Here is a 144,179-nt window from a genome sequence, read left to right on the forward strand (position 1 = left end):
ACTAAGCAGGCTGGGAATTATTGGCCTAAAGGCTGTGATTTGGATGCTCTAGTCCCCCGACTCCTTGGGAAAAGTGCTTTCAACTTTTCCCCCCAAACACTCATTAAACCTACGGAGATTGGCAACAGCATCAACGCCAAGGAGAAAGCCCTGCCCTAGAGTTGGAAGATACAGGTTCTAGTCCCATCTCTGGAACTAACAAAGTCAGTGGCCTTGGCCATGTCACATAACCTCCCATGTCACCTCAACTGTGACATGAGGAGGTTGGACTGGTAAAGAAGTAAGCTTAGGTTCTATGGCTCTCCTGCTCTTCCGTGTCGCCTACATAAACATTCCTCCAGTGACCAATCTGGTACTTGCCGCAGCCTCTACTTTTACATGGAACAAGGCTGTCACCTCGGAGTTCCACAAAGTGTGGGTAAATGCAGGTACATATGGCACATATTCGATTGGGCAAATGGGATTTTTATTACCTAATGAGTTTAAAATCCATTTGCAGGCTAGACGGGGAAGGCCCTCTTCCTCCATCCCATTCTTTTTTTTTTTTTCTTTAAGATTGATTTATTTGAGAGAGAGAGCAGGATGGGGAGGGGCAGAGGGAGAGGGAGGGTTAATTTCAAGCAGACTCCCCACTGAAAGAGGAGTGTGACACAGGGCTCCATCCCACGACCCTGAGGCCATGACCTGAGCTGAAATCAAGAGTTGGACGCTTAACCGACTGAGCCACCCAGGTGCCCCCATCCCATCCCATTCTTGCCTCCATTCTTGCCCACTGGCCCCTCACCATCTCCCCCTGCCCAGTGGTGGTCTTTTCCTCATTCTGCCTGACCAGTGGAAGCTGCCTGAGGAAGCTGAGTTCTGCCATCCTAACTGGAGCTGCCCTGGTTCACCTTGCTGCACCTGCCAGATGCCTTCTGCAGCCTCCCAGGTAGTTAATGATCTCCCCTTGGGCAGAAGAGCCCTTTAATAATTTACCAGAGTAGATAAAGAAAAAAGCATAGTTCTCTACTTGGAGACCAATTAGGCTGGCAATTCAGACAGTATGGATGGGGTTAAGATTGACTTCAAGTTCAAACCCACGTTTTTTGTATAGGAATCCTGCCTTATAACTATGTATATAAAGTCTTATCAGAACCCTCATTCAGATACTTAAACTCTCCAGCCGTGCTGGATGAGCAGCACTTTAGGGCTCCTTCACTTCGCAGGAGAATTAGCTATATTAAAAAAAACAAAAAAACAAAAAAACCAATACCACCAACAAAATACCCTGGGACAAAACAAGATAAACATTTAAGGAACTCTAGAGAAAGAAAAGTTATTTTGCATTTTCTGACTTCTTGGGTTCTTTATTAGAATTTGAGAAAAATTTTTTTGCCAGGAATTATATATTTCATTGAGTCAAAAGTACAGACTTTGAGAGACAGCATGGTACAGTGGTAAAAAAACACATGCTTTGGAATGAGAAACCTAGGTTGAAATCTTACCTTCAACTACATGTGAAACCTTGAGGAACTTACTGAGATTCTCTGAACCTCACTTATCTCTAAAATGAAAGTAATAATTCTGTCCTTGGGATATTTTTCATGAATCGTAAATATGAAAAGAATCACCTGGCACACAGTAGACAATAAATGATGTATCCTCCTCCTCATCATCAGGCTTGCCTATATCCAGAAAAAGTTGGGATTCTGTAAAGAGAAAAAAATACTCCCTCTTAAAAGTGTAACAGTGAAATTTAATAAGGATAAATAGAGTAGACTGTAAGACTGGTGGCCCCCAAGGAATCACACATCATGGTACCCAAGACCTTGTGCAGTTCCCTCCCACACTGACTCTGGGTTTGACCATGTGACTTGTTTTGGCCAATGAGGCCTTAGTAAGTGTGAAGTACTCACGGGCTTGCTAAGTGCTTGCACACTGGGACTGTCCTCATGGAACATCTCCTCTTAGTAGCCAGCTATTTGGCTATAAAGAAGCTCAGGCTAAATTACTGAATGATGAGACACCGCAAGAAGAGAGACCGAGGGGATGAGAGGCCATCTTGGACATTTCAGCCCCAGCCCAAGCTCCTGGCTCAGTGAGTCACTGCATGAATAACCACCAAGCTGCACCCAGTCAACAAACAAAATCGTGACAAATAATAAATCCTTGTTGTTGTAAGCCACCAAATTTTGGAAGGGTTTGTTACACAAATGCCAGATCCTAAATTTACATTAAGGAAAGTCAATAATACAAGTAGAAGTGGCAGATCATCCTTATAGAGGTCATATGAAATAGACCATGAGATTTCAGTTAATAATTGTTATATTAGTAAGTATTGACATACTGCTAAGAAATTAAATGCAAGCTGAACGTGCTTTCGTTAAACAAATGAATTGGTTAATTGACTGCACAGTTATTAAGTGTGTGCTGGTTACCAGGCTTTGTGCTGGTGTCTGGGGATACTAAGAAAGTTAAGACCCAATTCTCCTGTACCATATTGTCTCTTGGATTCTGAAATTTAAGTCTGTACTTGTGTTGGAGGCTGGGAAGACAAGAGAGTAAGTGCTCATGGTTTAGTAGGGAAGGTGGATTTGTAAATAAAAGTGCACTTAGATTCCTTAAGGGAGCTGATAGACTTCCTGGCATTGGCACTCAGGGAAGATCTAGAGGGCCCTGTGAACCCACCAATATCCTGTTTTTAGAGGGGCCTTGACAAACTCCAATGTATCTGGAAGCAAGCAACCAGGGAACGAAGGCCTGAAGACTAGACCATGTGAGGAATAATTGTACCCACTATAAATGTTTATCTAAGGGGAAAAAACAGAAAAAGAAGAAAAGAAAAGAAAGGCTGGGAGTGCAGCCTGGGGATGAAACACATAATTCAGAGGACTTAAAAATATGTGGAAGAGGATTAAATTCATTCTGAGCACTGCCAGGAGGAGAACCATTAACAGTTACTAAAAGTTATAGGGATATGGATTTCAAGTTAATATTCAGAAGAACAGCTAACACTTCTGGAGCATGAACTACAGAAAGAGGCAGAGCAGATACCATCTCTGTCCGTGAGAAAGGCTCAGGTCACTTCTTGCCAAGGACGTGAGGAAAGAGTTCTGGGGGGTGGGTAGAGCCAGGAACCTCCAAGTCTCTCCCAAGTGTAGGGTCCCCCAGTTCACCTCTGGAGTTCTATTATTTTTATTCTGACTGAATAGTATTAAATAGAACAGATGACACCTGCCCACCAGTAGTGAGTGGGAGAACTGTCTGTCCACCAATGATGACAGGAGACTGAGCCCAGAGATTAGGAACATGAGAATTCAAGCCTCAGGAACCCATAGCCGCTGCCTCTGATGTCTCTCACCACTTTGAAAGGATCATGAGAACTTGTGTTTTCCGGGGATTATTTATCACACCCTGGGGGCAGACTCAGAGGTGCAGGTCAAGCAAATATGAGCCTGTGGATCTCGCAAGCATGTGGCAGTTTAGGATGAACAAGGGAAGAGAACTAAGCAAGTGTAAGGAAGCCATCTGGCATTTCTGATCGGGTATTACAGTGTCGTGCCAGAACCATCACCAAAGAACCTCACTGGCTCGCTCCTGCTTCTCTCACCCTTTAGACAGCAAACTATAGGGGAGGAGATCTTTTCACAGATGTGGGTCCCATTTCCTGTTGGTGGGTCCTGTAACACCAATAGCACCAGGACTAGAACTACAGGTTCCTAAGTCTGTGGGAAACAGAGGATCTGGGAGGTCAAGTTTAGGATTCCCTAGAGGCTTGAGATGATGGGCCCAGTCTAGGGATGTCTTTCACTTACTGTCACCGACTGTGAGTGGGAAGAAAGGGAGAGATTTGCAGAGTGTCCTCTGACCAACAATTTCCAGGGTCTCCATGCTCTTGCATACCTGTGCCTTTGTATGCACTGTTGTCACTATCCGCCTTGCCCTTTCTCCCTTCCCCTTTTCTACCAAGTCCTGACTTCCAGATTGTACCTCATGTAAAACCTTCTCCAACTCTCTCAGGCTGAGGCAGCCTCACACCTGCATTGTATTATTTGGCACAGCTTACTGTAACTAGACTGTGAGGCCAGAGGCTGAGTCTTGTTCATCTTTTTATTCTCCCAAACAAGTGGCACAGAACCTAGAATGTCTCAGATGCTCAGTACACATGGGTCAAAGGTATGAAGCTCCTTGTTTTCCCTCCCCACACGGGTGGCATGCTCACGTGGGCTCTGTCCTGTGCGGGGCACGTGACTGCGTCATATGTACGCTCACGCATGCTCTCTTCTGTGCCGGCTATGTGCCTGCATCATGCGTGCGCTCACGCGGGCTCTGTTCTCTGCCGGCTCTGTGCCTGCGTCATTCGGGCGCTTACGTTCTCTGTTCTGTGCGGGGCACGTGCCTGCGTCATCCGTGCGCTCACGCGTGCTCTGTTCTGTGCCGGGTATGTGCCTGCGTCATGCCTGCCCTCACGCGTGCTCTGTTCTGTGCGGGGCACGCGCCTGCGTCATCCGTGCGCTCACGCGTGCTCTCTTCTGTGCGGGGCACGCGCCTGCGTCATGCGTGCGCTCACGCGTGATCTGTTTTGTGCGGGGCACGCACTTGCGTTATCGCTGTGGCCCATCTCTCTGAAGTTGGAATGCAACTTTCTGGTCAGAAATAACTTCATTCTAAAGTAAACGAAACAAAGGAAAATGTGGTTTCCATTTGCTCTCTCCACGACAGGGAAGCCCTGGCACCTGGGGGAGGGGGTTGGTCTGACTGGGACCGCCTGAGCGGACCAGGAACCCTCAAGGGAGAGAGGCTGGTCATAGCAAAAACGCTTCAAGCCACTGACCCAGCACAAAGACTCTACTGTGGGGAAACTCAACATAAGGGTGTGTGCCTTGCTCTACGGGAATGCGATACACAAAATACAAAGTCATAAAATAGATAAACCTGGGATGGTTATTGACTTTACAAGAGAACTTGCCAGCAGGTTCCTCTAAATAGGCGGCTCCCACAGTCCACTTAAACTGTGATTTTATTTTCAGAAGTTTGATATTACACACCGGTTTTCAGGAGAAACATAAATAGGTCCCCGAGGAGCCTGGCGTCGCAGTGTGTCTGGCCAGCAGCTCCTTGACCAGGCCTTGAGGTGAGCAGGCCTTGAGCTGCGGTGAGTGCTAGAGGAGCTCCCTCCATGTCTGCTCACTGAGTCCAGGTGTTTGCGTTAGGTGCGATAGGAAGAAGCAGACCCAATCTGGACCTTCTTACCTCTCCTTGAGTGCACTGATAGAATGCTCAGCACCCTTTCCTGTAAGGGGGACATAGAATTTGTAGCAGCTACTCATTCATTCATTCATTCACTCAAGAATGTTTACGATGGGGTGCCTGGGTGGCTCAGTTGGTTAAGCGACTGCCTTCGGCTCAGGTCATGATCCTGGAGTCCTGGGATCGAGTCCCACATCGGGCTCCCTGCTCAGCGGGGAGTCTGCTTCTCCCTCTGACCCTCCTCCCTCTCATGCTCTCTCTCTCTCATTCTCTCTCTCTCAAATAAATAAATAAAATCTTTAAAAAAAAAAAAAAAAAAGAATGTTTACGATGTACTTTCTATGTGCATGACACCGTGCTAGACACAGCAGAGAAGACTGTAAGATGCGTTCCTGTCCTCTCCGAACTCAGTCCAGTTGAGAGATGAGCCCTTGGATGTCATTGGTTCTAGAAAGGACATATTTTTACCCTTTAACATCTCTGAAATCAAGATGCATTTTACTGCAGGTGGTATGACATAGTTGGCCATATTTGGATGGATTTTTCTTGGTGGTGTGGAAAATGGTAGTGTATCTTAACAATCATCAAAGTCTTAGATGATATAGGGTATATGAAAGTGCTAAGTAATGGTTTAATGCCATAGGACTCCAAGTGGGATTTGATATTTGAAGGATAAAATTGGGCCCCTATGTGAATACACCACGTGGATTTCCCTTTGCAGAGAATGTGTATCATAAGTTTAAAATAATGTCCCTTTTCCATAGTTACCCAGGGAAGCTGGGCTAGAGTGGCCTTGTCCTTCCTCCATTCTGGGAGTGAGGAGTGTGTAGCCACCTAGCCCTGATTCCCTTCCATGCCGGTCATGGGAAAACCAGAGGAGCAAAGTAGCAGGAACAGTTGTGGGTAGCAGCCCTTGAGGAATGAGGACCTAGGTTTTGATTCTGTGACTCCTAGACGGCAAGTCCTTACTGAGCTGTACCCAGCACTGTGCCTGGCCTATAATGAACAGGAATTATAAACAACAACTCTGTGTGTGTGTGTGTGAGTATACAATAGACACATTTAAATGTATGTGCAGATATATATCAATGAATGAATTTCTGTTACTGAGGCCAAAAATGCATTACAAAAAAAGTTCGATGTGACTGCTAATCTTGACTTTTTGGCCCCAGTTCAGAACAACTTCTTAGAGCCTGTCTAATGTTACAGGGGATTTCTTCCCTTTCTTTTTTTGGCCTCACCATTCCTCACCCAAAAAAGCAGTGGATCCTGTTGCCGGTGCTGAACGATTGCCATGTTCCATTTATTTCAATGGCTAGGTTCCCACAGCATGCCAAGAGATCTGGTCTCCAGCATCTGGGGGCATAAAGTGAACGTACAGCTGCTAGGCAGGTGACCGTGACGGTGACTGGGGGGGCTAAACACGTCCTTAGGAGCATATGCAGATACCCGGAATGGTGTAGACCAAATGCGTGGACATAATGAAATCATCCAAATCCTCTAATTCAGCTATCATTGATGTAGCACATGAAGACTGTGAATTACTTATTAATACTCGCCCATACAGAATGTGAAGACCCTTGGCTGTCTAGTTAATGCCTTTTCTTGACATTCACGTTGTGAGCGCCATTATGATAGTTCGCTCGAGTCTGCAGGAATAGATGAGGTTATGGAGCCAGCATGGAGCTGTCCCCGTGGCCTTTTGTTTACATGTCACACTATTGCCGACTTTAAACTCCTGCACAACAAAGCTGTGCACAGCTAGCGGTAAGTATGAGCATTACCCTGGGAGGAACCGGAAGCCATTAAGGGGCTGGCCTCCTACAAGAATCTGACCTGTGGCACAAACACAGGAGCGTCAGGTGGCAGTAACCAAGTTTTCCAGGCCGCTTCTCTCTGGGCTTTTTGCCTTTGCCACTGGGTCCAAGTCGTCACTGGGGCAGCCTTGGGTGACCCACCAGTGATCCTGTCATATTGAGGCTGCCATGTGGAGAAGCAGACGGCTGTTCTCTCCTGCTGGTATGGTGCAGTGGCTGCACGCCACCGTTTCCAGCTCCTATCTGGGGGTGTCAGTGCTAATTCACGCTCTGCAGGCCAGCAGCTCTGATTACTGGAGCAGCGGGGGATTTCCAGTGCTAACTCTCATGGAAGGAACAGGCCTGTCCCCATCACCAGGGCATGTCTCCGACAGGTCCCTGCTGAGGGCTGCTTTTCCTCCTATCAGCCATCAAGTGCAAAAGTGAAAATGCAAAAAGGCTTTTACTACTCAGGTCTTGTCTGAGGCTATAAATTTGCTGACTTTGATAGTATTCCTAGGCTTCACATAATTTGGTGTTTTTCAATTTGGGACATAATTCCAAAGAGCAAACTCCTATTCATCCTTCAGAACTCTGCTCAGCTATTTTGTCCTCTGTGAAGCTTCCTCTGACTACCCTCTATATTCCCATATTCCTGAGTTTTTTGGCATGGTTACAATGCACCAGAATTATTTGTATATATTGCTATCTCTGCTAGATGTGACATCCTTAAGGCTAGAGGCCATGTCTCTTTACTTCCTTGTTTGTCACCCCATGTCTGGCTGGCCCATGGCCTATCAAGTGCTATATACTTAGTAATGTTACATAAATAACTGAAAGTTTTACTCCTGCCAAATATTTGTTTGTTGGTTTATTCACTCACATCTAAAAGTACTTTCTTCTCCTTTGGAAGTGGTTATTGCAATGCTATTTATAAAGCCCATAGACATCAAAAAGGATGATTTTAGCTATAAGTGACATTTGGCTTAACAAAAATGGCTTAAACAATAGGAGATTTATCATCACACCAAACAAGAGATCTGGCTGTCAGGTGAGGCCAGGGTTGGGTGATTCAGCAGCTTAGTGATCTCTTCAGAGACTCAGGGGCTTTTCACCTTTCTGCTTTGGCATCGTCAGTGTGTCAATGACGCCTCCTTCCTGGGCTCAAGAGGAGTGATGTCCAGCAAAGAGGAAAGGCATTTCCTCTTCCAGTCTCCTTTTATTATCAAGGACCCCTTTCTCAGAACCTTTCCCTACCCCCACAAGATTGGTGAATCACCTCTTAGGACCTCTCACTGATAAGGGAAGAAGGCTCAAGCTGGCTGAAGCCAGGCCTGATGCCAACCCTGGCATTAGAGTGGAGACAGGATTTCCTTTGTCAATGGGAGAGAGAACACCTGAACAAAATTGGGGCTCTGGTAGCAAGGAGTCAAGGAAACGGGGGAATGGCTGTTGGATGGGCATCCAGTAGTGTCTGTCACACCAAGTATTTAAATAGATTATGGCACATCAGTAATATAATGAAAGTCTATAAAACCATTATAGCAACTAAGGGAGAACTGCATATATCAACATTAATTGACTTCCAAGGTATGGTAAATGTAAAGCTCTATGTATGGTCTAATCTTTTTTTAATACATGCAAGTTAGGTACTCCCCCATATCTGTGAATAATGCACACAACGCACTTAAAAGTAGCTTTGTGTATGCGTGTGTGAGCACAGGCACATGCGTTTACTAAAGGGGAATGCTTACTAGGAACCTTCATTTTTGACCTTCTGTATTTCTTATAATGTTCTTGTATAAGTACGCCTTCCTCTTGTTAAGAAAAACCCCAAGACATTAAAGAGAACACTGTAAATAGCTAAGTATCATTCTGAATGAAGTCAATTAAAAGACGTGGGCTCCTTTCCAAGAACAAACTAATTTGGAATATAGGAAGGACCTCTATGAAAGTTTTGCTCATGAGCCCAGAATTTAAACTCCCTCCATGAATGAGCAACTTTTTTTTTTTTAGCTAGCAAATCTCCTTAATGGAAGATCCAAATTTTTACCACGTTGAATCATTCTCTGTTTGCTGGAGAAGGGCGTCATCCTTGCTATGGGATGCCGACGGTGCTGACTCGCCTATAGAAAAATCCATTGGCAGGAGTCTTCCCAGGAGCCACGTTGACACCAAGAACCAGCCAAACCTCCCTGTAGCCCAAGTGCTTCCCTGTGTCCAAATGCATCTGTCAGAGATCAGCTGGGAGAATAAATCCTCTGAGGTCTACCTTCCACTCTGCTCCTGGCTAACTAGCTATAACGACCTAGACAAGTTCTCAGTCTCTCTGGAGTTTATTGAATGTCTCTGGAAAACGAGTATTATTTATGTGACAGCCCTTGAAGGAAGGACTTAGCGTCGTTTAAAAAAAAAAAAATTCTAAAGCAAACTCACAGCTATCTGTTGTGATTCCCCTCTGAAGGCTCTTTGGTTACTACAAAAATAGATGGTTAGATTCAGTGGCGGTTCAGGATGCAGTGTTTATCTTTGATCAACTTATCCAGTGTCTGTTGGAAAATGTGACATGATATTATAAATGGAATAGGTGTATACTTCTACTCAAAAATACACAAACTGTTATTGTACAAGGAAGCTGGGAAGTGAGGCCATGTTTACAGCCCCACAGCCATTTGAAATATGAATGCAGTGGTCTCTATTCTTTCCTGGGCTTATGACACAGTGTTTCCATGCCAAAAATTATTTTTCTAAGCACTCTCATAGTAAAAGTAGTGCTCTAGGTTGTGCCATTTTAAGAAAGAACGTGAGTTTTTAGAGATCATCTCTTCCTGCCCTTCTACTCCCCCAGCCACCCACATACACACACGTGTCTCTTCTCCTTCAGTCTGTGCCAGTGAATGGCAGAGCACACGCTCTGAGGAAGCTGTAACTCAGCTCCCACCACGTAGCAACCGTCAGTCCACTGCTGCCAGATCTATGAAATTTTCAAAAGAAGCCAGAAATTTGGACTTCTCAGAAAACTTCTCAGCTTTCAAATCTTGGCCAGATCTCAGTTTTTATAAACCCTGTGCCGGTTGAACAAAACATGTCTATTAGCCCAATCCTGCCCAAGCCCCCAGCCTGGGAACTCTGCCCTGGGGCGTTGTAGAACACATTTGCTTTCTCTTCTCCATAAAGATCTAGAGATGTTGGAAGATAGTTCTGATACCCCTTTCAATTTATTCTTAGTTGGTACTCATTCATTGACAAAACTCTTCAAGGTTAAACAGTCAGTCACAATACAGTGGTGTCTGTGCTACGGTGAGGAGCTGCGTAAGGGGCCAGAGGAAGGAGTACTATTTGTCTTGGGGTGTGTGCAGGTGATGGGTTCTGTCCTGCTGTGTCCATGCAGAGTTAGACAAAGCCTTTCTCTAGAGCTCTTATAAGGATCTCTCTCCTCTCCCCCCAACCCTGTAGCCATCTCGACTAAAGTAGATCCTGCCAGCTCTGTAAGGAGCTTGGGGTCAGTGTGCCAGGAGCGTTTCTGAGATGCCCACGAATCTGGTTGATGCAAAATAAATGCTGACACCCTTCCCCACACATGCACAAGCACAATGACAGGCCTGGGGGCATCTTGGGTATAACTAGCAAAGCTTTTGTTTTTTCTGATTCTGCTCAAATTCATTCCATTTTAGAGAGTGGACATGAGTTTCTTGCCCCCAAAAGGTTCTACTACATAGGTATTATGATGGCTAATTTTATGTGTCATCTTTACTAGGCTATGATGGTCATTTGTTTGGTCAAACACGAGTCTACATGTGCCGTAATGGTATCTTATTTTTAATTTTTTTTAAAAGATTTTATTTCTTTGTCAGAGAGATAGAGAGGGAGAGAGCAAGCACAAGCAGGGGGAGCAGCAGGCAGAGGGAGAAGCAGGCTTCCTGCTGAGCAAGGGGCCCGATGCAGGACTCAATCCCAGGACCCTGGGATCATGTCCTGAGCCAAAGGCAGACGCTTAACCGACTGAGCCACCCAGGTGTCCCGCCGTGATGGTATTTTAAAGATGTGATTGACTTTGAGTAAAGCAGGTTACCCTCCATTATGTGGGTGGGCCTCATCTAATGAGTTGAAGGCCTTAAGAGAAAAGACTGAGGTTTCCCAAAGAAGAAGGAATCTGGCCTCAAGACTGGACAATAGAAACCCTGCCTTGTTTCCAGCCTTCCTGGCCTGACCTATAGATTTAACTTTTACCTGAATTTCCAATCCTGCTGGCTTCCCCTAAGGATTCTGGGCTTGCCAGCCCCCATAATCCCATGAACCAATTCCTTAAAATAAATCCCTCTTTCTCTTTCTCTTTGTGTTTGTGTGTGTGTGTGTATACACACATACATATATCCTATTGGTTCTCTTTCTCTAGAGAACCCTAATGTGGGTACCCTCTTCATGATACTTCTGAACCCAAAGCAAAAAATACAAGCAGCTTCAAATACTAACGGTCTATAAGACTCCAAACCCAGGTAGTGCAGATGTCTTTGACTTCTCTTAATGGCTGAGATGAGGAGGATATCATGAATTATTTCAGAAATTTCCAACTCAAGCACCAAGGCCTTTGAATAGTTTCCAACCTGTTTATCTTTGAAAACACTACTGAGGTGACAAGTCCTCCAAGAAGCCCTCTTTCATCCCAGCTTCAAAGAGTTGGTAGCTTTCTCCTCAACCATCCTCTGTACCCTATTATACTTGTTACAACATATTTTGGGCTATGTGGTGTAGACTACTAGTTCTCTCCTCTATAGTAAAAGGCTCTCTGATTTTTAGCTGGTGACGTGGCAGCCCAGCATATGAACTACATTTCCCAGCCTTCCTTGCACCTAGGTGGGGTGATTTAAGGAATGGAGGTCGCACATGGTGAACAAGATAGCGGGAGCTTCGGTCCCTGAAATCTTGGGGCAACACATCAGCCCTGTACTGCCTACCTGGATTTTCACATGAGAGGGAAATAAACCTCTGTGTTCCTCAAGCCATTTTTATTTAGTTTTCTGTTACTTGCAGCTGAACCTAACCTTAACTCATTTTTGCTTATGTGCATGTCTCCTATACCATAAAGTGAAGGAACCCTGCTTCTCTGTCAACTACTGCATAGCACTGTGCCCGGAATATAGTGGTGCCAGACAAGTGTCTACTGACTGGGTATATGAATGCAAGGACAGAGGAATGACTAACAGCTAGGGGAAAGCCCAAGGTGAAGTAGGAAGAACACATTGTGCCAGGGAAGGGGTGCCTTCTAATTCAGCCTCAGTTTAAGACAACATTAATCTAAATTAATGTGCCAGGCACAGTATCAAGTGGTGCTTTGACAGTGGCTAAAAGACAGACAAAAATCTCTCCTCTCATAGAGTCTATTCTAGAAGAGGGAGGCATAATAAATACACAAGAAAATATCAGGGAGTGATGAAAACAAAATTGCTTGATATAATGAACTACTTTAGACTGGGTGGCAAGGGAAGGTCTGAGAAGGTAACATTTATGCCGAGACCTGCATAACAAGAAGAAGCATAAAGGGCACTGAGGCAAGAGGGGCATTTGAGGCAGAGGAACAGCTAGTGCAAAGGCCCTGAGGAAGAACTTAACATGGCTTACTTCAGGGAGAAAAAGGCAAGCGGGATTATGGTGAGGGTGATTGCGAAGAAGTAGGCAGGGCCCAGGACTTGTATGCTAAGTAAGGAGTTGAATGTTATTCCAAGAGTAAAGGGCAGCCATGGAGCCTTAAGCCAAGGATTCACATGCTCTGCTTCACATTTGTAAAGAATCACTCTGGTTCCCATAAGGAAAATGGATTTTTGCAGGAAACCAATGATGTTTGGGTTATGTATTGCTGTGTAACAAACAACACCCAAAACTTAGGGCCTGAAAATAACCACATTAGTTTGCTCAGTATTTTATGGGTCAGGAAATCTGGGAAGGACTCAAGTGGTGTTCCATCTCTGATTCACAAGACAAGCTTCAGCTTGGACAATCTGCTTCCAAGATGGTTCCCTCCTGCACATGTGGTTCCCATGAAGGTACTTCCTGGCCTTTCTCTTTCTCCACATGGCATTGTACTCTCTGGGGCCTATCACTGTGGCATGGGCTTCTCACAGCCTGCTGGTCTTGGGTAGTTATACTTCTTATATGGAAGCTTATTTCTAAGAGAAATGAAGTAGGAGCTTCTAGCCATTGCCACAGTTGGAACTGGCACCAAAGTGCATTGCCTCCTGGGTATTTATTGGTTAAAGCAGTCAAAGAGCCCACGCAGATCCAAGAGGGTGGAAAAATAAACCCCATCTATGCAACAGGGTCACATTGCAGAGGGCAAAGATATTATGTGGGGTGGAAGATATTATTGCAGCCACCTTTGGAGAAGACAATATGTCACAAGTGAGGCCATTTCAGTAATTCAGGCAAAAGACGATGATGGCTTAGATTTGGATGTTTGCACTGGACATGTGAAAGGGGCAGATTCAGAATATGTGAGCAGAAGATATGAGAATTGTAAAGCACTAACAAATGCATCCGAGTACTTGTTTAATTGAATTGCACTTTATAAGATTACACGGATGAGTGTTGCCCACCACCAATAAAGTAAGTCACAAATAAGTCTGTTCTATCAATAGGACACATACATCATTGTCATGCTTCACAGTGTGCTTTGTTTTGAAGAATGAGTTATTTAGGGCAGGGATTTAATGAGGCCCAGATATTGGGGCTATACAGGGAGATGAAAGCATGGACCTATAGACTGAGATCCAGGGATGGCCACATCCTGTAACCAAGAGTACTTTAGAGAGGAAAGAGGGCCTAAACATTACATTTTCAGAGGATTCGTAGGGGTGAGTGCATTTGCTCACAGAAAGACCTGAGTGGTGTTCACCTCATGTATTCAGTTGCTCAAGAGACAAAGTTTTTCAGGTATGGAAGTCAATGCACCAAAGAGAGCATATGAAAAAGAATATTTATGGTGACAGATATAGCTGGAAGCTATTGTGCCATTTTAGAACAGGAGAGAACCATATAGAGTCACCCAGTTAATTAATGGCAGAGCTGGTGCTAAAAGACATGTCTCCCAATTCCAGTCTGGGATTCTTTCCCTTGCATCACCTGCCACCTGCCCAGGACACGGCTTAGTTCTGTACTGTGGTTCCTACTGGACCCTTGCTGTTGCTCATCTGACTTACAAATAGTATCCAGAGGGCAGGAGAAGACTGTGAACAAAGCAAATCTAGTCTCTGCTGGAAAGATAACTCTAAAATATACTTTGCTAATTTTGACTCAGTTGCTTCTCTTTGTGAAGTGGACAACACATGTGTTTAAGTGAAAATCATCACAGTGAGACCACTTACTGTGCTGCTAAATGTCCCATAGAATACTTCTTAAAATTCACTGAATTCCTAAGATTCTCAGGTCACCCAAAACAAAAACAAAAAACAGCTCAAGACCACCACGATCTTTTGGATTGGAAAGCCGGAACAACACAAATCTTTGCTGTGCGTGGAGAGGTACATCTATATTATGAGTGCTTGTATTAAATGTAACTTCTGTTTCATATATGCAGGTGCATGGTGTTTGATTTTGTTTTCTCAGTACTTGAAGTAGGCAGAGCTCCATGCCAGGCCTAGATAAAAGTTATATGTTCTATTTTGTATAATTTTATTCTCAACTACTTTGAATTTATTCACTTTTTATAGTTAAATAAAATGGACATAACTTGCATCTATTCATCTTTATTAATTGAGCACTCTTATTTAAATGGAATCAGCATTTATGCATCACTCTTACTATATTTACTACAATACGATTAATGACCCGAAGATCCAGTATTTTCCCATGTCTGGTTTTATTTCGCATTTGAGCTTCTTTGTATACATATTACCTCCCTACACACTTAAAGGATCTATAACATACTACCCTTTGATCTCTATGTAAGAAGCAGTTTGCTAGGCTTCATTGTCGGAGGAAAAGACCTCAGGATTGCTGCCTGGGAATGTGAAAATCTTTCCTGTGAATTTAGATGTCTGTTCAACGAGACTGCACAACAAAAACCTCACACTTTTATTGTTTCACGTGTTAATATTGCACTAAGTTTAACTGCATCCAAGACTGCACTAGGTGGTGTTTCAGTTCCCAAATACCTTAAAATTTGAATGCCTCAGGCAAGAAAAACTGACAACTCAGTAGGTACAAGTTGTCATATTTCAGGCAAGACATTGCCAAAATCAGAAGAGCCTTTGCCCATAGATTTTTACCATCACATTTCTATTAACCTTTATGCATTTCAGTAAGGTTTTAACATAGATGCTTGGGCAGTGCATTTCCGTAGGTCTTCATTAAAGCATCGATATTAAACTGTTTTGAAAAATCACCACGAGCTGTCCCCCTCCTCCTCTTTCAAAGCACTTTCTCGATGCCTAAAAATTCAAGTACTCTCTTAACCAAGTGCAGACTGAAATATTTCACTATGGATTTGAACAAGAGCCAAGAGGGTCGATGAAAGGAAAACTCCTCTATAAAAGGTTTATTGTCAGTGCTTTCTAAAGAGGTGGATTCTTCTAAAACAGGCTACCGACATTTTCACAAACATTGACGCAGCCTTCTCAATCTCTCCTAGACCTAAGATTGAGGTCCTTTTCTTTTAGGAATGCTCTGCATCTAGCCTTTGACCTTCTGGATAGCCAACTCTATCAACTGCTCCCTCCTCCATCAGTATAACGTATATTATAAAAAGGAAAGGGGGGATGGGGTAGCTCGGTCCTCACGCTATTGGAAAAGTACTTGAAATTCCTTGCATTCCTTTGCATTTAACAGCATGTTTACCTAATCACTGGCTTATTAGGATTAACACAAGTCATTGCTTCAAGCTCATTCAGTGAAAACAAACTGACTCCTATAGACTCCCAAGATTTTTTTTTCTCTGATCCCAACTAAGGGTGGATTTTTAAGTAGTTCGCCTACACTTTAGGAGCAATATTGGGAAAATATAAAGTTATAAACAAGTGACCTTTTATAACACATTATCCAACCATACTTAATCTTGCCCATGGATTTAGATATGGGCAGCCTGGGTTATGGACTGTTTTCATTGAAGTTTCTCTCCTCTACCGAGGTGACAAGCCTAATAACCTAGTGATTAAAATGATAAATGACTCTACTATACCCACCATGCAGTGATGGGGTGATGGAGATCCTTTGGCTTTGAATTCTTATGAAAATAAAGCATTATTATTTAAATCACAAATTTAGCTTCAGATTCCTTGTGCTTCCTACAATGCCTCATATTCAATACATGTTTTAAAAAGATCACTTTAAATGCAAAGATTTTTCTCAGCTGAAGATAAAAGCAATCATTGTCTTATTTTTGTAGGTTAGTTCCCTGCTCTTATCCTAAGCTCCTAGAACAGTTCCTGGCACAAAGTCGGCACTCAAGTAGTTCTGTCTGAATGACTGAAAGGATGCACAATAAGCTAGGCTCTTCCCAATGACTCCGGGTAGTCTCTAAAAATACTGAATGCCACACACGCAGGTATTAGGTAAATATTTCTTTATTAAATGATTAATTCCATAAATAAATTCTTTTCACTGAATATAAAATTAAAATCATTTACAAATTATTCCAGTATTACATTTCCCTTCCCTCCCCAAAAGCTACACTTTTGATAAATAAAAACATTCAGTCTTAAAACACCTGATTTCTGTTTGCAGTTTAGAGTGCAGATAGCTGCCTCTCACGGACACTCACAGAGTGTCACCTCCAGGAAGGGATGGAACCCCCTTCCCATTTACTTCTGTCAAAAGATGAAGGCTTTAACTGATCAACTAACCTTTTTTTTTTTTTAAACAACTGTAGAACCGAAAGGAAAAAAAGCCTAGAGAAAAATATGCTTACCAAATAATTTACAAACAGAAAACAGAACGTCATCAACAGCACAAGCTCCAAAATGAAGCAGTAATGTGTGCTCCAATATTATGAAGCGAAGTATTCTCCAATTGTGGCTGCATTAAGTGTCCATCTGCACCAGCACCCTTGGCAGTTTCAAAATACCTTAGTACTACTCACGAATGAGCAGTGCATCCCTTCTACAATGAGTCCCTCACCCCCACCGCCCCCACCCATAGCTCCGTGATTCTGGCCCTCTTCTCCCCAGTTCCGGTCACCCTGGTAGCAATTCCGGAAACCTGGGTAGCAATTAGTCCCTAAATTTGTGAATGTCATTGAACAGCCTGTAGAAGGGAAAGGCCGCCTCATTGGCATGCGGGCAGTTGTAGTTGCACTTGCAGGACTGGATCATCATGACGTTCTTGGAAAACGCCTCCCCGTCTTCGCAGCGGAAGCGCATCTTCACGGTGCGGGTCTGCTGGGGCGTGCAGCACCGGCCGTCCACGCACGAGCCGCAGTACTTGGGCCGGTACTTCTTCACGCTCGAACATCCAGCGTAAGTAAACTTGACAGGTTCGGGGGATTTCTTGGTCTTGCTGCATTTCTTGCCCTTCTGTAAGAGAGGAGCAAGAAGGAAAGTTAGGAACGGGGGTTTCTCGTTCTTGGAAGAGAGGCCCGCATCTCGGCCCAGCTGCCTGCCGGGGAGGGGGCTACCAGCACCCCCACGAACTTACTTTCAGGCTGCCGTACATCGGCAGGCCACAAGGCCGCACTTCACAAATCCGGGTCTCCTTCACCAGGCGACATTCAAGGTTGTCATTGGTGACTCGTGTGGAGATCCCAGTGCCGCAGGTCTTTGAGCACTGGGACCACGAAGTTGTTTGAACGATACATTTCTGGCCGTGTAAAGAAGGGTTGTACAGGATTCGAGGTTCCGTTCCAAAAACTAGAGACAGACAAGAGGACAAATTTCTCAGAGGCACACTGACCCCAGCACGTTCAAGTACTCATTTCTACAAAGCTCCAAACTAGGAATGTGTTTCAGTACAACATCTTTCGGGCTCAGTCTCAGCTTACCTGGGAGCCGCTTCAGGGAGCCACCTTTTCCAACGGCGATTAATTCATTGTTTCTGGTTAACTCCACCTCCGAGGCATCGAAGGCCAGCCCCTTGCCCAGGAGGCCATCCCTGTCGTCCATGGGGTCCTTGGCACCATCCTCGTCACAGACCCACTCCTCACAGCACTGCCCGGTAACTTTGACCAGCCGGGGGTTGGAACAGCCCAAGTTGGGGAGAGAGAGTTCTTGGGGACACAGAGGAATGCAGCCTACAGCGCCGTCGATACATGTGCACTGATGTTTACAGTTGGGCTGGAAACTTTCCCCATTCTGGTAGATTCTGGAGTTATATTCACAGGGTCTGCCCTCTGACTGAGCTGCAAAGAGCACCAAAAGAGAAAGGGAAAAGAGGATAAAGTTAAGATTCCCAACCATGGCCTGAAACGCATACATATTTTCTGCTGTTAAATTCAATTTATGGTAAAGTTCCCTACAATTCCTCGGGGACTCCAGACCAGAACAATAAGTTAGTCAGGAATCACTTTTCCGTATGCGCTTTTCGTTGGGCCCAGACACACTGAATTGCATTCCAGACTGCTGAAATCATGTGCCTTTCTGCCAAGCTACCAACAACAAAGCATCACCATACATGGTCTCAAAATTACTAAACTTCTGGACTACGAGGACTATTATTTTTTTAAAGGGGCCAAACCACAAGCATCTTACCTCTGCAGATCCCCTTCAGAGCGGTGGAACTGGCGCCGAAATTGCATTCCAGCCCCTTGGTGTGGTCGCAGGGCTGCATTTTGCTGCAGTCCTCGTTGAGCTGCTTGGCGCAGACCTTACAGCAGCCGCAGTCGTCCCGGACCAGCCCGACTCCTGGGGCGCACTTGGGCGCCTCCTGGGGGCAGTGGCAGGCGGCGGGGCAGGTGGAGAGCGCCTAGAGGGGGAGAGAAGAGAAGGCACGCGTGAGACTCGGCGCGGTTCGCAGAGGAGCCCAGGGAAGGGAGGGAGGTGGAGGAGTTCCTCCGACCCTGTCCGCACGGGGTCTCTGATCCTGTCCACCCGGCCAGTCCGGGCGGCTGCGTCTGCCAGCAAGGCCCCCGACGCGTCTCCGGGGGGGGGGGGCGCCTAAAGAACGCCCCCGAACTTTAGAGTTTAGTTTTCTCTGCTGGGGGCAATCTGGGGAAAGGGGAAGGGCCTGGGAGAGCGGATGGGGAAGCGGAGGCAAAAGAACTCACCAGCCTGGCCAAGTGGAGAAGGGTGACGGCGAAGGCGAGCGTCCTGGCCGTGCGGGAGCTCATTGTGGCGCGCAGAGTCCGGACGAGCGCGGAAGCAAAGACGCCGACACACTGGTGCGCAGCGGACGGGGTCGGGTCCCGGGCTCCGGGTGGCGGGAGGCGGGACGGGCTCCGGTCCGGGCGGCGGGGCGGCGGGCCTGGTGGCAGGAGGGCGAGGGCCGGGGTGGCGAGTGGGCTGCAGGCGTCCTTCTGTTGAGGTCCTTCCCGAGGAGGCGCGAAGGGCGCGGGTGCTGCTCGGGGGCGCTCTCGCTCGCGGTCTGCCCCAGCGCCCAGAGCCCGCCTTTTATACGGGCCGGCCGCGGCGCCGCGTGTTGCAGTGACGTCGGCTCTGTCTGCGAGTTCCAGAATTCTCAAACATCTCAGGAATGCTGGTTGGCGCGGGCTGCTGCCAAGCGCCTCCCCTGGCTCCGTTGCACCTTTTTTTTTTTTTTTCTTTTTTTTTTTTTGGTCCTGGACCCGTCAAGAAAACAATCTCCCATTTTTTCCACTTTAAATAACTACTTCTATTGGGGAGGGCTCTTTCTGGCGTGTTGGTGGTGAAAGTGGTGGAAGGGGCGAGGGGGGCGAGTTCAGAACTTTGCCTGCACTGGGAGGGTGGGAGGACCTGGGAGGGAGGAACAAAAGTGGTTTTGTTTGGTGATGCCGAGTTGACCGGGCAGCCCTGGAAGCCCTCACCCGGGAAGGCAGCGAGCTGTTTGCTTGTTTACAGAGAAGGTGAGAGTCAAGTTATCTATTGAGAGGTGAACGGGGAGGGGGAGTGCGTCTGTGAGCCAGGACTATTTGTGGATTTCATAGAGGCATGCTCGAATCAAGTCCCAAAGCTTTGGCATGGTGTTTATTAGCCAAGTTAAGTGTATTGCAAATTAATACCCGCACTGGCATTTATGAATGAGAAGAGGAAAAAAAAAATCAACTTCCCCCACTGTCTGGCAGATTCCCAGGCAGAGGTTTTCCCCCTTCCGCCCCCCTCCCTTTTTTGGTATGTCGTACTTGTTTGTTTTTGGAGGTTCCCACTTTAGTTCCAGCCCACTGCCTGGGTTGGAAGTCCGAGAGGAAACGAACGCAGGGAATTCTCCGGGAGGCTGACTTCTACTTCCTCACGGATGCGGGAGACTGGGTAAGCCCTTCCAGCCTCCCTCCGCGGGCGGGAGGCGATGCTAACTAAGCAGCCAGCCAAAAGCCGGGGGGACCACCTTGCAGTGATTTGTCCTGAGATCGTCACCTGTGTGTACTGCAATGCCAAACCAGATTCCAGCACTATTGTGCCCAGTGGATCTAAAGCTAAAAGTTATGTGGGGTTTTTAACACATTTCCTTGGGACCACTTAGAAGCCTCCCATTTCAAATGGATTGCAATGCTTTTCTAGTCAAGTACAAAGAAATAGATTAGAATATAATGTTCTGCAGTAAAACTGTTAGCAGAATATAAGATCCTATTCTGTCTTCCACACACTCAGTAGAAGACTCCCCTACAAAGCAATTTGCTTTAACATCATCAATATCATTAGTGTGATTGATAAATTTTCCCTCAAAATTTCAAAAACTATCTTCTTGTGCAATTTTAATAAAAACATACACAAGTAATTATGCTAATCTTTCTTTTATATGTGCTCTAGAACTCTTCGTCCTTTTTAAAGTGTAGGGCTGCTCAGTCTTCACAATGTAGCAGTCTTGCTTAAGAAGTCCTTCAGTGCCAACTTTTCTGTGAATGACTCTGCTAATCACAATGAGAAGCTATTGCAGTGAAAACATCCTCCAATAAAGAGAACTGTGGCAGGAAAGATTTAAGTTTCATTCATTCAAAAGTGCCCTTTCATAAGTCTAAGAGGCTTTTGCTAGTTGGGAGGAGGATCTCTAAGGCTTTGTCGGAGGGGGTTTGGGGTGCGGGGCTTACTTTTCAAGACTATGGCTTGTCAGGTGCTATGCAAATAAAGAGGAAAATCTGGGCCCTACTTCGTACTCAAGACAGTCCATCCATTATTATTTGGAACACTTTTTTTTTCCTGCATTAAAGCTTCATTATTGTTTCCCTCTTAATGAAGTGACTAGGGATGGGGGTGAGTAGGCGCAGTAGAGGGTGGGAGGAGGTCGTGGGGAGAGAATGGAGAGGAGTGTTCCTGGCTTCTGTTGTGGAGTCTTTTCTATTTGACTTCATGGTTGTAAGTATTTCCAGATGGTGAATCAGACACCAGACGTAACAATATTTCCATATTTGGGTATAGCAGTAGCCTGCGTTTTTAACATTTTTCTGCCTCTGTTATCCAACCACAAAGCATTCTTGACAGCTTCAAATGTTGTTAAATATAGACTTAACTTCTGTTCCCAGAGCAGGAAATTCTTCGGAATTCCTTGTTTTTCACGCAATCTGTCTATCATGATTTAAAATAAAATTATAGTGGATGATCCAACTGGCCGGTGGATATACCTTGCTCTTTTATTGAGGGGGGACGGAGGTCCGCAAAGAGATTCAGTCTGCCGCACAGCTTTGAAACACAGGCCATTCCGGAGATTCCTTTAAAAATCAAATTAAAGTTTTCTAACAAGGGTGTGTGGGTTTGTTTCTGGGCTTCATTTGGGGACTCTTGGAGGATGAGTTTGTCCTAGAGGAGAAACTTAGAGAACCTTACCATCAGCTACCCATTTAAGGCAGGGAGTATGTTGTTGGGGGTGGGGGGCGGCTGGAGCAAACAGGGCCAGGAGGTGGGGGAGAGGGAGAGACTGGAGGAACCTATGTGCACAGCCTTTCCATATACTATGTCCTGGTGCGCCTGCTAGTAAACGACAGCATCAGACGAGAGGACTGCAGCTCCTCACGTCCAGCTTAAGGATGGTCCAGAAACCCCAGATGTCCGGTCGCCTTCTCACCTCCTCCGCTGAGAGCTGCAGCTCAGTTCACGTTGACAGATTAGAGGGGAAATGTGCAAATGTTTATGGGTAAGTGTCTTCGGATGCTAATTCTGCATGGCTCTTTTGCTCTTTTTCCTCACTCCCTCCCTGCAGGGGCGCCCTGTGAGGGAATGATGGGCCCGTGTTGTTTCCTTGGGCTGCAAGACACAGAGAAGGAGCTGCTTGTCTTCGGCAGCTCCAAGCTTTGAGCTGAGTGATGGGGACATTTCTCACCCGCTGCTGCCAGGGAATTTTAGGTCACCAAAAGAAGGGTTCACTGTCTGGCGGCAACTGAGAATAATAATCACCCTAAAACTGCCAACTCCTGTTTCCCAGCCCTAGACTAGTGGTTCTCAAACTTTGGCGTGTCTCAGAATCACCTGGAGGGCTGATTAAGAGACTGATTGCTGGGCCCTACCCGAGAGTTTCTTAGTAGCTACATTTCTAACACGTCCCGAGGTGATGCTGCAGCTGCTGGCCCGGGGAATCACACCCTGAGAACCACCGCCTTGGACTGTAGGAGTGCCTCTACAGCGGTGTGTCTGCGCGGGCATGTGCCCTCTTGGTCAGGTCCTCGCCTGCACACCCAGTCTCACAACTACACTTTTTATAGCCACTTTAATGAACAGAACAATTTATGGTGACGGCGAAAGGTCAGCTTTAAGGTGGCGCCCCCGCGCCATCCTTTCTCTCCACCCCGCTCCGGGCCCCCACCCCCACCCTGTGGAGTGATGGTAGGGAGAGCCAGAGGTCATCGGGCTGGCGGCGGGACCTGGGTGGCCGGCGCGCGGGGAGGGCCTCGGCTGCCCTGGGGATCCCTGCGGAGACAGCGCGCAGGGTCCCCGCGGCGGGGAGACCGGGGGCTGGAGCGGTCGGCGCTCCAGGGCCGCTTGCCGCCCGCCGCCCCCTGCCGGCCGCCGGGCCCGCGCGCCCGAAGTCGCGGCGGTGGGCAGGACTCGAGGTTTCCGGCAGCGCGCGCCTCAGGACGCTTCCAGCCCCGGCCCATATTTGGTGAAAGTCTTTCAGGACTCCGTCATCCAGGTCCGGGGGGCGGCGGCGGCCCCCGGAGCGGGCCCCGAGACCGCGCGACCGCCGCGCTGCCGCGGAGTGCCGGCGCCTGGGCCTCGGGCCGCGGGGCCTCAGGAGCTGCGGGCGGGCGGGACCGAGCGCGCGCGGGAGACCGCCGCAGCCCGGCCGCAGCCGCAGCCCCGGCCCCGGCCCCGGCCCCAGCCCCCACCCCTGCGAGGGCCCAGGCCCACCCCGCGCTGCGTGGGAGGCTGGCGCGGAGGGCGCCGCGGCCGGATTATGTCACTTTTCCCGTCCACCCCACTGTTGACTCGTCCTCCCAGCGGGGCAGCGAGTTGCCGCGTTGTGCCAGACTTAGAGGGTACGCCCAGGCGCGGGGGTGTGGGTGTGTGTGTGTCAGAGGGTGGCGTTTGCTCCGACTTCGAGCCCACCCGAGAGCAGGGACATGGAATTGACTCCGGGGAGAAGTCCCCAAGGGCTGGGTCCTTTTATCCCGAGAAGGGAGAGAGGCTAGATTCGCTCTCGGCTTCTCTGGGTCTCTCACAACCCTTTCCTCTCTTACTCATCAGCAAGTCCCAAGGCGGGGGGGCGGGGGGGGCGGGCGCGGGGGGCGCGGACCCCTGGATGGGAAGCCCTAGCTCTGCTGTCCACTAGCCTGCAGCCTCCGGTAAGCTGTTCATCGTCTCTGGACCTTGTATCCTTCACCCGTCTTTTAGGAAAGGGGACCAGTAGGTAACAGAGCAGGAGTAGCCCTTTGCAGGGCTGTTTCTTGCCATTCCCTCCTAATAGTAAGAGAAGCAAACGCTTACACCACTTTCTGTCAGGCACCGTTTTGAATGCCTGCTGTATGTTGACTCATTGAATTCTCCAATGCCCCATTGAGGCAGAGCCTCTTGTTAACACCATTTTCTATCTAAGTGAAGAAATGGAGGCACAGAAGGTAAGTGGCTAAGCAAAAGACCCTCAGCTAGGAGGTAGCGGATTGGACACAGGCGTCTTGGTTCTAACAAGCCTCCTACTTAAACATTGTGCATACTGCCTATTCCCCATCTCTTCGGACATTCAGGCCCGTCCCCTCTCCGAGAACTTTACTTTATCTAACTCTATCACAGCTTACCCAGATATTCCAGGATAAATGCATCAGATAGAAAAATAGTTGATAAGTTAACTGCCCCTGTGCTAACCTCCAAGAATTGCCTAATGTACTGGCTCTTGGGGAGGAGGGGAGAAAGGATGTTGCATTTTAAAAGGAAAAGCCTTAATGCAAGTAAGTTTATATAGTGGGCTTTTAAACAATTTGGCAGGCTGGTGGGGAAGATATCTGGGGTCCCCAGATGGGGACCCTCTGATACCTCACCAGCCACACTGATCAAGGAGTCTCAATGTCTGGAGTAAGGCTTGAGCTGGTAGAAATTGCATTTGTCACAGAGAGAGAATTTTCAAGGTCACTTACTTGATAGCTTATCAGTCTGAGTGTGCCTTACGGGTTGAATATGTTTTTAACCTGTTTTTTTCTGCTAGACATTATGAATATAATTATCTATGTATCTGAGGACAAATTGATTATCCCCTTTGAACCCCGGATTTATTCAGAGCTCCTGGTGTGTCATGGCACTAGTGACATCAGAGAGAGGGCCTTAACATTGACCTTCCCGTGGAGGACTCTGCCGTCTGTCGTGGAAGTGGGTACAAGGTGCTGTGTGGACACTTCTCTGCCTGGGGAGTGAGGGTGGAAATACTCTGAGTCTGAAAGGATGAGCAAGAATCTGATACAGGGAAAGACATTTGGGACAGAGGGAAACAGAGCCTTGACCATGCATGACGAGGGTGCAACTAGTGTGTCTGGACCATAGGATTCCTTTGGGGAACTGGCAAGAGATGTTAACTAGGATGGTCTGCAAATGGCCTGACCTGTCATAACACTGGGACTCTGGTATTTGTGAGCCATGTGAGGTTTTGCCTTGGTTTCCTCATCTATAAGATAATGGGGTTGCCCCAGCTCAGGGTACATGCACTGAAGGGCTCACAGGGGTCAGGCAAGTAACAAAATGCCATTTCAAGGATTCATGGTGGCTCACACTAGGCCGCGGCACTGGGGAACCATGGTGATAGTGGGGACCAACCATGGGGGTCTGAGGGGTTGATAGGTGAAAATGTAGGTCCTGCGTTTGCCTGTTTTCTCGTTTTTTAGAGGATATCAGCGATCTGGATTTTTCTGTGAGGTCCTTTAATTTTTTAAATGTTGACAATTAATTAAAACAATGTTAAAAAGCCATCTAAGTTAATTCTAGGAAAATCAAAGAGGGCAACATCTGGGGGCTGCCAGTCGTGATCGCTGGCCTGCATGACTCTAGAACCTGTCCTGCTCCAGCATTCTGTTACTCCCAACCACTCACAAACTAATAGCACCCTGGGCTCCAGGTTTTAATTTGTCAGGTTGACGAGACTTTCATTTACTTAAGAATCAGGGCTGCCACTTAACTTAGTTGTAGGAGTTTATACTTTATAAACAAAATTAGAATGAGTCTTTTTCTTATTTTCTACTTCACTCACTCCCAGACACTACTGAGTCTCCTTCTTTCTTCTCCCCCTGAATTTATGTTATAACCAGCTGGCATTGTCTTAGCAGCATGATAGGAAACACTTTTTTTTTAGGGCGTCTGTAACCAGTGGGAACTATATCTGTTTATTTCCTCCACCTGGCATTTGTCCACAGGAAGCTAGGCATTTCTAACCCCCTCACCTTACAGAACTTATTATTTGGTGATAACACAGAAACATTTCATTGGAACAGACTAGAAGGCACCTCTCCCACTCCACCCGCAATCCATCTTCTAAACGTGATTGAGCAATATGATATATATTAATTATCAGTCACTATCAAATGGCTCCAGATGCAAACGATTAAGAATTAACCTCCTCTTGTGTTTTATTTCCAGAGATACCTGTCTCTTAATTGCCTACTTAAAACCCCCCATACCACATTCAGAGTTTAGAAAAGATTTGATTTGGGCACAGTACTTGAGCCCCCAGATCCTACAGAAAAATTGAAGCAATTTATTCTTGCAGATTTTTGCTGGTCTGAGGACGAAGAACAAAGGAGGATTCCGGCTGTTGGGCTGATTATGTGAAATAAGACATAAGACACGTTTAATGCTCAGCAGGATGCTTGGGACATAGTAAGTGCCTAATAAATTCCAATTACTGCTACAGCTAAGCCCCATCATTATCTTCACTTTTATTACAATTAGCATAGAATGAGCTAGCCTTATCCTCTAGAGAATATTCTGCATTCTTTGGACTAGATGAACTCAAGTTATAAAAACATTTGATAAATGGTATATAGATGAAGTAATTGAAAAAGTCCATGCAGCCCAGTTCTCTGGCTTGCACTGGAGTCCCAGTGACCATTTAAGAAAACACTAGAGCATTGCCTGTCATGGAATTGCAAATTTGCCTACAGGCAAAGGTGAGCCCTGTGACATTTTGCCTTGGTTTCCTCATCTATAAAAGATAATGTGGTGGCCCCAGCTCAGGGGCATGCACTCAAGTGCCCCAGGGACCAGCCAGGTACAAAACACCATGCCTGAGGACTATTGGCAGCCGGCTCCTGGCCTCAGCATATGGGAGCCATGGGGATAGTTCTATCTATGGGACCCGGCTTTTGCCTGCCAAAGACTAGGGAGTCAGTATATATAGATGAGTTAGTGATTTTATCTAATGTTTATACCCCTGTTGGTTATAGTATTCCATTTTATGTCCATTTAAATGATTAGAAAACTGAGGCTTAGCTAGCTCGCGTCAGTAACTGGTGCAAAGGCACAGAGCTGTTGAGGGAGAGCAGAGGGTCTGTCTCCAAAGGTTATTCTTTTAAGGAAGAACATGGGAGGGACTCCTGGGTTGCTCAGTCGGTTGAGTGTCTGCCTTCGGCTTGGGTCATGATCCCAGGGTCCTGGGCTCAATGGAGTCTCATATTGGGCTCCTTGCTCAGTAGGGATCCTGCTTCTTCCTCTGCCTGCCGCTCCCCCAGCTTGTGCTCTCTCTCTCTCTCTCTTTCTCTCTCTCTCGCTCTCTGACAAATAAATAAAATCTTTAAGAAAAAAACAAAGAACATGGGATTAGCCCTCCATGAAATCTGCATTAAAGTTTAGAAACTACCCCTCAACTTCTTGACTTCCCCTAACAACTGACTGTGGATGTTACTTAAATATATTTCTAAATGTTTCTTGGACTCATTTGGTTTTCAGTAATTGTGGGCCCCAGTTTCTTCACGAGAGTCTGGTAATGAATGAGTTAAGCCATAAAAGAGGGTTCCCTCCGCACAGGGACCCTTGCCTAAGCTTGCTCCAATTTCCTCTGGAGAAAAAGAGATGTGTCAGAACAAAGGAGGAACTCAGAGATTGAGAGATACTTCTGCTGGAACTTAGTCATCAGCATCAACTTTGTTACTTGAGGGAGACAGAGCCGCCACCTCCCACAACCATTGGTCACCCTTGCAACAGTTACTAAGCACGGAGCCCTCCAGGCACCCACCTTGAACACCCTGTGTCTCTGAGACTTACGCAAGTGTCTCTCAGCCTTGGATGTAAGGGTGGGGTGGGGTGCCCAAGGTTAGGACAATAAGTAAAAAGCAAAGAGCACTTTGAGGCTAGTCCCAGGCATTTCTTTTAAATCTTATACCCCCTTTCCTTTGAGTAGGTTTTAGCTCTCCAAAGAAAAGTGTTTTTAAACAGCCAATCTTTGTGTGTGTGTGTGTGTAGTTGTTTCTAACTTTTTTTTTCTTTCTTTTAAAACTGAGATACCATTGACGTATAACATTATATTAGTTTCAGGTGTACAACATATGGTCCAATATTTGTATATATTGGGAAATGTTCACCACAATATGTTTAGTTAACATCCATCACCACTCAGAGTTACAATGTTTTTTCTTGTGAGGTGAACTTTTTAAGATCTACTCTCTTAGCAACTCTGAAATATACAACACGGTGTTATTAACTATAGTCACCATGCTGTACATGACATCTCCAGGACTGATTTATTTTATAACTGGAAGTTTGTACCTTTGATCACCTAAACAGTCAATTCTTAATGGACAGAGATAATATGTGTTCAATGCTTGAATTTCTGAGACTCTGGGAAAGGCTGCTGGGGAATGATAACGTGTAGAATATATACTGAAGCATTGCAGATCCAGAAGATTGGTGATTCAGGTCAATCCTATCAATATGGTATGTGTGCCAGGCTTTGTGCTAGGTGGCAACCCAAAGAGAAATAGTATCTAGACTTTGCCACCATGGCTCTCGCAGCCGGGGAGGTGGGGGGGGGGGGAGATGTAGATGTTGATGCAGATAATACAATACAGTGATCTATGTTCTAGGTGCAATGCAACCAAGGGATGTCTAATTTAGAGCCCCACCCCTTAAAGATGAGAGGACTTGTTGAGTTAGTAAATTCTGATGGACGGGCGGGGTCAGGCGCAGCTCTGCACAGGCACTTGCATACACATTCCGCCTGAAGGTGGCAGTTGTAGAGGACGTGCACATCTTCGCGAGACATTAGGGAACACCCGAACGCAAGAACCTTAAGAGATGCATTGATTACAAACAAAAGCAGCCCTTTGGGTGCTGGTGGAAATTCTTATTGCGATGGATCCTTCTTTCTGAGAGAGGAGGGGAGGGAACTGACATTTATAGGACACCTGACATGAGCCAAATGCCTTAAAGGTGATCTCACGGGGTGTTCAGGAAAATCCTCTAAGATGAACATTTTAACATCTTTCTAAGCTTAGAAAGTGGGGATTCAGAGAAGTTAAGCAACTTGCCCAACACCAGGCAGTTAGAATGTGACCAAACAGGGATTCTAACCCAGTCCTGTCAGACTGCAAAGCCCATACCCATTTGCATTTCTGCGGCACTGTCCTGACTCTCTTGAGTTTCCCTTATGAGTGTTTCCTCTTTTTCCCCTTTCTTGTATTGTTACCACCTCACCTTTATAGAGCTAGCCTTTCCCTTTTTCTTAGCACTTTCAGATTCATTGATGTTGATGTCTTTGAGCCACTGGTGAGTCTAGCTTCTAAAAGGAGGTGCAGACTGAAGCAAATGGGATCATTACCATCTTGTCCACATCATCACCACATCGTTATAATCAGAGAGCCGGCATGGTGACATGCATCTCCACTTACACCTGCTTCCTTGCTGGGCACTGTGGAGAATGATTTAGATGGATGTGATTTCTGTTATCTGGGGGACAGATGACAAGTTCCAGAGGATGTGGAGTTTAATGAGAAATAACGAAGGAAGCGTTATTTGGGGATTCTGTGTTTGAAGGACAGAAGGGAAGTGCCAGGGCAGTCAGAGCCCGCAATCGAGGGCTGTGCAGGCTCCCTAAAGGCAAGGCAGTAACAACAAAAGATAACAGAAAAAGAGCAAGTACAAAGAGAGTGGAAACTCAGAAGGAAGCTAGGGGACTATACGAAGAGGGTAGTGGGCCAGTGCACTGAGGCGCGCGCGCACATGCGCACATTCATATGCTCCTGTGTCGCGGTTGGTGAGGATGGGAGGGCTGGAATGAGAAGATCATAGTGAATTATGACGTCCCCATGGATTCATTTTCTTGTTACCACAGTTGATCTAGATTTCATTCATCTTTCTTTTCTCTGGGCTTTCACCACGTTCTAGGTCATCGTTCTACTATTTTGAGTAGAGAACTTTACTCTCAGTCCAGGAAAGGGAACCAAAAAGGGCCTACTTTCATAGCTGGGCCATCAATTTTCAGGGGTTTGCAACCCTAAAAGCTGGGGCCACAGAAGGAGGTAGGGGTGAGGATGGGAAGGGGAGCAAACTCGGGGAAGCCTTCTGAAGTGGCATAAACTGAGAATTGAGACAATTTCCACTTGAAGTCACCTCTCCACTTATGAATCATTAACCATCTGGAACCAAATGCAGTTAATTTAGCACCACGTTGGAAAGCTTATAATGTGAACCACATTCCAGGGCCCGGGCATCCAGGTTTTAATCCTTTGTAAATGCCTCTCTTTTGGAACACAATTTGGTGTCAGTACATAGGAACTAAGAATTGTGCCAACTGGTGAGTCATCGCTCTCTGCTTTCTTCCAAAGCACTGTGGGAAAAGGATGGGCAGACTGGTTCAGATAAAACCCAGTCCCACCCAAACTCTCACTGAAGACTTGAAACAAATCCATTTTTTAAATGTTTTTAAAATCTAATTGAACTCAGAGAAATGATAATAAACCTCTGTTCTTTGCTTTCAACTTGGATCTGAAGGCTTGTTTTGTTTTTCTAAGTCTCTGGGCTATCACACGGGGTTATAATCCTTTAGTTTGTGCTTGCCTTTTAAAGGACATTTAATAAATGATGGCACTATGCTAGGTTGTTTTTTTTTTTTTAAGATTTCATTTATTTGAGAGAGAGAGAGAGTGAGAAACAGCATGAGAGGGTAGAGGGTCAGAGGGAGAAGCAGGCTCCCCACTGAGCAGGGAGCCCAATGAGGGCCTCGATCCCAGGACTCCAGGATCATGACGTGAGCCGAAGGCAGTCGCTTAACCAACTGAGCCACCCAGGCGCCCACATTGTGCTAGGTTTTGAGGATACAAAGATGTGGTCCCTGACTTTGAGGACCACATAGGCTAGAAGTGGTGAGAGCATGCGTAAATAATGTGTGTGAAAATACTGTGTAATAGATCCCTTCATAAAGGTACAGTGTGCACAATCTTTTCTGGACCCCTGTCTGAACATGGACCCATATAAGGGTGAGGGTCACTGCACTGGACAGTGTTGCTCTTGGAACTTCCATTGCTTCCTCTGCAAACTTGGAAGAACAAGCAATGTTTTTCTCTGCTTGAATTTAATTGACTCTGCTTATGATATAGTATCAACATGAGCCTTGGGAGTCCTCTGACAACCTCTCATTAATAAGGGTTGGATATTTTTGTATCAAATGCCTTTCCACTTCCCTTTGATAAGCCATCCAGGTATTTAGAGCCTTTTGGGTAAACTTACATCTTCTGGTGTTCTAATGATAACTAGGGGATATGTGAATTATATTTTTGGCCTTAGCTGAAATGGTGCATGATGAATCTCAAGATTGCTGTTTTATAGTTTTAAAGGTGATCCCAGTTATTTGAAGCTTTTTTCCTAGGCAGTTGACTACAGTGGGAGTGGACAAGAAGGGAGAGCATATTGAGTAAGAGGACTGTACTCCAGGATTCTATTACATTGGTGGCATTTTAGAGAATTGTTTAATTTGATTCCACCATTGTTTGTGGTGTGCCATCTGGTGGTGTTTCCTTTCTTCTATTTACTTTGGCTTTAGTTTTCTCTTATTTGTCAAGTTTCTTAATGTGGAGGCTGAGGTCACTGATTAAGACTTTTTTCCTTTCTGTTATAAGCTTTTAGTGCTATAAATTTCTCTCTAACCCTGGCTTCAGCTGCATCCCACAAATTTTGATATGTTGCTTTTATTTTCATTTGGTTCAAAGGACTTGCTACTTTCCTTTTTGATTTCTTTTTCACTTCCGAGTTACTTAAAAAAGTGTGTTATTTGGGATCGAACGATTTCGATAGTTTTCAAGTATTCTGTTATTTATTTCTAGTTTAGTTTAATTGTGGTCAGAAAATAAACTGTGTATGACTTGAATTCTTTTACATTTATTGAGACTTATTTTATGCCTCAGAATATGTTCTATCTTGAAAAGAATACCTATGCTGTGTGGGTAGAGTGTTCTATAAACGTCCGTTAGGCTAAGCTGTGTGAAAGTGATGTTCAAGTGTTCTGTATTCCCACTGATTTTTGTCTACCTAGTCTTTGGGTAAATGAAAGGGTAGTATTGAAACCTCCAACTGCAGTTATGGATTTATCTATTTTTCCTTTTAGTTCTGTCAGGTTTTGCTTGATATATTTTAAACATCTGTTATTAGGTGCATAAACATGTAAGTTTGCTAAATTCTCTTGAAAAATTAACCCCTCTATAATTATGAAATGACCTTCTGTGATACTTAATTTTATGTGTCAACTTGACTAAGCCATGGAGTACCCAGATATTTGGTCAAACCTTATTCTGGGTGTGTCTGTGAGGATGTTTTTGGATAAGATTAACATTTGAATTGGTAGACTGAGAGAAGTAGATTGCTCTCTCCATTGTTGGGGGGGGGGGGGGGGTGTTGATCCAATCAGCTGAAGGCCTAAATAGAACCAAAGACTGAGTAAGAAGAAATTCCTCCTACCTGAATGCCTTTGAGCTGGGAACATCTGTTTTTCCTGTCTTTGGACTTGAACTGAAACATCTCTTCTTCCTGGGTCTTGAGCCTGCTGGCCTTGGGACTGGAACTACACCATCAGTTCTCCTGGATCTCCAGCTTGCCAGCTGGAGATCTTGGGTTTTGTCAGCCTCCATACTCATAGGAGCCAATTTCTTATACTAAACTTCTTTTTTTTTTAAGGGGGGAGGGGCAAAGGGAGAGGGAGAGAGAAAATCTTAAGCAGGCTCCACACCCAGCTCGGATCGGTGGGATCTCACAACCCTGAGATGCTGACCTGAGCCGAAATCAAGAGTTGGACACTTAACCAACTGAGTCACCCAGGTGCCCCTAAACTTCTATATGTATATGTTAGTTTATATTATATATATTCATATAATGTATATTATATATATATATGTATGTATTTATATGTATATATATTTCCTATTGGTTCTTTTTCCCTGGGGAACTCTAATACATTCTCTTTATCCCTACTGATATTCTTCACTCTGAAATCTACTCCCAACTCCAGTTTTCTTTTGATTAGTGTTAGCATGTTATATTTTTTCATCTCTTACTTTTAATCTATGTGTGTCTTCACACTTAAAGTGGGTTTCTTGGGTGCCTGGGTGGCTCAGTGGTGAAGCATCTGCCTTTGGCTCAGGTCATGATTCCAGGATCCTGGGATCGAGTCCACATCTGGCTCCCTGCTCAGCAGAGAGCCTGCTTCTCCCTCTCCCTTCTACAGCTCCCCCTGCTTGTGCTCTCTCTATCTCTCTATCTCTCTCTCTCTCTCTGTGTAAAATAAATAAATAAAATCTTTTTTAAAATAAATAAATAAATAAAGTGGGTTTCTTGTTTTGCTTGTTTATCCAATGTAACAGTCTCTATCTTTTAATTGAGGTGTTTAGACCATTCACACTTAATGTGATTATTGATGCAGTTAGGATTAATCTGTCATCTTGCTGTTTTCTACTTGTCCCATCTATTCTTTATTCCTCTTTAACATTTTTCTTTCTTTTTCAGACTGTATTTTTTTTAATAATTCTATTTTACTCCTTTTATTGGCTTATGGGCTATAACTCTTTGTTAATTTCAGCGGTTGCTGTAGGGTTTACAGTATACATTTTAAATCTATCACAGACTACCTTCAAGTGATTTTATACTGTTTCACATAATATGAGTACCTTACGACAGTACAACAGTACTTCTCCCTGAAGCACTTCTTTTAATGTTTCTTGTGCAGGTGTGCTGGTGATGAATTCTCTCAGCTTTTCTGTATTTAAAACAGAATTTGTCGCATTTTCCTTTTTTAAACTTTTTTATTTTGAAATAATGTAGACTCCAGGAAGTTGCAAAAAAAAGTATTAGAGTCAGTCCCATGAACCTTTCACTGACCTTTCTCTAATGGTGGCATCTTATAACTGTAGTACAATAAAACCAGGAAATTGACGTGAGTACAGTACTGTTAACTAGCCTACTTACCTTATTCAGTTTTCACCAGTTGTTTCATGTACTCATTTGTGTATTTTACCTTCATATTTGAAAGTTATTTTTACTGGATATTGGACTTCTATGTTTCCAGTCTTTTCTTCCATTAAAAGATGTCTCACTGCTCTGGCTTGTGTTGTTTCTGATGAGAAGTCTTCTGACATTCTTAGCTTTATTCTTCCCTATGTAATGTATCATTTCTGTGGCTTCTTTTAAGAATTTTCTCTTTATCACCAGTTTGAAGCAATTTGATTGTGATGTGCCTTGTGTAGTTTTCTTATATTTCTTGTGCTTGGGATTCTAGGATCAATGGGTTTACAATTTTCATCAAATTTGTAAAAATTTTTCAGCCATTATCCTCAAATATTTTTTGGTCTCACATCACACTCCCTTTCTGCATTTAGGACACTCCATATTAGGTCACTTGAAGTTTTTCCCAACTCACTGGACTCTCTTTATTTTACTTTTAGTCTTTTTATTCCTCTATGTGTTTTATCCTGGATAATTTTTAAAGCTATGTCTCAAGTTCATTTATCTTTTCTTTTATGATAGACATATAATCTGCTGTTAATCACATTTATTGTATTTTTTTTTACATTTATTATATTTTTCATCTCAGACATTCTATTTTCAACTCTAGAAGCTTGATTTGGGTCTTGAAAATATCTCCATGTAGCTACACAGCAGTTAATCTTTTTATGACCTGACCTTGTTGAATATATGGAATATAGTTATAATAACTCTTTTAATGTCCTTTTCTGAGAATTCTATCATATGTGTCATTCCTGGGTCTGTTTCTACTGAATGCTTTTTCTCCTCAATATAGATCATATTTTCTTATTCATTTGAAAGCTTGGCAATTTTAGATTGGATGTCAGATATTGTGAATTTTATTTTCTTGGGTGCTAAATATATTTATATCCCTAAAATTATTCTTAGATTTTATTCTGGAACATAGTTAGGTTACTTGGAAACAATTGAATCCTTTCAAGTCTTGTTTTTAAGCTTTATTAGGGACCAGAGAGCATTTAGTCTAGGCTGAATTTGTCCCCACTACTGAGGCTAAACCTTTCTGAGTACTTCAACTGCTGTCCCCTGTCTTAAGAAGTTTTTCACTCTGGCTGGTAGAAGCACAAACTATGTCCAGTTCTGTGTGTGTTCCAATAATTGTTCCCTCCACTCCTTTTAGACAGTTCTTTCCCCAGCCTTGGATAGTTCCTTACCTGAATACACCATTCATTCAGTACTTAGTCGATGACATGAAGGCTGTGCTTTTCAGATCTTTTCTGTGCAGCTCTTCCCTGTTCAGTACTTTGCCCTATTTTCTCTAGACACTTTGGCTTCTCTAGACACCTGTCTCTGTCAGATCAACTCAGGGAGACTGCTGGACTCTGACAGGGTCCCCCTGCCTGAGCTGCAGCCTGGATATTCTTTTCAGGCAGTGAGCCGGGGTAATTGTAGGTCTCATCTCTTTTATTTTCCCACTCTAAGCAATCACTAGACTGTACTGTTTGATGTCCTATGTCTATAAAATGTTTCCTATATTTTGTCTGGCTTTTTTATTTGTTGCAGGTGGGAAAGTAAATACGGTCATTGTTTCTCCATTTTAGCAGATAATAGAAGTCCTGCAACTGGAATTTTGCTGAAGAAACTTTATTGGCTCCCTAGGGCTGCTGTAACAAAGTATCACAAACTGGATGGCTTAAAACAGCAGAAATATATTCTCTCACAGTTCTAGAGGCTCAAAGTCCAAACTCAAGGTGTCAGCAGTGCCATGCTCCTTCCAAAGACTCTTCCTTGCCTCTCTTAGCTTTTGGTGGTTGGCTGCAACCCTCGGCGTTCCTTGGCTGTAGATGCATCACTCCAATCTCTGCTTTCATCTTCACATGGCCTTCTCCCTGGTGTGCCTATGTCTCTGTGTCCAAATTTCCTCTTCTTATAAAGGCACCAGTCATTGGATCAGTGGTGCCTTTGGTCCATTGGTGGATCCTAATCCACCCCAATCCAGTATAATCTCTTCTTAACTTGATTACATCTGTGTCTTAGTTTGGGGTGCTGTAACAGAATATCATAGACTGGGTAGCTTAAAAAAACAAACATTTATTTCTCACAGTTCTGGAGGCTGGCAAGTCTAAGATTAAGGTCCCCAAGAGACCCAGTGTCTGGTGAGACCACTATTCCTGGTTTGCAGATAACTGTCTTCACTGTGTCCTCACTGCAAAGAGAGCAGAAAGGTATTCCTCTCTCTCATGTCTCTTCTTATAAGAACACTGATCCCATTCATAAGGACTCCACACTCATGACTTAATTACGTCTCAGAAGCTCCATTTTCATACATCGCCCACATTGGCAATTTAGGCTTCAACATGAATTTGTGGGGATGGGGCCATAAACATTCAAACATTCAGTCCATAGCAATCTACAAACACCCTACATCAAATAAGGTCACATTCACAGGTACCAGGAGTTAGAATTTTAACATATCCTTTAGGGGGGGATACAGTTTAACTCGTAATAGAAATATGTATTCTTCTTTTTTTTTTTTAATAAAGTAAGCTGTACGCCCAATGTGGAGCTTGAACTCATGACCCCAAGATCAAGAGTTGCATGTTCTACCAACTGAGCCAGCCAGGCATCCCTTTCTTCATTTTTTTATGTTTTATTAAGTTTTTTTTATTTTTATTTCAGTATAGTTAACATACAGTGTTATATTAGTTTCAGGTGTATAAATATAGTGATTCAACAATTTTATACATTGTTCAGTGCTCATCACCTTTAGTCCCTATCACTTATTTCTCCCATCCCCCACCCTATGCTTCTTGATTAAAGTATATTTTAAATAAAACAAAGGTGACTGACTGATCTTTTGGGGAAACTGTTAAAATACTCTGCATTATTAGTTTATCTTTAGATATCCTCAAATATTTATGATAGTTTCTTTTTTTTTTCCTTTAAGAAGGAGATCAGTTTTATTTTATTTTTTTAATAAGATCTTTATTATGAAAGTGATACAAACCACATTACAGCTGATACAGAAAATAGAGGGAATAATCAGCTATAATTTTATGATAGTTTCTAAATCAATTCCATATTTATCTTAATTATGATTTGTTAATACAATGAAATTATTGCTTTAAAACCATATTGGTTTTTTTTAAAAAAATAAAGCCATTATATATTTTTTGGTCTTCTGTTTCACCCTGAACCAAAGGGATTATTAGGGATTAACAGGGTTCAAACTGGAAATTGTAGGAATCAGCTGCTGTGATGTTATTTTAAGAGTAGCTTCTTGCCTGAGGATTAAAATATGTAGTCAATTAAATCTTCATTATTTGGAGGGATTAGAAGAAATGCTGCCAAATAGGCTGACCCTTGGTTTCATTTACAAATTCTTTTTAAAGGAAAGCCAGGAAGGAATCACTCACATACTCATCCAATCTCTAATAAAGTTTAATTCCATAAGCTAATATCATCAATGACAGAACCATGGTCAAAATTAGAACACAACTCATAGAGGTCTACATTCTAAAAGGACTTCCCTTAGGGTGATAATAAATGTTTAATCATCCATGTGCCCACAGATCCACAGGCTTTCTTTTTTTTTCTTTTTAAATATTTTATTTATTTATTTGAGAGAGAGAATAAGAGAGAGAGAGAGAGAACACAAGAGGGGGGAGGGTCAGAGGGAGAAGCAGACTCCCTGCTGAGCAGGGAGCCCAATGTGGGACTCGATCCCGGGACTCCAGAATCATGACCTGAGCTGAAGGCAGTCGCTTAACCAACTGAGCCACCCAGGTGTCCCCACAGGCTTTCTGAAGTGGAAGGGAATTCTGACATCGCCATCATCATACTTAATATAATGTACTATTTTAATTGTCTGTTTATGTGACTTTCTCCCCGAGAAAACCGTGAGACAACAAATACCTTGGTACTTACTTAACACAGTATAATGTACTAGGTTTTCAGTAAATATTTGTACAAGAGATGACAACAGGAAATGAGGAAGAAAGGACCAAACAAGTGAATGAATAAGGCCCAAATAAATTTAGCATCATGTCAATGGCTACACAGATAATGATAGGGTAGAACTAAAACTTGCTTTCCCAGTTCTCAAGTAGTTTTCTTTACCAAATCTCCTAAATTTATTATCTCTTTAAAACTCAGTTCTTTATCTACATTTTACTAATTTTTGTGAGTAATAATAGATAGCACCCTTACAGTACTTACTGTCTTCCTGGTATTTTTCTAAGTGCTTTCAATATATTAAGTCACTTGATCTTTATAACAACCCTATGAGATAGGCACTATTTTCCCTACATTACAGGAAACTAAAATACAGAGATGTTAAGTAATATGCTCAAGGTCACATGTCTAGTAATTGGTAAAGCCGAGATTGGAACCCAGGCAGTCAAACACTAGAGTATGTATAAACCACTGTGATACATTCCCTGAAATAGAGTCACATTATCTTTTTGTTAAAGTTGTGTGAGGAAAAGTAATACTTAGCAATACAAAATAGCATAATACAAGTTTTATTGCACAAAGAACATATATGTTTTAAAATGTCAGTTGATTTAATGTTTAAGATGCTCATTATGTTTTATTTTCCATTGAAAGATACAGAAGCAATAGAAAAAATAATGCTTGTAAACTAAAATTATTGAGAAGTAAATTAAAGATATTCCTTGGGTAGTAGTTTGACAGGGTTTTTATCCACAATATCCAAAAAGTCAGAATTGATTCTTTGTTTCTCCAAGGAAGTTAAGACTTACTCTTTTTAACCTTTTCTGTATAGTTCTAAAGTGAAAGTCGTTCTAGTGCTATTCATTTTTTTTAGTTGATTGCTCTAGGGTTTGCAATATACATTGTTAAACTTATCACAGTCTTCTTTCAAATATTATTATGTGGCTTCATGCATAATGTAAGAACCTTACAACAGTATAATTCCATTTCCCTCTCTGATCCTTGTGCTATTGTATTATATATTTTACTTCTATGTATGTTTTAAGCTCCACATGCCTGGTAATTCTTTTTGCTTCAGTCAACTATCTTTTAAAGAAATTTTAAAATGAGAAGAAAAGCACTTCAAATTTATTCACATATTTATCATTTCTGATACTCATTTTTCCTTTGTATAGGTCCAAATTTCCATCTGATATGATTTTCCTTTTGCTGGAGAAACTTCCTTGAACGTAATTTTGTAGCTCAGGTATGCTGATGTTAAGTTCTCTCTGCTTTTGTTTATCTAAGACAGTTTTTATTTTGCCTTAATTTTTGAAAATTTTTTTGCTTCCCCATCCCCCTTTGGCACTTAGAAGATTTTATTCCATTGGCCTTTGGCTTCCATGTTTCTGAAAAGAAGTCAGCTGTCATTCATATTTTTTTGTCGCCTCTAGGTAATCAGTCTTTTCCTCTGGCTGGTTTTAATTTTTCTCTTTATCATTAGTTTTCAACAGTTTGGTAATCATGTGCCTTGGTGCTGGGTTTTATTGTTGTTTGTTTTTGTTTTTATCCTGCTTGAGATTCATAAAATTTCTTGGATCTGTGGGTATATAGTTTTTGTCAAATTGGAGAAATTTCTCACTATATAATGCCTTCACATATTTTTCTGTTTTCCTACTCCTCTCCTGGGACTTCAATTTCACAGCTATTAGACTGTTTGCTGTTATTCCAAAAGTCATGAAAGTTCTGTTTGTTTTTTTCTTCTTTTTTGTAGCCTTTTTTTTTCCCCTCGGTGCTTAATTTTGGATATATTCTAAATTGTTATACCCTCAAATTCACTATTAATTTTTCTCCTGATTCTGAATCACACTTTCCTGCTTCTTGCCATGTCTAGTAATTTGCTTTTGGAAGCTGAGTACTATAAATATTATGTTGTTGAGTTTCTGTATTTGTTCTTTCTTTGGATAGTGCGGCTTTGTTTTGGCAAGTGGTTAAGTTACATGCAGATTAATTTGACCCATGGAAGGCCTTATACTTTTCTAAGGCACGTGTAGAGTAGCCTTCTACTAAGATGTGACTCTACTGTGTCTGTACTGAATGATCTAGAATGTCACTGAGGTCTCTACTAGTCAAAATTAAAAATCAAGGATGCAATTTAAAAGAAGCCGGTCAGGATGGCTTCACTGCGAAGGTGATGGTTTACACATAAATGCTATTCTTTTGCTTTTCATTGCTGGAGCAGTGGATGTGAATTATTCTGATAATATTGATATATAATATGAAACTGCTTTGCAGGTCATAACATTTTATACTTTTACCAACAGTTTAGGAGAATGCCTGCTTCACAATATCCTTGCCAAGTGTTTCCGTAGTGTAGTGGTTATCACAATATCCTTGCCAGCATTGAGTATTATGTTTAATAAATTATAGTCTGATCTCTTGGAAGGAATATTATGCAATCATTAGGATCATGTTTTTTGGAAACTAATGACTTGGGGGAAGAACTCTCAAACCAATGTCAATTGAACAAAAATAGGATAAAAAATTTTATATACATCAAGCTCTCACTATTAAATAAAGATTATATATATTTTTGTTAATAGCATTTTTCTGTGGATAATGGGGTTATGGGAGATTTTTATATTCTCATTTTTTTAGTATAATCTTGATACTAAAAACTTTAAAATGTGAGGTATTTGATAAACGGGTTACTCTGAACATGGAAATACTTGAGAGCAAGAAAGTCTACACACGTAGAAACCATATGCCCCCAACAAACTATAACTGGAGTCACATCTTTCAGTCTCTGTATTCATCAGGAATCCTCTGATAATGGAGCTGTCTGTCTGAGCTATCAAAAGGAATGTCCTGACAGCACCTCCCACCTAATTGTGAATTTACAAAAGTTATGTAATTCGTCAACTCTCTGTTTTGGATTGGTTTTATTTGTTTTGACTAATCTGGTCTAAATGCATTTTCCTTGTCTCCCATTTTATACCTTAACACTGAATGTATTAGTTTGCTTGAACTGCCATAACAAAAGATCACAGATTAGTTGGTTTAAACAACAGAAATTTATTCTCTTACAATTCTGGAGGCTGAAGTCCAAGATCAATATATACCGCCAGGGTTTGTTTCTTCTGAGACATCTTCCCTTGGCTTGCAGAGACCATCTCCCTGTGCCTTCATATGGTCTTTACTTTGTACGTGCCTGTGTCCAAATTTCTTCTTGTAAGGACACCAGACATATTGGATTAGGGCCTACCCTAATGACCTCATTTTACATTAATTACTTCTTTAATTACCTCTTTATATTTCTAAATATAGTCACCCTAGGAGTACTGGGGTTTGGGGCATCAGCATATGAATTTTGAGGGGACACAATTCAGCTCATAATACTAAGTAAGTTTAGCTCTTCAAACTCCTCATGGATGTAGCAAAAGCAGAAGACCCATTTCTTTGCTCTCCAAGCATAAGCTCTAGATCCCAAAGTGTGTGGTGTTGAATTCTGGCTCTCTCACTTTAGAGCTATTTGATGTGAGACAAGATATCTAGCCTCTTTGCACTTAAGTATCCTCACCTCTCAAATGGGGACAATACCAGCGTGCCCTCATAGGTTTATTGTAGCATTCAGTTTGTCCCAAAGCTGTACACTAATTGCTCAATAAAGGTTAGCTGTTGTTATATCAAATTATCTAATTAATATAGCTGTCTAACACTGTATTTGACACAGAAATATAGTGATGAACACAAAAAATACTCTCTCTCTTCACTGAGGGGAGATTTTCCTCTGGATCTATGTGTCATTCTTATTTTCGGTGACGCAACTTTTGTTCTCCTTTTAAAAATTCTATGTAGAAAGACTTTTCTAAGGGATAATGAACAGTCAAAGCATACTTGATCTCTGTCCTTCCCTCATTGTGGGCACTGACTCTTATATATGGTTTATAGATTTAGGGAGAGGTAAAGTCTGAAAAAGAAACCTGTGTTGATAAACCCTATATTTTCTTTATGATTATGTCCTCTTTCTCTACTCCTTAAACAACGCACATACACACACACTTATAACCTGTTAGCTGTGCCGGACACATTTTCTAAACTCACGTGCCCAGATTCTGTACCTAGATAATGCTATCTTGTGAGGTTGTGGCATCTACTCCATTAAGCAGTCCTTCTAGAATGCTTTGATGACTAAAAATATGGATGATGTATCTGTCCTTTGTACACCAGCTCTTCACCCTTCTGTGGGAACATGTGCTTTGGGTGCTTTTTCAAGCAAGGACTTGTGCTGATCTACCTCATACATTAATTCTAGCTGTAGTAATACTTTGAGAAAGGAATATGATCCCCAAAATAACCACAAGGAGAAGTGTGTCATGAAAGGTCATGGCAGTGGGGCAGAGGATATTGGACAGAAGAGTTCTAAAAATAGGGAGCAAGAGATCAAAGAACCAGCAGCAGTGAGGAACCTTTTTTGGCTTTGAGTCACAGAAGGAGGAGGCAATACTCCCTGGACTGCTCGTGCCTTCTGCTCCACCTGCCACTCACGCCCGACTTGTGGAACTGCAGGGGGTGAGGGGATGCTGAGCATATTTTTCTCCCCTGGGAGCTGACTGCCTTTAAATCATCTTGGTGAAAAGTGTATTTAAATAATACTTTAAACATGTCAAAATAAGTCACATTTTGGAGAATTTTATGTTACTGCCATATTCCTAATATTGCAAGGAAAGTCTAAGCATTCTGATCAAGAAGACTGAATTTCAGCTTTCTTCTGGACCGGATCTTTGGATTTTACAACTTAACGTAGATTTTTTTATTGTCTCCCTACTTTGTACCTGATGATTAATTATTTGCAAAGCCAAGCACCAAATTTTATGTGCATGCACCATGCGTTGGGTAGGTAGGATCAGCCACATCAGATTCCATCAGCCACTGTTTGTGTTCTATGAGAATGGGGTATGGGAGTATCGGGCTGCAACTGAAGAAACTGTTTTTAGATATGCTGTCCAATGCCCTCCCCTTGTATATATAATACAATATTTATATATACAATTATTTGACAATAATGAGTTGGGTAGGTTAAGACAGGTTAAAAAGAGCTCTTTGAATGAATTTTGACAGATGATTGTATTTGTGGGGGGGGTGCGGAGTTGTTTTCTAAGTTCATAAACTAGAGAATCAGAAAATTTGTGATGAGTCCCATAATCTCTCGAACGGTCAATTTCCTCAAAAGTAAAATGAGCTTATTGGCACTTGGTTTAGAGACAATATATGTGTGGAGGTGCTTGCAAACTATACAGTGCTATACAAATACTCCTTTTAAACCACGTAGTTGTCAGAGAATCAGTCTGTGCATTCAGATGGAATCCACACTTTCCTATTCAAAAAGGCTTCTTTTTATTCATTTCAAAATTATTTGCCTCACTCTAGTGTGCAAAGGCACCGTGCCAGGCACCAGGACGCATTCAGAGATGAGTCATCCCCAGAGCCTGCCCTCAAGGGAACTTAGGGTACAAGGAGGCAGATAAAACATTGAAAAATGCACTGCTTGATTTTAAAAATTTAGCTTCAAATGACTGCATAATTGAACATTATATCACATTTTAAAAGTGATTTAGCAATCCCTCTTAAATATTTACATAGTAATGTACATGTTAATCAACATACATTAGTCTGCTAATAGACTAATTAACATGTATGCCATTAGTCAAGAATATTGAGAAATGCAGGTGAAAACAAAGTGTCTTGACTCAAGACAGCCAATTTGGGCTACTGCAGTGGTTAATGATGACTGACAGCCCACTAATGCTGGCTCCTGTTGAGAGATCAGTTTTCAGTGGGCTCCCCAAACCCAAATTGACCCCAAAACAATTGATTCTGTCTGGTCCTAAAGCCAGTTTCTCCATTCGTTTTGATTCGAGGCTTTCTTAGCCTGAATCCATGAGTGAAAGGCCCTTTTGTTTAAAATTTTAGTTGCAGTTAACAAATCTCTGACTTTATTCTAAAAAAGAAAAAAAAAAAAGAAAGTTGAGATTTCTCCAGGAGACTAGGATTCCTAATGTTTGTACAAGGGAAATACGCAGTTATGATCTTGAAAATTAAGTAATTTGTTGTTGATTTAATGAAAATAAGATATTTGGCTAATAAAATTTCCAGCTATCTGAACACCATCACAAAATCTGACTTTTGTAAAAATCTAGCTTACACATTCACATTCAGAATTACGACTTCAGAAATATTCCTTGAATAAGAAGATTATAGGACTTCTGAAAATATAGGACTTCATTCTCATCTCTTCTAGTAGAAGAAAGCTGCTTCAGAGATGAGAAATCTCACCATTTCCTTTTCAGGGTAACTATGAGGGCCTGTACGCTGGTCTGGAGGGGCCTCTCCTTCAGGCATTAATAGGCTTAAATCAGTGTGAGAGATCTTAAATATGGTCTTTAGGAAAAAGAAGCTATTGTAAGCTCAGAAAAGAGGAATGTTTCATTTAGTGCTTAGAATAATGGTTGAAAAGTATTATGAACAAGGGGATCTGTGGGTGTTAACACTTAGCTAATGAGCTCCACAGAATGGTGGGAAGAGAAATAGAAGTACTGTGTAAGCAACAAGTGTAACCTTCAAGTGAAGATGCTCCTGGCAAGCACAGAAGCCTGGGTTTCATGATGAGGACAAGACATACAACTCACAGCCAGGATCCTTGGAAAGTTCCTTCACACAGAGTCCAGCAGGCTGGCCCCAACTTTTCAACCTGTGAGGCTCTGACTCAAATGCCTCAAAAAGAGAGCCCAGCTCAGTATCATATTTCTAATTAAGATCATTAGGGAGACCTGTGATGCCTCAGTTGCACACTGCCTCTCAGTAAACAGTCCCACCAGTATCACTGCCAGTACCTAGATTCAGTCAATTCATACAAGGGGTATTTATCAAGCATCTAGTCTCTACCATCTGCCAGGCACAAAGAATCGTCTCATACCACCACCCTCCAATTTGTGTTTCGATAAAGTGCAGTGAGCTTCTGCAGACCTATGATGGGATGCCTTCTACTGGTCAGATCAGCAACACAGCCCTTTGCTGGTAGCCTCTGGGCCCCCAGTGGCTTCTGGCCTCATGTGGACAGTTAGGACCCAAGTCACTCACTGATTCTCACCAAGCACCCTAAATGTTTCCAGGAGACTCTAGAATCTTTCATCTTGAATTGGCCAGTGATTATCACTCTTTCAGAAGACTAATCAGCTTTCAGAATAAAAGTAAGGGTCAGGATTTATTCCCTGGCTTTTCTAGTATTTACTACTGTGTACCAAATGACTCTAAAACTTAGTATCTTCAGACAGTTCCCATTACACCTAAAACTAATATTACACTGCATGTTAACTAACTACAATTTAAATAAAAACTTAAAAACAAACAAAAAAACAGTATCCATTAAATTATGTCTCATAGATTCTGGGAGTCAGGAATTTGGACAGGACTTAGCTGGGAGATTTTTCTGCTCCTTCTGAGATGGCTGAAGCTATTCATTGGTACTTAGCTGGCAGATGAGCTGCTTGAGAGGGTCACCAAGAGATTATATTTTATGTCTGACACCTTGGTGGGGATGGCTGGAAGTATGGGCTCAGCTGGGACTGTCTACTGGAGCATGTACACGTGGTGTTTCCAGCACCGCAGTCTCAGGGTGGTTGGACATCTTCTACAGAGGTTGAGCAAGCATCTCAATAGAACCAGGAGGAAGCTGAATGGCCTTTCCTGACCTAGCCTCAGAAGCATTACCTCTGCAGCAATCTATTAGTTGCAAGTGGTCATAAGGTCATCTCAGATTCAAGGGGAGAAAAATGGGCTCCCTTTTTTGATGAGAGGTTACATTTTAGGAGAGCTTGGGAAATATTTTTGCCGCCATCTTTGGAAAATGCAGTCTTCCACCTTAGCCTCTGTGTCTCACTGATTGCTCAACTGCCTCTGAATACCTGATACTGGTCTAGGAGTCAGTTACTATATCTACTCAGAAACCAACCTTCCTCCCTCCCTTGTTTTCCCTCTCCCTAGACGAGATGCCCACTGCAAAGAAACTTCCCAAAGACTACCTAAAAGACAAGGCGGAGTAAATAGGTGCTTAGTTGGAACCAGCAACATAACATGGGTCAAAGAGGAAGGAATAATCATGATGAGAAGAATTAAAGGAGGCTTCATTGAGGAGGTGGCCATTATGTTGCACTTTGATAGAAAAATAGAATTTTGACAGATTGAGGACAGTGGAGAAAGGCATGTCATTCCCTCCTGAGCAAAAGCACAGAAGTGTAGAAAGGTATGTTGTATGAGGAAAAGCTAAGACTGCTAAAGAATTTGAGCTTCAGATTCTATCACTGCTGAGAAGCCAGGTTTTTGTTTTTGTTTTTAAAGATTTTATTTATTTATTTGACAGAGAGAGAGTTAGCGAGAGCAGGAACACAAGCAGGGGAAGTGGGAGGAGAAGCAGGCTTCCCGCTGAGCAGGGAGCCCGATGCGGAGCTCGATCCCAGGACCCTGGGATCATGACCTGAGCCGAAGGCAGATGTTTAACAGCTGAGCCACCCAGGCACCCCGAGAAGCCAGGTTTTTAGCTGTGTTTTAGGAAGACGACTCTGGCAGTGGTGTGGAGAGGTGAGATTTGGCGGTGGGGGGGAAAGATGGCCAGTGCGTGTAGAATAGTATCCTGCAGTGTATAGTATCCTTTTATAAGGAAAGGAGACAGCTTTCTTTCTCTCCTGATCTATGAGAGAAACAGTAACAGTGACTCTCACCAGAAATGATGGCTTAAAAACTGGTACAGTCCATCACTATGCTTGGACCTTCTGTCAGCAAAGGCTTGTCTAGATGTGTTTGGATTGGATACTTCATCAGACTAGTCATCCCCTTGGGATTTCATCCCACTCACCCCCCCACACACACACCATCCCAGTGAATTTGTACCTCAGCAGCCCTGCAGACCTGCCTTCAATTTCCCATGATCACCTCACACCTTTGTCCTAGCTAAGAAGGTCTAGACTTTTCTGCTGTTTCTCCCCTCATTCCCTCAAACTCTTGGCTGCAACCACATAGAAATTCTTATCATTCCCTGGCATGCTGTGGCCCATCTCACTGCCACATCTCTGCATATGGTTTTCTCTCTGCCTAAAGAATTCTTTCTATCACCCTTTCTCCACCAGGCAAATTCATAGTCGTCAGTTCATACCCAACTGAAACATCACCTCTGTGAAGCATGATGCACTAGGCTGCTACCTTCTGGTCTCTGTGATGCTCTGGCTTCTATTATAACATCTGTCCCTTTATAGTGCCATGTGCATTTCATGTATATTTTGTAGATTAGATTGAGGCCTTTGAGGGAACAAAGACTGTGTCTTATCTTTGTATCAGTAGCGTCTCTCATAGGATTAGGTAGTCAATAAATATTACACGAAGGAAAGAAGGAAAGTGAGAACTTCATTTGACTCTTGTTGATGTAAATGTTGTAAACGTTGGTCTGTGTTTTCCGTCTAGAAATTCAAAGTCTGACACTGAATGAGCAAATAGTTGGTACCATTCTATGCAGAACAGCGGGTGTTTAAGTTTGCTCATAAGAAGCTAGGTTTCTGTTGGCATAAGGTTACTGAAGTAATCTAGAAAATCAACCACAGAAAGCCAGGAGATCCTGGAGTAGTAGAGCTCTATTCACAAACCTTGTTAATTTCTAACAAAGAGTTTCCCAGAGGTCTCATGAGAAGCCCAACTGCGGTATCTCTCATGCCCCAGTAACTGTTAACGCTGGCAATGTCTTGCATGGTTTCAGAGCTTCGGAACAGCCCCATGTCCTCGCCTGGATTCATCAATAACATTCTTTTCAATGAAAGGCTAACATTCACAGGTAGTTGAGGTCATTGTCAACTTCTGTGGTCTCCTTTTAAAATCTAAGGTCACACATTCATAAACTCCTTCCTGACATAGTGAGGATAATAGTGGGGAACTCAGCTTACACATATACTAAGCCCTAAAGAATGCGCTGTGGGCAGAGCTCAGCTTACTTGGGAGAATTTTGTTTGCACAGGGTTTCAGAGCCTGGGTAGTTTCTGAGTCAGGGTAGATGGGCTGTTTTCCCTTTCACCAAGAACCCTGCCATGAAGGGCTTTATATAACCAAGGCGGCACTCACAAGGTGGTGGTGGTGGTGGTGTTTTCACTCTAGCTAGCAGGGCTGCATGTGCCTTCTTAAGTCTCAGATTAATGTAAACATACTCATGGAGAACTTTCACATTCTACCTTTTTTATTACACCCTTGGGGTGTTTGCTGGGCTTATTAAACAACAGTCTGTAAAGCTGTAATGCTTTTGTATCCTTCTGAGTACAACGTTTTGATTTCCTTTTATCCATTAGTTAGCACCCACCCTGCCTCTCTCCCTTAATTTCACTTTCAGGTGTTTTCACCTCTAAGGTGACCCCTATGTGAAAATGATCTTTTTAAAGCATATAGATTATGGGTAATTCATCCCAACACAGACTAATTCTCCCCTACAGTTGTCCTTTAAAGAGGGAGCTCTCCCCTATTCCATCAAGGGATTGCTTGGGATTTGAAGCAGGTGAAGTTGGGGAGGTGCGGTGAAGGGAGAGGGGACTCTGGTTTGGTCTCTCTGGCCTGTGTCCTAATGCTGCCATTTATCCATGTGACTGGTCCCTTCTTGGGGGTGCCTCGGCTCTTCTTGGGAATGATTCTTCATCAGACGTTTGAAATAGATGAAATGAGGTAGCCCTTAGAAGATATACAGTAAAGATTGGTGTCTGTCCTTCCTTCCTTGACAGGTCAGTAGGGCTGGAGAGGGCAAAAGAATCAGAAACTTCCCACTGAGGAGTTAGGAACTGGTGTCAGTTGGGCGCATCTAAAATTAGAATATGTAAATATGTAAATAGGATCCAACTGACAGTAATTTGACTTGCAATTTTCAAGGAGCACATATATTATACCAGGCAGTGTCAATTTGTGATTCGGTAGCTACATTTATAATCACCATTATTTTAAAGGGCCCCTTGATTCTAAAGCTTCTTTGGCATCATAAAAATTTCTATTACAGAAATTAAAGGTCTAGAAATAAAGGTTCGCAGGTTCCAGTGAATGGAGCCCCAGCCCAAGTGCCAGTAATGTAAAAGTTGTCTATATTTACAAAACACTACTTAGTCTTTCCTCCAAGGAGATGAGAAAAAGTTCACGCTACTGAAATTTAATCCATATAATTAAGTGAGAAATAAGAGATTTAGCTCTTAAATATATTAATATCTTCTATTAAAGCTTGATCAAAGACATTCTCTATTTTCCTAACTCCTTTCTTCATCTTTGATTCCTGAAGCTTTTGAAACTTGCAAGTAGACAATGTGAAGTACAACAAAAATGCTGTCGATACTTGGCTAAATATTCAAGAGTCAAACTTACAGAAGCAAGAGAAAAGATAACAGGTCTTGATGATGGAAGCAGAGACCACACATTTTCATGGTCTAATCTAATAGAAGAGGTCTAGATGAGTAAATCTAATAGAAGAGGTCTAGATGAGTAACATAGGCCCCAGACCAGCAACATTGGCCCCCACCTGGGAACTTGTTAGTCCTGTAAATTCTTCAGCCTCATTCCAGATCTGAATGAGATCTGGATGAGATCTGAATGAGAAACTCTGGGGTGGACTCAGCAATCCTTGTTTTAACACACTCTCCAGGTAATTCTGATGATGGTAAATTTGAGAACCATTAGACTAGAATAGATTTTGAAGAATAAAGGAACATGATCTTCAGAGTGTCATTATAAAAATTTCGCTCCGTGCTTGAAGAGAAACAAACAAAAATTACTGAGCTGTATGGTGCTTAGAGGAAATAGCTTTCTGGAAGCCAACACCACTACAGAATAACAGTTTTGGGATGATTCATAAGGTCATCTTTTATAGCCTACCTCATTAATTCAGAAATGTTTTAACTGCCAAAGTTGGGTTATAACCTATGAATGGTCTTGGAACTAATTTCATGAAATAGTTATTATGTACAGAGGAGATTGATGCCCAAATATTGTTAGGGTACTCTGGGTTACACAGAATGAAAAAGGTTTCCTTGTTGAGAAGTGCTACAAGAGGAGAACATGTTTAATTTTGTGTAATCCAGTGCTCTGCAGGACTTCTCAGAGCTTTTAATATGTGACGGTGTAATTGTGGGTTTCCAAAAGAAGATATTCTCTTTTGTGTATGGATGGTTCTTTAGTTTATGGTGTTTCTCAAACTGTTGGACTGTGAAAACCTTTTTCTGTGGAGTGTCCCTTGGGACCAGAGTTGTTGAGAATGTATTTTGGGAAATGCTGAGTTGAATTATAGAATGATAGAATTTCTTGCTTGGAGCTGTCTCTAGATATCAACCAGTCAAATCCCTTCGTTCTAAGCACCTGGCTTGTCTAAAGTCACAGAAACTAATTATTCTGGAGCACTTTTAACTTCCATTTTGTGCTGTTACCAATCTTTGCGGATATGAGAATCTTTTTTTAAACATCAGATTTCATGGATAGACACCCACCTCCTACATGGGATGAAAATAAGTATAATGTTTTACACCCATCAATTAGTGACCTAAAAATGGGTAAAACCACAGGCTTTGGAGCCCAATTCCAGCTCCATTATTTACAGTAAAACCAAAGGGTGTGTTACTTAAACTCTACAAATCTATTTCTTGTGTAAAATGGTGATAACAATTATACCTCCCTTCTGGGTGCTAATAAGAGGCAAACAACGTAATTTCTATTACATGGTTAGCACTCTACTTGCCACACTGTAAATGCTCAATAAACGTTAGTCACTGTTTCATTGATTGATTAAAAATATATATAATGGACAGAAGTTACAATCAAATCCACAATGCTCTTAAAGAATTTGTATTATATTAAACCAAAATAGACTGCACATGCATTTGGGGGGAAATATTGTATAGAGGTGCAAGACGTTATTTACTCTACTAAGTCTGATGTGCAAATCAATTTGCAGATTCTTTTTTTTTTAAGATTTTATTTATTTATTATAGAGAGAGCTCTAAGCAGGGGGAGGCAGAGGGACAGAGGACAAGCAGATTCCCACTGAGCGCCGAGTCCAATCCCAAGACCCCGAGATGACAACCTGAGCCGAAGGCAGATGCTTAACCTACTGAGCCACCCAGGCACGCCTGAAGATTCTTTGCAGTAACTCTACAACATTTGAGGTTTACACATTAGGAACCAATGGCCTGTGTTAACCTATTTTTGTCTAAAAATAGACTGTCTATTTTTAAAACATTTACATGAGGAGAGAACCGTCTGCCTCCTTTGTTCCGTTATCCTGTGTTTAAATTCCCTTGCAGTCAATTTTTATGTGTCTCTTTGGGCATGTTCAAAACCCATTTCCTCTGATCTAATCTTCTGCAGACCTGAACACCTGGTCAGCATCTTCCTCACAGTAACATTTTACTCAGAGTAAAACCTCTTCCTAAAGAAACCACTCTATCAATCAGTTAATGATATCATGTGCCTGGCACTTACACAGACACCTTTGGACAGTTAGAAGACATCTGAAGCCTCTGCTGTCACTTCAAAGAACTTATGATGTAGTTGAGGGAACAGATTTATCATCTGAGAGTGTTCAAGTGTTATCCTGAGAGTACTGGTTGGAAATTCTGTTGATGTTCAGAGAAAGGTAAAATCAATGTGGGAGAATATTTGCAAAGCTCCATGGAAGCAGAAGCATGTTTAGTGCAAAAATGCTGAATTAGGAATCAGGATTTAGGCTCTAATCCAGGCTTCTTTTTTTTTTTAAAGATTCTATCTATCTATTTATTTATTCATTTATTTGTGAGAGAGAGAGAGCACAAGCAGGGGAAACAACAGGGAGAGGGAGAAGCCCGATGCGGGACTCGATCCCGGGACTCTGGGATCATGACTTGAGCTGAAGGCAGATGCTTAACCAACTGAGCCACCCAGGTGCCCACTAATCCAGGCTTTGAAATGAACTCACTGTGTGACCTAGGGCTAGATCTTAACATCTCTAGATCTTCTTATCTGTAAAATGAACGACTGGAGTGGGCTCTGCCTACTGCCACTTCATGGTGGGAGACCTTTATCCCCAGTGCACGTTTTCACACTGAATGCTCACACAGACCCTGAGATAGGTACTGTTAGGAGTCCCATTTTTCAGATACAGACACTGAGGCTTAGCAAGGTTATGTAACCTACAAGTGCTTAGCTAGTAACTGGTTCCAGTACTCTGGCTGCTTTTTTCTTAATCACAGTGCCAGACTTTTTTGAGGGGATGGGAAAGGGTTTAAGCTGGACCTTCTGAGATGGGTGAGGGCAGAGATTGTTTCACTGTGGGTCCCACTCAGTCCCCAGAGTACATGGTCATTTATAGTACAACTTCCTCCCTGACCCAGAAAACCTGTAATATGAGGTTATTTCTGTCCCCAAACACCAGTGTTATTATGGAGATTAGCTGAACATGAAGTTAGTTTGTTGCTTATTCATTAACCTTTTCTTTTGTTAGGCATTCTTTTCTTTTTTTCTTTTTTGAATAAACCATTTTTAAATTGCTTTTTTCTAAGTTCTTAATTTCTTAAATAAAGCTCTTCCTATCATCATGTATATAGAAAAACCGTTTGCTCCCCACCTCTTACAAATCATTAGCCTGTAAATAATCACAAGTATAATATAGCATTCAGATTTTTAATAAATTTATTTATTATTTATTTGAGAGAGAGAGAACGCGTGCAAACAGGGGAAGAGGCAGAGGGAGAGGATCTCAGGCAGACTCTGCACTGAGCTGGGAGCCCGAAGTGAGGCTCAGGTGGTGCTCCCGCGGGGCTCGATCTCACACCCCTGAGCCGAAATCAAGAGAGGGGCACTTAATCAACTGAGCCACTCAGGCACCCCACGTTTGAACTTTTAATAAAAGAATGACAACATTGACTTTCATCTGCTTCTGTTCCACTAAGAGTTGAGAATTCTGTGACTTTTTCAATCTCTAATTAGCGTTGTTTGCCTTTTATCTTTGCTTGAATCTGAACTTTTAGGGGTGGAAGAGCGAGTGATAGGAATCTTGAACTTCTGCTGAGTGCTTACTTTGTTTCAGCTACTGCTCAAGGTGTATTATATTTGATCTGCACACAAACCCCAGAAGTTAGGAACTGCTAATTGTTCCCATTTCACAAATAAGAAAATTGAGATGAAAGTAATTTGTCCTAAGTCGCGTATTCATTGAGCAGAGCCAAGAGTCAGACTCAAGAGTTTGGCACCCAAATGTAAGCCCTTAAACTTGAGACTACACTTTTGTCTCCTCCAAAGGAAAGACGTGGGACATATGGGGGAGGATCAGTTACCTTTTCTTCTTCTTTAGGTTGAGCTGATTTAGATGGAGTTTATTTGAGCGATGTAAGAAGATTAATTACTTAGGCTAGGAGAAAATTAGCAGCAAGGGAAGGAAATTAAGAGAGGGAACATTGTGGATATACATTTATGTCTCATATACGCTTCTTTCCCGAAAGGAGAGTTGTTTCCTGACCAATTTTCCTAGTGAAAGAGGTCATTCACAGCTCAGAAAAGCAGGCCCCATGGCTGGCAGGATTCGACTGTCACTGTGATCACAGTTAGTAGTGAGTTGGAGAAATTAAGAGCTCACCGTCATTCCTAAGGTATTTTAATAATCAACAGAATGAAAATTGACCCTTACCTTCAGAAAAGCAAGAAGGGCTCCAGGAAATTACCCCCTCTACTTTATCACCTCTGCTTTGTCTTATTGTCATGCTAAAATCACGCATCTGATTTTTTCTTTTCCCTTGCTAATAGCAAGACTTTCAATTTTTCAAGGAAAAGAATGTTAAGGCCTCTGCTTTGCTGTTTCTCTCCTCTCTGCCCTGAGAGTTGGTTCACTTTTTGAGCTTCCTCTCTCTGTCTTGGAAAGGTTCCTTTTCCACTGGGAGTCCTGTCCCAGCCCCACTTCAGGCCTGTGAACGTGAAGGACAGCGTCTGGGCTGTGGAATGAAGCAAAGGAATGTTTGAGTGGCAGGGGAAGGGGGCTGTTAACTTTACCTAAAATATTTTTTGAAAATATTTCATATAATGTTGGGTTTTGTAGCTCCTCTAGCTCTGCTCCGACCCCCCACTTTTAAATAAACGTGTGGAATTATAGTGTGTACAGAGGAAGTTAGAAAATGAACCCCACTGTTCCTATCTCCACAGGCATCTGCGCGGGTGTGCCCGGGTGAATGGGCCCTGTGGGAGTTCTAAGGGGCATCCTCTAGAGCCAAATTCTTCAACAGGGCAAACCTCCATCAGCTGTGTAAATAGTGTGGCAATGCGTGGAGGCCACAGGCAGTTTCCTGATAGTCGGCTACTGTGCCCAGGTAGTTAAAAGGAGTCCTGTTCCGTCCTGAGGCTTGCAGGTTGTGAGTTGAGTCTTGTAGGCCCTGACGAGTGGGTGGGTAGACATTTCCTTTTCATTTTATTCAGGGCGAAGGATGGCAGTCTGATGAAGATAGGTAGGGCTGGTCGCTAAAACCACACCTAACAGAAAGCTGCTGGGTGTGTGACTGAAGAAAGAGTTGTGACTGCCAACTGAGGACACAATGGTGCACACACTGGCTTGTTCAGCCCAGCTCCAGAAATTCCTGGGACCCGTCAGAGGACATGGTGCTCTGAGGACGTCGTGCTCTGAGGTTGTTTATGTAGCGGCTCTTTAGAATGTGAAATTCAATGCAATTCATGTATCTGGTTTCTTCGCCCCACGCCAGCTGAAAGCAGGCAGCAAGCCTGAAGCCTTTCCATCTGTCAAGCCATCCGGCCCGCGCACGCCCCTGCCTCTGCTGGGGGTTGGCCCGCAGATGCATTCACCTCGGGCTCTTCCTCGGGCGGAAATCGGGATGCTGGCCCCAGCTCCTGGATCTCAAGTCCTCTTCTTTTTTATTTGTGGATTCTGCAGTCTTCATCAGACATCCAATTTTTTTGTTTGGCTTAAACGAATGGGCATGGAGACAAAACAACGAGGTACAGGTAGTTCCTCTGCGTACTTCTGTACATAATGCCTTCCTGAGAATAGGTACAGATCTGCAAGGCTCAAATAATAGATTTGCCTATTGTAAGCAGCATCCCAGTACCAAAGAGCTCAAAATGCTCTAAGGTCCCTAAATACATCTTGGTTTTTAGAAATAGTCTTTCATCATGTATTTCTAGAATTTGGTTTGTGCTCCTGAATTCTTTCCTTCACCACTGGACACCTGGAGTACTGGCTCAAGTCCAGCTATCATCCAATTGAGGCCAAGGTTTCTCTGCCTTTGACTTGGCCACTGTTTGCCCATCTTCATCTTAACCGTGTTAAGTGTATGAGACTTAACTCTTCTTATCAACAGTATCAATATTTATCTTTCCATTTTCAGCCCCACTTTTACAGATGTATGTGGTTACAACCCATCAAAATGTTCAAATAATGACTTAAACAAGTGCTCTTTGGCAAAGATGGCATCCCAGTGCCCAAACAGAACAACTGTACCCTCTATCATCCAGTTTCACCATGACCAGTCGAAGTGCTAAGCTTCTCCTTTCTTTAGTGTCCTCTCAACTTGACTAAACCATTCTGGGAATTACTAGAAAACGGGATTACATGCTGTTGTGGGTAAGTTTTCTTGAAGTGATCAACTTTTTGGCATTGGTGAATCGTCCAGAACCGCAGGAATTGATGGAAGACAGGTTTACAGGCAGTTGCTTGTTCTCTGTGTGCACGATGAGCAAGTCTGCCTTGTATCAGTCTGGGAGAAGCCCGTCACCCAGCTAGCTCTCAGAATGCCCTTCAGATATTGTTGTTTTCTTCAAAATAATAGAATGTCTGAGCTGTTGTTGTTTTTTTGTTTTTAAGGTTCAATGTGTTAGGCACATGTATACGTTGCGGTGACTAAGAATTCAAGAGTAATTCCAGAGAGGGGGCGCCTGGGTGGCTCAGTCGGTTAAGCATCTATCTTTGGCTCAGGTCATGATCCCAGAGTGCTGGGATCAAGCCCCACGTTGGCCTCCCTGCTCAGCAGAGAGCCTGCTTCTCCCTCTCCCTCTGCCTCTTCCCCTGGCTTGTGCTCTCTCTTACTCTCTCTCTCAAATAAATAAATAAAATCTTTAAAGAAACAAAAAGAGTAATTCCAGAGAGGAGAGAGGAAATGGAAACGGGGCTGGAGGGAGGGGGGCTGGATTGTTCTATGTCTTTTGTTACCGTATTTACTGGCTCCTTATGAAGACAATCTGGTCAAGTATTATATTGGACTTCATCTCTATCTTAATATCACATAAAAATAGATCTGAGAAGCAGTGTAGTAGAATCATTAACAGCATAAACTCTGAAGGAAGAAAGAGTTTGGATCCCAACTTCATCACTTTCTAGCTGTGTGATCTTGGGTGAGTTGTTTAACGTTCCTGAGCCTCAAGGTATGCCCATCTCTCAAGGTCATTGTAAAGATTAAACATATTTCATAAATTTTTGTGAAATTACCCAGTGTTAGTCAACCAACATCGGTTTGTTTCAAAGATTTTCTTGGTGTGGTCTGAAAACCTGTGTTTCCCCATTTCATCTTTCACAATTATTAGCCAAGTAACAGTACTAATCATGGTAAAAGGGGAATAGAAGACAGCTGGGGTGGGGGGGCATGCAAGTGTACTTTGGCCTTAGACAAGGTGGGCCTGAGTAGTGGTGCTGTCATTTTCTCCCTGTTTGTGGGTGACTTTTCATAAATCAACATGTGGGTTGAGGGTATGGCTAAATGGAGAACTGTTTCCTTTAAAGGAATGAAAAACCATTGATCGAGCCCTTGTCTCACATCTTATCACCATTTATCTGGATTTGTGATATTGAAAGATTTTCAGAAATTGAGCTATGACGTGACACAAACTACCTGTTTGCTTGTGACAGAAATTCTAAGCCAGATAGCTGGAAATAGGAGAACTTGGAGAGGAGATTTGAGAGGGTAGAGAATTCTGATTTCCTCAGAATCTAAGCAGATTTGGGCTGAGGTAACATTTTAAAATCACACAGATTCCTGCAGGTATGCACTTAGACTTTTAGGATTATTCACTCTTGGTGTCTTTTCAAAGGTCAGGACATACCAGCAGTTTGTCAGACGCTTCCATAAATGGTCTCATGTTTAAAAACACCAGTTTCGGGGCACCTGGGCGGCTCAGTCAGTTAAGCGGCTGCCTTCAGTTCAGGTCATGATCCCAGGGGCCTGGGATCGAGCCCCGCATCGGGCTCCCTGCTCAGTGGGGAGTCTGCTTCTCCCTCTCCCTCTGTCTGCCACTCCCCGTTTGTGCTCTCTGTCTCTCTGTCAAAAAATAAGTAAAATCTTTAAAAAAATAAAACACCAGTTTCTCATCTGCTCTCCCTTGTAGAATTATGAACAATATGCAGGCCCTGGAGTGAGGGGATCTGGATTCAACCGTAACCTCTGCCATTATTAGTTATATGACCTTGGGTGAAAGGATTCTTTAACAATTCTGATCCTCAGTTGATCCATTCCTAAAATGTGTATATTAAGACCGACCTCAGGGGTACATGGGTGGCACAGTCTGTTGGAAGCCAGACTCTTGGTTTTGGCTCAGGTCATGATCTCATGGGTCATGGGGCAGAGCCGAGTGCATCTCCTTGAGATTCTTTGTCTCTGCCCCTCCCCCCTCATGCACACGCACACGCACACAGGGACATGTGCAGGTGTGCGAGCTCTCTCTCTAAATAAATAAAATTTTAAAAAATACCTACATCAAGGAGTTGTTTGGGGAACTACATAAGAAAATGTGTTTAAAATTTTTTGCAAGCTCTACCACTGAAATGAGGAGTTTTAGTAGTAGATGGTCATAGGATTCTGCTATATCCTAGAAAACATTAACAAATACAAATCTGTTACAAAATCATTTACCCATTTTTGAGACTATAACAATGAGGAATGCAAACAAATGCCTGTGAAATTCTTTTTCTTTTTTCCTGTAACACTTCCCTGTGAAATGCCAAAGCAAGGGCCAAGAGCAAGAAATATTTAGGGTTCCCACAACAACCTTCCCTCCAAGCAATGGCAAGAACAAAATAACCAAAAATTTCCACTTTAGCACACAGGGCATTTCTTCTGTTTTTGCTTCAAAAGATTTTATATGTTTTTTTAAGATTTTATTTATTTATTAGAGAAAGAGAGAGAATGAGCGGGAGGAGGGTCAGAGGGAGAGAGAGAGAAGCAGACTCCCTGATGAGCCGGGAGCCCGTCGCAAGGCTTGATCCCAGGACCCTGAGATCAAGACCTGAACCAGTTAATCGACTGAGCCACCCAGGCACCCCGAAGATTTTATAATTTTAAAAGGAAGGTGGGTTTAGCCTGAGTTCTAAAGAGCCTCCTTCAAAAAAAAAAAGTTTTAATCTTGGAGAAATTAAAAGGCTATCACTTAGAAAAATGGCAGCTGTGTAGGCCTGTCAGATTGTGACTTGATTATGGCAGGAGAATTAACTCTTCTTGAAGCACTGCACCTCAATTCTTGGCTAAGCAGTGACAAAATTCTTGGGGACCATCAGTCTTCATTTGGTCATAATGAATGATAAAGGAAGATCACTAAATATGCTCTGATTAGACATCGAATTGATAAATATCTTCTAAGAGCCTATTATATGCAAGAAGTTACTGGGTTTTATAGGGAGGACAGGAAGATGGCTTTGAGAGTAATTGTTTATTTTATGTTTGTTTGTTTATTTATTTATTTTTAAAGATTTTATTTATTAGAGAGCACAAGCAGGGCGGGCGGGGGGAGGAGAGGGACAAAGAGACTCTGCGCTGAGCACAGAGCCCAATGCAGGGCTCAATCCTAAGACCCTGAGGTCATGTTCTGAACTGAAATCAAGAGTCGTACGCTCTACCGACTGAGCCACCCAGATGCCCTTGAGGGTAATTGTTTAAAGATACATGAATTATAGTCTGGATCTCAAAAACAACTTATATTCTAGCAGAGAGATCAAGGACACACAGCTCAGTCACAAGGTACAAAGAGTAGATTCATATGAGAGTGAAAAATGTATGACAGTTCAGAAGAATAAGAGGTCATTTTCATTTAGGGAATCAGGAAAGAGTTAATAAGGAGAGATTGCTTGAGCCAGAATGCTTGGACATGTGAAGTAAGGAGGAATGCAGTTCCCAGTACAGGAGAAATGAAGGTCAAGGTACAGGAGTGGATAAATGTTAAGGAACATCAAGAGAAAAGAGGGAAATGAGACTAAAAAGTTGAAGCCTAGACCAAAGAAAAGGGGACCACAGTATACTGGAACGAGCATTGGCTAGGTACAAACTGGAATGATATTTCCTTTTTTTTTCAAAGATTCACATTTTTTGGTCATTTTAATGTTTTCGAAATCAAGAAAAACCTTACAGTTGATATGTGTATTTAGTGTAATATTCTTTATCACCTAAAAGAGGTTATTGAATCAATGGTATGTTCACAACTGATGGAAATATTTTAATATTCCATAATTGTAATTCTCTATTTCATACACAAACACTCACTTCATAAGCTTTCTAGAGAAATAAGAAAATGACACAAAGCACTGCTCACACAGTGTGCTCAGTAAACTATTTTTATAAAAGTAGAGTTGAACCAAGTTTGATAGGCAATGGAGAAGTCCATAAGGATTTCAAAAAGGAGAGAGAGGATGAATCAAAACATGATTCACCTTCCAATAATTTCAAAACCAGTTAGGGATGGAACCCACTTGGGACGCTATTCGAATAGTCTAGACAAGAGTTAATGAAGGGTCAATCTAGGCATGAACAGGTGAGAGTGAATGTGACCCACGTCTTACCGGAGAGATGCTATCAACAGGACTTGCTAACCCTTGGAGTGCATCAAAAGGAGAAGTAGTCATGACTGAGAGGATTGTACTATTAACGGAAATAAAAGACATGGGAGGTGATAGTATACTTTGTAAGAAAATCTAAATTTGCTCATCTAAATGACCACATATATATTTTTTTCCTGTAGTTGGTCTGCAGGATTCCTGACTCACAGCTCTCCATACCTTTGGGATTTCCTGTGTTGAGAGAGACAGAGGTGTTTCTTGTTATGTTAATGAAATGACTTTTGGGGGCACCTGGGTGGCTCAGTCATAAGCATGGTTTCTTGGTTTCGGCTCAGGTCATGATCTCAGGGTAATGAGATTGAGCCCTGCTTTGGGCTCCACGCTTAGCTGGGAGTGTGCTGGAGATTCTCTGCCTCTCCCCCGCCCCCCCGCCCCGCTCATGCACTCTCTGTCTCTCTGTCTCTCTCAGATAAAAATCTTTAAAAAAAAGAAAAAAAGAAATGACTTTGGACATCATCTAAGGAGGGGGACTGGTTGCCAGGAGAATCAACCTTGTGATTAGAAGCTTGGAACTTTCAGTCCTACCCCCAACCTCTGGGGAGGGGGAAACCAAGAGGTCGAATGAGTCACCAATGGCCAGTGATTTAATCAATTGTGACTAGGTAATGAAGCCTCCACAAAAAACCAAAGAGGGGAGGGTTTGGAGAGCTTCTGGGTTGGTGAACACTTGGGCACCCAGAAGAGGGCACGCCAGGAGAGGGCGTGGAAGCTCCTCGCCCTTTACTCATACCTTGCCCTCCCCATCTCTTCCATCTGGCTGTTCCTGTATTCTTTTATAGTAAACCTATAATCTAGTAAATGAAATGTTTCTCTGAGTTCTGTGAGCCGCTCTAGCAAATTAATGGAATCCAAGGAGGGGGTTGTGGGAACCTCTGACTTAGAGCCAGTTGGCCGGAAATACAGACAACAATCTGGACTTGCGATTATCACCTGAAGGCCAAGGTGGGGGGTCAAGGGAACCTCCAATCCGTAGCTGGTTGGTCAGAAGCACAGGTAACCTGGACTTGCAATGCACCTCCGAAGTGGTGGGGGACGGAGGGAGGGCAGTCTTGTAGGACTGAGCACTTAACCTGTGGAATCTGATGCTGTCTCTCTGTAGATAGTTGATTTGAGATGTTTGATTTGAGACATGTTGAACCCAGCTCCAGATGGAGACGTCCAGGAGGCATTTAGAAATTCTTAATTTCATTTTGGGAATGAGAGGGGACTAAAGATGTCATTTTTAGAGTCACGTTCATTCAGGTGACATTTGAATCCAGGCACGCAGATAAGATTTTTAAACGAAGGGACTATAGAGGGAAAAGAAGAAAATTAAAGAATGGAGACTCTAGAGAAAAACAACATGTAAACAATTCATTGAAAAGAAAACAGGAACCAGAGAAAGAAGAATTTGAGCATTTGGAAAAGAACTAGAACAGGACCATGATCCTGAATCCAAATAGAAGCAGGGTTAAGCATGAGCACACATTCCTAGACAAATTGGTACAAATAGATCTCTTTTTTTTTCTTTTTCTTTTTCTTTTTCCTTGTAATTGAGATATAATTGACATATAACATTAGTTCCAGGTGTACAACATAATGATTTGACATTTGCATATATAATGTACAGCGTGATAACTATATTAATACTGTATTGTATATTTGAAAGTTGCTAAGCAAATACATTAATAGCTTTCATCACAAGAGATGCCTCTTTTGAACATCTGAATTGTCTTTGAGTATTTCTTGGCATTTGGCTGTCGTCTTTCTGCCGCTTTCACTTCTTTCCTTTTGCTTCAATTTCTGAGCCCTTTTTATTTTGACCTGCATTTCTGTGGTTACTTTAGTAGCTCTGAGGGGTTTTATTATTTTTTTTCCCCTCTTGCCCGTGTGCTTATGGGAAAATGCAGAGCACAGACTATCTCAGGCAGCCTCATGGGGTAATTCAATACTGATGCTTAAGAATGTCGGAGAAATGCAACTAAGCCCACCTGGGCAAATGATGGAGGCAGGCCCCCAGTGTTCCTCTTTTATGGCAAGCCAACCCTAATAATAATAGTAATAATAATAATAATAATAATAATACCATATGGTTTATGATCCAAGCACAGACCTACCCTGATTCACTTTAAAATTTTCTGGAAAAGATACTCTCGCTTGTTGCACAGAACCTACCAACTCTGTTCAGCTCTTCCCATTATGTTGACAATTCTATTTCCATGTTATTTTATATACAATAATCAGTTCTTTCTTTACCTTGCCATTCAGTGTCCTTTAAATGAGCACATATCCAGGGAACTCAGCTCAAATTTTGAGCAAGTTACCCCATCTTATGCTGAATGCATTATGTACTTGTAGACAGTGGTAGTCTGTATTTGCCAGAACCACCACATTTTCATGTGATAAAGTATTATATACATCAACAGCCTGTTGGCAGTGCATTTAGTTCTAGTGTCGGAAACTTGTAGGCATAAATTAGGTTTGTTTTTTATTTTCTGGCTAATGGGGATTGTGATATCAACTTTCAGTGCAGCATCAAATATTTGACTCTGTTAATGTATCAGTTTTAAGTGCAAAAGCAGAATTGGCTTTATCAAAAGGAAAGAGAACACAGTTATTTTTTTGTGGTTTTTTGTTTTGTTTGTTTCTTCCTATTTTAATAATGGGCTTGATAACTTTAAAAAAATGCTCTTGGGGGACGCCTGGGTGGCTCAGTGGGTTAAGCGGCTGCCTTCGGCCCAGGTCATGATCCCAGGGTCCTGGGATCGAGTCCCACATCGGGCTCCTTGCTCAGCAGGGAACCTGCTTCTCCCTCTCTCTCCCTCTGCTTGTGCTCTCTCTGTCAAATAAATAAAATCTTAAAAAAAAAAAAAAAAATTAATTAAAAAAATGCTCTTGGGGCGCCTGGGTGGCTCAGATGGTTAAGCGTCTGCCTTCGGCTCAGGTCACGATCCCAGGGTCCTGGGGTCGAGCCCCACATCGGGCTCCCTGCTCGGCGGGAAGCCTGCTTCTCCCTCTCCCGCTCCCCGTGCTTGTGTTCCCTCTCTCGCTGTGTCTCTCTCTGTCAAATAAATAAATAAAATTAAAAAAAAAAAATGCTCTTGTTGACTCAACCAAATTAAAACTTTTGAATGAGAGCAACTGAAAGATGTCAGGCCCTAAAGATTATAATTTACTGAGTCTGGGCCAAGACTGGGGCATCTTATTTTTAAGAAGCTTCCCTAATTTTCTAAAGCACACCAAACTTTGAGGATCACTGTTTTTCTAAAATAAGTTCTAGAATAAGTTAGAGAAAACTGAGCATAAGTAGGGAACTAACTAATAAAAAAGAAATTTAAATTAGCTAGATATACTAAAATCTATGATTACTTATAGCTTGTATAGATATGCACTAAAATAATTGAGTAAAGCCTGTGAAAGGAGGGACAGGTTTTTCTGAAAATTTGTGGAAGAATGGAGAACTTTCAGAAAACTGAAAATGAGCCAATATCATATCTAAATATTTTTGAAGGAATAGAAGAGATCCAGCGAACTGCAGGCTGTGTGTTTAATTTCCATTGCTGAAAAAAATTACACAGCACTGGGAATGTTCTCATAATGTTAGTTTGGTAAGTGAGCGACTGTTCTCCAACCCGACTTAGGCAGAGCAAAAGGAAGTGGACTGAAACCAGAACGTGAGGGATTTAGGTTAGAATGTAAGTTTTACGACTGGGAGGAATATTGGAACAACTTCCTAAGAAACATTGTGCAACCTCTTTCTCTAGAGATCTTTAAAAATAGGATAGATTTTCATGTCTGGTTTAGATTTGGTGCTGCCCAAAGGTGAAGGAAAGCCAAAGTGCTTTATTTTATGCCTCATATATATTTTGAAGACATTTTAAAGTCTATTTCCTCATTTCAAATATTGGAAACTAAGGATTTGTGTTATAATATGGCTTATCATTAATTTTTTTAAAGATTTTATTTATTTTTAGAGAGAGATAGAGCACGAGTCGGGGGAAGGACAGAGGCAGAGGGAGAGGGAGAAGCAGGCTTCCTGCCGAGCAGGGAGCCTGATGTGGGACTCAATCCCAGGATCCTGAGATCATGACCTGAGCCAAAGGCAGACGCTTAACCGACTAAGCCACCCAGGTGCCCCAGCATCATTAATTTTTAACATACTCTTCCACCTTAAGTAACTTTTGCTTTACAGATATATGTGTGTGTTTTATATATACGTATATATATATATATATATATGACTTTAATCTCCTTTCCCTGGAGAGAAAACATTGCACATCCGCTCCCCATGCCACCTCCTTTTTTACTTTTGCTTTGGTATACTTTGTTTTTGGTCACATGTATACACAACAGAGTTCAGATGAGTAGTCTCAGGAAACTTTTCCGGCAGGCTGTGGCAAATCAAGTATATGCTATATAATGTATAATAATTATACATGGAGAAAAGAGGCAGAGGGCCCAGAAGCTCTTGGCAGCTGTGCTGTCTGGTTAGAAAAGGAAGCAAGTTACAGAGTTTGGACATTCAGTTCTGAGACGTTATTCCTGAGTCAACAGGATTTTAATTATGTATGTGGCTTAGAAGAGACATTTACGCAAGAGGAACATATTGTTGTCGAATGTGTTTGTGATTTTGCTCCTGGTTCAGAATTGGAGAGAAGCCGAAAGTAATTTCTAAAGGTACATAACTGAACTGAAGGAAAACAAGATAATGATGCCTCCCCTAGTGACAGAAAATAACCCAAATCCTGGTCCTCCCTTCCCACTCCCTCGCTCAGCACACTCCCTTTTCTTTTATAGCTATCCTTTTGCAAAAAACAACAACAATTAAAATAGATATATTTCACACAACATTCATCTGTTTCAGATCACACCTATTGAGACAAATTAAAGGTGCGTTAAATATAACTTCACCTTTGACCATCTTTTTCTCCTGTCATGAGGTTGAGGTCGCTTAAAGTGTTTCTAAGTTCATTGTGTCCCAGTGTATATTTTACTCTAGTTTTGGAAAAAGTTGAAAATTTACTGCACTGAAACTGAACTGCTGCCTGGGGAATGGGAAGACTCCTATGAATTACTCTCTTATGGGTAGAGTAGAGGGGGGTAAAGGGGCCTGCAGAAGGCAAAGAATTTTGCTTTTCCGAAAGTAAGCTTTCCTTCCTGTGACTCTATTCATTGATTCATTCACTGATTGATTGATTGATTGATTTGTTCATTCAGTATTTGGTGAGAGCCTACAATATGTTGATTCTCTCATTTAGGTTTACAGCAGTAGACCTATGATTATCCATGTTTTATTTTAACTTCTTACCTTAACTTCTCCACGCCCATTCATGGGCGTGGGAATAATAATGGCATTTTCTGCTTTTAATAGCTAACAGTTCTTGAGCAATTACCAGACATTGTCCTAAGGGCATTTTATAAATTATCTTACTTAATTTTCACAGCAAGAAACCTTATGAGAGAGGTCTCGTTAACAACCTCATTTAAATAGGAAGGAACTAAATCCAGGGAGGAGAGCTGTCTTGCACAAGGTCACATACCTAATGAGTGAAACCCAGGCTGTTGGAATCTGAACCTTTTTCTTAACCCCATGCTGTACTGCCTCCCAGGATTATTTATTCTGTGATTTTTTTGACTTAGCAATTTTTCCTTAAGTGCACATTCTCAAGGCTGCCTCCATGCCTCACTGAATGACCATTTCTACCTTCTGGTTGCGTCTCTTTACCTCTTGAAAATCCCTCTGCAGTTGTTTTTTTTAAAAAACAATCAACTGCGTGAATTCCCAGTTATTTTAGATGAATTTTCAACACCTCATGCAGTCTCGATTCTCTCTGAAAGCCTTATAAAGTAACCAAATCAATGGGGCACGTTTGTAAAGGTTAATGTAAAATAAATTATTTTAGAATAGAAAGTGCCTTTTTCCTCTAATGTCCGTATAGAGGAAAACACTTAATGTTTTGATTGCTCCGAGTAACTAAAAATACTTAAAACCCTGTGAGTTTCTTTCAGAAAGGGAAGAAAAGTGCAGAATGTATGGACGTCTGTATAGTATTGGTTTCCTCCAACTTAGTAAGGGATAACAAGACAGTCTTCAGCAAGCCTAGAAATGACAACTATGATTTTATAAGCATAAGAACTCGAATCATGTTTCTTTAATGCCATATTATTCAGTTATACCTTCCAAAAAAACTTCCTTTTAAGATGAGCCAGATCTGCCAAGCCAACGTATCATCTTGGAGCAATGAAAGGTTTTAAGGTTTCCCCCACTGGAATCCTATTTCCAGTTGACAGACTTTGAAGTTCCCCCAGGGTTTTAGTAGATGTTATGTACCTTTTAATGTAGGGCTTGCGAAAAGCAAATGATCACTTTGTTAGAACCTGGGGGTTCCTACTTGGCTCTGCTCTGTGCACCCCCTAGCTAATGTCTAAAACGGCTCGGGACATTTAAACACTAGGTTCTCTGTTTCATATCCTGGCTCCACCACTTGCTAGATAATTGTGTGATCTTGGGCTAGCTGCTTAAACTCCTCGTACCTTGGGTTTTGCTTCTGTAGGATGAGAATAACGTCAGTATTTATCTCGTAAAGTTGTTGCAAAATAAGACAATCTATGGAAAGCACATGGCAGAGTGCCTGGCCCATAATAAATACCCAATAAACGTTATGTTTTATCCATCCCAACAGTGGTGAAATTGACAGTGATGTGTTGAACTCAGTTCTTTTACATGACCTTCATGGAATTATTTGATATTCACACTGTAATTCATAGCTTCACGGCCCTAGAGACCTCGAGGGTTTTTAGTATTTTTAGTTGCTCAAAGCAGAAAAGATTGTTTTTCTCCGTATGGACATTGGAGGTAGAAGTCACTTTCTATTCTAAAATAATTTATTTTACATTAACCTTTACAAACGTGCTGTATTGCTTTGGTCTTATTACAAGGCTTTTAGAGAGAATCAAGAGTGCAAATGGACAGTTTTTGACATCCAGCTTCTACAGCCAGGAGATGTGGTTAGTGAGGTATGCAGATGGAGACCCTGGGGTCTTTAAGAGGCAGGCAGAGCACAGTGGTGACGGGCACGGACTCTGGATTGGGAGAGGCGAGAGGGCCTGGGTCAAGCGGAGGCAGGTGGACCTGTGATTCCCAAACTGTGTTTTTCCAAGTTGTTAACAGTCATAACAGGTACAACTTACAAATGGTTCCCTAGTCAAACAAGTTTGGAAAGTCCTGGGTTAAATTCGGTTAAATGGCTTTCTTTATTATCGAACCAATCAATAATCAGCCTTGGCCTGAATTCCAGCCCCGTCTCTTGCTTCCTATGTGCCTGAGGTAGGCTGGTTAACTTCTTCGCCCTGTTTGCCCAGTTGTAGAATGGGGACCATAGCAGTACCTTCATTGGCTTATTATGGGTGAAATGAGTTAACACTTGGTGCCTGGCTCGTAGGAGGCTCTATAAGTGTCGAGTCTTATTACTGTGGTGGAGGGAGCAGAGAACCTGGTGTCATTAAGTCCCAGCTGAGGATGTTAGGCCACACAATTTAACATCTTTGAGGCACTACGGAGTGTCTGTAAAATGAAGGAGCAAAAATACCTACTTCCTCAGCTCGTTGTGAGCAGGGTAATTGTACACACAAGAGATACTGAAAATGTGAAGTATAGTACAGTGCAAAAATCCATGGTAGGTATACCGTAAATGGCAGGTATTATTATTCCCCAAGTCTCTATTAATATCATGCACTAAAATACATAAACGCTGGGTTGGTGGCATTGGAGACCTGCATAAATCAGCAGAAAGCAACTTGTGTATTGCCGTGTGGAGATCCTGAGCCTCTGCCTTTTCCCCGTTGCTCGGAAACGCGAGAAGCTGAAATGGATCTCTGGTATGCCGTTCAGGCTTTCTTGTTAGCATCAGGATTCAGCCTTGACTGGTTTCTAGCCATGGCACTTTTAAACCTGTAATAGGTCGAACGATACGATGATATTTGCTTGTCTTTGACCTACTAAAATGACAGGTTCCTATGGTGCAGACCCATCGGAGAGTGACTGCAAATGCCATTTGTGTCCACCTGGCTCAGGAACCCTTCCTAACACTCCCAGAAGGAAGGTAATTCGTGTCTTGGGACTGGATCCTTCTGCTTTGTACCTTCACTGAATAAATCCTCATGGGAAGCCTTTTACATTTGACCCTTGAACGACACGGGTTTGAAATGTGCGGGTCCACTTATACACAGATTTTTTTCGATACATACAATGTAGGACTGTAAATGTATTTTCTCTTTCTTACAGTTTCCTTCACATTTTCTTTTCTCTAGCTTACTGTATTGTAAGAATACAGTATGTAATACATATAACATACAAACTGTGTTCATCCATGTTATCAGTAAGGCCACAGTCAACAGTAGACTATTAGTAGTTAAGGTTTGGGGGGAGTAAACATTACACGCGGATTTTCAACTGTATGGTTGGTCAGTGCCCCTGACCTCTATGTTGTTCAAGGGTCAACAGTATGTGCCCTAGCCAGAGCTATCCCTAGCAACTGCTCTATAGAATATTAACTTCCTCCCTCTTATTTTACCTGGAGGGGGCTGGACACCCCCTGGAAGTGAGCTGCCTGCTGGATTCGGGGATGCGGGCTCCCCTGAAGAGTTCTTGGCCCTTGCTTCACACGAGGCTGGGTGTATAGAGAAGGCTGACTCTTGAAGGGGCTATAGGTTAAAGTGGATGATTAATTCGAAATTCAGTTATTCCTCTCTTCTTTACCTCACTCCGTTGTTATGGAATGCCCAGTGTGCCCAGTTCATTGTACTAGTTTGGAGATGCAACAGTGGATAGGATGACACCCCTGCCCACCTTCTGCGCACGAGTCTAGAGGGAGGCAGAAACCAACAGCACTTATGAGCAGGTGTGGTGGGCAAGCCAGCGGAGGCCCTGTGAAGAAAGCCAGGTGCGGGGTGGGGGCCGGGAGGGCACGTTGAGAGTTCTGTAGTCAAATTTCTCTGCTCTGGGTGGGAAGAAGTTTGTACGGTGTTTCCACCCCACCTGCCACTAACGAGGGGTTCTGGGTCAGTAAGGCAATTCTCCAAGGGTGACTCTTATCAAAAGAGTCTGCCTGTCTTGATGTCCAGGGAATCACATTGTGGTATTTGGGGTTTTAACATACCTCTCTCTCAACACCAATTTGTGAACTCTATAGGCATCAACAAAAACAAGTACAAGGAGCGTCCATTTTAACTCACATTATGCAAAAATCTAAATTTACAACCCAGATATGTTAAAGGGGAATATACAGTCTATTTCAAATTTTAATGACAATTTTATTGACAAGCAGAGGATCTCTGTGTCATTACTCACACTACAGAGTGAATCTCCATATTCACAGGTAGAGTCACCACAAAGTTTCTTTAAGAATTATCCTTTTTTGGTAATTAAAGTCTGATTTTATTCTCAAAAGTTGAATTTACAGTTCAATTCTAAGGAATCATAAAGTGCCCAGAGCCAGATTCTACATTTATCCTCATGCTGCATATGACCTTTTTATTATTCTAAAATGAGGGCACCTGGGTGGCTCAGCTGGTTAAGTGTCTGCCTTTGGCTCAGGTCATGATCTCAGGGTCCTGGGATCAAGCCCCGTATGGGGTCCCTGCTCCCTGCTCAGCAGGGAGTCAGCTTCTCCCTCTCCCTCTACCCCTCTGCCCCTCCACAAGCTCATGCTCTCTCTCTCCCAAACAAATAAAATATTTAAATATATATATTTATAAAAATATACATACATATAAAAATATATATACATATATATATAATTCTAAAATGAGCTCGTAGAACTCTTTCTGGTAAAACCTAGACTTTTACTCTTAATTTTGTATTCTCTTAAATGTCATTATCTTTTCTTTAAAAAAGAGGAGGGGGAATGGGGAGGGGTGGGAAGCCTAAAGAATGGAGATAGCTTAATTTTTAAGTTTGCAAGGTTGTAAAAAATCTTATTCAAAAAGAAGAAAGGGATTATGTGATTATTCTCATTTTTAAAAAGGTAATATTTTCTAAAATGTGATAACATAATAATGATCATAATTAACTTAAATCAGAGATACAGTCCTTTTATTAGCACTCGTTTCCTTAAACCATTTCAAATAGATGCCCATATTATTGCATTATAACATTTTATTTTCTTTAATAGAATTATGAAATTATTTGAAGGGCCAGGTAGAACAATGTTTCTCAAACTCCAGGTTACGACCTGTTAGTGGGTAGAGAAATTAATAAAATGTGTCATGACTGATATTTTATACAAATGAAGAAACAGAATAGAACAGAAAATACCAGAAATGTATCATACCTTGTAAGGGCAGGTTTTGTTTCATGAAATTATGGGGTAGTGTGTGTGTGTGTGTGTGTGTATACGTTTATGCATACTTATATGTGTATATAAATAGCATATAGACATATACATGGGAGTGTACTGAATCAAAATTTTCAATGTATTTCTTACTGTGCAATGCAGACAAAAAGCTTAGGAGAAATCCTGTGGTGGAGAATATTCAAAATAAAAAGTAAGAAAATAAATGACCATAGTACCCTAGACACTAAATATGATTTTAAATGCTAAATATCTTTATTAAAGCAATGCCTTCAGCCTTAGCAAGTTTACAGTTCTAATAAACAAAAAAGGCATTCAGGCAAAATGTATTTTCATATATATGTGTCTGTGTACACACGCATACAGACACCTACCTATAAATGGAATCTTTAAACCTTTAAATATATTTAAAACCTTTAAAATCTATTTAGAAAGAGAACTTCCTGATTCTGTGAATAACTGTTGTTAATAACATAAAATCAAAGGTGCAGTTATACTGATATTTTAACAAGTTCGTTCATTCATATACTAAGCCAAAGGCCAGTATGAAAAAATTGCAGGTAGTTGCCACTTTTTTCACTGATAATTGATAGCCTATTTAGCACCTACCCTCTGATTAGCCTGGAAGGGTAGTAGGTGGTCTGTGTGATGCACTTGGAATCCAGAAAGAAATTCTGAAACTGCGTTTAATGATTGAGAAGAGGCAGTCTTATCCTTCCTCTTATGATTCCACCCCCCCGACCCCCCAGCCCCGATCTGTCTCTGATCTGAATTGGTCTTGCTGCACACGGTTAATACTGCTCTGCCCATTCTTCAGCATGGACCATATCGGAACTCTCAGGACCAGAAACATTCCAGACATTCCTTAACACAACGTTCCTCAGAAGGTTGTCTTAGGATCCTGCGGGAAGGACTGCCTTCATGGTTCCCAAAGATGGCAGCACAGCCTTTCAGAAGCAGATGGGCCAGCCCAGGGCAACTGCCTCTCTGCTCTGAAAGACTTGCTTTACTCAACTGGAGTCCATCAAACTCAGCTTTGGAGGGGTGAATGAGGACACTGGGATTCTCAGTAAAGAAGAATCAGTCAGTGGGACCAAGTTTCTAGCAGCACAACGAAGCTACACATAGATTGTATATCTTGGTATGAAGTGTGTTTTCTTTGGAAAGAGGAGTTTAAATGAAGTTTCCTATAGCAAAGTCTTGGCCCCCCAAAATCCAAGAGTCTCAGAGTTACTTTTAATGAATTCAAGAACCAGAAATTCTACACTGGAACTCTTATTAGCTGCCTTTCCTACACAAATAATTACGGGACACACCATTTCCCTCTTTTTCCCTATTAATAATTTCCAACTCTGCCTCTCTCTCTGCCCTCCCTCCCCCTCTTCTCCTTAGGCTTCTCATACACTTCATTGGAAGCTGTCTAATTCTCTTTTTAGACCAGGACAAATTGATATCAAATGTTCCAGGGTTGAAGGTTTTTGTTTTTGTTTTTGTTTAGATTTCATTTATTTATTCATGAGAGACAGAGAGAGAGAGAGAGAGAGAGAGAAGCAGAGGGAGAAGCAGGCTCCCAAGGAGCAGGGAGCCCGATGCGGGACTTGATCCCAGGACCCTGGGATCATGACCTGAGCCGAAGGCAGACGCTTAACCATCTGAGCCACCCAGGCGCCCCAGGGTTGAAGGTTTTTTAAGAATGAAAAGACAAAAACCAAAAAACGTCTTTCACCTATGACAGGGTCCCTTCACATTCTTTCTGGCTGATGGGCTATTCACAACCAACATCGTGGGTTCCATTTGCCTTCAATTCTCCTTACCCCCTTTGTCCCAACTCAGCCCCTCTGGGTTTCCACATTCCTTCATAAATACAGCCAAACCCAGCATCTTTCTCAGAAACACAAAACCCTACTGCAACCTCTTACACACAATTCTCCATGCAATATGAGTTCTTCAGTGTTATAGTCTGGGCTCACACATCTAGATCTGGGTGATCTGAGCAGAGTTTGTCCTCAGGCTCTATTCTCTCTCAGTGACCCACGAGATGCTGAACAAATTAGAGGTGCTCTATATTCAGCATGCAATTGACTGCCAGTGAGATATGACTCAGAGCCCAGAGGTGCGGCACAGACCGGGATGATTAAGAAGCTGAGGGATCATTTCACATTCCAAATGTATAGTATGATAGCTGGAGGAAATAGTATTAGCCTCGGGCTGAGCATTTTTCTCTCTTCATCTCTTCCCTCCATGCAGCTGTGGGCTGAGGCTCCCGGAAAATGTTGCTAAGATGAGAGTAAGGAGGGCAGTTCTTTTCCCTCTAGCGTGTAGAAGACTTCATTTCCATGTCCTTTGTTGCCATATTTGTTAATCACTTTCCTGGGTCATTTAACCAGAAGGCCTCCAGACTTTGGAATCTGTGGCAGAATTTTCTTTTTCTTAAGATTTTATTTATTTATTTGACAGAGAGAGAGAGACCACAAGCAGGGGGGGTGGCAGGCAGAGGGAGAGGGAGAAGCAGGCTCCCCGCCGAGCAGGGAGCCTGACACGGGACTCGATCCCAGGACCCCGGGATCATGACCTGAGCTGAAGGCAGACGCTTAACAACTGAGCCACTCAGGCGCCCCTGTGGCAGAATTTTCATCGGCCAGTTCTCAGACAGAGAAATGCACCTAGGCAAATCCTGTAAGATGTCGTCATCTAAAAATACCCTTTAGTGGGTTATTGGGAGCAGGAAATGAAGCAGAGATAGCAAGTTTACACTGACTCTTTAAAGTCACTATGGAATGCTTACAAGGATCCCACAGATGACTAAAATTAGTTTATTCTGCACAGCATTATCCACTGCTGACTCAAGATGGTGATACAAGCAGTGTTAAGCTGTGAGCTCACCAGGAAGCTCATTCCCTAAAATTATTCTTTGGCTGGGAAAGGCCCCTAGTTCACATCAGTGGTTGGAAGATGGGGCATTAATGGCACCTTGTTTCGCCACCACTCAGAAGCTGTGTTTTCCGCTTGCCTCCAGTTCTCTGTTTCTTGCAGATGGAAGAGCCTCCCGATCTGCCTGTTGTCTCTCAGTGCTCAAGGGTATAGGGTGTGTGTGGGTGTGTGTGGGTGTGTGTGTGTGAGAGAGAGAAAGAGAGAGAATATCATTCTTTTGGTTGTATAATACAATAATTAGAAAACACGGAGGCTGGGGCACCTGGGTGGTTCAGTCAGTTAAGCGGCTGCCTTCGGCTCAGGTCTTGATCCAGGGTTCTGGGATCGAGTCCCGCACTGGGCTCCCTGCTCAGTGGGGAGTCTGCTTCTCCCTCTCGCTCTGCTCCTCCCAGCCCAGGCTCTGCTCCTCCCTGCCCTGCTCACTTGTACTCTCTCTCCCCCTCTCTCAAATAAATAAATAAATAAATAAATCTTAAAAAAAAAAAAGGAAAGAAAGAAAAGAAAACATGGAGGCTAAGTGATCTGGTAAGGACCATCCAGCAATTCACGGACACTCAACACTAGGTGTCTATAATTTCGGTCCAATAATTTTCAAAGACTTTTAAATATACTGAGGCTTTGCCGTTTCTCCTACAAGGAAAAATACAGGCCCTATGAGCTACCTTCGTGTAGGTGGTCAGCTGATTAGAAACATGTTCAGGTACATGTAGGCAGAGAATATGCAGACACGTGCTGTTGCGATGGTTTTTCTGTTGTGAGAATAGGTTTTCTGTTTAAGGGCAAATTTGTTAGAATAAAGCTGCATCCACACGCTACTAAAAATTACCGTTTTGGTTGATCCACTTAAGAAGTTAGTTCAATAAAAAAAGTCATACAAATCAACTATTTAACTCAATTGGTTAATCAATCTTATAAAAAAGTAGCTCCAGTATTTCTATATCAGCCCATATCCTGTTATGTTCTCTCTTCATGGCTGATTTTATATTCCTTTTCATACAGATTTTTTATAATGTTCATTTCAGGACCCAAATAGATATTCTTTCGTGTATGCCAGAGTCATTTTGGTTCTAAATCATTCTGTTACTCTGTAGGTGCCCATTCTCTGCCACTGATAACTTTGCCCCATCTGTTTAAACCATTTTTTGGTTTATTAAGCACTGGGATTATTTCTTTGGTGACAAAGCCCTCAAACTATGCATCACTGATTTTCTATTTTTGAAGCCCTGGAATTTTCCTTGTTGGGACATTGAGTGCTTCATTTCTAATTAGGCTTTCCTTCTTACTCATATTTGGCTTTGCTTTATCAATAAATTACACAACCAATAATTGGGAACAGGATTTCAGAGTGTGCTGCAAACATGAATCCCAGTGGTTTGTGGGAAAGAAGGAGCATTCAGGGAGAAATGGGATTGGAACTGCGCTACAGGCCAAGAGGACGATCGGGCTTGATAATGTCATGGGAGGTGGTTAATTTTTGAAGAAACAGCTGGACCCTTGCTCAGGTTGGTAGTAGTTCTATCTTGTAGCCAGATGAAAATTTTTAGTAGAAACTATCCCTTGTGTTGGCTATTTCCTTTAAAATAGCTTTTCTAGGGGCGCCTGGGTGGCTCAGTCAGTTAAGTGTCTGCCTTCGGCTCAGGTCATGATCCCAGGGTCCTGGGATCGAGCCCCGCATCGGGCTCCCACGCTCCCCAGGAAGCCTGCTTCTTCCTCTCCCACTCCCCCTGCTTGTGTTCCCTCTCTCACTCTCTCTCTGCCAATTAAATAAATAAATAAAATCTTTAAAAAATAATAATAAAATAGCCTTTCTACCAAGAAGCACCTTTAGAAAAAGCCATGGGACCTGTTCCATTATAAAACCTGGGTTAAGCATAATGCTCCAGAAATATTTTCCAAGATCCTGTTCTAAGGCTTCCACCTCCGTGAAGTTTTTCCTGATCCCCTCAGCTCAGAACCATGATTCCATCCTCTCACCTCCCAGGCACTCGGGGGTAATGCATGGAGCACAGAGCCTGGTGTAGAGAAAGCTTTGCACAGGTGTTCATTATTACAACCTCTGCTTCTTTCTAGCATGTATCACCTTCTGCGGGAGGGCCCAGGTCATCATTTTATCCTAATCACCAGTGATCTGCACTTTCTGCAGACTTGCTAAGCATGTACTGAGTGAGTAGTAGATTTTCAGACCTACTCAGGTATCCTTGTCGGCCCAGGCCTGACATTCAGTGGACACTCAGTAAGTGTGGGGGATAATGAACGTTCAATGAATGGTGATAAACAAAAAATTCCATTGCAACTTTTGAAAGGCAGCCAAAGGTCAGTCCTTGTGTTCACAGGGTTAACTTTTCTAATCTCCGTTAGTGCCAAAGACATTAAACAACAGCAGCGTTACTTCTGAGCCCAGGCCTATAAATGACATGCTGGTTATTAAAATAACCAGCGAACTGGCTTCATTGGCACATCCCATGTGTGGAGTAGAATAATTATGGCTAATACTTACTGGGCATTTGTTCTGTACCAAGCTCTGTTCTGAGCACTTTACATACACTCACTTTTGTCCTGCTGCAAATTTTTGTAAAGACGAGTCACCGAGGCACAATGGGGTGAAATCCCTTGCCCCGGGTCACGCTCTTGCCAAATAGGGACTCACAGCCAGAGCTGAGCCAGTTACAAAGTTAGGGTTTGATGGTGCCTATCGCCCTACTTTGTGCAAAATGTCAAAGTAAGTGCAAAGGCCAGAGTCAGTTCAGCCAACATGCCACTGCACAAAGATTTAAAGTTTCTCTCAAATATATTTGAACTCTCAGCTGTCCTCTTTCTGGTAGGTGTCCCAGGTGGAGAGGGGGAGGAGGGCCCCAGAAGCGGCTGCTTGTGTTGTCGGCACAGAACATTTTTAGTTAGAGTCTCAGATCCCCTATCTTTGCAAATACCTGCCCTGCCCTATCAATGAGCACCGTCCTGCCTCATCTTCTCCCACGTTCCCTTGTGATCTCATCTCTCCCAGCTCTTCCCCAGGCTGTGAATTTCCACTTCTCTGCCCTCCTTCAACAGTCTGGGCCCTTTAGGTCATTTGAGATGCAGCTTAGATGGCACTTCCAGCCCTTGCTGACTATCCCACTCAGAGCCCCTGTAACTCTGAGTACCCCCCACCCCGCAACCGGCCTGGCTTCTTATTCTATATTGTAATTGTGGGGTTAATTGTCTGCTGCGACACTGTGAGTTCATCAAGGGTGGGGACCGTGTCTTGTTCACTTGTATGCTGAGAGCCCAGCACACTTCTGGGCACACAGGTTGGCACACAAGTGTTTGTTGAATGAACAAATAAATGAGTAAATGAAAGTGTTCCCTTGCATGTCCATTCCACTCTTAAGTATCCCATAGTCAACTATGGGGACCATGCATCTCCGCATTCAGGTGCCCAAGATTGGCTGGAAGGACACAGCCAAGAAAAACATGTTAGAGATATTATTTCTTTGTCCCTACATATCAGAGAAAAAATATCCCACTGCCATCCAACCTAAGGCCATAGGAGTAAATAATCTCTGATGGGGGGAGGGGGGGAAAGATGCCTGAAAAATTTGTGGCTGGAAAAAAAATGTTGCAAACAGCATTTTATTTTTACCCACTGTGGGCTTATTGTATAAATTATGTGTGAGACAAATATGTGATAGATTCAGTGGTAATTGCTTGTTCTCAAATGTTTGGTTAACCACGCCTCTTAATCCTATATACAGTAGCATAGCACAGAATTAAATTCTGCCCTTTAGGCAGGATTAGCACTTGGAATTTCTTGTTTCTGTAGTTTAAATGTTTTTATCCCAATATTTGTACTTTTCCACTTAGAATAAATGCACTGTGTGTGGGGAGATATAAATAGCATGGAATTCTTATGATTCAACTCATCATCCTTATTGGTTTGCGGTCGATCTTTATGGATACTAATTTTTTTAAATTACTCATCTGTAATTAGTTACAGGAACAGAGAAAGAATTGCTTCTAATGAATCTGGTGTCCTCTCTTTGCCAATAATCAAGGCCTTTAATGTTATAAAGGATAAAAATTTCTTTCAGCCTTTATTCTCAAAATGCAAAGACTTCATGGGACAGTGTTTTTGACATAATTAGGAAGAAAGGTTTTTCCCCTGCTGCCACATATAGCAGGAAAGGGGGGAAAATGTTGATCTAATTAATTGGGGAAACTCTTTACCCCATATCAGTGGTAGTATTAATTTTTTCATTCAACATCCATTAATGTTCACTGTGTGCCTATAATGAATGTACTAGAAGCTGCTATTTACTGACTATGTAAAAAAAACTAGGGGCATCTGGGTGGCTCAGTTGGTTGAGCATCTGACTCTTGGTTTTGGCTCAGGTCATGATCTCAGGGTGGTGAGATTGGGCCCCAAGTCAGCCTCCATGCTCAATGGGGAGTCTGCTTGAGATTCTTTCTCTCCCTGCCCCCCCCCACTTGTGCTCTTGTTCTCTCTCTCTCAAGTAAATAAATAAATCTTAAAAATTAAAAAAAAAAAAAAACTAAGATGTGGTCCCTGTCTTCAAGGAGCTTAATAAATAATTGCAATCAAACAAGACAAGTCATGTGAAAGTCTACACAAAGCCCAGCAAGGCTTTAGGAGAAGGATATGAGCCAGCTGGGGAAGTTAAAACTATGGATTCATGCAGGAGAAAGCATCTGAGCTGAGACCTGCAGGAACAGGAGTCTGCCAGGCAACAGAGCCAGTGATTGAGCGATGGGGAAGGCATTCTAGACAAGGGCTAAGACAACTGCATCATTGGAATCTTTGGGGCTTTATTATCAGTAAGACATGGCCTGTGACCCAACTCACAACTCACAGAGACAACAGTGAGGCATTCCCACTGCGAGGCCAACTTTAAGCATGGCACGAATCTGTTCAAGTTGGCAGAGAGAGAGAGAGAGTATTCACTCTGGCCACAGTATGGTGGGCAGACTCTGGGGAAGCTGCCCCAGTATGTGGGCAAACGGAGGTGAGGCTACATCTGGAACAACAGTGGTGGGAATCAGGATGTGAGCAGTGATAATGAGGCGGGCAGGAGGACCTGGTGATTGACCAGATGGGCCATAGGGCGCCCTCTGTGCTGGAAGCCACAAATCTGGACTGACTCAAATTTTCTGTTAGTGGTCATAGCCATCTACAACCCCCCAACAGAAATTAGGGTGAGCCTTTCACTCAAATTAATTTGAAGGCAGAAAGGTGAATTTAGCCCAATATTAGAATATTTTGATAGCATTAAATGGGATATTTTCAAAATAGATTGTCCTTTTTGGGGGGGAGGATATTTGTCCATGTTAATCTATTCAATAATTATATCTAACCCTAGAGAGATAATTCTAACACTTCCAACAGAGAATGAAGGGAGGCTAACTCATGGTCTCCATCAGCATTCCCCTTTTCTTTTTCAAAGCAGTTCACAAATATCAGCTTCACACTTTACATTTTTACCATGGCTCCAGCAAATATAGGGAATATAGGGAAGACGGTAATTGTCACAGTCAATGTAAATCTGTGATGTCGAGTCGGTTTTGCTGGTGGCCTAAATCTTCTATTTAATTGTCTGTTGACATTTTTCTGTGCATATGTTCATGTAAATACCGGTATCTGTTTTCATGACTCTTCAGAACTTGGAGAAGGAAATTCTGCTCCAGCCACCTTAATCTACTACTCCTCCCTGCAGTCTGCTGACAAGGCCCCTTCTTTGTGACTCATCATAGTCCAGTTTCCTATTTGAATTGCTCCTTCTTAGAAATTTCTGGGGGCGCCTGGGTGGCTGTCGGTTAAGTATCTCACTCTTGGTTTCGGCTCAGGTCATGATCTCAGGGTCGTGAGATCAAGCCCTGCATCAGTCCTTCCTGGGCATAGAGCCTGCTTAAGAGTCTCTCTCTCCCTCTCCCTTTGCCCCTCCCCCACACCACTCTTGTGCACATGCACGTTCTCTCACAAAACGAAAAGAAAAGAAATTTCTGAACCTCTCCTTCAGAATCTGTCTCAAAATTAAATTTCTCTACAAAATGTAACCACTATTCCAATTCTTTGTTTCTTGACATTATGGACTGTATTAAATTTGTATACATGTTTTTGCTTAAGTCTTCTTAAATATTTTCATACGTATTTTGGGCATTTTCAAACCATATCATCCTTAACTGTTCCATTGTTCAATAGGTGTTAACCTTAACTGATGGACAGAAAGTGGAAATACATTTTCATCTGTCTGCCCTAATTTTATGTTTACCTCTAAAACTTTAGATTATTTTTCTAGAACCCAAAATACATGTACCATCAGGACAGCATCCCTATTTTCTGACTTCTCCATGCATTCTTTAAAAAACTTTTAAACATTTTATATACACAGAAAAGTACAGACTGTAACAAGCCAGAACCTTAAAAGGCAAATATCCTGGGGTGCCTAGCTGGCTCAGTCAGTGGAGCGTGCAACTCTTGATCTTGAGGTTGTAAGTTCAAGCACCGCGCTGGGCATAGAGATTACTTAAAAAAAAAAAAAGGCAAATATCCTGTCACATATATGTCTCAGATGTTTTCTTTTTGTTAGAAAGAAAGTATTACAGATATAGTTGGTATCCCTTTTGTAAACTTCTTTTGGTATCCATCCGTTTTTCCCCTATATAAGTACAATTAACAATTGTTTATCTTTTTTCCTTCTTCTTTAAAAGAGTGGCTATATTGTACACATTTTTCTATAGCTGATTATTCTCAAATATATCTTTTGAACATCTTTCTATATCAGTAATATGGTTCTGTCTCCTATTTTTTTAGTGGCTACATAACAGTGGTGGTGACAGCTAACATTTGCTGAGTGATTTCTATGTGCCAAGAGTCTGTCTCATCTGTAGTTTACAAGAACCATGGGTGGAAGAAACTCCATTTTGGAGATGAGGAATCTGAGGCTTAGAGAGAAGTGATAGGTAAAATAATGGCCCCCAAAGATGTCTAAATCCCTGGAACCAAAAATGTGTTACCTTACATGGCAAAATGGACTTTGCAAATGTGATTAAGGGTAAGACCTTGAGATGGGGAGGTCCATCTGGACTGTCGGGTGGGCGCAGTTAAATTCCTTGCGTCCCTAACAGTGGAACCTTTCTCGGTTGAGTTAGAGAGAGATGTGATGACAGTAGGAGGGGCGTTAGAGAGATGGCAGCATGAAGATTCCATGCTCTGTTGCTGTTTTTGAGATGTAGGCATCTATATGCAAAGACCAGCAAGAAGAGTCTAGGAGCTAAGGGCAGGCCTCAGCTAACGGCAAGCAAGGAAACAGAGACCTCAGTCCTACAACCACGTGGGTGGGACTGAATTTTGCCAATACCTGCATGAGCAAGGAAAGGGATTCCCTCCTAGACTCTATAAGAAGGACACCAGCACTACCAACACATCAGTTTTAGCCCAGTGAGACCCATACCGGAATTCTGACCTATCAAACTATAAGATAATAAATTTGTGTTGTTTTACACCTCTAAAATTGTGGCAATTTATTATGGCAGCAATAGAAGATAAATACAAAAGGCCACAACTAATAAGTTGTGGTGAAATGGGAACTCAACTCAGGTGGTCTGACTCCAGGGTGTGCGTATAGCCAAACCATTATTAATTTAACCAGTCCATATTAATGGGCATTTAGATTGCTTTCAGTTTACAGTATGTTAGACAATGGGATAGTAGATATCCTCATATCTAAGTAAGCTCTACTCCTAACGTGGGACTTGAACTCATGACCCTGAGATCAAGAGTCATATGCTCTACTGACTGAGCCAGCTGGGTACCCCAATTTTCTCATATCTATATTTTCAAACACTTTAGTTAGAATTTCTGTAGGAAGACTTCCTAAATGTGAAATTATTGGGTCAAAAGATAATCATATTAAATATTTTTATAAATTCTGCCTAATTGCCTTGCAGAATGTTCCCAGTGCAGCTCTTATACAAGAACTGAAATTAGCAGGAAAAGAGTGAACAAAAAATACGAAAGGATCTGGCTCATCAGTGACCATTTCAGCAAAGCAAAGAACTGAAGTGACCACATAACTGAAAGTGTCTTTCTCCTTCATTTTAAGCAGAGAACCTATAGATATCTCTTCCAGAAGAGTCCCTCTGGCTCTTTCTTCTTTATGTGCATTGTGGATAAATTCATTTTGTGCTTTTATTTCTGGGTCTTGCTTTGGCCTTTGAGGCAATAAAGTCTGACAAAAATAAATAGCCTTTTTAGTAGGTATCTCTTGGGCTACTGATCTATTTTAAAATGCTCTATTACTTCAACTGAGACTAGATTTTTCCCTTGTGCATAATTAGATACTTGAAAATAGTAATAGCGTTTCATTAATTTTTGACTGACAGGCTTCCCAGCAGGGTCCTGGAAGCCAACTTCTGGGAAAAAATTACTGATTAAAGAAAATTAACACAGCAACCTGTTCAAGTGTGTGGGCCGTGTGACTAGCTGGTGTTTTATGGGAGTCACCGCAGCAGGACCCATCAGGATTTAAAGGTCAGTTCCTTGTGTGACTCTACATGAGAACAAAGCTCTTCACACTGTTCACATTAAGAGATCCTAGGCTCTGAAAAACAAGAAGTCTTTCTCGCTGAAGATGACTTTTATTTTCTTTGGGCATCTTAATTCCATTCTTTGATCTGGAAAGTGGTCTCTGTCACTCTTGGCTTGTACCAATGCTTTTGTTGAGCTTACAGACATGATAGCACCTTTTCTTTTTTTCCCAGGCTTTTTCTTTTGTCTCAGAACTCTGCTGCCTTGGAGATTTTGGTTTTCTCCTTAGGCTGTGATTTTTTATCTTCAAAGTTGTGAAACTTGACTCAATTGTTGATGCTTGTTTTTTGCCCTGGTGCTCAACTGCTCGATCCCAAGGCATTGTAATAAACATCCTCTTGGCTGTGAAATGGAAACATGTCTAACAATGATGTTCGTTTGTTTACTTATTTATTTTTGCTTCATTTTTGCCTAGGAAACCAGAATGGAAATTTTGAATTCTGATAGATGTTAGGGAATGCTAATGAATAATAGCATCTCTTATTAACACTTACCATGTGCCTAACACTACCGATTTTTTGGTAAATGGGTTCAAGTCCTCAAGGGCCATTCTGTGAGGTAGGTGCTATTATTATCCCCATTCCACTATTGAGGAAATTGAGGCTTTAAGCAGTTAGACAACCTGCTCAAAGCTATAGAGTAGTGAATGATAAAGCTGAGGTTCAAACACAGGCTTGTTTGACCAGTCTGGATTCTTAACCACTATCCAGAATGTTCTTTGGCATTTCAAATCATTCGTAAGCAATACTTCCAAGAATGTTTTAAAACAGAAAAAATTAAACCAGAGTAAAGAGCTACTTACTTTGTGGTGAAGTAAAAAGAACACTGGGATAGGAGTCAAAAGGCTGTGTCCTTACTAGCTGAGCTGGTCCCCAGGCAAGTCATCAAGTCAGTCACCAGCTCCTCCTTTCACCTTTGTTTTTCCCATCTGTAAAAGTGCCAATCTTCCAGCATCCTTAAAAAACAAACAAACAAACAAAAAAAGCAAACCTTGACTTCCTCTTTACTTTTCCCTATTCTAAGATAGATGAAACCTGCCGCTCCCATATCATTTGTGAGAGTTAAGGCTGGTATCAGATGAGTCAGTTGGCACAGAGCTACTTGTCCTGAAAGAGAAGGAAAAAGCAATGATTAAATGCCACCCCCCCACTCTGGCAGAGAGCGAAGCTAAGCATAATGACTCAAGTTCAAAGCCTAGAAAATCTTGGCGGAAACAGGGTGGATATATTCTTCTGTCTCCAATTTTCTCTGTATATTCATCGTTGACAATAGAAATGTGGATGAATGTGTGGTTCATCATGTAATTATCATCTCAAACTTGCTCAAGCTGTTGTGGAGTAATAATGCTACCAAACTGTCCTTGGCCAGTCAGAAATGAGACCTAGCCATAGAGAAGACTTGCTGACTTTCTCAAGCATGTATCTTTATTCCATCACATAGCTTTTTTCTGTCCTATATGTTCTGGACTGAATTGTGTCCTCTTAAAATTAATATTTTGATGTCCTAATCCCCAGTACCTCAGAATGTGACTATATTGGGAAATAGGGCCTTTAAAGAGGTAATTAAGGTAAAATGAGGTCATATGGGCTCTACTCCAATGTGACCAGTGTCCTCATAAGAAGAGATTAGGACACACAAACACAGATGAAAGAATGAACAACCATGCAACCATGTGAGGGTACAGGGAGAAAGTGGCCATCAGCAAGCCAAGGAGAGAGGACTCAGAAGAAAACAAACCTGTTAACACCTTGCTCTTGGACTACTAGCCTCCAGACCATGAGAAAATAAATTTCTGTTGTTTAAGCACCCAATCTCAATCTCCGGTATTTTGTTATGGCAGCCCTAGCAAACTAATATAGCATATTTTAAATCTAGGGTTGTTTTAAGGTTTCTCCTTTACGTCTCAGAATTTCCTTACCTTTATACATTTCTTTTCTCCTCTGCTTGAGCTTGATTTTATTGCCCTAATAAGTTGTACTTAGGTATCAAGCTTCATCCAGTTCACAGATGCTTGAAGAATACCCAGTGTTAGATTAATATTGACTGATACTTTGTGTTCTGGGGTTATTTTTTAAAGATTTATTTATTTATTTGAGAGAGGGTGCACTCAAGTAGGGGAGGGGCAGAGGGAGAGGAGAGAGAGAATCCCAACCAGACTCTGCGTTGAGTGTGGATCCCAACACGGGGCTTGATCCCACAACCCATGAGCTCATGACCTGAGCTGAAACCACGAGTCAGACGCTTAACCGACTGAGCCATCCAGGTGCCCCTTGACCAATACTTTGAATATAGCTTAAATTTCTACACCTATGTAAAATCCTTATCACTGACTTACCTGTGTGTGTCAGTTCTTAAATAGATTATTTAATTTTACAACTAGTATAATAAAACACTGAACTATATACAACTGATTTCTCATCCCTCACCCATACCCCAGGAATTTTTCTATTTTTTCTTACTTCCTATCTTGATAATATGGCAGCAGCAGTGCCATCCATCCAGACTCAGATTCTCAGTCTAAGAACTTAGGGAGTCCTTCTTGTTTCTTTTTCTTGCCTCACACATCCAACTCCTTATCCACTTCTGTTCATTTGTACTTTAAAACATCTAATAGGAAAATGCTTGTAATATTATAGTTTAAATTTGAACTTAAAATTTTATATTTCATAAACTATAAAAATATAGTTTAATATTTGAATTTAAAATTTGAATTTAAAATATCAATATGGACTTATGAATTAAAGATACATATGTATGTGTATCTATCTATCCATCCTAGCTCTGTCTACTAAAAGAATATAGAAGCAATGACATCCCTTGAGCAATAAACACATCTAGAATCCACATTTTGGTTTCTACTCATCATTACATACTAAAAAAAATAATGATCTTTGGAGAAATAGCTGATTCTAATTGTTCAGCAGGGAAATTACAAGGTGGAGCTTAGGATATCTTGTTATGCCTAAAACCGGGAAGTGCTCAGTGATTTATAGGGGCATGTTAAAAGGACCTAAGAGCTAGTTTTAAAGGGCTTCCACTAGACAGATTTGGACAATTTGAAGCAAATTGATTGCAAAATGTTTAATATTTAAAAATCTATGAGTCTGAGTCTGTGGTGATACCCAAAAAAAGTAATGGAAAGAAGAAACAAAATCATTTGCATCATTAAAGGTAACAAATCCTTACTCTGAAATTGATAGTAAAAGGGAAAGAACTAAATATTTACCTGGCCTTCTTAGGAAGAACTGTATATCATCCTAGTTGATGAGAGAAAACTCATATTTAGAAAACAAGGCCAAAGAAGGAGTGATGATATTTGAAAGTCACTATTTTGCAACCCCCAATGAAATAATTGATTCAAGCAAGATCATCACTGGTGAGAGAGTATTGCAGAACAGGATATTCACACAGTGACAAAGTGTCATCACACAGGTGATTTACCAGTTGCAAAGGAACAATCTGGTAGTCACTACTTTGACTATACCAGTTATATGGGATAACCTTGAATTGTGTCCTTCTGACATGATGTGGATGAAATTCACAAAATCATTTATGAACTATTCTTGCCAAAAGTGTTAAATTGAATCTAATTAAGCCTTTAGACCTAACCTTAAATATATAGGAATTACAGGGAATCACAGAACAACCAAATTACAGGGAAACCCACAGAGGAATCCCTAACGTGAGATACTCTATAAGACAACTTTTTTGGATTCTTCCAAAAGTCATTATCATCAGAGGAAAAAGAGTAGGAAGAACTATTCTAGATTAAAAGAGACTAAGGAGACATAACAACAAAATACAATATATGAATCTTGATTCACCCTTGGCTTGATAAAAACAGCTAAACATTTTGGGGACAACTGGAGAAAATTTCCATATGAGCTATATGTTAAAGGACATATTATGTGGTATTAAGAAACTAATATTAATTTTCTTAGATGTGATAATGACATTGTGGTGATATATAAGAAAATTCTTATTTTTAGGAGATGCATATTTGAGTGTTAATATTTAGGTGTGAAGTGTCACGACATCTACAACTTTCTTTCAAAATACACACACATGTATATGTGTGCATGTATAAAAATAAAGCAAATATGTCAAAATGATAACAGTTGTTGAGTTGAGGTTGAATCTGGGTAGAGGTTGGTATTTATTGTACTATTCTTTCAATTTTTGTAGATGTTTAAACATTTTTATTTCAATAATTTGAGGGGTTCCTGGGTGGCTCAGTCAGTTAAGCATCTGACTCTTGGTTTCAGCTCAGGTCATGATCTCAGGGTAGTGAGATCAAGCCCCGTGTCAGACTCCACACTGAGCATGGACCCTGCTTAGGATTCTCTCTCTCTCTCTCTCTCTCCCTCTGCCCCTCCCCCGCAGCCCCCCCCACACACTTATGTGTGCTCTCTTTCTCTCTCTTAAAGAAAAACCAACAAAACCAATTTAGGAACATTTTTATGTCTCTACTCCTTTTATGCCTCTGCCCCTTGCCTCCATCCTCATCACCACTCTTCTACTACAAGTCCTTATCTCTTTCCTGAACTATTGTGGTGGCTTCCTAAGTAGTTTCCATATTCAGTCTAAATGCCCCGCAAGCCGTCTGCCAAAGGCCACCTCCTAAAAATCAGCTCTTACCATTTTCCTACCCTGCTTTACTCTCCCCCTCACCCACATGGTAAAATCTGAAAACGCTTGGCAAGCAAGGCTCCAAACTTGTCACACCACATTCTCTTTCAAAGCTTTCTCCTGTCACCTCATCACCTGTTCTCTGCCAGGGTTCACAACCGCAAATGCCCATGGGGAAGGCTGGGAATAAAACAATAGAGGGTGTGGGGTCTGGGATGGGCTGGGGAGAAGGATCTCCCTCTAAAGGGGTGTAGCTATTACTCAAGATCAGTTGAAAGTGGGCCCAGTGTTGCTAAATCTTTGCATTTCCCTTTTTTTTTTTTTTTTTAAGATTTTATTTATTTGAGAGAGAGAGAATGAGCAGGGGGAGTAACAGAGGGGCAGAGAGAAGCAGACTCCCCACTGGGCAGGGAGCCCGATGCAGGACTCAATCCCAGGACCCTGAGATCATGACATTAGCCAAAGGCAGACCCTCAACCAAAGGAGCCACCCACATGCCCCTATACCTTTGCATTTCCAGTAAGTCAAAAATAAAGGTTTGTATACAAATTCTCCCCATTTTAAACACTGACAAGTAATTTAAAAAAAAAAAACACTCTGCAGACTGAAAAAAAAAATTGTGGGCTGAAGTGTGTGACTCCTCCATGACTGAATGCTTGCTTTTTCATACTGACCTTTGTGTCATTCTTCCAGTATTCCAGAACTTGCTCCATCCTTCTCTCTTGAAATCCTGTGAAACCTCCAAAACCTAGCAAGCAAGGCCCTTCACCTTCCCTCAGTCCCCCGTGCAGAGCCAGCACTCCCTCTGTAGAGTGCCTGACCATTTGTACAAACCTCCATTCTAGGACTTGTAATGGAATTACATATTTGGTCGTCTGTCTTCTCCCGCTGGGTTCTGAACTCCCATGATTAAGAGCCACATTTTACTTATTGTCTCCCCAGTGCTGCTCATGGAGTCTGATGTATTTCAGCATTTGATGAGCATCTGTTGATTGAGTTGCAGCCTGTTAAAAGTAATGCTGCAGAAGAATTTAGGACATGGCTTCTATGGCACCCCGTTGGAATTGTACTTAAGAATGTCTATGAGTCGGGGCACCTGGGTGGCTCAGTCAGTCAAGAGTCTGCCTTCAGCTCAGGTCATGATTCTGGGGTGCTGGGATCAAGCCCTGCATCAGGCTTCCTGCTCAGTGGGGAGCCTGCTTCTCCCTCTCCCTCTGCCTGCCGCTCCCCCTGCTTGTGCTCTCTCTCCCTCTGTCAAATAAATAAATAAAATATTAAAAAAAAAGATTGTCTATGATATCAATAAAAGAAAAATTATTATTATATTCCAAGTAAGGTTGTCTTCTGGGATCATTTGTCTATTGTAGGAAGTCAAGTAAATATGTTTAGTTTTTAAGAAATAATTCTGAAAAACAGGATTCTTTCTGACCTTTTAACCCAAGAGAATGATAATTGGGTTTTGTTTCAAGGATTGCCTTTCTAGGGCAACAATGGCCAAGATCAGGCCAATGATCTAGGCAGCTTTGGTAACCTACAAATAATCTAAACCTGCTTGAATTCTTATAAACAGAACTGAGTGTCAGGGTGTGTGCTGAATCAAGTCACCTCCTCTCCTTGGGACATCAATTTTTATCAGTGCCCTACACACCCAATTCTCTCCTTTTTGTCTGTTTCATGCCTTTCTTTCCTGCAATGCTTTCTTTTATTTAGCATTCCTTTCAAAATCTAGCTGAAAACTTAACTTCTTCCAAGGAGTCTCTGATAAATGCCACTGGTCTTGATTCTTCCTTTATTTTATATAGTGTGTTTATTCTTTATGTTGGGTATGGCCTATTCCAGTGTAGGCTATATAATTAGAATAATTATACTATTAAGAATAAGATAGTAATAGTCATTTGAAGGCCATTGTTAAAGGTAACAGCTTCCCAGACTCCTCCCTGGAGATTCTGACTTGGGCCTGGCATGAAGTGGGGGATGGGTACAGGTATTTTTATCTGTAAAAACAGTCACAGATAATTCTTGTTATCAGGCAACTTTGGAAAACATTAGCCTCATCTTTATAAGCTTGGATTTGGGGTCAGACTGATTAGGATTTTAGGCAGGGCTCTAATTCTTGTAGCTCTGTGTAACATTAGGCAAGTTACCGTGTCCAATAGCCATGTTTTTTTAATCCAGAAAATGGGGATGATAATCACTATTATAGTCCTAGTCTGGAGGAATCAAATGATTCATGTAGACATTAGCACAGTGCCTGGAACATTCTAAGTGCTCAGTAAATGTTGACAATTATGGTTATATTTGCTTGGTTGTGTAAGTATGATTCGAGGTTTGGATGATGATTTCTTTGGTTCTTCTGTAACACTGTGGTGATTTAGGGTAGGGTGACCCGGAAGATTTTACTCTAGCCAGAGATTATTGTCAAGAGCCTACTAACCTCTGCCAATTTTTTATTGCCCCAACAAGGTATCATCCTTTGTTCTCTTTTAATTTTATGTGTCAGCTCCATTAAATTATAGAAAGGTCTTTGAGGCCATTGACCTTGTCATCTACTTTTGTCACATAGTAGATCCAGTATCCTGCATGATGGGCTATCAGCAGAGAGCACTGTCTAATAGAATACACATTTATTTCATGGCATTATAGAACCATCATTTCTTACTTAGGTTACGATAGTTCCTAGCGTGTCTTGGGCTCTTCTATTCCTGCTACCTTCCAATCAGTCCTCACACAGCACCAAAATGATCTTTTCACAATGTGATCACAGAATGTCATTCCCTTTTGAAATTTCCCAGCATTTCCCACTGTATTTAGAATAAAATACAAACTCCTTACCATAGCTTTGAAAGTGCTACCTGACCTGGGCTGGATTGTCTGTCTGACCTCATTTCCTGTCATTCACTATGTAAGTCATTACATTCCTATAAATTTGCTGTCCCATGCCTGGACTGTCTTTTCCCTAGATCTTCATGTCATTCAGCCCAGATGTCACTTTCTCAGAGACCTTCCTTCACCTCCCTATCCAATATTTTCTCCTCTCATTAGTTTCTATCCATTTATCTTGCTTTATTTTCTCCAGATTATTTCCACTATCTGATATTGTATTTATTAGTAACTGGTATTATTTGTTTATTCTAAACTCCATGAGATCGGGTATCTTGTCTATCTTATATTTTTGCACTGGGAACAGAACCTGGTACATTTCATGTTCTCGGTAGATATTTGTCAAATCGATTGATGAAATTTACAGACAGACTAATGAACATTTATAGAGTTCAGTAGATTTCAACTTTTTACAACAGAGGACTCTTATCAAAACATAATATTTGGCTTTAAATCATTCATTTGTGTGTTTGTTTAGTTCTTTTTGCTTCTCGCTTGACAAGCAAATAGGATTCTGTACACATAACAAGTTCTTAGCAAATACTTAGCAATTTAGTGAATCTTTGTTCAGCAAGAGCTACCACCAGGGGGAAATCCATCCTCTGACCAGTAGCTGTAGATGGTGAGAAAATCTGGCTGGAGGAGGAACAGACCCGAGCTCAGGGGACAAGGGCAGGCAGGGGGCAGCTCCTTGGGGGCTTCTCCACAGCTATGCAGAGAGAGGCAGTAGGAAGCAGGAGAGGCAGGGCCATCATTTGGAGCACGCGGAGGAGAAGCAGCAAGACATGCTGCCAGCCCGGGCTGTGGTGAAAAGCTGCCTGGCCTGGAGCAGCCCTGGGCCAGTGGCTGCAGCACTGAACACAAGATGGCAGTGGGGCCGGTGGGAGCAATGGTGGTACCCAAAGAACAACATCTCAGAGAGGTACCGACGTGTAAAGCCGCCTCCCGCCGGGGCTAAGCCATGAGGGATCGGGAAGGAGGCAACGAACGAGTGCAGTGCCAAGCAAGTGGCAGTGAAGAGGGCATTTGACTCCTCACTCTCTCCCAGGTGACAGGAAGGGATTCGGGGACATGGGATTCCAGCAGTTGAGCATGTGTGATCTTGGACAGAACTAGTGGTTTTGTTGTTATTTGGGTTTTATTTATTGATCTTTCAGTATCATCTTCAGGGATTGAACATAACCAGAGATGACAGAGATGTTGGAAATAACAAGCAAGGACTTTAACACAGTTCTTATAAATGTGTTTGAGGATTTATAAGAAAATAAAGGCTCACATGAGTAGAGGAGAGGTCTCACTAGAGAACTGGAAACAATGAAAGAAACCCAATTAGAAATTCTAGAACTGAAAAATATCTGAAATGAAAAAAATCCCTAGATGGGCTTAACAGTAAATTGCATTCTACAGAAGAAAAAAAATAGTGAACTCGAAGATAGGGTAACGTAAACTATGCAAACTGAAGCACACACAGAGAAAAAGGGCTAGAAAAAAATGAACAGAGTCTCATTGACTTGTAGGGTAGTATGAGGTGGCCTGACATTTGTGAATTGGAGTTCCAGAAGAAGAGGAGAGGGTGACTGGGATATATATATATATATATATATGTTGGGTTTTTTTTTCAAGAAAAATAGCTGGAAAAAAATCCAAATTTGATGAAAATTGTTAACCCATGAGTTTTATAAGCTCAACGAACTACAAGCAGGATAAAAATGAAGAAAACCACTTTCAGGTACATCATAGTCAAATATCTGAAAACCAAGGACTGAAGAGAAACATCTTAATAGCAGCCAGAGGGAAAAACCTCATTCTGCACAAGACCTTAGGGGAGCAATCGTCTGACTTCTCTGCAAGCCAGAAGACAACGCAATAACATCTTTAAAGTGCTGAAAGAAATAAAACCTGTTAACCTGGAATTAGAAACCTAGTGAAAAGATCCTTCAAAGATGAAGGGAATAAGAAGAATGAGAGCAAGGGCAAGGACGAAAGAAGGGAGAGAGGAAGAAAGAGAGAAAGAATGAAAAAGAAAAACATGGCCAAATAAACAAAAGCTGAGAGAATTTGTCGATAGTAGACATGTACTTTAAGACATGTTAAAGTCTTCAGGGGTGAAGGAAGTGATACCAGATGGGAACTCAGATCAACATGAAAAATGAAGAGTACGGAAATGGTAGATCTGTGGATCAATAGAAATTTGTTTTTCCTTGCTTGTTATTGAATGAGTGTCACTCTTAATTATGGAGTTAAGTTCTCAGTGGACATTGCAGTTTTCTGGGAATCAGGGAAACTGGGGCCTGGTCCATTTCTGTGACCTTAAATAAGTGCTTTTAATCTCTTACCTTGGTTGGATCATGGGCCAAGTAGAATTCTAATACTTGATATTTTTCTCTTTTTGGTAAGCATTTAATAAATGTTTCCTTTTATCACTGCCAAACACCTCACAAGGGCTATCTACCCATTGTGTCTCAAATTTAGTGTGCATCATATGAATCACCTGGAAAGTATGTGAAGTCCTTTTCAGCCCCTACCTGCTGGGTTGGGTGAAGCAATCCTTCAGGAAAGTCACCTTTGCTGTCCCACTGGCTATTTCCTCAGAATTTCGTCAAAATTCACACTAGAAAAAGAGGAGAGCAGGATGCTTCAAAGAGAGGGTGAATACTGCCAGGTCATGAGGAGGATAAACCCCTTTAAGTCCGTATTTTAAAATCTCATTAAGCTTCACTTTTTATGAAGTATAATTTGAAGAGATAGATTTCTTTTTAGAAAGCAAGTTGTGAGGCACTTGGTGGTTAGTTCACCCAGGGGGATGTTGAAAATTATATTTGAATTGTCAGTAATTCCAGAGCAAAATGCAAATACTAAAGAGCGAGTCTGTAATTGAAATCCCTAGGCAAAGAAAGACCTTTGCTTCCTCCCAAGGTCATCTGGTATTGGAGTAAGGAGGTTTGAAGAAAATGTGTCATTGATGATTTAATAATATTTGACATGAGAGATTGCACTTTTGTAATTTTAATTTTTTTACATAGAAAACGGAAACTGCCTTAAATCTGCTGGTGACATATTTGGGTTAAAATTGCTGTGAACAACATTCCATACACTTCCTAATTCCCTCAACATCCCCGTTAAAATATATGTTTGCATTGTACTTTAAATTTATATTTCCTTTGGACATTCTCATGTTTTGTAAGAATAGAAGGCTTGTCGGAGGCTTCTCTATGATGGGAATAGAAACCCTGTTAATATCTGAATCACGCTGAGCATAAAAAAGAAAATTGGGGCCATCTTCACACTCAGTACCCTTTCCTGGCATAGAATGCTGGCATAGAATGACAGAGTATTGATATAAAAAGGACTGCTTTTTTTTTTTTTTTTTTTTAATTCAAAGTGTTCCTAAGTACCCTAGTCCTTCATCTTTGGAAATATTGTGGCTTTCGGGGTCACTGGCTGTGTGTCACATCCCCATAGAGAGCACACCTCATAGACTGTGGATATTCTTTGCATTCTCGGTGTTGTTCATGGCTGTCTTACCTCATGAGCTGTATGACACCTTTCATTTTAAAAAGGCCCTCATGTTTGTGATGACCGTGTGTCAAGTTATTGGGTCTGTAGCTGGGCTTGCTGCCGTCCACCGGCTTGAGCTCGCGTGAAAGTGGACACAGTTGTCAGTGTCATGATTCAGGTTAAACAAAATTTAAAAACCGGTGGTATCCAAAAAACATCTGGTAGAAGGATTATTTTGTTTGTTTGTTTTGAACTAATGAAGCAGAAATACATGCTGTGAATAATGACCATGAATAGCCTCGGTTTTTCTGTGAGGAGTGTCCTCAATGTTAGCACCTGCAAGAAGACAGCATGTGTCATATTTGTTTTATAATATTAGTGTTTGTACAGAATGATAGCAGGGAGACAAACTGCGTTTTCTTCCTTGCTGGTTATTATTGGTTGATGATACTCCTGTGGGGGCTTATGATACTAGGTGAAACCATGTGAAATTGCTGTTTATGTAGGCAATTTTATATGGCTCTAGGAAACAAGAAGTATTTTAATTAGTTTTCTCTATATCATTGTGCGTCTGCCACAAATATTTTAAGTTAATACATATATTTAAAAATTGAAACTTGAAAGGCAAGATTCGTTTGTTCTCACTCTTGCTGTGTTTTTACTCTTTGTCCTTGCCTTCTTGCTCTCGAGGAAATGAAAATTCTATATACAGAAAATCTGACATTTGTCATTCTGTAGCCCCTTGAGAGGTAAACAAGTAAAAATAAGAATATTACTTACTCAGTTGTGGGTTAAAGTCCTCTTCCGATCCTTCTAACAATAATTTAAACTTGCAGCACTTCCTTTATGAATTTTTATGAATTCTTTTTTCTATAGAGAAGACAATTGCATCATGGGAATATATTACAAGTATTGAAATGTCTTTTCCCTCCCCCTGCTTCCATATTTCTCCATTTGCAGTTTCATCTTTACAAAAAAGGAGCTCTGGTATCTTCTGCTGAGACTTTCAGTAGAAAATCCTTCAAAAGAGAAAAGAAAGAAAAGAAAGAAAGAGCTATTTTGAAAGCCGACTTTCTAAAATTATATTTAGGTAAGTTAAATTTTAGATGTCATCCCTTAGAGCTGAAAGTAAACACGTTTGATTTAATCATGTTAATCAAAATGTATTTGCATTCAAGTGTTCTTATATATCAGTACTTCTGGATGGATTTAAATTATATTGACAGAAAACATCCATTTCCTCACATTTTCAAATACCAAGCAGGTTTTAGAACCTGATCTACAGCATGGTTGTTTTTGGAAAAAAATGTAATTCAGCCAAGGCTGATCTTGTTTTTCCTTTATTCTTTAAGCCAGAAGCAATTACTTTTCATTTCAGGATTAAGCGGCTGTAACATTGCCATTCGTCGCCGAGGCTCCTGGTTTCAGCATGTCTCCTTGGTTCTCAGCCAGTCCTGGGTGTTCAGGTAGCAGCTGGAGCTGGGAGTGCCTCTCCAGCCCGCATTCCTTGGCTCTGAATTTTGCAGTCCTGTTTATCTGATGAAGACCTCCCCACAGCGAGTTGCTCATGACACTGTCACACAGACCTTAATGAATGATTTGGAAAGATACTGAATATTTTTCCTCCAGGAATGCCAACTGATCCTGCATGCCAACCAGTCCCCTCACTTTGGCTGATCACTGCAAAGAGCCTGGTGCCGAGATAGGATGAGACCTGTCCCACATAAACCAAATTCTAACAGGATGCCTGCAAGTCCTCTCCATGAGGCTGTCACCCAGGCCTGTTCAGAGAATTTTCAACAGTTACATTTGCATAGACATTGATTCTCACTTCTCTGCACTAATTATTTACTTCGGTTTATACTTTCAATCTATATATGTTATCACCAGCTTCAGCACACAAAGACCTGTCTTCCTTCTCTTGGAACCATGACTTTACTTGAGATAGCTTAGGGTGGCTTTAGAGCATGGCTTTCTCACTATTTCATGTGTCTTCATTTTGCCTTCCCAAACCAGACTGTAAATTCCTTGAGAGAGGAGACCTGAAAACTGACAATAATACCTTATATAGACAGAAGGACAGAAAGCAACAACAACAACAACAACATTTGGACAAAAAGACCATTGTTGCTCTTAGTAATTGAGAAAATTTGCCTTAACATGTTCAGAAGACTCTAGATCATTTGCTCTAACATATGTCTCTTCTCCTTTCCCCTGCCTGCCCTCTGCTGGAACTGCTAATGAGCAATAAGGGGGCCAAAGGAGGACATGGTGTGGGAAACATAGGGAAAATAGGGGCTTGTCTGATTGAAAAGCAAGTTGAATAACCGTGATTTGTGAGTTCACAACCTAGATCTTTGGTGAAGCTCCTCGTTATTTGCCATTGGGTAACTAGCAGTCTCATTACAAGACCCTTTATTGGTTCAGCGGTACTTGGGGATGTGATTCTGCCTACTGGCATGAGATGGGCCAAATGACCTTGTGTGTCTTCCACTCTTCTATGCTTCTTTCACCTCTCTCTCTTGCAACCTTACAATCGATGGCAGATAGCTGAGCCAGGTAGTGCCCTGTCCCAAACATAAATGCCCTCCTATTTACCAGTCCCTCAAAACCTTCACCACCTTCATATATAATGGGCATTTTCAAGGATCTGGCAAGACTGCCAGTTTGGTAACACAAGGCAGAAGGTAAGTGTGAAACTCTAGACTGGTTTCCTGTTTCGAAGGGGAGCAGGATGTGACAGCTGCTGAGGCAGCCCATTTGCCCTTGGAGAGGAGAAGCAAGAGTGTCTGATCACTAGATGACCTCTCCCTCTTGCTGGCTCAGGGATGGTGTGAGCAGTCCTACTCCCCCTCCTGCTCTTGTTCAGATGGCTGGCTACATGTTATGAAAACAGGGAGGAAAAGTGTGTTTTTTTGCTGTTGTTTTATTATTAAAAGAGGCACTCTCTGGAGAGGCAGAATCCATTAGCTGAATCCATTTCAGTATCTATGGTTAATTAATTTAGGCAGCTTTAATGCACTTTTATTATGTAGCCTTTAAGAGCAATTCTGGTAAATGTCCATCCCATAAATACCAGTACCACTTTATATGTATGATATGCTTTTTGGAAGGGTGAATCTGAATTATTATACAGATATTAATTTGCACACAGCACTGACCAGACAATGCAAAAGTGCTTCCTCATAGTTTGAACATTGTTCGATACATTTTGAAGTGGGAAAAACTGTCAGATATGACACTCTGTGTTTTAAGTCAGTGACTAAGTCAGTCTGGTTGCATCCCAAAACATAACTTTGAGAAGCAGTTTTGTCATTCTATGAACTGAATAATTGATTTCCGCATTTCATTCTGTAAATTAAACACTAGACTTTGAGTTACTAGAAGAAATAGCACAGTTAGCCAATAAACCTTTCTTATAAAATGACAGCATTTTAATTTATTGTATGCATTAGCACTTATTCATGGCTAAGATTTCATCAATCAATTTCCCATTTAAAAAAGATGTCTCTGAAAACAACAGAAGAAATGCTGAGTTCCAAAAGCAATGTTGTGGAAGGCAGCAGCAGGTCTAGCATTTGGGGAACGTGTTTAACTCAATTATTATAGTCAATAATCATGTGGCTCCACGTTTTTTAAGTATCTACCTTATGAACTGACGTTCTTGGAATGTTAGAGTTTAAAAAAGAAAATATTTAAATTTCATTATTTAAGAGGTGTGCTGCATTTGTTCAAATCATAACAATGTCTGATATTATTTTTGAATATTTATTTTGCTACTTTGATGTGCTTCTATGCTGCTTTGGGTTTTTACTTTTTTTACAGTAGTACATTTCAACAGTTGGCTTCAGATTAAATGAATATTAGTATATTTTGATATTTTTATTAATTAGTTGCTTTTTGAAAATATTTTAAACTGAAAATTACTCCAAAATAGAAGCTTTAAGAATCACTACCACCAGATAAATATTAATTTTAAATCATTTATTCATTTCATTCATTCAACAAAATTGTATGTAACGCATAATAGGACTGACTTATCCATATGCAGGATAGGCGTAGCACCTGGAGCCCACATTACTTTTAGGGGCCTGTGCAAATGTTTTAATTTTTTATTTTATTTTATTTTTTTAAAGATTTTATTTATTTATTTGAGAGAGAGAACATGAGCCGGGGGAGGGGCAGAGGAAGAAACAGACTCCCAGCTGAGCAGGGAGCCAGATGGCAGGGCTGGATCCCAGGACCCTGGAATCATGACCCAATACAAAGGCAGATGCTTAACTGACTGAGCCACCCAGGCTCCCCTGTTTTAATTTCTTTTAAAGTCAGAAGGAAAAAAAAAAAAGAAATTTTAGGTCAAAGAGAATGTTTAAATGTATAATACTAATATATTCATCTTTTTACCAACATGGTCATAAAATATAATATTTTTAATATTTTTTATGGAGGAAGAGGTCCATGCAGGCTAAAGTTCCCAGAACCCCCAAAGGTCCTATGCCAACCAACCTATGCAAAATTTCACTATACTAGATTCTAGAGATAAGAAGATGAGTAAGACACAATTTCTATGCCCAAAGTATTCACAGTCTAATGAAGAAAATGGACATAAAACAGATAGTTCACAGTGTGGTTTCCTTGAAGTTGTTTGAAATAGTTATATATAAAAAAGTTATACCTTGAGGAACACATGTGTTTTACTACAAAAGGTCCTTGTTTGAAATAGTTATAGCTTGAGGAACACAAATGTTTTACTACAAAAGGTCATTTAACATATAGACTTGGTCTTTGCCTTCTTTCAGTTAAACTTCTACAAAAATAGGATTTGCATATACTTTAATGGTATGTAGACATCATGACTAAACGTTTGTTCATTTTAAATACCACTGATATTGCCATCCAGATCTTTACGTGAAAGTGTTCATAGTTTACAAGGAACTTCATTAACAGGGCCACAAAGGAAATGCCAGGGCCTCCATATTGATGGTTCAATGAGGAAAATTAGAAATGTCTCCCTAGCTTAGCAAAGCTTACTTACTTATGTCTTTTGGAATTTTATTGAGGCTTCAGAAATGGAACAGAATGTTGGCTGTACTTTCTCTTTTCATAAAATTTCTCGTTTATATGAGATTCATCATTTATTTTTCAGTTACTGTTTCTAATGCCATAATTGGGGTAGTCAGAATGTCCTAAAACTAAATCTTCCTCGTTAATATTTGGGCCCACTTCCACATTTTTTATTGTCAATTAGAGAACGATTTCTGATCTCTTTTTATTTTTAGAGCAATTGTACCTGCATTATCTTATTACACACACAAAAACTTTTTGAATAAGTAGGGCATCATGGGACATTGGAAAGAGCACAGGCTCAGGCAAACCTAGATGTGAATCAGAATTCTGTCACTCAAGCTGTATGACGTTGGTCAATTCATTTAAGCTCATTGCATCTCAGCTTCCCCATCTATAAAATGAGGATCATTAGGCATGTGTTACAAAGTTGCTATAGGAACTAGAATAATGCATATTAAGCATTAGGCCAGTACTTGGAATATAGTAGATGCTAAATAAATAGCTGCTATTATTATTTGCCATATTTTACAGATTAGGAAACTGAAACACAGACATATTAAATGGCCTTGGCCAGCTTCGGGTTATTCCCCGTAATTACCAGAAAATTGCAGCCTTACCTTTAATCAAGCCTCACTGAGAGAGAGGTTATAGGGCACAAAAAAAGTGCAGAAGCAAAATGTATAGAAAAATCAGTAATACTGAAGCAACCAGATGATCAATATCTATTTATTGAGCACCTTGTAAGTATAAGGTATTCTGTGCACAAGTTGGGGTACTTTGGGTTGCAAATGGCAAACTCCCAACTTGCCCACACAAAAAGGAGAATTTATGGGCTGGTGTAACCCAAACACAGGATGTAGGGAACTGGTCCTGGAGATGGCTGGATTCAGTGTCAGGAATGCTTTTAGGGCTTATACTCTCTATTTCTGACTCGTGTTTCTGGTTCTCTTTGCAGATAGCTTTCTCCGTGCCATGGGAAGCATGGCTCCTAGTAGCTTTGGTTTCTCATCTCATCCTAGCAGCCCTTTTACTAGCAAAGAAAGAAGATTTCTTCCCCTTTGGCTCCAGCCTGTAAACAATCGCAAGAATGACTTACTGTTGGATCAGTATGCAACAGAGGTTGCATACTCCTTCCCAAACCAAACACCAAGCCAGGAAGATGGGGTAATATCCCAATGTATTAGCTCATAGAGTACAAACTTAAATTTATTTCTTAACGTGCATGCCTTTTAATGGAGAAAGTTATAAACACTTGGGTACTGTCTTAGAAAAAGCAGAACTCTCTAAAGAGGGTGATTGGAGGCTGACACAGGCAGACATCCTGTTGTATGAAAAAGTCCTGGAGGAATGCACTATGCTAACAGCTTGCTTAATGCTTTTGCTTCCTGTAGAGTGGCCTGGGGGTGGGAACTCAAAGCAGACTTATAAATTGATTTCTGTAGTGGAGGAACTTCTCTTAAAATCTCTGCTGGGGTTATTTAAGACATTGAACTATTGGGGTGCCTGGGTGACTCAGTCGTTCAAGCGTCCAACTCTTGATTTTGGCTCAGGTCATGATCTCAGGGTCCTGGGATTGAGCCCCGCGTTGGGCTCCACGCTCAGCAGGGAGTCTGCTTGAAGATTCTCTCCCTCTGCCCCTCCCCCGCCTCTCTCCCTCAAATAAATAAATACATCTTAAAAAAAAAAGAAAAAAAGACATTGAACCGTTTGCTCTTAGCTCCAGTACTTCAGTGTCCACTCACCGTTACATTCGTGGGTGGACATGGTATTATATTAGAGATCTGGAGAGCTCACGACTGGGTGCGGATCCAGTGTTTTGACTTTTTATGCCAACATCAGCATTTCCCCACTTGTTTGACATTTCTCCTGTCGGCTGGGCCCTTGATTCAAGGTTACCTTGATTACTTTCAGGTCTTTTTAGTCATGAATTTTTCTTAACTAGTTTTACCTCAAAATGGTGTCTCTTACCTGATGTAGTTTTCGGAATAAATAGGCGAGGTTTGGTGGGGTCTGGAGCCCACGGCCAAGAAAGAATTCTTGAGACGTCTTTGGTGCAAAATGGTGGTTTTATTAAAGCACAAGGACAGGACCTGTGGGCAGAAGGAGCTGCTGCTGCCCCCGCTGCCTTCTGCTCCCCTCTGCTGCCCCGGGATTATGAGGAATAACTGATTATATACTTTGGGGTTGGGGGAATTAAAGATAAAGGAAGTTCTAAAAGGATTTTCGTGTGCTAAAGGAGACACAGGATACAGGAAGCCTTGCTATTGTCAAACTAAGGTTGTTTTTCCCTCTGGCAGGGCATTAATATTAAGACATTATACTCTGCCTGCCTCAAGTATTTGTCAATGGGCTGCAGGTTATATGGACATTTAATTTTATCTACACTTCCTTCTGCCTTTGTTTCCCACATCATTACCCACTACTCTCTCCAGCACTGAATTCTTTCCTCTTTTACCTCCCTAAGAAACTAACTCCATCCAATACTCCAACTTCTAGTTACATCTTCAATTACCCCTCTCCACTGCATCTTTCTCTACACATCTACCTACAGGACTATCCCCTTGAGATATCATCAAAAGAGAGAATATATGTGGAAGGACTTTATGATTTTGAAGTGGAATAAAAATATGGAATAATATTGTTATCCTATCTTCACAATCATCTCAAAAAATTACCAATATAATGCATTTTTTGAGTTTACTTTCTCAGCATTCAGCTCATTACTTAATGTCTTAAAATCTGATGTCTCCTAACATATTTTGGGGAGGGGGTCCATATCTTTGTTGACCCTTCTTCCAGCACATGGCACATTTGATTTTGCCCTCCTCTTTTGGTGTCTGCAATTCACTACCTTGATTCACCTTCTCTCTCTCTGACTACTCTTCTCTCTCCTTTAATGCCCATCTGTTTCCTTCTACCTCTGAATGCGAGTGGTCTCCATCATTCTGTCCTGGCTCCTTCTCGTCCCTCCCCTCTCTCATTCTCATAAATACTTCTTGAAACAAATCCCAGATCTCTCTCTTCCCTTCAACATGTTAAATGCCCACTGATAATGATATCTCATTAGCCCCCAAACATAAGGTATATAAAATAAACTCTCATTCTATCCTAAATATCTTTCACCCTATCTCAGCCAACAGTGTTACTTTTCTACCCAGTCACCAAGGCTTGAAACCTTGGTTCTCTCTTTGATTCCTTGCTCTCTTTTCCCTGAATCCAATTTAAGCTATATTTTTAAGAACACATTGTTCTGTTCACCTACCTTCTGTTCACTCTGTCTCTCCCTTCTGGCTTCTCTTTCTTCAGGCAGTGATGGTTCAGGCTGCTGGAACAGCACACAGTCTATTATCTTGCTTTCAGTAAGGCTGTCCAGAAGTATTTTGTGGCCATACTTTTTTTCTCTTCCTCATTATTGATTCTTTCCCTTTTCTGAACTGAATAATCATTCAAATTTTATTCATAAAGATCATTAAATCTTCTTCTACATATCAAATACCTTTCTCAAAACCTAAATATACACTAACATGTTTAGAATGACCTATATAGCATGTCTAGTTAAGTCACGGTCAGGTGTAAGCTGACTGTTGTCTATAAGCATTGACATGAAAAAATACATTTCATGGCTATGTATTTTGTTATAATTTGCATCTTCAAGTTAGTAACTTCATCTTAGGATAACATTTCAACCATATTTGATTTAGAAAGCTAAAGTTTTGATGAGCTAACGAATGTACATTAAACATATTACTGAAGTTTTGATACATTTCCAGCAATCATCAGCATATAATTCCAGTTTAGGTGTAAACTCATCAGAAACCTCACCTCAATCTCTAGGACTCATGTCGTCTTGCTGTATTTCTGCAGATCCTATTAATAAAGAATGATTAAGGACAGCTTTATTTTTCCCAGTTTCAATATTAAAGATGTATGTTGTAACAGTAACATACTGTGCAGCTATTAAAAAAAAAAAAACTAGAGAAGTTCTTTATATGTTTATATGGAAAGATCTCTGTTATAAACTGAATGTTTGTGTCCCCCCCACCCAAATTCATATGTTGAAGCCTTAGCCCCCAATGTTATGGTATCTGGGGAGTAATTAGGGTTAGATGAGGTCATGAAGGTGGGATCACGTGGTGGTGGGATCACTGCACTTACAATAAGAGACACTGGAAGACTTGCTGTCTCTCTCCGCCTAGTGAGAACACAGTGAGAGGGGCCATCTGCAAGCCAGGAAGAGAGCTCTCACCAGAACCCAACCATGGCTGGCACCCTGACCTCGGATTTCCAGTCTCCAGAAATGTGAGAAAATAAATTTCTGTTGTTTAAGCCATCTCATCTATGGGGTTTTGGTATGGCAGCCCAAGCTGATTAATACAATCTCCAAGATTTATTTTTAGGTAGGGAACAAAGGGTGCCAAAATAGCGTCCTGTTGGGGTGAAAAAAAAAAAAGAAAAGAATCTATCCTTATACTGGGTTGTATATACATTCTACAACTCCTGGGACTAACTGAGAAACTAGTAATGTTGGTTACTTGTTTTGGGGGTACAGGAACTTGGCAAATAGAGGGCAGGCCTGGAAAGGAGACATTGCTGTGTATCTTTCTATATTTCTTGATGCTTGAACTATGTGAATGTGCCACCACTTCAAAAAATTAAATAAGTAAAATTTATTAAAAATGATAAATCCATTTGGAAAAACAAGATTATATTGAAATAAAGAAAATATTGATTATATTGAAAGAAAATTGCTGATTGGCAGAATAATTATGACAGAAGTTGACATTTGAAGATGAAGGACTATGAGCAGTTATATTAAATTGCTTTCTGGGTCAGTTATTTCATGATTGCTGTGATTATGTGGACAGTTCTGATTGCCTACTGCCCTTTCCTGGGATCTGCATTGGTTACTGACAGCAGAGCTTGAAGTGCCTCATGTAACATGCATTTGGTTGAAGGATGATGGCCACGGGTTCTCAAGTACTCTCTCAGTAATGTCCAGATGAGCTCTCTGAAAGTAAAGCTTCTTCACCTCCCTTCAGTTGGTGGTCCTATATTCAAGGACAACTGCTGAGAAAAGGACCAACCCATTCATTTGAAAGAGGTCAATGTCTTTTCTGTGGACAAAGATGTGACTTCTCTCACAACTTACCTTGGCCAATTAAACGTCCAATTGTTTTAGCAACATTATATCATACTACCCCAGAGTGTTGTCCTTAAATGTAGTTCTGATCATTTTCTTGCTTTTAACTTCCATCAAAGATTTCTTCTCCATTGGTCACCTGGCCTATCTCCCCATCGACTCTTTTTTTTTTTTTTAAGTAAGCTCTACGCCCAACATGGGACTTGAACTCATGACCCTGATATCAAGAGTCACATGCTGTATCGACTGAATCAGCCAGGCACCCCTCCCGTCCATCAATTCATTTTGAGCTGTTTTGCCATGACCCCAAAGCGCCTTTGTTTCTGTCCCCCCACCATCATAAATGTCATTTCCATTGCCTGTACTACCCTTCTATTTGTTCCTTTTGAGGAAGCTCCCCCAAAATGAAGTGAGTGTCTTTCCTGACATCACTCTAAATTTTTGAACAGCATTGATATTCTCGATGCGCTTTTTAGTTCTTGTCCAATTCAAGAAGTTCAGGGGCCACATAGCATGTTCATTTTACATCCCCAATGCTGGCATCCAGTAGGCACTTGATGGTTGAATGAATGAATAAATATACACTCTGGCTGACATGTTAAAGACAAAAATATAGTAGCCTATAATAAAATCCTAACCAATGCTTAGGGAAATGCTTCACAGGAGGACTCTAACTCTCTGCACTGCAATTGTGTTATTCAAGTCCTAATTGACTTATAAGAGCTGAATTCTGTCAGGACAATTCTCCATGAGCCTTTTGATTTGGGGGGAAGCTTTCAATTTTGTAGATATTTTGTGTGCGTTTTGAAAACTCTGCTGGGCATCCCCTTACTAAGGCATCTCTTTGAGGAGCTCCTCAGTTTAAGAGCATTTTATTTCTAACATTTTAAAGTGTAGATGATAGCTCTCAATCCAGTGGATTTTCATCCTTATCTCCAGAAAACCACATTTTTTATGCTTTGTAGTAAAGTAAGTTGTATATCTATAGAAATCACCCTGTGTAAGTGAACCTTTGGCTAGAACCTCAGATCCGCACTGACTTTCCAGAGAGCAAGAATGACAGCAGGGTGATTTCTGTCACTGTAGAAGATACCTTTCTCACATGTCTTTCTCAAAGATGTTCTTTTAAAATATTGTGAAATGTGCAGAAAACAAATCATTAATATTTTCTAGCTGAAAGAATTCACTTGCCACTTTTTGGAGGGTTTCAGCTGCATCAATAAGGCACTAGTGAGACAGATATTAGAATGAGGCCCATTATCTTTTATTAATTCAGTTTACCCTGAACAAAGTAGATAAAATAAAGGCTTGAACTCCAGCTATTCAGACGTGGTTGTATAAACATGGCCTCATAATAATTTGTTTTCAAAGTTCATTGACTTTAACTGTCTTGCTGATGTTGTCTGTGAAAATGTGTCCATTTGTATATCTAATGTATTAACATTTCTTTTCTTTTTTTAAATTTTGTATCATTAGTTTCAGATGTAATGTTCAATAATACATCAGTTGCATATAACACCCAGTGCTTATCATATCACATGCCCTCCTTAATGCCTGTCACCCAATTACCCCATCACCGCACCCACCTCCCCTCCAGCAACCCTCAGTTTGTTTCCTAGAGTTAAGAGTCTCTCATGGTTTTTCTCCACCTCTGATGACTTCCCATTCAGTTTTCCCTCCCTTCCCCTATGATCCTCTGCACTGTTTATTATATTCCACATATGAGTGAAACCATATGATCATTGTTTGTCTCTGATTGACTTATTTCACTTAGCATAATCCCCTCCAGTTCCATCCACCTCGATGTAAATGGTAAATATTCATCCTTCTGATGCCTGAGTAATATTCCATTGAATATATGAACCACATCTTCTTTATCCATTCATCTGTCGATGGACATCTAGGCTCTTTCCACAGTTTGGCTATTGTGGACATTGCTGCTATAAACTTTGGGCTGCAGGTGCCTCTTCGGATCAATACATTTGTATCTTTGGGGTAAATACCTAATAGTGCAATTGCTGGGTCATAGGGTAGCTCTATTTTTAACTTCTTGAGGAACGTCCATACTGTTTTCCAGAGTGGCTGTACCAGCTTGCATTCCCACCAATGGTGTAAGAGGGTTCCCCTTTCTCAGCATCCTCACCAACATGTGTTATTTCCTGACTTGTTAATTTTAGCCATTCTGACCAGTGTGAGGTGGTATCTCATTGTGGTTTTGATTTGTATTTCCCTGATGCCAAGTGATGTGGAGCATTTTTTCATGTGTCTGTTGGCCATTGTTTTATCTTCTTTAGAGAAATGTCTGTTCATGTCTTCTACCCATTTCTTGACTGGATTATGTGTTTTTTGGGTGTTTAGTTTGATAAGTTCTTTATAGATTTTGGATACTAGCCCTTTATCTGATATGTCATTTGCAAATATCTTCTCCCATTCTACCGGTTGTCTTTTGGTTTTGTCAACTGTTTCCTTTGCTGTGCAAAAGGTTTTTATCTTGATGAAGTCCCAATGGCTCATTTTTGTTTTTGTTTCCCTTGCCTTTGGAGAAGTATCTAGCAAGAATATGCTGCGGCTGAGGTGGAAGAGGTTACTGTCTCTGTTCTCCTCTAGGATTTTGATGGATTCCTGTCTCACATTTAGGTCTTTCTTCTCTTTTGAGTTTATCTTTATGTATGGTGTAAGAAAATGGTCCAGTTTCATTCTTCTACATGGGGCTGTCCCATTTTCCCAGTACCATTTGTTGAAGAGACTGTCCCTTTTCCATTGGATATTCTTTCCTGCTTTGTCGAAGATTAGTTGACCATAGAGTTGAGGATCCATTTCTGGGTTTTCTATTCTGTTCCATTGATCGATGTGTCTGTTTTTGTGCCAGTACCATACTGTCTTGATGATTACAGCTTTGTAATATAGCTTCAAGTCTGGTATTGTGATGCAACCAGCTTTGGTTTTCTTTTTCAACATTCCTCTGGCTATTCAGAGTCTTTTCTGGTTTCATACAAACTCTAGGATTATTTGTTCCAGCTCTGTGAAAAATGTCAATGGTATTTTGATAGGGATTGCATTGAATGTGTAGAGTGCTCTGGGTAGCATAGACATTTTAACAATATTTATTCTTCCAATCCATGAGCATGGAATGTTTTTCCAATTCTTTATGTCTTCCTCAATTTCTTTCATAAGTGTTCTGTAGTTTTTAGAGTACAGATCCTTTACCTTTTTGGTTAGGTTTATTCCTAGGTATCTTACAGTTTTTGGTGCAATTGTAAATGGGATTGATTCCTTAATTTCTCTTTCATCTCATTGTTAGTGTATAGAAATGCAACTGATTTCTGTGCATTGATTTTATATCCTGCCACATTGCTGTATTCCTGTATGAGTTCTAGCGATTTTGGGATGGAGTCTTTTGGGTTTTCCACATAAAGTATCATGTCATCTGCGAAGAGTGAGAGTTTGACTTTGTCTTTGCCAGTTTGAATGCCTTTTATTTCTTTTTGTTGTCTGATTGCTGAGGCTAGGACTTCTAGTACTATGTTGAACAATAGTGGTGAGTGGGCATCCCTGCCGTGTTCCTGACCTTAGGGGAAAAGCTCTCAGTTTTTCCCCATTGAGAATGTTAATCACTGTGGGCCTTTTGTATATGGCTCTTATGATATTGAAGTATGTTCCTTCTATTCGTACACTGTGGAGAGTTTTAATCAAGAAAGGATGCTGTATGTTGTCAAATGCTTTTTCTGCATCAATTGAGAGGATCATATGGTTCTTGTCCTTTCTTTTATTAATGTGATGTATCATGTTGATTGATTTGCAAAAGTTGAACCACCCTTGCAGCCCAGAAATAAATCCCACTTGGTCGTGGTGAATAATCCTTTTAATGTACTGTTGGATCCTATTGGCTAGTATTTTGATGAGAATTTTGACATCCATGTCCATCAGGGCTATTGGTCTGTAATTCTCCTTTCTGGTGGAGTCTTTGTCTGGTTTTGGGATCAAGGCAATGCTGGCCTCATAAAAAGAGTTTGGAAGTTTGCCTTAGATTTCGATTTTTTGAAACAGCTTCAGAAGAATAGGTATTAATTCTTCTTTAAATGTTTGGTAGAATTCCCCTGGGAAGCCATCTGGCCCTGGACTCTTGTTTATTGGGAGGTTTTTTATTACTGTTTCAAATTCCTTGCTGGTTATGGGTCTGTTAAGGTTTTCTATTTCTTCCTGGTTTGGTTTTGGTAGTTTATGTCTCTAGGAATGCATCTATTTCTTCCAGATTGCCTAATTTGTCAGCATATAGTTGCTCATAATATGTTCTTATAATTATTTGTATTTCTTTGGTATTGGTTGTGGTCTCTCCTCTTTCATTCATGATTTTATTAATTTGGGTCCTTTCTCTTTTCTTTTTGATAAATCTGGCTGGGGGTTTATCAATCTTATTAATTCTTTCAAAGAACCAGTTTCTAGTTTCATTGATCTGTTCTACTGGGTTTTTTGTTTGTTTGTTTGTTTGTTATTTTTGGTTTCTATTTCATTGATTTCTGCTCTATATTATTTCTCTTCTCCTGCTTGGTTTAGGCTTTATTTGCTGTTCTCTCTCCAGCTCCTTTGGGTGTAAGGTTACCTTGTGTATTTGAGACTTTTCTAATTTTTTGAGAAAGGCTTGTATTGCTATGTACTTCCCTCTTAGGACCACCTTTGCTGTATCCCAAACGTTTTGAACAGTTGTGTTTTCATTTTCATTTGTTTCCATGAATTTTTTTAATTCTTCTTTAATTTCCTGGTTGACCCATTTATTCTTTAGAAGCCTGCTCTTTAACCTCCAAGTGTTTGGGTTCCTTCCAAATTTCCTCTTGTGATGGAGTTCTGAAAATATGCAGGAAATAATCCCAATCTCTTGGTACCAGTTGAGACCTGATTGTGACCCAGTATGTGATCTATTCTGGAGAATGTTCCTTGTGCACTCAAGAAGAATGTGTATTGTGTTGCTTTAGGATGGATGCTCTGTATATATCTGTGAAGTTCATCTGGTCCAGTGTGTCATTCAAAGCCCTTGTTTCCTTGTTGATCTTCTGCTTAGATGATTTGTCCATTGCTGTGAGTGGGGGTGTTGAAGTTCCCTACAATTATTGTATTATTATCAATGTGTTTCTTTAATTTGGTTATTAATTGGTTTATATAATTGGCTGCTCCCAAGTTAGTAGCACAAATATTTACAATTGTTAGATCTTCTTGTTGGATAGACCCTTTAAGTATGATATATAGTGTTCCTCTTCATCCCTTACTACAGTCTTTGGTTTAAAATCTAATTTGTCTGATAAGAGGATCGCTACCCAGCTTTCTTTTGATGTCCATTAGCATGATAAATGGTTCTCCACTGCCTCACTTTCAATCTGGTCTAAATGAATCTCTTGTAGACAGCATATGGATGGCTCTTGCTTTTTTATCCAATCTGATATTCTGTGTCTTTTGATTGGAGCATTTAGCCAATTCACATTCAGAGTAACTATTGAAAGATATGAGTTTAGTGCTATTGTATTTCCTGTAAAGTCCCTCTTCCTGTAGATTGTCTCTGTTTCTTTCTGGTCTATGTTACTTTTGGGCTCTCTCTTCTCTTACAAGATCCCCTTTAATATTTCTTGCAGAGCTGGTTTAGTGATCACAAATTCTTTTAGTTTCTCTTTGTCGTGGAAGCTCTGTATCTCTCCTTCCATTCTGATTGACAGCCTTACTGGATAAAGTATTCTTGGCCACATATTTTTCTCATTTAGGTCTCCGTGGATAGGTCTGCTGCCAGTCTAATGTTCCTACCCCTGTAGTTTAAGGAGTTCTTGTCTTGAGCTGCTTTCAGGATTTTCTCTTTATCTCTGAAATTTGCAAGCTTCACTATTATATGTTAGGGTGTTGATCTATTTTTAGTGATTTTGAGAGGGGTTCTCTCTACCCTGCTGGACTTGAATGCCTGTTTCCTTTCCCAGATTAGGGAAGTTCTCAGCTATGATTTGCTCAAATATACCTTCTGTCCCTCTCTTTCTTCTTTCTCTGGGACCCCAATAATTCTAATATTGTTTTGCTTTATGGTATCACTGATTTCTCAAAGCCTCCCCTTATGGTCCATTAGTTGTTTTTCTCTCTTTTCCTCAGCTTCCTTTCTTTCTATCATCTTGTCTTCTCTGACACTGACTCTCTCTTCTGCCTCATTTACCCTAGCTGTTAGAGCATCCATTTTGACTGCATCTCAGTTAAAGCATTTTTTATTTCAGCCTGATTAGATTTTATTTCTGCACTAAGAGATTCTCTAGTGTCTTTGATGCTTTTCTTCAAGCCCAGCTAGTAACTTTATAATCATTATCCTGAATTCCGCCTCTGACATTTTACTTATATCCGTATCGATTAGATCTGTGGCAGACAGTATTACCTCTGGTTTTTTCTTTTGTTGTGAATTTCTCCTTCTAGTCATTTTGCCCAGAGATAAATGGATGAATGAGAGAACAAAATTAAAAACATCAATCACAACCCCAGTGAAATACACACTAGACAAATCTGAAGAGGTCAGAAACCAAAAAAGAAGAAAAAGAAAAAAAAAATGATAAAAGGAGAGAATATAATCTCCCAGGTAGACAAAACAGGGTAATCCACTTGGTCCTAGGTGTATTTTGGTCTGTTTGTTAGAAGACACTAAATCCCAAAATTGTAAAGAAAGCAAAACTTATATATATATACAAAAATAAAATTGAATACAGTGAAAGGAAGCCAAAAATGAAGAATACATCTATAAAATGTAAATGTAAAAATGAAAGTTAAAAAAAGACTTAAAAAAAAGAGTTGATAAAATAAGAAACTAGTTGAAAAGGAAAAAAAAAGAAAAAAGAAAAGGGAAATTTTAAACTGAAAGATAAATGAATCATGAGAAAAAAACCTTGAATTCTACATACTATTTTCCCCTAGCATTGGAGTTTTGCAGGTCTGTGTGCTCAGTAAACTTGGTATTTTCCTGATGTTCCAGCTGGTCTTCTGGGGGAGGAGCCTGCTGTGCTGATTCTCAGGTGTTTTTGCCTGGATGGAGTTGCACCGCTCCTTGCCAGGGGGCAGGGCTCAGTGTAAGCTGCTTCTGGTTGCTCTATGTGGCTTTTGTTCCCTGAAGGCTTTCCCCACCACTTTAGAGGATGAAAATAAAAATAGCAGCGCCCCAATCTCCAGCCCTGGAGCTGAAAAATCCCAGCCCCCTCTCTTCAGTAAACTCTCAGGGAAAAGCAGTCTCCACTTTTGTGTGAGCCAAACTCTGCAGACTCCTGCTGTCCACACCCATCCTCCCAGGGAAAGGAGGAGGATCACCCTGTTTCTGCCCTTTGCAGGGCACCTGCACAGAGAGCAGTCTCCAGATCCTGCTGCAGTTCACGGTTTATGGCAAACTGAGCAGAGAGCCACTCCCAGGCTCACCGACCCTCACCAGGTTCCCCACTCCAATGCATGGGAACTCTGCCGGCCCAGGCACCCCCGTTCTTTCTGTGATTCTGGGGATCCTGAAACCACACTGTCCCACCTAGGATTCTGCCCGCTTCACCACATGAGCACCTTTCAGGCAGGGACGTCTCTCACTGGAACAGACTAATAAAAATTCTGATTTTGTGCTCCAGGGCTATATCACTTTCCAGTAGCCAGCTTAAAGAGGCTCCCTCCCCACCCCCCCACCATTTATCTTCCAATATATCCCCTCAGATTCACTTCTCTGCACCTCCTACCTTGCAAAAAGTGGTAATTTTTCTATTTGTAGAATTCCAATTCTTTTCTTACATCTCAAGTTGAATTCATAGGTGTTCAAAATGATTTGATAGATATCTAGCTAAATTCAAGGGACCAGATGAAACGGGGTCCCTTACTCTTCCATTTTGCCTCCCTCTAACGTTTATTTTTTATAGTATCTTGAGACCTAATGTACAGCATAATGAGTGTAGTTAATAAAACTATATTGTATACTGGACATTTGCTAAGAGAGTAGATTCTTGCCACACACAAAAAAAAGAAAATGTGTTTGGAGATGGATATGTTGTTAATCAGCTTGACTGTAATCATTATTTCACTATGTATATGTGTATCGAACATCATGTTGTACTCTTTAAATGTATATAATCATTATTCTTTTAAAAAAACAAGATTTGCAATAGATTGAATGCAGAAGATATGAGAATCCAGCTGTCCTCCATTTTGCAAAAATGTAAGATAATGCCACTCAGTACATATTTTTGTTTTGGAGATTATGGTTATTTTTTTCATAAAAAATATATTATTTGTCTTCACCTAAAAAAATCCAAAACATTTTCTATGTAATGAGCACCATCAAAGCCAGAGTTTGATGCACATTTGAGCACAATCCTTATACTTTTCTCAGTATAAATAGCACATCTGTTCTTAGTGACATGTGGCTGAAGGCAAAACTTAAATCCAACAGAATTTGCTGAACCTTAGTTCTGATGCCATTTCTTGCAAGGTTTGAATATAAAAATGACAGGAATCTTGGAATATTTCTCCCACTCCAGAATTTTAGTTATTTTGCACTCACCAAATCTGCAAAATCTCCAGATTTTCCGTCCTCCAGGAAAGAGTGTCTAAATTAAAGAATTAATTAAGCCCTTTAAAAAACCAGCAGTTCCCTGTGGGTTGCTTTTATAATTGCCTCTACACTCACCAGCTAAAGGTCTGCCTAAGTTAACTGTTTAACTTGTTCTCAATATAACATTTACCTACCTAATTCATGCAATTGTTTATTCTGTAACTCATGTGTCTTTCTCTGTTGTCATCATCTGTTCAAAATTGTAAGGTCCCAGAAAATAAGACCTGACTATCCTTAATTTATTTTCTGTGGGGCCTAAACAGCACTATATGATATTAAACAGGTAATAATTATTTTTAGTGTGATGACAATGAAGACAGGAATCTAAAGTAGGCTGATAAAATGTGAATTTAACATGAAAACAAATTTAGTGAAGCTTTAGTGCTATTTATAGCACACAGTAGTCTATCAGCTGCTGAAAACAGTGATGAAAATGTTCAAAATAGCTAACTCCCAATAATTCATAGGATACATGTCCCTTAAGTTGCCCTACAGCCATGTTTCCATTTTTGTGACTCCAGCCAGAGCCGAGAAGGCACACAGGAGGTCAAATAAATGAGTTTTCTAAATATTGATATTTCTGATAATAAGGTTACCAGAGAGAAGGTGGTAATGATTGCTGAATCATTATTTTGAGGGATTATTGTAGAATTTAGATCTTGCTGGTCAACTTGCATTAATAAAGCAACATTCATTGAGTGCATGGTTGGTAGAAACACGGAGAAATTCCTTTTTCTGTCAGGAGCTCTGTATGGCAAGTCTGACTATGGAAGATCTTGTATCCACAGGAGAAAATCAAACTGCACATCTTGATGAACTAGCAGAGCTTGGAGGAGCAAGCCAAAGACAAAGCAGTTTCCTAGAACTGAAGAATTTAACCTTTGTTCTAGTCCTCCCTTTTGTCAGCAAGAAAACTGTCGAGGCTGATTTCAAATGAATCATCCTTGGCATTTTTTCACCCTAAAACTGCTTATCTGTCACTTCACAGAAATTGCTACTTGTCCTCGATGGTTTGCAGTACTAGCTCAGACATTGCACACAACTCATTATACCGCAGAAGTTGGAAAAAACCCCACATTATTTACATATATAAATATTAAATGTATTAAATAAATAAATAAAATTTTGCTTGAACTGGCTATGTATCAATAAACTCAGCAGTTTTAGGGCGCCTGGGTGGCTCAGTTGGTTAAGCGACTGCCTTCGGCTCAGGTCATGATCCTGGAGTCCCGGGATCGAGTCCCGCATCGGGCTCCCTGCTCGGCAGGGAGTCTGCTTCTCCCTCTGACCCTCCTCCCTCTCATGCTCTCTGTCTCTCATTCTCTCTCTCTCAAATAAATAAATAAAATCTTTAAAAAAAAAATTAAAAAAAAAAAAAAACTCAGCAGTTTTAGAGTTAAGGTCTGAAACCACATCACTTTGTCACTTAGCCGTCAGTGTTCTTCCAAGAGAGATTAGGAAATGTTTGGCTTAGAGACACCCTTTAAAAAATACCGAGAAATGCTTTTTGCCACCTCTATTAATATTACTTCTACTTAGAACATCACATTTCTTCACATTTTTTAAATGTTTGTAAAGTGTGCTTACGATAACATTTCTTTCACCTTTCAAGCAACCCCAGACCCCTTAAGCACATGTGTCTTCAGGACACACTTAGAGCATTTTCACTCCTGGAGCGCATATATCTATGATCAAATACGATCACATGCTCTAACGTGAATCAAAATCAGTTTTATGACCCTACAATTAGAGCAAGTGTTGGGCTTAATGAACCAGGAGCTGAGAAGCAGATAATGAACGCCACCCTGCACAGGCTTTAGGGCTGAGTCCCCACATTACCCAACCAGGTCCACAGCCTATAATGCAGAAATCCAAATGGCTCTGCAAAGCAGGACTTTTTAGTAGCAGATTTGGTGGCCTAGACTGATGAGAAGTTTTATAGTCCTTATTCTAATAGTCCCATCTCACTGCATGGGAATATTAATATGTTAGATTATGGGGTGCTGGCCCAGGCCTATTGGGGGTGTTCTGTAAATACATATACTCACCATATTACCTTTCTAAAACCGTCCCCAAAACCAAAAAAGTCTAAGTTTTGAAATACATCTGGCACTAAAGATTTGTATAAGGAATTGTTTGGGCTAAAGACTTTAACACAGAATCATTGTGGACAGTAGCTGTTAAATCTTCCATCACCTATGTATATGGATGATGAGTTGTTCTCATAACACCTTATACAAAACTGTAACACTTATCATAACATATAAATAGTTTGTTTTCAATCTAGTATTTTCTGGACTAGACCGACAACTCTTCCAGAGAGAAACTGCCTTCCAAAAAAAATGTTTATTGTTGATTTTCTCATTATAACACAAGTACATGCACCTGGAATAAAATTTGGGAAGTACATAAAAATGTGCAGAAAATAAAAATGACATAATTCTACATATTAAAGACAACCAAAGTTCCTACGCAAAAAAAAGTTTTTTTCCTATGCACATTTTTAAAATAAAACTGGGATTATACTAAAGCATTATTTTCCTTTTTCCTCCAGTTTCATTAATATAATTGACACACAACACTGCATAGGTTTAAGTCGTACGACATAATGACGTACGTACAGATCATGGAGTGATTACCGCAATATGTTTAGTTAACGTCCGCAATGGATGGAAGCATTATTTTCAAAAGCTTTATTTCTAGTGGCTACAGGGTATCCCACAGGTATGGAGTACCATGATTTATTTAACTACTGCTTTATTGTAGAGCTTTCTAGTTGTTCCCAATTTTTTAAATGAACAGTTTCCTAAGCAGATGGTCAGCCACAGTGCCTAGCACTTGGTCACTCAATAAAAAAGTATAGAATTGGTTGAAGTTATTTTCATCTACTAAGATCCTAGCACAAATAGGTTTGCTAGGTTTACTTAGACGCTTAGGAGGAATCTGAAAGAATGAACTACCTTAAGAAAACATTATATATATCTTGATTATGAAGGGGGCAGTTTAAGGTAGGCTGAGAGAGGCAGTGGGGATGGAGCTGCTAACAGTGTGTGGGGTGGGGAGAGGGAGCTTTGAAGAACTTCTAAGATGAATTTTGACTATGTCAGTTTGACCTACTGAGGGAAGTGTTTCAGGGACAACGGCTTCATTCTCCCATGCTTCTGAAGAAGTAGCTCTTTTGTCACGTGATTCTGTTTTCTCTTTTAATTGCTTGCGGCCCTTCCTTTGAGAGCAGACATGTGCTCTTTGAATTTACTTGAATGTCTGATTTAGACTAATGTGACGAGGAAATATCATATTCTTAGAATCCAGTATGTGTTAAGATGGGTATAGTCATTTCTGGAAATTTCAAAATCAGATCTATGTGAACTCTTCCAGGAAATGTGACTAGGCCAGCCCAACAGGACTCTCGCCCAAGCAGAGACAAGCAGATGCAAGCTGGAAGCACCATTTTCACCCTAACAGGATTAAGACAAGGCCCAGCAAACTGAGCTAGCAATATTTAATTGTCTGGTGTTTTGATGATATTCACATGGGCTCCTCCAGAATGCCTGTTCCCAGACCATGTAGAACTAACACTGCCTGTTTTGATTTAGGGCCAAACCTATTCCACTTTCAGACTATGTGAAAATTCTCATAATACTCAAATAAGCAGTTCATGGTGCAAACACTAGTCACGGTAATATTAGAGTTCAGCATATTTGTTTAATTTAATTAAGCATTTAATTTCCTTCTGGTGTTTTTTATAAAAGAAAAACAAGAGGGAGGAAAAATAATCTCAGTTATTAACTTCTTTCAGCTTTACAGTTACTACCTCTTGGGCTATAGCAAACCATGAGTCTTTTAAAAGCAAAACACAATTTAAAGTAAAATAAAAATTATGTTTTAAACTTTCAAAAGGCAATGGAAATATAATTCCAATTAAAGGGTATATTACTTTCACCATATTCCTTAGAATAAATATTATAAAGTAATATAAAATTATATAGAATACAATATTATAGAGTGATATAAATCCTGAAGACTATTCCCCAAAATGTTAGCCCATTCTTCATCAGTTGATATTCATCAGTGTTTCCTGACAATGCCCAGCCTCTTCTCCTGATCTCCTTCTTACCAATGACCATTTCTGATGATCACCAGAATATTACAATGAGGCAGACAATGTTGCAAAGCTCAAGAAAATTGTGCAAGACTGTTGAATCACAGATCTGTACCTCTGAAACAAATAATACAATATATGTTAAAAAAAAAAAAAAGACGAAGAAGACAGCAGGAGAGGAAGAATGAAGGGGTGGAATCGGAGGGGGAGATGAACCATGAGAGACGATGGACTCTGAAAAACAAACTGAGGGTTCTAGAGGGTAGGGGGGTGAGAGGATGGGTTAGCCTGATGATGGGTATTAAAGAGGGCACGTTCTGCATGGAGCACTGGGTGTTATACACAAACAATGAATCATGGAACACTACATCAAAAACTAATGATGTAATGTATGGTGATTAACATAACAATAAAAAAACACAATAAATTATCATCTCACATCTGTTAGGATGGCTATTATTAAAAAGAAAAAAAAAGAAATATTAACAAGTTGAAAGGAAGGATATAACTGAAAGGATAATCCCTAAAATTAACTAGGTTGTGAGAAAGAGTTCTTGGCAAAAAGTAAATTAGAGTTGAAACATCTTTCTTTTCTTCTTAAAAATGCATAAAAGTGCAATTCTGGTTTTTCTACATAATATTCTTATCCCTTTTCCCCCTAAAATGATGTAGCTATCACAGATTGCCCACAGGGTGGAAAAATTGCTTTCCAAGGTAATCTTCCTGTTTTTGTTTTTCTTTCTGTATTTTTGAAGAAAATCTTTCTCTAAAGGCCTTTCTAATTTTTCCTGCTTTTGAGTTGGCAGATGACATAGTTAATTAATTTTTTCTCAGTTATAATAAATACATTAAAAGTAATTTAAAAAATGAATGGAAAATTGAAGCCCATATGTTAGGATATAAAAGCATAAAATACCCTAGACTAGTAAATTATTGATAATCTGTGCAGCATTTTATACTGATGCATATTGATTTGCTGGGATGTTTAAATAAATTATCAGGAAAATTTAATAAGTAGCTACATATATGACCTGTATGAACACAAATTTCCATTTTTCTCTAGCTTTCACAAAGAAGTTGAAATATATATATATATAATGGAGATAGTAATGTGAATCATAAATCACATTTAAAGAGTTAGATAATCTTGGCATGAGTTAGTCTTGATTTACATTTAAACTATACTCATATCTGTGATACCACCAAGAAGTATTATATTTTCCGCAGATAATGTTTTTTTAAGGTAGTTTTTCATGTTGATTTCTCTGAGTCTAGGTGACTCTCATGTAGGACATCATTCGGTTTGTAGGGGACGCTTTTCTAGTTGTAAAAAGCTACAAAAGAGGCCTGCAGGCAGGCGGCCAATCATTGGCAAACTCCCCATCATTGGGGAAACACACTTGGTGGAGCCCTTACCTTGTATGAGGCTCTCAGATGGGCACTGACACTCAGTTTCCTCACTTTTAAAATGAGTCAGCAATATCACCCACATTCCAGCTGTAGTACATGGATTTCTCTTTCCTTTCTTCAGACACATTAAGCTCCCTCTCACTTTTTGTCTTTGCTAATATGCTCCCTTAGTTTGGAATGTTCTCTCCAATCTTAGTTAGTACTTACCCATCCTTCAAGTCTCAGCTCAAAAGTCACCTCCTCAGGGGCGCCTGGGTGGCTCTGTCATTAAGCATCTGCCTTTGGCTCAGGTCATGATCCCAGGGTCCTGGGATCGAGCCCCGTATCAGGCTCCCTGCTATGCAGGAAGTGTTCTTTGGGAAGCCTGCTTCTCCCTCTCCCGCTCCCCCTGCTTGTGTTCCCTCTCTCGCTGTGTGTCTCTCTCTGTCAAATAAATAAATACAATCTTCAAAAAAAAAACAAAAGTCACCTCCTCAGGGAAGTCTTCCTTGATCCCCCAGACATATGGGATTTCTACCATTATATGTTCAGGGTACCCAGTCCTCTTCCTGTATAGCACTTAGTTTATAAGTATTTAATTATATGATTAATAGCTGCCTTCCCTGCTAGACAATACTAGTGCCCAGCACTAGTCAGTAAATAGTGCTAGTTGTGTAAATAAATCTATATGTACGGCCCCTGATTTTAATTCAGGAAGTTAGCAAAACTTCAGGAAATTGAAGGCAAATTCTCTGAAAAAGTTATATAAATACTTTGCTGGAATAATGGAGCTTGGAGAATAAAAGCATGGCTGATTAATGATGGGCACTCCTTCCAGGAAGAGGTCGTGTCTGTTTCTGCTCTCTTTGATCTGGACAGGCCGGTGACAGCTTTGACCAATACAGGATGACAGAAATGAGGCCATGCTAGTTCCATGTGTAGCCCTTAAATGGCTCAGCAGTCTCCACTTCTCACCTCTAGGAAAGCAACCAACAATTAAGAATTGAGACTACTCTGAGACCACCATTCTGTGAGAAGCCCAGGCCACAGGGAGAGGCCCTGGAGGAAGAGACTCAGTGGAGGGAGAGGCCAAGGAACACTGAAGCACTGAAGATGTGAGTGAGGAAGCCATCTTGAAAGTACATCCTCCAGCTCCAACTGGCTCAACCAATTCCACGTGGATCAGACATGAACCACCTAGACAAGCCCTTCCCAAATTCCATTTGGGAATTCAGAGGGATTTACAAATAACTGGCAAAATGAAATGATTGTTTTAAGCCACTAGGTTTTGGGGTAATTTGTCATGCAGCGATAGATAACTGGAACAAAGAGCAAGAAAAGTAAATTCATAATGATGAGGAGCTGAGGAAAGATGATTCAGAAGAGAAAATACAGAAAGGGTGACAAGCACCTCAGAGGTAAGAGTACAGGTAATAGAGATGGTGAGGCTTTCTCCATAAAAACCACTAGAAGTTTGCAAGCTACCCATTTATGCATAATCCTGGTCCCAGTTTAAAGGACCGTCCACTATAATTTTACAATGGTGCTGGCAAGAAAAAAAGTGTGGGGAAATAACCTGACACCATTTTTTTACATGACTTTATTTATAAGAGTCGTCCCTGTACATTGTCAAGCAAATGGAATTTATTTAAGATGCAGTAGATTTTTCACCCAATACTCAGTACAAGAAGGTTCCCATTTGGTGGGGGAAGTTGGGCGACAATTTTGTTGTAATGAGATTTGGCCTAGAACGGGTATGTAAAGCTTTACCCAATGATGAAGGGAATGAGAAAAAGAAAAGGGAGTAACTTTCATTGAAAGCCTGTTACTGTCAGGATTTGCATATTTTCTTCTTCTCCTTCTCCTTCCCCTCCTTGTTCTTCTTCATCATCATCATCGTCACAGAAGCTGATAACATTTGTTGAGTGCTTACTCTATATGCTATAAAACTTTATTTACATGGATCATATCAGTCTTTATAACACCATAAGGTAGGTGTCATATTCATTTTACAAATGAAAAACTCAAAGCTCTGTGTATTAAGTTGATGATCAGGATTGTATAGAAGCCAAGATTTGAATGAAGGGCTATCTGAATACTGATTAAACCAGTGAGAGAACAGGCCCCACATGTGTCATATTTTGTTCAAGATAATTTTATTTAATCCTTTTAATGCCCATCTTAGGTGGGTATTACTATTCCTGTTTTGCATACAAAGGTCTTAGGGTCAGAAAGGTTAGGCAAATTGTACAAGATCACACACCTGCGACAGAGTCAGGATTCAAACCCAGACCCTGAACTCTTACTACTGCACAGCAATTAACAGGCATTTGGAGCAATAGAATCATAGACTCTTGGCCTACTATAATCCTCTTATTTTATAAGAACTGAAACCCATTCTTATGAAGGTGGGCTGATGAGAGTATAGAAAGGTGCATGCTATCCATTGCTTTAATTAAGTTATTCTCTAAACACCTGAATTGACGATTCAGTGATAAAAAGATATGTCTGTCTGCCAAGAGCTCCTCAACTAGCAAGTAATACAGCACTGTGATGGGAGTGAAAATGGATACAGGTCCACCACATCCAGCTTAAGGGACTTGGGGAAGTCTTCTTAGAAGGGGTGATGCTCTCACTGAGTCTTAAAGGAGTCCTAGGAGTTACCCAAGCAGGGATGGGATCAAGCACATTCCAGGTGATAGAACATCATGTGCAGAGGTCCATGTAAGACAAACGATGGGGAAGTGACCAGAATGAGGATGTGAAGGGGTGTCTTGCAGGCCATGATAAGACATTTGGACTGCATTCTGAGCATAGGAGAAGCCACTGGAGGATTTAAGCAAGAGAGTGTCATGGTCAGATTTGCAGTTTAGAAATACCACTCTGGATAGGAGGGCTGTTGCAATAATCCAGGAGACCAGTAATTATATTCTGGACTAGGTAGTGGCAGAGTAGTTGGAGAGACATGGATGGATTTGAGCTTTTGTAGGAAGATTATCTGTCAAGAAATGATGATTGATTAAATGCAGAAGCAAAGGAGAAAGCTAAGCTAAAGATAATGTTCAGATTACTGGCTTGAGCAGCTCTCAATGGAATGGAAGGAGAGAAGGATCCTGGGAGTGAATGGAAGGGGAAAAGGATCCTGGGAGGAACAGGATGTGTTCCTGTGGGCATGTTGACTTTGGAGTTTCTGTGGGACAGCCAAACAGGGGTGTCTTCTAGGCAGCTCTGATGCACTGGGGAGATTGCCAGACCAGAAATGAAAGTCTGGGCATCGTGGGCATTGAGAAGGTATTTGAGTCATGGGCCTAGATTAGTTCACCCACAGGAGGAAACATGTAAAGTTGGAGGAAAAGAGAATGAGGCTAGATAGCTCTGGGAAACACTAACATTTTAAAAGCAGTGGGATAAGGGGCGCCTGGGTGGCTCAGTCGGTTAAGCGTCTGCCTTCGGCTCAGGTCATGGTCCCGGGGTCCTGGGGTCGAGTCCCGCGTCAGGCTGCTTGCTCCGCGGGAAGCCTGCTTCTCCCTCTCCCACTGCCCCCTCCCCCGATCATGCGCTCTCACGCTCTCTCTCAAATAAATAAAATCTATAAAAGCAGTGGGATGGAGGAAGGGAAGGGGGAAGAGGAGCAGAGGAGGAGAAGGGGAAGAAGAAGCAGCAGCAGCCCGAGGAGAGCAGCACCACTGATGCAGAGGGGGAAGCAGGCAGGAGGATTCCCAGGACATGCGTGCTCTGACGCCAGGCTAAAACCGTGTGGACTGTTACCACAAGAGCAAACATGACAATTTCCTGGAATGACAACCCTGGCAGTCCATTGTTTTTCATAAGGAAATGAAGCAACTTCATTTCATAAAGAAATGAAGGGGGCTTATAAAAGCCCAGGAGCATGTACACACACACACACACACACACACACACACACCAGTTTCAACTACAGAGAAAGGTTTTTCTTTTCTTCAACACTTAGATTACCTAAAATTTGAAAAGGTTTTTCCCACAATCTATTTCTGCCCCACAAACATACCTTTAAGTAAGAAAGAACCATACAAAATAGTTCTGGAAAGACAGTGTTGCGAAAAGCTCTAAGAAACTGAAAATAAAAACAATTCTAAAATGTCAGGGCCACAGTAAACTTTGCAGATCATCATAGAACTTCACAACTTGTTCAGACTCGATACATTTATGTAGTATTCTGTACTGTTCAGGATACTTTGATTATCTCATTAGCCACTAATGTGGTTGTAATGAAGTAGATGACACTGGCATCAATGGGTTATTACACTGCTAGGAGAAAATAATAAGCAGCATAAAGGGGAACAGAAGGGGGTATAGAGGTCTAGAAAGGGGAAATGTTCCTTGTATGGGTGGGGGTAGGGAGAAGAAAAAGCTGAGCTTTGAAGAGCCAAGAGCACTTATTGAGCGCTTATGGCATCCCCGTTACTGAGGTAAGACTTTGTATGTTATCTCATTTGAAGGACTTGGGTGTGCTGCATGGTGGAAATGGACATTTTACACAAAGGCAGATGGAAACTTTGGTATTCATCACAGTGCCTGGTACAAGAGCACAACACTATTAATATTAGGGGTTATCATTAATTGAAGACTTCATGGTGCCGGGCACAATAAGAACCTTTGTCCATGCTATCACATTTCAGCCTCAAAACAACCTAGAGATTAAGGTATTATAACTCCCACTTTCCATATAGCTCTCATTTACATATAAATTTAAGTGGGTCACCCAAGTAAGCTCCCTGGTGAAAAAACAAATGGCATGCTCAACTACGAATTTTGAAGAGAATGTTTTTAGAGGTATGGGCAGGGTAAAGACAATGAGCAAGGGATGTGGAGGTACCCAGAGACTAGCAAAAACAGGAAGCCATTGCCACCCCCAGATGTAGATAATTTGAGGAACACCATTAAGCAGTTCAGCTGACCTACAGCAAATCAGCTGCTTCCTTCCAGAACATGGGGGTTAGGAATTCTAACTTTGCTGCTTTCATTGACATCTTTACATTAAACACACCTGTGATGGTTATTATGCTGGATCTGCCAGGACCTTCTACAGCTACTCTGATAACATTCCAATGCCAGGAAACACTTTGAGAAACCGAAGAAAGTGGATGACCCTAAACACAGCCTCCTTATACATTGAATATTGCTAAACACTCTTTCTGAAAATGCTGAATTGACCTTTTTTTGGCATCTTTTTTTTTAAGATTTTATTTATTTATTTGACAGAGAGAGACACAGCGTGAGAGGGAACACAAGCAGGGGGAGTGGCCAATGCTGAGCCGAAGACAATCGCTTAACTGACTGAGCCACCCAGGCACCCCTTTGGCAGCTTGCTTTTTAAAAAATATTCAATGTCATGTATTTAAAACTGGGTTTTGGAATGTGTGCTGTTTATTACTTCCATGTAAATAGTTATCAGAACCCAGCCAGAAGCCGGAATCACCCAAAAGGGGCCACCAGACAGAAGCTATGACTATAGAAGGGTGTGGATGTTGTAGAACCATGAAAAAGTAGAAAAGGAGTGAGAGGAATAAATATGTTGACCTCTTTCTCCCCTCTTACCCTCCAGTCTCTGGTAATTGCCTCCCATTGGCCAAAGTCAACAATAATGGGATCCCAGGTGGTGCAGTCCATGAAGATCAGTCCTCCTGGACTTCGAGCAAGACAGAAAATGGTGAAGCATGGGTCTAGGGCACACCAAGGTTACACAACTAGAATGCAGGAAGGCCAGGAGCCAAAGTCAGGTTTATCATGCCTTAGTTACTGCTTATATATATTCCTCTACCATATACATTGTAGGTTCTTGATAAATATTTGTTTAGTGAATGAATTCCCAGATGAAATTTGAAGAAACTGAAGTTAGGAGGCTACACATCTTGACTTTAGAAACCAGAGCCCTGACTACCCCGAAACCATCTTCTAGTCTATAACCTACTGCCTGCCCATTCAACGAAACATCATTTACTCCTTGGATGTCAATGAAACTCTGTAACAATGGGTGTCTTCCACTATAAATTGTTTTTGCATCAAATTTAATGATTGTTATGTGGAAACACTCAGGACTTATTGTCAGAATGCATACTTATGGTACTTACTTGATCCAGTATTTCTAGCACTGAGATGGATGAGGACACACTTGACCCCCTCATTCTCTTTTAGGATTCCCACCCCCACCCCCAAACACCCATTCCCCAATGAAAGTAAATCTTTAATCTTCTAAAAATAGAGTAAGAAAGGACTAAGGCAGGAATGTCTATTTTAATCCTGAAATAATTGCTATCTGAAATTGACTCCAAAGGTAAGTACCAGCAATATTATCAATGGAAAAGAAAAGTTGCCTTTGTATCAGTGTCCACCCAGGAGAATAGAAACAGCTCTAGGTCTTTCAAATGGAGGAAATTTAAACAGGGAATTGGTTATAAAGATCTTAAAATGTGCGGAAGAGCCAAAGAGCAATTTGACCATAATAAACCCTACATTATTGGGGCACCTGGGTGGCTCAGTTGATTAAGCATCCAACTCTTGATTTTGGCTCAGGTCATGATCTCTAGGTCATGAGATCGAACCCCGCATTGGCCTCCCTGCTGAGCATGGAGCCTGCTTGAGATTCTTCTCCCTCTCTCTCTGCCCCACCCCCATGCATGTGTGCTCTACATAAATAAATAAATAAACCCTACGTTGTCATTCATGACTGCATCCCCAGTGCCTAGCACAGTACGTAGCATGTAGCAAGGGTTTAACAAATATGTATTGAATCTATGATTACATCTGTGGGTGAGATTTGGTCTGTCAGTCTAGGAAAGCCATAGGTTCTGTTGGAAAGCATTAGGATACCTGTATGAGTCTGATAATTCGGTGAATGTGGATATGTGGTTTGACCTTTGGTAGGAAGTCACATTCAGAGCCTTCTATTCACAAACTGTCAATGGATAATATTTATTGAACTAGTTGCTAGGTACTATTCTGGGCACTTTTCTAAGCACCTTGTATTGCTAACTTAACCTTCATAGTAACCCTATGATAATGGATTCATCGTTTCCCGTGTTACAGATGAGGATGAAACTGAGGCAAAGAGCTTTTCAGAAACAGGTCTAAGATCATATGAGAAAACAGCAGAGCCATGCTTCCACCCACAGTTTGGCTCTAGAGACTACACTCCCTCTCCACACCATTTGTCTCTTCATTGTTCAAGTGAGGAAAGCTTAACCTACCTTTCTACCTTTATTTCCCATTTTTCCCATTGTACTCTAGGGCAGAACCCTGTTGGCTGTTTCTGTGACCTGTTGCCTCTTCTTCCTGGGCCCACAGAAGACTGTATTTCTCAACTCTTCCCTGTGATTATTGTAGCTGTGTGACTGAGTTCCAGCCAGAGGAATGTGAGCAGGGATGACATGCATCACTTCCTGGCCTGGCCCATTAAGCCTCTCACACATGGTGCTGTATGTTCTTTCCCTTTCTTTCAGCTTTAGGAAGGTGAGCATGGTGAGCTTGGGTGCCATATTTTGAAGTGTTGGAGCCACAGAATGGAAGAAGGCTGGATCCCTGCAGATTTCTGGGAGAAGAGTCAGGAACCAATCAGGACCATCTGTGTTAGACTTTAAGCGAACAAGAGATAAACTTATACCAATTTCATGCCACTATATTTGTTGGGGTTGTTTGTGGTAGCAGCTCGAGTTATCTTAACCAATATGTGTGTGCATTGAATTGATCTATTATCCCTGGAACATGTGTCTGGCTTCTGCACGTACTTTTCCTTAGAATTCTCATTCTCTCCTTCCAATTATTCACATCCTAAAAATTATTCAAGGCCTAAACCAAGTCCATTCACCTCCAAGCAGCTCTCTTCCACACCCATCAGCCACAGTGATATCTCTTTCCCCCAATTCCTATAGCACTTTCTTGTCTATGCCTTTCATGTGCCCTTGTCATAGCTTCAGTTTTGGATGTCTTGTTTTCCCAGGGAGGTTGTAAGCTCTTGAAGGTTAAAGATCATGTTTTTATGCTTCTTGTATGTCTCTGAAGTATGTAATATGGTATTGTGCCTTGGGAATTTTCAATAAATATTTGCGGGAAAAATGAATTTATAAATGTATTAGGCTCAATAAAATCTATTTTCCTAAAAACAGTCCTTCAGAACTCAAGCAGGAAGGCATGTAAACTTTAATTTACTGGAGTTGGTGTTCTTATTATTCTTTTCACTGACATATACATTCTAATGCTTTTTGACAACTGCTTAGAGGAGACAGAAGGCATGCTTATCAAATTTCAGATGACACAAAACTAGAGGTAATAAATAATGCACAAGACAACAGAATCAAAACTAGGCAAGTGGGAATGAAGCAGATAGCATTTAATAAGGATAACTACAAGATTAAATTTTTAAAAACCAACGGCCCAATTTCAGTATGGAAATTTTAAGAAAAAACTTTCAAGTTTTAATTGGCTGCTGGGCTGACATGAGCCCAGAGTGGTACAGGACCCCACTCAAAGTTAGGCTCAGGACACTAAGTGGCAGGCAAAATATTTAGGCTCTAAAAGGGTACCAGCATGAATTAAGGTCGCTAGGCCAATTGGAGGTGGATGGAACCTCAATATTGGGTAAAGGGGGGGAACAAAGTCCCATATTTTAGCCAGGTCAAGCTCAGCACATGGGTTGGCTTTCAGCTGTAGCATTAGTGGGAATCCCTGTCCGAGGCCACCATTAAGTGATTTCTGACACTACCTTAGTACTGATAGGGCAGCCTGGGTCCCCTGAGAGTTTTGCCTCAGAAGTAGAACAAAGTAGGTCTTAAAGGTTTGTTATTTTAATTTTGGCCCCACTCTCCTGTGTCAGGGTCAGAACTGTCCTTCACTTAAGACCCCTCACTTTTGAAGCTGAGAAATGCCATGTCATCTGGCATTTACATTCAAGTTACCTTTGAGACCGAGGCAGAGGGGCGGTGGGGGAGGGCGGAAATCACATTTTCTCTGGCTCAGTTGGGACAATCATTCCAGGATCCTCAGATAGATCTGCTCCTAGAAACCCACATTTCCTAAAAACTGGGATCAGAATTCTGGCAAGAAGCCTGTGGCCTAGGCCTTGGCACTGGATCATCAAAAAAGTGCATACAGTCTTAGGCGGTGTGAATAGAAGCCTAGCATCTGGAACAAGGGTCCTGCTGTCGGTCTGTGCTGGTCATAACACACAGGAAGAATTGTTTCTATTCTGGATACCATGATTTAAAGGGATACAGGCAAACTGGTGTATGTCAAAAGGAAGATGATCAGAATGTTGGAAACCAAATCACTAGTTACTTTTTGATGGTTCAGGCTCAAGGCCTAGAAGGGGTCAAGATGGTGGGTGGGAGGGTGGTGTCAGGCAGCAGAGATATGAGAACTGTCTTCAGATAGCATGAATGCAATCTTGTGAAAGAGTATGAGCTTGTTAGGTAATGCTAGAAGACAGAATTTGGACCAGTGGGTTTTAAGCCCAAAATGAAGATTTTAACCATTATAGCTCTTCAAGAGTAGAATATGCTTTTTAAGTAAGAGAGGTTTAAAATGTTCAAGTAAAGATCTTATGACTGTCGTATTTGTTTTAGCTGGAATTCAGGACTTTTGGATGGGAAGTTAGAGGATTTCTAAGGTCTCATTCAAATCTAAGGTTTCATGATCTAATCAATCTTTAACTTAGAAATGTGCTCTAGAATCTGAGGAAAGAAGATTATTACCTGAGATTATTTTGGAGTTATGGTTTGGTTTTTGAAGTGGATCTTCTCAAAAGAAACAGAATCTAAGGATTATTTAATCTGCGATATGTGAAGGGAGAAAAATAGTGCCATTAAGGAGGGAAAGGCACTCCCTGAGGTGTATGGAAAAAGAAACGTTCAACAAATACCACGGGAATTGTACCGAGTCTGTACAGGCGTGAAGGGAATGCCAGGGAGAAGGTTGGAAACCTTCTTTCCTAGTGAGGAGAAGTTGTGATGCTGTGTTTGTCTGGCACTGGGCAAGGGAGCGCTTGTCTAGAGTGGGTAAAACACGCTGGGTCTTTGCCTCCCTACATCTGCGGGCCCTAGAGACAAACACACCAGAATCACAGTGTTCATGACGACTGATTGTCCTTGAAATACTGTGTTTCTATACCTCTATTCTTCTCTCTACGTGTGTTTTTGGACTCTTGCTCTTTCTCACAGACGGAAAGAAACACATTTTTTTTTTTTTAAAGATTTTATTTATTTATTTGACAGAGAGAGAGATAGCGAGAGCAGGAACACAAGCAGGGGGGAGTGGGAGAGGGAGAAGCAGGCTTCCCGCCGAGCAGGGAGCCCGATGTGGGACTCGATCCCAGGACCCTGGGATCATGACCTGAGCCGAAGGCAGACGTCCAACGACTGAGCCACCCAGGCGCCCCGAAACACATTCTTTTTATAATCTCGTCTCACCTGGGGTGAGAGGTCATTTGCAGACCTGGGTAGGAAAACAGATTCGTACGCTAGGAACTGGGGGTGGTACCACGTGCTGGGCAACCTGGGACCAAGAGAGGAGGGAGAGAGGTCAAAGTATTTATCCACAAAGGAATCATCCCATCCTTTGCCTCTTGACCACCAAGAAGCCCTCCAGTCACTCGGCTCAAACCATTGCACGCTCTTCACGTGCACCTGCCGCGGAATACAGGTAACCTCAGGTCCGGGTCCACCGAGGTCCCCCACCTGCACACAACTCTGGCGCTCCTCGCTTCCTCGGCCCACTCCTCGCGCGGTGCTCGCCACTACAACTCCCGTCTCGGCCGCAGCAAACCCGAAAGCGCCGGGGTGGGCGCGCGGGTTGCGCGCGGGCCGGCGCCGGGAGCTCTGGGCATGCTCAGTCGCTCGGGCAGGGCTCCGGGCGCGAGCGGGGCTCCTTCTGCACCACATTCATCTGCTGCCAAGGGGAGCCGCCGGGCGCTCGCAGGCTCGGCGCGCGCTGCCCGCGGGAGGACCTGGCCGCCGCGCCCCCGCCGCCTCCCGGAGCCATGGCAGCGCTCGGCCACCCCGCCGCCTTCGGCCGGGCCACCCATGCCGTGGTGCGGGCGCTGCCCGAGTCCCTCTGCCAGCACGCGCTGAGACGCGCCAAGGGCGACGAGGTGGATTTCGCCCGTGCCGAGCGGCAGCATCAGCTCTACGTGGGCGTGCTGGGCAGTAAGCTGGGGCTGCAGGTGGTGAAGCTGCCAGCCGACGAGAGCCTCCCCGACTGCGTGTTCGTGGAAGACGTGGCCGTGGTGTGCGAGGAGACGGCCCTCATCACCCGACCCGGGGCGCCGAGCCGGAGGAAGGAGGTAACTGCCGGCCCGGCGACGCGAGGGGCGCGGCCGGGGACGCGCACCGGGCCCTCCCCCGCCGCCCGCGCCCGACTTGCGGGCGGAATTGGCCCCCGGCTAGTTCAAAACTTCTCATTTGGGGGAGAGGGTGTGTGTGTGAGAGAGAGTCAGAGAGAGAAAGAGAGAAGTTCATTGTTCACGCCTCCTGGTTGTCGGCGCAGCTTGGGTGCCTCCTAGACAACCCGACTGAGTGTGGTTGTGCGGACTCCCGCAGGTGGGTGGGGTGGGGAATCCATCTCACAGGCATTTTTATTTGTAAAGATTAAACAGTGGTAAAGACAATGCAACTCTGAGTGTTTCCCCGGGAGCGGGGCCAGGGAAGGTTTGCCGCTCCTGGCCGGGCGAGGACTCTGGGGGAGGGGGGCGGGGTGGGCAGCGCTGGTTGGTGACATTGAAGCCCCCAAGTCCTGCCTAGGGCTCAGAGCAGCGCGGGCCAGATGAATTAACCGGGCGTCGGTGCCCACAGATCTAGGGCGTCCCGAGTTACTTTTTAGTGGTGGCGAGTGAGTCCGGCAGAAAGGGACGAGTGTCAGGGGAGTGGTTTGTTGGTGAGCTGTGAATACGTGCTCATGAATAGGCTGGGTGTGAAAAGCTGTCCTCGGTCTAGGGTGTTGGGTTTGGGTGTGTGTGTCTGTGCGTTTAATTAAAAATGGTTGTTTGACAAATTCCATGATTTTTACTCTGTTTTTAAACTTATAGCAATTAGAGCTTTTTGTGTTCTCAAGGGAAAGTGACTACTTTAAAATATTGCAGCTTGTGAAAATGGGTGTGATGGCTTTAAACCCAAGGTAGGTGAGTGGGGAGAGAGAGAGTGAGAATGGATTTTAAAATGCCATCTGGCCTGGGTTCCCCTTATCACCAGGCTAAAAGCCCAGGCTCAGGACTCTCCGTTTCTATTGGCACCAAGTGGCATTGCAAAAAGCCGGTGGTTTCTTTCATATCTGGACAGTTAGGGATTTTCCCCCCTATTTTGTCTTTATACAGTGGGCATTAGAAATGCCTCATAGAGCTTATAGTTAAAATATGCTTATTCTACACATGCTCCACTACTTAGTTGATAGAACTACATGGGCAGAATAAGCATATTGCTTTTATTTCTTACTGAGACAATTAATTCAGCTTTTGTTCACCCTACCTTAGCAGAAAATAAAAAGAGTAACAGGTTCTCATTCTCTTTGCTTTTTATTTCCTTTGCCACACCTTTGAGTTGTTGAGATGGCCCACTCTATTTTAAACTGATAAGCATTTAAACCATTTAAATACTTTCTAGTGTGTCCTAGGCCATATGGCACAACCGTGGTTTGTGCTTTAAAGTGTAAAAGGGATTTCAGAAACCCTTTCAACATGGTACTCCTTTGATGAGGGTTGTCCAATTTCCTGTCAAGAGACTGTTGCATGTTTAATCATCTATTTCATTTTATTCCTATAATAAAACCTTCCAAATTTGGCCTTCCTGATTCTCCCCTGTCAGATTTTGAGGCGTACCTTTTAATTTGGCTTCACTCTTATATCAATCTGGTGGCTCTCTGCTAGAGGACCACATAGTGTAGTGAATAGGAATACCAGACTGCATCTAATTCTGTGACCTTGGGGAGTGTTTCTTGCCTCATCTTTCTCACCTGAAAAGTGGACATAATACCTATTTCATAAAGTTGTTGTACTAAATTTATTAATCCATCTGAAATTTATAGGATAAGACATTTCATGAGTGATGGTTGTTATTATTTACTTAACAGTGGGTCATGGAAGACTTACTTCTTTTTGAGCAGTAAGAAGTCTACTATATACTAAGGTAGTTACAGTGAAATTTCCCCTTCCCGTGGTGAAGGGGAATCATCTTCACCCCTTAGGATCCATCCTAATCTGCTATGTAGCACTTCCTCCCAGCTTGAGTTTCCTACAGGTGCATGTTGTCTCCCAAAAATGCCTTTGCCATTACACATGATCTGAATCAGCAGAGTTAACAGATCTTTCAGCCAGAGAGAGAAATATGGGCAGTTGTGTTGGATGGGGTTACTTCCAGAAAGCAGGGCTAAGCAGGGTAACTAACACTCTTTGAAATCTCTCACAATACCAGTTCACTGGCTTAGTTGTTGGGTGAATAAATGAATGAATGAAATGCTAACTAGCTAATATTAACAAGCTGATAATAATTACTTCAAGGTCCTCTTTGGACTGTTGTATATACTTTTCATGTGACACCTGCCTCCCTAACTGAAATTCCACAACAGCGAAGGCATTATCTTAAGATTATTGCCACTGATCTCCTTGCCTTCTGTCTCCTTAGTCTCCATTCCATTCTCCATGCTGTGGAGTCCAAGTCTCTAAGCTGGTCTTTCTAAAACTCAAATCTGATCCTGTCCCTGCTCTGGTGAAACTTCTTGAAGAACCTCCATTAAGCTTGATAAACCCATCGAGCTGGACTTTGCTTGCCTTTCCAGCTTCAGTTGCATCTCTGACTCTACCCTGGGTGCCTCCCAACCCTTTGGCTCAAGCCAGGTTCTTTCACTAAAGCTCACTGTGCTATTCTTTTCTAGGCATATATTTCTCCTTTGTATGGGACATTCTTCCTCTTTCTTCGTCTCCATTTTACCTACCTGTTCTATTCATGCATCATTTCCCAGCTTACTATTATCATTAATATTATTAGCTAATCTCTCTTGGGTGCTTGCCATTTGCAAAACATAGTGTCAGAGGGCGCCTGGGTGGCTCAGTTATTAAGCGTCTGCCTTAGGCTCAGGTCATGATCCCAGGGTCCTGGGATCGAGCCCCACATCGGGCTCTCTGCTCAGCGGGAAGTCTGCTTCTCCCTCTCCCACTCCCCCTGCTTGTGTTCCCTCTCTTGCTGTGTCTCTCTCTGTCAAATAAATAAATAAAATCTTTAAAAACAACAACAACATAGTGTCAGATTTATGACATGGATTTCATTGAATACCCACATCAACTCTTCAAGCTCAGTACTATCATTATTCTTATTTTAAAGTTGATGGAACTGAGGCTTAGAGAGATTAAATACCTTGGCCAAGGTTATAGAGTGGAACCAGTGGAACCAGGACTTGAACTCAGGTTTGTAGAACTCTAAATCTCTAGTCCCAATCACTGTGATACTAAACAACCAAGCATGGGATTGGTCCTCCTTTTATGAGCACTTGTAACTCTCTGTACTTCCTTCCATGATATCTTTCATACCATATGATAATGGCCTGTTTTACCTTTCTGTATGCCCCCACTATTATGAAAACTGTCAGGACAAGGATCACATCTGCATTTCTTAACATTTTATTCCCAGGACCTTGCACACAAGAATCATGCAGCAAATGTTTTGTTGAACAAACGTGTCCATGACCTTAGATCAACCTTAGTTTTCCCTGCTTATGAAATATTTGGTGTTTTGCAGGCATTCTCAATAGATTCCCAAAAGTTTCATTACAAGTGCAGGTGATTTATAACTGTTTTGTTTTTCCTCTTCCTCTCCTTTTACTTGTCTCTTGTTATTTTGCTTGTTTTTATAAAAATCCTGAAAAATTCCTTTATCAAAACATCATGTTATATTTAATGATTTTTCTTCCTTGGACGAAAGGACTGAGAACTGAACTCAAGAAAGTAACCCTTCTGTGAAAGCCACAATGGGGCCTCCCGAGATTAATAAAACACAGGTGCTGTCTGCAGGAAGCTTAAGTTTTAGTGAAGAAAACTGTGTGTACAGGGTCAGCAAATAATGTTGTCTCATAACTCTGTGTCTTCACAAATAGGAATATTTTAATGTTTAATACTTTAAAGACAAATTAGCTTTGAGAACCAGTCATATTTTAAATGAAGTAAGCTTAATTTTAGAAGAAAAAAAAGTCAACTTATAAATGTCAACATCCTGTAATCAAATATCTAAGAGCTAAAGTAAGACAAGTGACAGAGTGTGAGGATTGGGTTTTAAAAAAATTAAAATTTTTGGATAGGTTATACATTTCTGCAGTACCATATTCAAAAGGTACAAGAGGATAGATAGGCAATGAAGAGGCCTCTACTAAAACCATTTTCCTGATTTTCCTTCCAGAAGGTTTTTAGTACCTAATAAATGATTAACTGTTGAAGGTTACTCAAGCAAAATTGTGAAGTATATCCTGTGTCCTTTTGCCCCTCTTTCAGAGTCATTTTATCCTTTCCCAGGTACCAAGGATTAGTATATGGGATATTCTGTCTGGGAGAAAAAACACACATACTCATTCTCACAAGGTGATAATGGCTTTAATTACCCTTTCCTGGACCATTTGTATTTTTAGGGACCTCTTGAGGAAGAAGGCAATGCATAGCACAAGGTAACAAATCTGAAAAGTGGAATTGGACATTGGGTAGGGACATGGAGGCATAAATGGAAGGCATGAGCAATACATATTTAGATAGAAATTCCCCTTTTATTAGGGCACTTAACTATTTGAACCTACATATTTTGGCCCTGGGTTTGTTCTTTGGTTAGGCTAAAAGCATAACCCTGTTGATCCCAGAGGCAAGGTGAGCATAAAGACCATGTCTAATGACTAGCTAACATGTGCCAAGTTATGTGTGTGTGAATTGCAAAAGATGGTATCATTATCAGCTCTATTTAAAAGAAGGAAGCTGAAGTTCAGGTAACCAGAGTTAAGCTGTCCAATGACACACAGCTAATAAGTGACAGAACTGAGGTTTTCATGAAAACGTGAAGGTCATTTTTCCTTGACTTGCTTGTAGCCAGTTGCAGTTAATCATAACAGAACATTAAATCAATACCAAATAACTACCCGAATCTTTTTTATACAGCTAACAATATGCAAATCTCAGTTGGATATTAACAAAGTGAATGTTTTACTTCCCTCCTCTCATAAATGAGAGTAGATTGTTTTCATTTTAGTTAAATAAAAATAATCTGATCATTTATATGAAACCCCAGAATTGTGTAGGCACAATTTGTGCAGAATTGTATCTTCTTTACCAGCAGACTGGATGATTGCTTTTTAAAATGCATACATTTCCTCAAACTTCTTTTTAACATCAGGTGAGAAAACTGCCCTAAGCCATAATTAGAACTTACTCTTACTCTCACAAAGATGGAAAGTAAATGTGCTGGAGGCTCTTTACATGGCAGTGGATTAACGGTTCTTGATAAATCGTCACCTCCAACTGGTTAGAACAACTGCTCCCTTTCAGGATGTTTCTTTTTTACTCTACTTGGCCTTGGCAAAAAATGTTTGGAAATTGATGTGTCTTAGAAACTGGAGTGCATCTATTATATAATGCGATCTATTCCCATGCAGTTGATCTTGAAAGACTTGAAAATAAAGAACATAATGATGAGTAGGGAGTGACTTCTATTAGATACTATTAGCTGAAAATGAGCTTTCTGCAGAGATTCCTAGGATCATTAGAGAATCATTATAAGACTAAGAAGGCAGAGATAGATCCCTTATAATTCAGATATGCTGGAAAATTGCTTTTGCATGTATTTAAATTCTTGTTGAGCTCAGATTTCTTCAAAATTAGTTTTATTATAGTAATGGTAGTTATCCATCCATTAATATAAACCTCAACACAGAAAAGTCTACTTAAGACTTTTGAACAGATTTACCTTCTATTGTTTTTGAATCATACATAAATTATTCATGGCCTCTTAGGAATCTCAGTATGAATTTGGAGATGCTGGTTATTGTTTGTTTTATGGGCATTTGCTATTAAAATCTGTAACCACTTGAGAAAGCCTCATTTTCTAACTGGAGACTTGAACACATTGTAGAGTTCATTCCCCTCTCAAGGGGTATCACAATTAAAGGTAAAATAACTGAAATTTTAATGAAAGAAAAGTTTCATTCGTATCTTATACAGAACACAGTGTGTTGTTCATCCCAGATAGTCAATAAATATTTATTTACCAAAGCTAAATCCCCGATGTTCCATCAAAATGCTCCTCTGACCTTTGAAGTTAGCTTGTACTGCTTTCCCTAAACTGGTATTAGGTATTATATCTGTTAGTGTCCTGAGGCTCATTTCATAAGCAGGCACTTTTCATCCAAATGGACAAGCAGGAGTAATCTCAAACAACAAATCCCATTTAAAAATGTGTGCCTGTGATGCCATCCTAGTTCCCTTCATCATTGTCAAACAATTTAATAATGTACATTGTCTTCCTGAAGCTGAGTGCTAAAGGAGCAGTAACATCACACGGAGAGAATAAATAACCAGACTTTAGACTCCTGTTTCTAAATGTTTAGGTCATCCAAGCAAGTATGATCAGAGAAAACAGCACAGCAGAGTACAAAGATGAAAGTACACATTATTACAGGGTTGGTTTAATTTTGCCCAACAAATCAATGTGAACAAACCTGACTTAGTTTATGTTAGCAAGTTAAAGAGAATACAACTTTTAAGCTGCTTTTGCAACTGGATGGGCTTAAATAGGGTTAAATTGTCATTATTGTGAAGATGAATACATCAACATTTTGCCCTTTTTGAATGTGTAAGTAAATGAACCTTTGCCTTAATTAAAAATATTTTGCCTTGATTTCTTTGTTCTTGTTTTAAGAAACATTAAAGTTTTCTAATTTGCTTATGGGACTAATTATGAGTGCCATGATTACATTAAAAATGACTGTTTTTTAGAAGATAAAAGAATAATAATTGTATCACTCCTATATGTTTGTGCATTCAGCAACTGTCTACGACATACCAGACCCAGTGTTTGGTGCTAGGGAGACATAGTTGAATTAGATAACACTGCTGCCCTCAGGATCTCACAATTCACTAGGAAGGCAGACTGGTGGCAGATGCTTGCAAACAAAGGGGCCAGGTTTCATGACAGGGTTCTGTCTAGTGCTATGGAAGATCCAGGAGGTGTGTCTGACCCACATCAGGACTTCTCAGAAGAAGAGAATATTGAGCTAGAAGTAACCAGGAAAGGAAGAGAGCCAGCCTTCCACAGACAGCACTATGAAATAGGATGAGGGTGATAGTCCAGTAAAAGTAATTTCATTAACATTGAAAAGGATGCAGAATTGAAAAAAGCCTGCCTATGCCCCCTCAGAGCTCTGAGATTTTGGTTCCCTAGTTCCAGGTTCACCAAGAGAACTACATCCTTAACTGTATTTCCTGTTTGGAGCCTAAAGTGATTTGACCCCCTATCACACCCTATTCCTAATTGTCCACTCTAAGTCTGAGACTTATTTCTTGAGGTTGCTAGAATGCCATTTGGCAGGGGCAGTAATTTTTCTTCTTTGACCCCGAATTTGCTACATTAGGATGTATCAGGTAAACCTGGCATCCCATAATATATAGTTATATATAACATTATCCATGTCAATGGCAAGTAAGAGAAAACAATTTCCTCTTTGCTGTTGAAATGTGTGTTTATTCACAAATCTTTCCATCTTGGCAGTAGACATTAGTGAATCTCACACTAATATAAATCAAGTGTAGCCTAAAGTAAGCGTACATCTGTACTCATGGGTTAAATTTTGTACATACTGCAAAAAGCAACATGGTAGGGGTATAACACTATTCTAGAGGTCAGGGGACACTGGTTTTGATTTTTTTGCAGTGATACAAATATCTAATATTCTTTCCAGCTTGGAGATGCTGTGCTTTCTTTCTGGATCTCAGGTCATGTTGGGATGGGACATGGAGGGTGGGGGAAAAAAGGGTAAGGAGATGTGGAAAAAATGATGGGGCAATGATGATAACTTACATTTGTGAGATGGGATTAGGGCTTGATGAATAAAAAATACTGGATTTTATTCAATTTGAAACATTATGCTTGTCCTACTTAACTAACCAATCATATGAGCTCATGCCTTGCTAATGATAATCCATTATGAGATAAAGCTGAATTTCCTAACTTGATTTCAAAAGCTCAGCTTACTCAACCATTTATAGCATATTTAAGTAATTTTTTTTTTTTTTTTTTAGAAAACTTAGATAAAAGCCATTGGAAGAGTATAACGTCCCTAGACCCACATACTGTCTATCATCACATGACTTTCATCAGTGTTTGCCAGTTGATGTCTCTGTGGTAAATGTAAATCAATGGCTTGAAGAAATGGAGAGCAAGTGAATGTGAAGTATATACTGGAAGTTGTGTTTTTTGTTAGGACTGAAAGTCTTGACTTGCCCATGGCAGTTCTTTCTTATAAGCCCTCCGTACGTATGTGTTGATTTCCATTCCTGGTGCTAAAATTTGAGTTTTGTTTTCAAAATTTTGACTTTTGTCTTCCAAAACTGCATAGTTATTTTTCTGAATAGAGAAAAAAAAAAGGATACCCACTTAAATGTAGCCTTTCTGTAGTTAGCTATGTACAATTTAAGATTGTTAACAGTAAGATATTGATGTAATTATTTTTAAAGTTTGGAAATAGGCTTGTGGCAAACCTAGACATTTTTTGTCTGAAATTATTCAAAGAGCTGAAATTAGCTAATTTAATGCTCTTGGTACAGTAAAAAGATAGTAATGGAAGAAAAACACATCCATTTTATTCTCTTATTTATTATTATTTTGGGGGGTCATAGGGAACCATCATTTTACAAAGAAAGAATAATATCACTACGGTTTGCCTTTGGGTCATATTTTAGGTCACTTTGTTATAAACATGTTTTCCAATTCCAGAGTTTTATATGGAGAAATTTAAATCTGGTGCTTTATTTTGAGGTCCTCAAACCATTTTGCTCTTGCTTTTGGTATTCTTCTAACTTTCTTTAGGCCCTCTTAGTCCTTCATCAGGGGCCCAGGTTTTCCACCTCCCCTTTCTGCAAAAAATACAGTGTTAGGAGACAGAGAGACCCTAGTCGCAAAGGGTAGTGATTTCTTCATTTTCATGTTATTCTCAAACTAAACATCTCTGAAGCTTTAGGCCTCCCCTAGTCTCCAGGCTTTCCCAGGCCACCGCAAATATGTGAGTAGTTTAACAATGAATAGAGCACAGCTTCAAGACAAGGCTTTTTGGGGGCACCTGGGTGGCTCAGTCGTTAAGCGTCTGCCTTCGGCTCAGGTCATGATCCCAGGGTCCTGGGATCGAGCCCCGCATCGGGCTCCCTGCTCCGTGGGAAGCTTGCTTCTCCCTCTCCCTCTCCCCCTGCTTGTGTTCCCTCTCTTGCTGTGTCTCTATCTGTCAAATAAATAAATAAAATCTTTAAAAATAAAAATAAAAAAAGACAAGGCTTTTTGTACAGTTGTGTGTGTGCATGTTTTCAAACTGCTGCCCTCCACTTACCAGAGAGGGGTCATGAAATCAATTTAGCGGGTCATGACGAGCCCTTTTATTTTTAATGTAACAGAATCAATAGAAAATGTCAGAGTGAACTGCAACATGGTAAGAAAAATATAGTGTCATGAGACTTTTCACTTATATACATTTGTGTTTCTATGTATACTAATTACGTATATAAAATATGTTTCTTACTATAGTCACTGCCAAAAAAAAAGCGTGAAAACCCATTGTATCTCCTTTCAACTGGATTGTACCTCTCAGCTTCTTTATGAAAATTCTGGAGGAGCATGCCTGTTGTCCAGTTGGGATCTGGGAATCCTGGCCAAAATCCTAAGCGTTTCTCTATGTATATCAAGTCATGCTTGATTTCCATTTGCCTAGGTTGGAATTGGAACCTTCTGGCTATTTGGAACCCTGTCCATCAGGGGTGGGGGGGCGAAACTTAATTGAGGAACATGAGGAGGAGAAAGACTGTCAAATCCACCATTTGCTAGAAGTTGATTCTACCTTTCCTTTGGTGATGTTCTAAACCAATTGAGGGAAAGTTACATTGATTAAGACAGGCAAGCATAGTTTCCATTTGAACTGGCATCTTTTTCATTTTTTTGCAAGTAGATTCTGTGGTGACAGTACAGAAATGAACCACTGACAAATTGCATCCAGAGGGGTTGACTCCTACATTTTCCTACCAGCAGCCTCCAGACGGACGCTGAGATCTGCAATGACCCCAGGAAGCCTCAGTGTCCAATGTTAGGATTTCCGTCGCATTTGGGGATGGAAACTCAGAACACTTTTTTTTCTTCAAAGAACCCCAGAATGTGTCAAAACACAGAATGTCCTAAAACATAATTATAATGTTCATGTCATTCTCAGACCACTGCCTAAAGGCCTAGAAGGGACCTTGAAAATCACTGGTTTCACCATTTTTCCTTCACACTCTGCAACACTAAATAGGTATAACTCCAGCCTTTCCAGAAGAATGCCCAAAGGAAATTTAATTTTCTTCCCCAAGTAACCCATTCCAGCAATATTTGTTAGTGTTAGTGCTCACTAAGTATGAGTCATTTGAACTAACATGTAGGTTGGCGTTCATTCTGACAAAGTGTATTTGACTGGTTAGTAGCAAGTTAGTCTCTGATTACAGGGAAACAGAGCATCCGATTTTCAGTGGTAACCCCCCTTTGCACAGCTGAGCAACCTAGTACTAAGAGTGGAGTGTACTCTCACACCTGCTCTTTTGTCCCCCTCTAAAGGAGTGCTTTGAAGATTTTGGTAAGGGAATAATTAATAGAGGCAAACAGTGTGGCTGTGACTGGAGAAATTGTGTGTTTGTAGGAAAGGGGCTTGGAATTGTGTATCTTGGAGCTATGTTACATGAGAAAAAAATGGGTAATGCATTTGTCATGTCCATGACAGCATTTTTCTTTGTGAGCACTGAACCAGATAACTGAAGCCTCTGAGTGGTTTGCAAGAAAACTAAGGACGAATATTGCTTCTAAACTAGTCCCCAGAGAGAAGCTTCTTGGTGAGGGGGAGAAGGAATAGGGATTTAGGTTAGAACATTTTTTTGAAAGTAAGTGCAGAAAAACATACAAGATATAGCCCACTGGCCTTAACATGGCTGAGGGCTCAATTATGATTCGATTCACGCTCCCTGAAACACTCGCCTGCCCTGAGGTCAGCCTAATGACTGGAAATTCTGCAAATGTAACAGCTACTGTCCCTTGGACTGTTTTAAACACACACACACACACACACACACACACACACACACACACACACAGAGTTTATATACATTCAGCATCAAGTTTGGATAAAATCAGTTTTCTAACAATGTCTTCCTTGTGAATAATGCTTGGTAGTAATGCAGATCATCAAAACTAATTAGAGGGATTCTTGAATTACATTATTTTGGTGGACCACTAGCCAGGAGAAATATTTTTTTTAATGAATTCTGCTTTTTCACTGGGCTCTTTCAGCCTGTAATCACCTCCATGTCACCCTTCCTTCCTCTTGATTTCACCCTGTTTTGGAGCTGTCAATGGAGGAGAAAGGGTATATACAGTTCCTGGAGCTTTCTTACCCTTCTTTATTTTCCTCCTGCTGAGGAGTTCCCATAATACCATGAATTTTTCCTCATATTCTGGTCTGGATAGTGATTTTCAGATTACAAGTTTCAACTCATAAGTAGATCATAAAGTCCACCTAGTGGGTCACTCTAATTTTTGTTCGCTTTCTTGTAAATGAAGTAGAATTGAAAATATCTGAGCGCCTGCATTACCCATGAGATAGCCAGGTCATTTATATCCATGCACACATATACATGTTCCTTCTGTGTTGTGAATTGTGATGTAAGGTGTATTTCTTGCTGTGGGTCATTGTCATTGAAATCTACTTACCTAGGAAACCAAGATAAAACTTAAACTAAGTACTAACATTAGCTTTTATTGATAGTCTTTGCTGTTTGCGGAAACAATAGAATTTTGACATGTGTCAAAGGCACTGACTTTCATTGAGCAAATGGACAGTTTGTCTCATTTTATTATCTAGTAGGAAGGTAGAGCCACTTGTCTAAATGCAGCAAAATGCAGGAGATGGAAAGGAAGAGAAGAAAAGCAGTGTAGGTGGTAGGTTTGGGGTTCTTCTCAGTAAGTAGGCATTTTCAAATATCAAGGACTCCCTCACATAAATGCTGTAGAGTATTTGCATACACTTAGACATGATATCTTCATCTGTAAACCAAATTATGATGATATGTTATGATAGGCCAGGATGACAGGTATTCAGAATGCACACCTGTTACTAAAAGGGCCACATTAGATCCTGATACATTTTTATGTTTTGTTGACCCCAGCCTCATTTCCACTGATTCTGCTCTCCCCTGCTCCCCACTCATCCGCCCACCTGCATCTTCAGCTTGCCCCACTCCCTAAATCTGTCATCACTTGAAGTGCCAGATCATCTCAGGTGCCTCAATCATTGTCATTACCAGCACGCATAGCTCTCACACAAAGTCTGGTACCTAGAGACACATACTTTTAAACTGCCTCAAGAGGCAGACCAATTCCTGTGACATTCCTTGAGCTGGGCTTTCTCTTCCTTTCCATTGCCTTCAGGAGTGGAAAAGGACAGCTATGAATTCAAATTATGGTTCCACTGCGTATTAGCTGTGTAGCCTTGAGCAAGTTGAGCTTCAGTTTCATCATCTCTAAAAACTGGGGTGGTTTTGACCATCTATAACTTTGTTATGTGGCTAGATGCATTAACATGTTAAAGTGCCTAGTAGTACTGTGCACAGAGTAGCTCTTCTGTCAGTGATCAATCCCTCCTATTCTGTTGTTATCTGCTTTTTGTATTTCTAGAGAGCAGTCATTCAAGCCCTTAAGGTTGAGGCTGCTTTCCTCTTGCTACTTCTTACCCTGGAAACTAAAGATGTCCATCCCTTCGGCTTCGGGCTTGCTGCCTATAGCCTGCCCAGACATTAAGACTTTGCCTAGGAATTGGGATCTGTGGCTCTTGTATTTTGCACTCCTATGCTGGCTCCACCTGAAACATACCAGGAGGTTGGGTAGACCATTAGAACATCTGCTTGAGCCTCAGTGGGCACCTGGGCCAGTCCCCCAGCACCTGTGTGTGTTCCTGTACAAGCAGGTCTTGTGGGGGCACTGGCTTTCTCCACCTCACTTTTTTAGGAGTAAGTCATCCTCAAATGAATCAAAAGATACTATTCTTTCTATAATTCTTTTTCATTCTCTGATCTTCTGAGTAATGAATACTTAGAGAATCCCTCCCTTTAAATTTACCATTTGATCTTGAACCGGTCATTTATGGCTGTTTAGATTTGAATTCATGTTTCTAATATCTTTATATATTTAATATGTTTTCAAATTTTAAGAACTTTAAATTTTTTATTTTATTTAATTTTTTCTTTATTATTACGATTTTTTATTGAAGTATAGTTAACATACAATATTATATTAGTTTTAGGTAATACAACATAATGAATCAACAAATTCTATCCATTATACAGTGCTCACCACAATAAGTGTAGTCATGATACAACATTATTACAATATTGTTATTATTTTTATTTTAGTATAGTTGTACACAATGTTACACTAGTGTCAGGTATAAAACATAGTGATTCAACAAGTCTATATGTTATGCTATGCTCACCACAAGTATAGCACCCATCTGTCACCATATAGTGTTGTGATTCTATTGACTATATTCCCTATACTGTACCTTTTATCCCCATGACTTATGCATTCCATGAGTGGAAGCCTGGATCTCCCACTCCCTTTTACCCATTTTGCCTATCTCTCTCTACTCTCCCCCTTCTGGCAACCATCAGTTTGTTCTCTATATTTATGGTCTCTTTCTGCTTTGGTTTTTTTTTTTTATTATTATTGTTTGTTTTGGTTTTTTAGATGCCACATATAAGTGAAATAATGTGGTATTTGTCTTTGTCTGACTTATTTCACTTAGCATAATACCCTCTAGGACGATCTGTGTTCTCATAAATGGCAAGATCTTATTCTTTTTTATGGCAGACTAATACTCCATTATATGTGTGTGTGTGTATGTGTACATATATGTATGTACATATATACATGTATACACACACGCACCACATCTTTTTTATCCATATATTGATGGACACTTGGGTTGCTTCTATGTCTTGGCTGTTGTAAACCTGCAATAAACATAGGAGTGCATATGTTTGAATTATCATTTTCATTCTCTTTGGGTAAATAGCCAGTAGTGGAATTACTGGATTATATGCTAATTCTATTTTTAATTTTTTGAGGAACCTCCATACTACTTTTCACAGTGGCTGCACCAATTTACATTCCTACCAACTATGCAACAAGGGTTCCTTTTTCTCCATATCCCTGCCAATACTTGTTATTTTTTGGCCTTTTTTCAACTACCATTCTGACAAGTATAAGGCAATATCTCATTGTGGTTTTGATATGCATTTCCCTGATTAGTGATGTTGAGCATCTTTTCATGTATCTGTTGGCCATCTATATGTCTTCTTTGGAAAAATGTCTGTTTGGGTCCTCTGCCCATTTTTTTTTTATCAGATTATTTGTTTTTATGGTATTGATTTGTATAAGTTCTTTATATTTTGGATATTAATTCCTTATCAGATATATCATTTGCAAATGTCTTTTCCCATTCAGTAGGTTCCTTTTTTGTTGTTGTTGATGGTTTCCTTTGCTATACAAAACCTTTTATTTTGGTGTAGCTGCAATAGTTTATTTTTGCTTTTTTCCCCTTACCTCAGGAGACATATCTATAAAAATGTTGTTAAGGCTGATGTTAAAGAAATTACTGCCTATGTTTTCTTCTAGGAGTTTAATGTTTCAGGTCTTGCATTTAGGTCTTTAATCCATATTGAATTTGGTTTTGTGTATGGTGTAAGAAAGTGGTCCAGTTTTATTATTTTGCATGTAGCTGTCCAATTTTTCCAGCAGCATTTGTTGAAGAGACTGTCTTTTCACCATTGAATTTTCTTGCCTCTTTTGTCATAGATTAATTGACCATACAATCATAGGTTTATTTCTGGGCTCTGTATTCTGTTCCTTTGTGTATATGTCTATTTTTGTGCCAGTGTTTTGAATACTATAGCTTTGTATTAGATCTTGAAATCTGGGATTGTGATACCTGCAGCTTTGTTCTTCTTTCTCAAGATTGCCTTGGCTATTTGGCTACTTTTGTGGTCCATGCAAATTTTAGGATTATTTATTCTAGTTCTGTTAAAAATGCTGTTAGTGTTTTGAGAGGGATTTCATTGAGTCAGTAGACTGCTTTGGGTAGCATGGCCATTTTAACTGTATTAATTCTTCCAATCCATGAGCATGGAATATCTTTCCATTTGTTTGTGTCATCTGCAGTCTCTTTCCTCAGTGTTTTATAGTTTTCATAATATAGGTCTTTCACCTCCTTGGTTAAGTTTATTCCTAGATATTTTACTTTTTTCGATACCATTGTAAATGGAATTGTTTTCTTAATTTCTCTTTCTGCTACTTTGTTGTTAATGTGTAGAAATGCAACTGATTTCTGTGTGTTAATTTTGTCTCCTGCAACTTTACTCAATTCATGTATTACTTCTGATAGTTTTTTCATGGAGTCTTTAGGGTTTTCTATGTGTATTATCATGTCAGCTGCAAATAGTGATAGTTTAAATTCTTCCTTACCAATTTGGATGCCTTTTATTTCTTGTCTGATTGCTGAAGCTAGGACTTCCAGTACTTCTAGTACTATGGTGAGAGTGGACATCTTTGTCTTGTTCCTGATCTTGGAAGAAAAGCTCTCAGTTTTTCACCATTGAACATGATGTTATCTGTGGGTTTTTTGTATATGGCCTTAATTATGTTGAGGTGTGTTTCCTCTAAATCCACCACTTTTTTTGAGAGTTTTTATCATGAATGGATGTTGAATTTTGTCAAATGCTTTATCTGCATCTATTGAGATGATCATGTGATCATTATTCCTCATTTTGTGGATGTGATGTACTATGTTGATTGACTTGCAAATATTAAACCATCCTTGCATCCCTGGAATAACACCCACTTGATCATGGTGAATGATTTTTTTAATGTATTGTTGAGTGTGGTTTCTTAATATTTTCTTGAGGATTTTTACATCCATGTTCTTTAAGGATATTGGCCTGTAGTTTTC

The 144,179-nt window shown here is 41.1% G+C and overlaps 3 protein-coding genes and 1 long non-coding RNA gene across 4 annotated transcripts in view; 2 read left to right on the top strand and 2 right to left on the bottom strand.

Moving 5' to 3' along the window:
• Nucleotides 1-16,561: 16,561 nt before the first annotated feature.
• CCN1 (cellular communication network factor 1) lies at nt 16,562-19,506 on the bottom strand. The gene is made up of 5 exons (XM_032424719.1): nt 19,213-19,506; nt 18,698-18,911; nt 17,992-18,348; nt 17,649-17,860; nt 16,562-17,527 (listed from the first exon to the last, which is right to left on the bottom strand). Exons 1-5 carry the CDS (start codon nt 19,273-19,275, stop codon nt 17,225-17,227), a joined length of 1,149 nt encoding a protein of 382 aa, XP_032280610.1. The 5' UTR covers nt 19,276-19,506; the 3' UTR covers nt 16,562-17,224.
• Nucleotides 19,507-19,911: 405 nt separating this feature from the next.
• Nucleotides 19,912-112,547, top strand: LOC116626079. Its single transcript, XM_032395218.1, has 6 exons — nt 19,912-19,918; nt 20,166-20,389; nt 93,591-93,720; nt 94,009-94,096; nt 101,894-101,996; nt 112,167-112,547. The coding sequence occupies exons 1-6, from the start codon at nt 19,912-19,914 to the stop codon at nt 112,359-112,361; spliced, it is 747 nt and encodes a 248-aa protein (XP_032251109.1). The 3' UTR covers nt 112,362-112,547.
• LOC116644893 lies at nt 81,573-93,580 on the bottom strand. Its single transcript, XR_004301843.1, has 3 exons — nt 93,411-93,580; nt 91,658-91,743; nt 81,573-82,578 (listed from the first exon to the last, which is right to left on the bottom strand). It is a non-coding gene; the product is annotated as an uncharacterized LOC116644893 (long non-coding RNA).
• Nucleotides 112,548-127,820: 15,273 nt separating the features above from the next.
• Nucleotides 127,821-144,179, top strand: part of DDAH1 (dimethylarginine dimethylaminohydrolase 1) — a 130,111-nt gene continuing 113,752 nt past the window's right edge. The window contains exon 1 of the mRNA XM_032424728.1: nt 127,821-128,226. Within this exon, the coding sequence (XP_032280619.1) occupies nt 127,924-128,226 (303 nt within the window). The 5' untranslated portion in view covers nt 127,821-127,923. The remainder of the gene's footprint in view (nt 128,227-144,179) is intronic.

Source organism: Phoca vitulina, unplaced genomic scaffold (assembly GCF_004348235.1).
Source record: "Phoca vitulina isolate PV1807 unplaced genomic scaffold, GSC_HSeal_1.0 scaffold2, whole genome shotgun sequence".
NCBI lineage: Eukaryota > Metazoa > Chordata > Mammalia > Carnivora > Phocidae > Phoca > Phoca vitulina.

Excerpts from the sequence above, each read along its gene's own strand:
- CCN1 (XM_032424719.1), bottom strand. The coding sequence starts at position 19,275 with ATGAGCTCCCGCACGGCCAGGACGCTCGCCTTCGCCGTCACCCTTCTC. Across the intron at positions 17,861-17,991 it reads CTCCCTGAAGCGGCTCCCAG|TTTTTGGAACGGAACCTCGA; the intron begins GTAAGCTGAGAC and ends GTCTGTCTCTAG. Across the intron at positions 17,528-17,648 it reads CGATGTACGGCAGCCTGAAA|AAGGGCAAGAAATGCAGCAA; the intron begins GTAAGTTCGTGG and ends CCTCTCTTACAG.
- LOC116626079 (XM_032395218.1), top strand. Across the intron at positions 93,721-94,008 it reads CTTTCTAAAATTATATTTAG|GATTAAGCGGCTGTAACATT; the intron begins GTAAGTTAAATT and ends TTTTCATTTCAG. Across the intron at positions 101,997-112,166 it reads GATTTCCAGTCTCCAGAAAT|GAGCTCTGTATGGCAAGTCT; the intron begins GTGAGAAAATAA and ends TTTTTCTGTCAG.